The following is a 144,179-nucleotide window of genomic DNA, read 5'->3' as shown; positions in this document are numbered from 1 at the left end:
GGGACGAGCCAACGGTGCCCCCCAACTGTCCCACACCGAGGCCCAACCTGCCAGAACCCCCAGGGGCTACAGCAGGGCTTCCTGCTGTCTTGACTCCTCTGGTCCCTGGAGAGGACTTTAACAACCACGAGGGCCGCGGTGCGGGCGACGACGGAGGACCCTTTGCTGGGTCACCGAGCAACGGAGGGGAAGAAGGTGTTATCCACGCTCCTCCCGCCCAGACTGTTTTTCCGGGGGCCTTGGCCCCGGGGGATGACCTTTTTCCTGAGGAGCCAGGCATCCCGGTGTCCGGAGAGGAGCGGGGCCCCGAGCCTCCGCCGCCCGACGACACGAACTCGAGGCGTTCCGGGATGGGGTGCGCCGAGGAAGGTACCGCCGGTGACCCTGGAGGTGGGGTCACCATGGGTTCAAGGCTGGTTGCCGATGCTGGATAAGACCCCATCCTCTCGGTGGGCGACCTCCCGGAGGAGGGTTCGGGATCGGTGGCGGACACCGGAGACAATGCGGACTCTGTCTGCAGTGAGATTTTCAAGTCCCAGGTGCCCCCCACCGATGTCCCCCTCATCCCCCTCGAGGAACTCCGGGAATTTGTTGAGGAAACTCTGGGTCGCTGGGATAGGGCCCAACTGGCTGTTGACTGCTGCAGCTCTTTTGGAAGAATCTACTGGTGGGCCCATGCTGCTCGCCAGGTGCCTGGGCTCAATGCGAATGAGCGAAAGCGAGTCAGGAACTTCCTGGGGGCACTCCTGGTGAGGGCGAGGGACTTCTGTGCCCCTCCCCCGTCCTCCCAGTATATGTACATATTGGTTTTAATTGTACTGGTGGTGGCTGCACAACGCTTCCGACATGAAGACTATAGCCAGCCTCAACATCAACGGCAGGAGGGAGTCACAGTGCAGATTCCAGACCCTCTCGGTCCTTCAGGATGGGAGGTATGCGGTGTGCTTCCTGCAAGAACCCATACTACCCCGGGAGATGAAGCCACCTGGCTCCTGGGGGGGGGGGGGGGGGGGGGGGGGTCCTGCATGTGTCACCTCACCCGCAGATCTGGCGGGGTAGCTATCCTGTTGGCCCTGCATTTTCAGCCAGAGATCTTGGAGGACAGGAGGCCAGTGCCAGGCCGTTTGCTTCACCTGGTGGTTCGGCTGGGGGGCGCGGTGCTTCACTTGGTGAACGTCTACGCTCCCTTGGCCGGGCTGAGGCAAGCGAGCTTCTTTGAAGAAGTGTCCGCTCATCTCTCTTCCATCGACGAGAACCAGTCCGTCGTCCTCAGGAGATTTTAACTGCGTCCTCTAGGGCAGGGACAACGGCGGTGCCCGCACTGGCTGGGCGTCAGGGAACAGGTTGGGGGACTTAGTCAAGTCCTTCGACCTGGTGGACATCTGGTGGAATCTACATCCCGACTCCATCACCTTCACCTTCACCTTCATGAGGCCTGGGGTTGGAGTGTCCAGAATCGACCGCCTGTACGTTTCGCGGGCGTACGCCTCCTGTTTTCCGAAGGCCTCCACGCGGCAGGTGTCGTGCACGGACCATCACCTGGTGTGGGCTGAACTCCTTCCGTTCGGTGCCAGGCTCGGCTCCGCGTACTGGCACTTTAACAACCTGCTGCTGGAGGACGAGCAGTTCCAGGACTCGTTTCGTCGTTTCTGGGCCGGCTGGAGAAGGAAGCGGGGAAGCTTCCCCTCTCTGAGGCTATGGTGGGACGTGGCAAGGCTCACGTCCGCGTCTTCTGTCAGGAGTACGCGAGGGGGTCGACGGAGAGGCGGATATCCAGAATCGGAGTTGGAGAGGGAGATGCTCGACCTGGAGTCATGCCGCGGTCAGCCCGACAAGAACCCGGCCCTGCGTGGGGCATACGAAGAGAAGGCCGCGCTCCGGGACCTGCAGCTCGTTGGGGCTCAGGGCGCGTACGTGAGGTCGCAGATACAGCTCCTCCAGGACCTGGACCGCGGCTCCCCCTTCTTCTACTCGCTGGAAAATAGGCGTGGCACCCATCAGCAGCTCTTTTTGCTGCTGGCTGACAACGGGTCCCTCGTCTCTGATCCGGAGGGCATCAGGGCCAATGTCCGGGACTACTACACGGCTCTGTTCTCTCCGGATCCGTCCAGCGAGGATGCTCGCAGAGTTCTGTGGGAGGACCTGCCGCAGCTCAGCCCAGAGGACGCCGGAAGGCTCGACGCTCCCATCACTTTAGAGGAGCTGACCGGCGCCCTCTACTGGCTCCCGAGGGGCAAAACACCGGGGCTGGACATACTGACTGTGGAGTTCTTCAGGGCATTCTGGGACATCCTGGGGAGCGACTACGCACAGGTTCTGGGGGAGTGTTTAATGCCGGACAGCTGCCCCCTTCTTGGCGCAGAGCGGTCATCGTCCTGCTGCCAAAGAAGGGGGACCTTCGTTCCTTGAAGAACTGGCGTCTGGTCTCCCTCCTCAGCATGGACTACAAAATCTTCGCCAGTGTGTTGTCTTTTCGCCTGGCTTCCGTGCTGGCCCACATGATTCACCCGGATCAGTCCTACACGGTCCCGGGCCGGAGGATACACGACAACGTCCACCTGGTCCAGGACCTGATCCATTTCTGTCGACGGGCTGGTCTGCCGAGCGCCTTCCTGTCCCTCGACCAGGAGAAGGCGTTCGACAGGGTCGATCACGAGTACCTGCTCAGGACTCTGCGGGCATTTGGGTTCGGGACGCATTTCGTCACCCGGATCCGACTTTTGTATGCCGCCACAGAGTGTCTGGTTAAAGGTATCGGGTCCCTGACAGCGCCCCTTCGCTTTGGGTGAGGAGTGCGTCAAGGCTGCCCCCCTGTCCGGCCAGCTGTATTCCCTGTGCATGGAGCCTTTCCTGCGCCTTTTGTGGAGGAGGTTGTCGGGGCTGGTTCCGCACTGCGCAGGCACGGGGGTGGTCCTCTCTGCCTACGCTGATAACGTGCTCCTCACTTTCACTGACCTGGGGAGGATACGAGAGTGCCAGACAGTGTACTCGGTGGAGTCTTCCGCCAGGATCAACTGGGCTAAATGTTCCGGACTACTGGTTGGTCCATGGCGGGTGGACTCTCTGCCGGAGGAGTTACGGGGGTTCAGCTGGAGTACCACCCATCTCCTCTACCTGGGTGTCTACTTCAGCGGCGCTGAGGAATCCTGGCCGGCCAATTGGCAGGAGCTGGAGGCCGAAGTCTCGGCTCGCCTAGGCCGCTGGATAGGACTGCTCCGAGTGCTATCTTACAGGAGTCGAGTGCTGGTCATAAACCAGCTGGTGGCCGCCATGTTGTGGTACCGGCTGGTCACTTTGGTCCCTACACCTGGCTTTGCCGCTGACATCCAGAGAACGTTGGTTGACTTCTTCTGGGACAAAAAGATGCACTGGGTCGCCACGCAGGTTCTGAGTCTCCATATTGAGGAGGGCGGTCAGTCACTGGTGTGCGTCCGTACCCAGGTCGCGACGTTCCGCCTTCAGTCCTTGTGGCAATACCTTTACGTCGACCCTCCTCCTCGATGGTGCGCCCTGGCAACGTAATTTTTCCGCCAGGTGCGTAACCTCAATTACAACACGCAGCTCCTGTTCATTGACCGTGACAGTTTGGAGGTCGCCCTCAAGACACTGCCTGTCTTTTACCAGGACATGATTACTGTTTGGAACATGGTCGAATCGCGTCGCGCCTACCCTCCAGCTGGAGTAGCGGCTGTCGTCAGGGAGCCGTTGCTCAGGAATCCGTACCTCTGTACTCGCGGGTTCAAGTGGCTGTCAGAGGGGAGGGCCGTGGCGGCGAGGGTGACCTGGGTCGGACGTGCTGGGTGCCGGGGGCCTGGGCTGGACGCTGCCACAGGACATAGCTAGCAGGGCAGCGGTAGACGTCCGGTACGTGGCCACCGTTCTCCGACGCCTTAAAACAGCGGTGCTCGGACCCGACGTAGTGCACCAGTTGGAAGACACTCAGGTGTGCGGTGGGATTCCGTCCACGCTCACCCCAGCCCGGACGGAATTTCACATTGGCCCCAAGGTCCCGTACTTCCCGCGGGAGCCTGTGCCCCACAACCTGAGCCGCCTCCGGAATTTTAATTTTCTTTCTTTCAAAGATGTTAAGAGAAGGGCCCTGTATCGACTGCTGCTGCACACCGTCCACCTCTTCTTCCTCATCCACCGTCCGGACACGCCTTGGCGTGCCCATTTGCCACTGGGCGGTGGGGATCCCCAGTGGAGGGCTCTCTATGTGGGAGTCCTCCCCCTTTTCTCTCGGGGATCTGGGGTGGAGGGCCTTGCACGCAGTGGTCCGCTGCAACCGCAGATTGCGGTGGTTCACTGACTCTCAGCCCAACTGCTTGTTCTGTGGAGTCCGTGGACCAAGTGTATATTGGGTGTGAGCGTTTGCACTCCCTTTTTGATTTTCTGAAAAACCACCTCCTCTGCTTTTGGTTGCACTTCAGTCCCATGCTCCTGATCTTCGGGCACCCGGTACGGAGGAGGGAGGGTAGGTCTGAAGCTACTCGTGAGTCTGCTCCTGGGCCTGGCCAAACTGGCCATCAACAGGTCCAGGCAGCGGGCGGTGGAGGGGGTCGTTAGGGCCGACTGCCCTAAATAAAAGAAAAAACTAAATACCTCGTCTTTCCTCATTCGAATGCACTCCGGAATCATGACGTTAATGTTCAGCCTTGTAAGTCATGTCTGATTTCTTTTGACACCAATAATTACTGTTCATCTCTACACATTTCATAGTTATGTAACAACCTGAGAGTTCTAATCATTAATATGGTTGCAATGAACTTGTTATAATCCAAACTGAAGCTTAAAAATACTTTAAAGTTGATCAAATGCAGTATATCCAGCTTTAAGTATGAAATTATGGTCAGTAGATCAACTGGTGTATCTATCTTGCATTGTAGTTTCCCATTCAGCGAAAACAGTTTTTTATTGTAATAGTGCAGTCACAGTTGATTTTTAGTTCAATAACAGAATCCCATTGATTTTTAATTTAATAGTGGATTCATGTTTGACTTGCTTTTGATTATGATTCAGTTCAAGAGAAACATTTGGGTTTCAAATAATCCCACTAAGACTTAGATCTTTTATATACTAAAACTCTTTTTTTTATATATTTCCTCTAAAATTTGTTTCATGCTGGAAAAAGTGCAGTTACATGCATTTGTTGTTTCATTCAACAGACACACTAAATGTTCAATTCTTGGAAGTCCTACTTTTTTGAAAAAGGGAAGTTGACTTCAGTTTAAATGTCACATTTAAATGCATGTTTCCTTTTTCAAATCATGTTCTTCAAAATGATTATTACTTTCATTTCATTGTAAAAATAGAAATGCTTTAAACGTGTTGTTTTTCTTTTATTTTTATTTCAACATTATTTACCAATGTGCAATAATTGCATATTTGTACAAATTCTTTTTTTCTACCAGATGACATTCATTGTATCTTTTGTTCACTATAATACTTACTTTCACTGTCAGCTTCCTCATGCTGTCACATTGATCAGAATAATAATTACATAATCTCAAATAACATTTCTACAAGGAAATCAATGGATCAAAATATAATTCTTGCATTACTGATATTTATGAGCGAAAACTAATTTTTTTCCAATAACCACAGAATGGCTCCTTTTTTTTGGCTCAGTCTTTAAACCGGTGTTGTATTTCTTTGTTTGCCAGCCTTCATGACTATCCAATCAACATTGCAGCATTTTGCTGCAAAGTTATGGAAACAAACAAATTGTTTCCATTACAATATTTGTTATCCAGTCATTATCTTTGCAATAATTGCACAATTATTTCGATTAGTCTTTGTAACAATTATAGTGAGAGTCACATTTTAAGTTAACCGTTTATATCTTAGGACGAATGTTACAATTGAAAAATCCTTATCTCTTTATCAGGACAATTATCCCACAATGGAATAAATGACTTCCCATCAAACTCTCTTTTTAAGTATCTGATCTTACTCATTTGAAAAATCGCAATCTCAGACTTAAAAATTCAGAGAACTATAATTACTGTTTGTTGGAATAATTCCTGTTCATTTCTATACATTGCTCAGTCAAACAGCAAGATGAGATTTCTAGTTATTCTTGAACTGACTGGTAGAATTTTGATAACCCAATTGTTGCTAATATCTAATAATTGTTCAACCCACGTTGAACAATCTCATGTCCCTTTATTGCCCTATTGATTTTCCCTCTTAATTACAATCCTACTGCCTTTATACTCGAACTTTTTTTTGGATTGGAATAAATCCAAAATATAACATCTTGGGAAAACAAACGAGGGCATGACTTACACAGATTAAAAGTAGGGCCTTGAGTAGTGATATGGAAGAAAGAGACCGAGGGCTTCAGGTCTTTGAAGTTTGTGTTACATGTAGACAGGTTGGTGAAGGTGTTTAGCACATTTACCTTCATTGTTCAGACCTTTTGAGTCTAGGAGTTGGGACGTTTTGTTGAGGTTGTACAGGATGTTGTTGAGGCCTCTTCTGGAATACTGTTTCCAGTTCTGGTTGCACTGTTATAGGGAGGATATTATTAAATCGGTGCAGGTTCAAAAGAGATTTACCAGCATGTTGCCATGAATGGAGGGATTGTGTCCGAAGGAGAGGCTGGATAGGCTGGGTGTTTTTTCACTGAAGTGCAGGAGGTTGAGGGGTAACCTTGTTAGAGGTTTACAAATTCATGAGTGTAGATAAGGTGAATGGCCAGGGGAGAGGGGAATTCAAGACTTGGGTGCATTCATTTTGAGAAGAGATGAGAAAGAGTTGAAAAAAAACAATAGGGATTTTAAAATTTTTTTACACATGTGGAATGAACTTCCAGAGGAAGTGGTAGCTGCGAATACAATTCCAATATTTAAAAGACATTCAGATCAGTTCATAAAAAGGAAATATTTGGATAGATGTTGACCAAGTGGAGGCAGGTGCAATTAGTTCAGTATGGAATTATGGTCAACTGGACTGGTTAGACCGCAGGGTCTGTTTCCTTGCTGTATAACTTTATGAACTAACTATCGCTCTCTCTGTAAATTCCTCCATCCTCACAACTTTCCCGATCACTATCACCTCATCCAGCCTCACGTCTTCCTTATTTCTATAATTCGTCTTCAGCCTCAGAACTCTCCCTAATCTCCTTCACTTTCTCCAACATCTTCTACATGTGCCTGTCTTTAATTCCAGCCCTTAGGATACACTCATTCACTCCGATTGATTGGGGGACAAACTGGGACTGCCTGGTCCTCCAGTCCCACCCTCTGCCTCCTGTTGGCCTGCACTGACATCAATCACCTGAGTGCCATTGTGGGCTGGAGCATGCTCAGTGCTTCCTGCTTTTGCTGCTGTTCATCAGGTACAAGAGAGACGGTTCATTCCTGTTTCTCCTAATGTCAGACAATAACAACAACTACCTGCATTGTATGGAGCCTTTCCCATTGACAAATCTCCTAAAGAGCTTTACGAATGATGACAACATTGATTAAACAGAACGATTTTAAGATACAATTAAAAGGAGGACAGAGTGTTAAGGAGGATATTCCAAAGGTTTGTGTCCTCGGCAACTCCAATTGTGGAGTGATGTAGATAGGGAACAGCTTACAACGGAGACAGTTAGTGGCTAGTCATAGGTTAACAACCTCATTTCCTAGCCCACTACTCCACACACCAGGCCTTGTTATCACATAGCCTGCCATTACACACTACCTATTGTTAGCCACTAACAGTCCCCATTAACAGCTATTAACCCTCCCAGCCAGCTCGTTATCCAACTGTTCTTCTTGCTCTATCCCCACCTATCCTTTACGCCTTACATCTTCCACCCACCCTAAATTCTGCATGAAAACTGACTTTTCTTTTCTCAGTAACATCAGTTCTGAGGAAGGGACACTGGATCTGAAACGTTAACTCTGATTTCTCTTCACAGATGCTGCTAGACCTGCTGAGCTTTACCAGGCCCTTCTGGTTGTTGTTTCTGATTTGCAGCATCCGCAGTTCTTTTGGTTTTAATTTACCGGAAATTTATAATTCAGGTCTAGCAGCCTCTGCTGACTCTCCCACTCCCTTCACATTCTGAGTCCCCCCCTCACCACCACCAGTGACACTGCCTGCACAGCTCATGGTCACGTGCTGTCTTGCTAGCCACACCCCTCATTCACTATCATTGGCTGCAGGACCACATAGAATCATCTCCTATTGGTCTGGAGCTGCTGTCAATCAGCCGGACCCATTGTGTGATGAGTGGTGGGATCCTCCCTCTCTCTGCCCTGGGTGTACAACCCAGAAACATAACTTTGGTCCAATTTGTCCATGCCAACTAGGAATCCCAATGGAGTCCCATTTGCCAGCTATCGGTCCGTATCCCTCGAAACCCTTCCTATTCATGTACCCAAGCGGATGCCTGTTAAATGTTGTAATTGTATCAGCCTCCATTACTTCATCTGGCAACTCATTCCATACATACACCACACTCCGCTTGAAAACATTGCGCCTGAGATCCCTTTTAAATCTTTGCCCTCTCAACTTAAGTTCAAGTGTGCTCAAGGGGAAAAAAGACCTCAGCTGTTCACCTCATCCATGCCCCTCGTGATGTCATAAATCTCCACAAAGTCACCTCTCAGTCTTTGACTCTCAAGGGAAATTAACCCCAGCCTATTCAGCCTCTATCTGTAGCCCAAATCCTCCAACCCTAGCAAAGAGTTTGTAAATCTTGTCTCAACTCTTTCAAGTTTCACAACATCCTTCCCAGAACAGGGAAATTAGAACTGAAAACAGAATTCCAGAAGTAGCTTAATCAACATCCTGTCCAGCAACAATATGATGTCGCAGCTTCTGTATTCAAAGCATTGACCAATAAATATCAGCATAACAAAGACCACCGTCACTAGCCAGCCTACCTGAGACTTTCTTTTCAAGGAACAATGAACCTGTACTCCGTGGTCTCTTTGTTCAGCAACACTCTCAAGGACTTTACCATTAAGTGCATCAGTCCTGCCCTGATTTGCCTTTCCAAAATACAGCAGCTCACATTTATCGAAATTGAACTTCGTCTGCCATTCCTTGCTCCAATGGCCCATCTGATCAAGATCCTGTTGTATTCTGAACTAACGATCTTCACTGTCCACTACACCTCCAATTTTGGTGTCATCTGTAAACGCACTAGTTAGTGGGTTTACCTTATATATTCACATTAAAGTAATTTATTTAAGGACCCAATATCTATTCATGCAGCACACTGCTGCTAACAGACCTCCAGTCCACAAAGCACCCTCCATTACGACCCTCTGTCTCCTACCTTAAAGGCAGTTTTGTATCCAAATGGCTAGTTCTCCCATCACTTCATGTTATCTAACCTTGCTAACCAGCCTGCTTTGTGGAACCTTGCTCAATGCCTATGTAGACAACGTCCACAGTCGGCTTTCATCAATCTTCTTTGTCACTTCAAAAAACTCAATCAAGTTAGAGAGAGATAATTTCCCAAGAACACAGCCATGTTGACTATCCCTAATCATTCCTTGTCTTTCCAAATGCATATAAATCCTATCTCTCAGACCAACTTGCCTGCCACTGACTTCAGGCTTGTTGTTCTCTTGTTCCCTGGCCTTTCCTTACCACCCTATTTAAAATAATGGCACCCGTTTTCCGGTACCTCCCCTGTCACAAATGATTATATAAATATCTCATGGAGGGGCCCTGCCATCACTTCCCTCGCTTTCCACAAATTTCTGGAGTACACGTGATCAGGTCCCAGGGATTTATTCACCTTACTACGATTTCATACACCCAATAACAGCTCCTCTGTTACGTTGACACGTTTCAAGTTGTCAATATGTATTTCTCCAAACTCTATAGAATAGAGTAGCATAGTATCTTGCCCACCTCCTGTTGTTCCATAGATTGCCTTCTTGATCATTAAGGTGTCGTATTCTCTGCCTGGTTATTCTTTGATCTGTGATGTATTTGTAGAATCTCTTTGGATTCTCCTTAAACCACTTCCGAGAGATATTTCATGTCCCCTTTTTGCTCTCCTGATTACCCTAGAGTATATTCCTGTAAAAACATGATCCTGAACTCACAATTCCTCTGCCTCTGTCATATCTGCTCCCAGGAGGACCAATTTCACTCCAGAACATCCCAGAATGTTTTTGTATTTCAAGGATCGCAATTTCCCTCCCATGTGATCAACAATGCATCTCCTCCACTTCCTGCACTTCAGCATTTACCCCACTCCTCCAAATTTAATAAAAATATAAACCCCGGTCCTCACTTGCCACCCCACTAATCTCCAGAAAATGCGCATTCGCCTCTGCCATTTCCACTACCTACCATCAGACCACACCGCAGGGATATATTTCCCTCCCCAGCCCTATCTATGTTCCACAGAGACCATTCCCTGCCACGCCCCCTGTCAAACGACCCTTCAACCTCCCTTACTGCCGAAAGAGATGCAAAACATGCGCCCACACCTCCTCTCCACTCCCCCACCTCTGTCCAAGGTCCCAGAGGACCATTTCACATCAGGGAGACATTTTCCTGCACATCCAAACACCTCATCTACTGCATCAGGACACTAACATGGGTAACGCAGCGAATCTGCACATCTTTGAATCGAGAGAGGAAAACCACACAGACACGGGGAGAATGTGCAAATTCCACAACAAGTCACCTGAGACTGGAATTAAACCCAGGCCACTGGTGCTGATGCTCCAGTGCTAACCACTGAGCCGCAGTACCATGGGATCTTTGGTTTGATGTGCTGCGCCACTCTTAACTCAGTCACTCACCCTGCCCAATGGCCGAGTGATACTATCGTTAGACGGACAATCCAGACACTCAGATAACAATCTGGGGACATGGGTTTGAATCCCGTCACAACAGATAGTGAAATGTTAATGCAATAAAAATATAGAATTAAGAATCCTGTGATGACCATGAACCCATTGTCGATTATTGAGAAAAAAAAATCTGGTTCACTAATGTCCTTCAGGGATGGAATTTGCCATCCTTACCTGGTCTGGCCTACACATGACTCCAAACCCACAGCAATGCGGTTGACTCTTTACTGCCCTTTCGGCCCAGCTAGTGACACACTCATCCTGTAAATGAATAAGAAACGGTCAAGTCTTGTATATAACCATACTATTCTTTCAGGTATGTGATCACTTAGTAAGTTTGCTTCTCAATTCCCCGCTCACTATTGAGGAAGGGGGGAGGGGGGTCAATAGTACAATCCCAATAAGGAGATCATCCCTTTCTTATTTCTCAGTTCCATCAGTGGATGTACTCCCAGGAATATCCTCCTGAAGCCCAGCCATAATGTTATCCCTAATCAAAAACACCTCTCCCCTGCTCTGTTGCCCTCTTTCTATCTTTGCTATAGCATCTATATCTTGGATCATTAAGCTGCTACTCCTATCCATCCCAGAGTGATGCCTCTGTAATTGCTGTAATATCCCAGTCCCATGTTCAAAACCATACCCTGAGCTCATCTGCCTTCCCTGTCGGGTCTCTGCATTGAAGTAAATGCAGTGGAGCTGCTCAGTCCTACCTCATCTCTGCCTTGCCTTTGCCTGCCTTGACTGTTTGGCGTCTGAACTGTACCAGCCTCAGACTTAGGTCTTTCCTCCCTATCTCTTTGGGTTTACCCCCCACTCCCTCAGTGGTTTAATGCCTCCCGAGTAGCACTAGCAAACCTTCCCCTCCAGTGCACGTACAATCCATCCTTCTGATGCAGGTCAATTCTACCCCACAAGAAATTTCAATGATCCAAAAATGTGACTCCTTCTCCCCTACACCAGATCCTTCGCCACTCATTCATCTCCTCCATTCTGCTCTTCCTACTGTCACTAGCATGTGGCACAGAGAGTCATCCAGGTATTACTATCCTGGAGGACCTACTTTTTTATCCTCCTGCCCAATTTCCTGTATTCACTCAGCAGTACCTCATCCATTTCTATTCCTATATCATTGATACCAATGAACAATGGCCTCTCCTAATGGGATTATTCTCCCCTTTGAGCATATTCTGCTCCCTCTGAGACATTCTTCTCCCTGGCACCAGGGAGGCACCACCCCATTCTGATGTCTGCAGAAACGGCAGTCTGTGCAGCTGATTTAGAGTCCCCTATCACCACCAATTATCCGAAACCTTATATATCTCTCATTACAGTAGAGCCAATCTCAGTACCAGTAACCTGGCTTTCAGTGCTACATTCCCCTGAGAGTCTGTGACCTCCCTACAATTTGCAAAGCAGGATACTCGTTTGAGATTGGGCTAGACAGAGGTGACTCCTGCACAACCTGCCTCCCTCTCCTATCTTTCCGGGAGGTAACCCATCTACATGACTGTATCTGCAGTTTTTCTACATTTTAAATTTCGACTATTTTAATCCCATTTTCCGGCACTTAGCCCATGGGCCTGTCAGCCTTGTCATTGCAATTGTATCCATAAGCACACCTTAAATATTATTGGGATTTCTGTGTCTCTCACCCATACAGACAGTGAGGTTTAGTGCAACTGTTGCTCTTGATGACATCACCCACAGGAACACAGAGTAGCTGGGTCTGTGCAAACCAGAAATCCCCCACACGTTGGGAAGGATGGCAGGGTCCCTGAGAGGGGACACAAGAGATTTACCAGGATGGTTCAAGAATGTTTTATTTGCAGATTTTTTTTAAAGTTATTCATGTGACATCGGTGTTGCTAATACATATCAAGAATAGCCATCTACAATCAATAGACTCTCCTTCTCAACCTCTTCCCTTGCCTGGGCTCTTAAACCACCACCAGTCATCTCTCCTGAATGAGAGTGCAGCTCTACTGTTTGGTAGAACAATGCTGACTTTGCCTTTTACACAGCGGTCCCACTGTGCCTCAGGGCTGCAGAGAGGGAATGCATGAAGGAGGTGGATGGAACACCACTCAGGCACAGTATTTTGTGCTAGAGGATGTTCACTTTCTTTAATATTGTTGGGGGCTGCACTGATGCAGGCAAGTGGAGAATCCTGATGTATACCTTTTAGACAGCAGAGAGACATTAGGGAATCGGGGTTTGGGGAAACTGAGATTGTTCCCCTTGTAGCAAAGGAAGTTGAGGGGAGCTGTGACAGAGGGATGTACAAAAGATATACATTAGGATGATAAACATTACATTCACGAGCTCATCATAAAAGGACTACATTCCACCTTGGGACTTCATGTGACTGAACAGGGCAGATCTTTCACATTTGGGACAGAATGTTCCAAGAGTCAGTGAGATGTGGAGAGCAGAATTTGCTTCCTTTTCTTTCCTTCCGTTCTACCGCTGTGCCTCATCAATAGGACATGGGGCGTGAAAGACTCATGCAGCTTGATGGGCAAGTTGTCTCCATTCTGACCAATGGACAGCAAGCTCCTCCCAGTCATTCCAAAGAGTACCCCTAAAAAGATAACAACTGAGCATGCTTCCCACTGCCCAGTGATCCCAGTAAAGGTTTAGAAGAATGAGGGGTGAAATCTCCTACCAAAGGCATAACTGTAAATTTACAAGAGGATTATAAACAGTTTACAGAGAAATATTCACAGGAGAAGTGGGCAATAAGTTGTCAGATGAAGTATAACTTGGGAAGTTGTTCATTTTGGAGGAGATAATAAAAGAACAGAGTATTATTTAAATGGTGGAAGCTGTAGAAAGCAGCACCACAAAAGGGACGGGGGTAATTGTGCAGGAAACTCAAACCCTAGTATCAAGTTACAACAGGTCATCAGGAAGGGGAATGGAATGTTGTTCTTTATTTCAAGGATTTGCAGTGCAGATATTTGGAGGATATACCTTAGGGCAACTGTACAAAGTGCGAGTGAGACCACATCTGGAGTAGTGAGAGAAGGTTTGTTCCCTTTATTGAAGGAAATATATCACTTCATTGGAGGCATTTCAGAGAAGATTATCTGGGATTATCCCTCATTTGGAGGATTATCCCTTAAGCAAAGACTGAACAAGTTGTGAATTTACTCACTGGATTTGGGAAGAATAAGAGGTGATCTCATTGAAACATATATGACAGGGTAAATAGTGAGAGGATGTGTCCCATCATGGGGGAGTCTGGAACCAGATTGTGGGTCAGTCGCGGAATCAAGGGATCTGTTCCAGATTCATCAAGTTTAAGGCAACATAGACACGGGTAAGGGGTTTCAGTAGCAATGGAACTGGGGTGATGTGGAGACAAGCAACATTTTAGAGATTCAAATTCCTGGTGTTTGTGATTGCATGGATGTCTGATCAGAAGGTTACATTGGGATAGATATGAGAGCAATATTGTGAAGAGTGTAGTTCTGCCTCAGACAGTCCCCAGTGAGAGGGAGGGGCTCAGCAGTAAGGGAAAGAATTGTTAAAAGCAACTGTAGGCAATGGGTTTAACCATTACAATGTTTCATTTGAGGAAGTTGCAGCTAATCGAGTAGTGGAAGCATGATAAGCAGTTTGACAACTGAGTAACAGTGGAGCAATGGAGAGGGATGATGGGGATGTAGAGCTGGGTATTGTCAGTGTATACGTGAAACATAACACAGTGCTTTTGGACGATGTCATCTCCTGGCAGTATGTAGGTGACAAACAGGAGGGGCCAAGGATAGATCCTGGAGGGACAGAAAATACAAGGAATTCAGAAAGGAAAGGGAGAGTGGAGATGCAGCAGGGTTCTCCAGTAACGGTGGGTCAAATATTAGTTTTTAGCAGAATGGGAGAGAAGGACATAACCAGAAAAGGCAGACAGACAGAGCAAGGAACAATATCGGTCAGTTGCTGAGGGGGACTGATGAGGAAGTGGAGGAGACGGAGTTGGAATGTCTGTAGTTTAGCGAGACTAGGGTAAAGGATCAAGATGAGCTCTGATAAGGCTTGACAAGAGACTGGAGGTGTCGGATTAAAACCAGTAACACCTCGTGAGACAGTTTGGCTCGGTGGCCTAGTGGGAGGGAGGGAAGCAGCAGAGGCAGCTGATCAGATTGTCTCAATCTTAGTGACAGAGAAACTCCATGTGCTCCTCACTCTTGGTGTTGGAGGGAAGGATGGAGGAGACAGGATGATGGACAGTGTTTCGCAAAGAAACAAACCCTGAGTTAGTGATATTTAAAATGAGTGAATAAAATGTGAAGTATTTAACTTTTACCCAGAATATTATAATGTACAACTAAAGTCCGGCTTCGAATCCCACTTAGGCAAATAATGGAATTGGAATTCAATTAAAAAAATCTGGAATTAAGAGTCTGTTGATCTCCATGGAACTGATGGCAGTAAAAATCCCTAAGTCCTTCAGGGAAAGAAACCTGCCATCCTGACAGTGGCCCAGCATTGTATTAATTACTGCAAAGTCTCAAAATGAATGAAACTGGATGGACTACATGACATCTACCAAAGAACCAGAAAATACAATCACAGAATCAGCCCTCTCGACCCTGCAACGTCCTCCTCACTAACATGTGGGGGTTAGTGAGAAAATGTGTAGAGCTGTCTCACAGACTAGTCAAGGAACAGTCTGACATCGTCATACTCATGGAATCATCCCTTACAGAAATGACCAGACTCCACCATCACCATCCCTTGTTATCAAGAGTACGGTGCTGGAAAAGCATAACATGTCAAGTAGCATCTGAAGAGCAGGAAAATCGAAGTTTCGGATGTAAACCCTCCATTGGCCTGACCTGCTGTGCTTTTCCAGCACCACACTCTCGAGTCTGATCTCCAGCATGTGCAGTCCTCACTTTTTCCTACCATTCCTATATATGTTGTGTCTCATCGACAGGACAGACGAGGCAGTGGTGGCATCAAAGTGGCGTACAGACAGGGACGATTTGCCCTGGGAGTGCTCAGCATTGACCCCCGGCACCAGAACGTCTCATGGCTCCTGCTGATTACCACGTACTGTCCTCATTCACTTTCCTTGTGGCCTGCATGGTTTTACGAACCTTTCGTAAGGTCACCCGTGGCCTCCTATGTCCAAGAGAAATATTGAGGGCAATATTACAAATAGCTCCAATTCATTTACACAATCCTCTGTCCAATGTAACAAAGCGCTGGCCAATGATGCCAAGTGTGCCAAATGCCGCGTTCCCCACCCTGTCCATCTATGATGCCACTTCCAAGGAACAATATAACTGTACTCCTTGGTTTCTGTCTGTTCAACAACACTGCCCAGGGCCCTACCATTAACTGTGTCAGTCCTCGCTGGTTTGCCTAAACAAAATCCAAAACCTGGATTCAACTCCATCTTTCATTCATAGCCCACTGGCCCAGTTGATGAAGATCCCCTTTGATAACTGTATTTACTGCATAGGAAACCACAAATTTTAGTATCCACAAACAAAACAGTAGTGACTCTTATATTTTCACCCAAATCATTCATTCATGTAAATGATGCAGAACAGTGGCCCCAGCACCAATCCTTACAGCACACTGCTGGTCACAAGCCTCCAGTCTGAATGACAATACACTGCCTCCTCCTATCAAGCCCATTTTGTATCCAGTTGGCTAGCTCTCCCTGATCCCATGTGATCTAACCTTACTCAACCCTGTGTACCCTGCTCAACCCTGAAAAAGGCCTTGCTGAAGCCAGAAACAATATCTATTGCTCTGCCTTCATCTATCTTCTTTGTCACATCTTCAAAAACTCAGTCGAGTTTGTGAGACATGTTTTCCAATGCACAAAGCCCCTCTTACTGTCTGTAATCAGTCCTTGTCTTTCCAAATGCATGTAAATCCTACATCTTAGAATGACCTCCAACAACTTACACATCCTTGATTTTTGCCTCCTCAGTCTGCAGTTCCTTGGCTTCCCCTTGCACTCTTTTGTAAATAAGGGCACAGCATTATTTTCATAGTCATACAGTCATACAGCACGGAAACCGACTGTTCGGTTGATGTCGACCATATTCTAAAACTAATCTCGTCCCACCTGCCTATACCTGGATCACATCCCTTCAAACCTTTCCTATTCCCGTACTAATCCAAATGTCTTTAAACATTGTAATTGCCCACACATTGCCTTCCTTGGGAATTTCATTCCACACACAAAAAACCGTCTGTGTAACAGTTTGCCCCTCATGTTTTCTGTTTTTAAATCTCCCCCTTCTAACATTAGGAAATGTAGCCCCTGGACCTAAAACTCACCTGCCCTTGAGAAAAGACAAGTTGCATTTACTCGATCTATACCCTTCATTATTTTATAGACTTTTATACGGTCACACCTCAACCTCCAGGCTCAAGTGAAAAATGTCCCAGCCTATACAGCCTTCCTTTATAACTGAAACCTTACATGCCCAGCACCATCCCGGTAAATGTATTCCAGATGAGGCCTCAGCAATATCCTGTACAATCTCCATACGACTTCCCAACTCCTAAACTCGAACAACCGAGCAATGAAGGCAAGTGAGCGAAGTACATTTTACAACCATTCTGTCTATCCATGTTGCAAACTTCAAAGAACTGTGTACCTGAATCCCAAGGTCCCTATATTATACAACACTACCGAAAACCCTACCATTAATTGTGATGGCTCGACCCTTGTTTGTTGTAACCTAAATGCATTACCTCACACTTACCCAAGTTGACTCCATCTGCAGTTTCTCAGCCATTCACGCATTTCATCAAGATTAGATTAGATTAGATTAGATTAGATTACTTACAGTGTGGAAACAGGCCCTTCGGCCCAACAAGTCCACACCGCCCCGCCGCAGCGCAACCCACCCATACCCCGACATCTACCCCTTACCTAACACTATGGGGAATTTAGCATGGCCAATTCACCTGACCTGCACATCTTTGGACTGTGGGAGGAAACCGGAGCACCCGGAGGAAACCCACGCAGACACTGGGAGAACGTGCAAACTCCACACAGTCAGTCGCCTGAGGCGGGAATTGAACCCGGGTCTCTGGTACTGTGAGGCAGCAGTGCTAACCACTGTGCCACCGTGCCGCCCAAAACAGTCAACAGAACCTATTTTCAAATCACCCACATTGGCTGTCATTTAGATTAGACTGCCTACAGTGCAGAAACGGGCTATTCGGCCCAACCAGTCCACACAGACTCTCTGAAGATTAACCTACCCCAACCCATTACCCTCCGGAGCACCTGGAGAAAACCCACGCAGACACGGGGAGAATGTGAAACACCACACAGGAAGTTGCCCGAGGCTGGAATTGAACTTCGGACCCTAGTGCTGTGAGGCAGCAGTGCTAACCACTGAGCCACCGTGCCGCCCCATTAAAAAGTCCACACCGACCCTCTGAACAGCAACCCAACCAGGCTCCACACCGACCCTCTGAACAGCAACCCAACCAGGCTCCACACTGACCCTCTGAACAGCAACCCAACCAGGCCCATTCCCCTACACCTAACACTACAGGCAATTTCGCATGGCCAATTCACCTAACCTGCACATTTTTGGACTTGGGAGGAAACCAGAGCACCCAGAAGAAACCCACACAGACACTGGGAGAATGTGCAAACTCCACACAGACAGTTGCCTCAGGCGGGAATTGAACCCGGGTCTCTGGCGCTGTGAGGCAGCAGTGCTAACCACTGTGCCACCGTACCTGCGTGTTTTACATAGATCCCTTTGTAATTTCAGAAAACCCCCATCACTGCCCACAATGCCACCCTCCAGTATTCCAGCCCATCCCACGTGGCTATCAGTGGCACAAATATCATTGCTCAGGGACCAGCAATTTATTCCCCACCTTCCCACAATGTTCTGAGATACACTTGATCAGGTCCTGTGGATTTATCTGTTTTTGTGTTTTAAAACTTCCAACACCACCTCTTCTATAATGTGAACTCCTTTCAAGACATGGAGTCATAGCGATGTATGGCATGGAAACTAACCCTTTGGTCCAACTCCTCCATGATTTTTCTCATTCTATTTTCCAGAACTGTCCCTATATCCCTCTAAATCCTTCCTATTTGTGTACCCATCCACATGCCTGCTAAATATATTTCTATCAGCATCCACCATTTCCTCCGGCAGCTTATTCCATACATGCACCAACCTCTACATGAACCAGCTGTCCCTTCTAAATCTTTAACTCGCACCTTAAAGCTATGTCCTGTAGGTTTGGACTCTTCCACCCTCCCCCCCCCTCCCCCGCCCACCACCCCAAACTCCCAGACTGGAGAAAAGCCCTTATCTATTGACCCTATCCATGCCCATCATGATTTAAGAAAAACGTTTATAAGATAACTCCTCAGCGTCCCACGTTCAAGTGAAAATAATCCCAGTCTATTCAGCTTTTCATTGTAGCTCAAACCATCCAAATCCTTGTTCATTTCTTCTGAGCCATTTGAAGTTCACAACATTGTTCCGATGGCATTGAGACCAGAATTGCACACAGTATTCCAATAACGGTTAGGCCTAACACTGTTTAGTTCTCAGAGTGCCCCAGTCCTTCTCCATAGTAAGCTCGGAAGTGAAATATTTGTTTCAGATCTTGAGGTTTTACACATTGTTGGTTTTGTCGATCATTAGCGATACCTATTTTGTACCTAGCTATTCTTTTGCTCTTAATATACTTGTGCAATCTCTTTGGATTCTCCTTAACCTAATCTGCCTCACGTCCCCTTTCTGCATTGCTGGTTTCCATCCAAAGCGTATTTCTACAGCCTGATGCTCCCGAAGGGATTCCCTTTATCCAGCTGGCTACACCTGATATGTGTCCCCTTTTTCTTGACCAGAATACTCAATAGACAGCCGGTGTTGCCTAATTCAGTCAGTATTGAGCTGCACACTAACAGGAACATGGTGGTGCTGAACGCTCCTTTTATCTCATGTTTCAAATATTCCCAATTGCCAGAATTCCCTTTACCTGCAAATAGCTTCCCTTATCAACTTTTTTAAAAATCATATCTTAAACTATCAAGAGTTCTTTCGGCCTATTTTATAACTTTGACTTGTGGGCCAGGCCTGTCCTTCAACAAAGTTATATTCAAACTAATGGAATTATAGTCACTTTGCCAAAGTGCTCCCCCACTAACACCTCAGTCCCGTTCCCTACCTTATTTCCCAAGGGGAGGTCAGGTTTAGCCCCTTTCTCCAGTTGGGCCATTTATGAAATGACTGGGATTTACTGGAACACACTTAATACATTCCTTTCATCCAAACGCTTAACATTGTGGCAGTGCCAGTCTCGGTTTGGAAAGGTTAAAATCCCAGATCATGACAACCCTATTATTCTGACAGACATCTACAATCTCCTGACATATCTGCTCTTCAACATCCCATTGACTGTCACTGTAGTACAATCGCACTGCAATCGTAAAAATTAATGACCAATTTTAACTCTCAGTTCCACCAGTATAGCTTAACTGAGCAATCCCACACGAATGTCCTCTCTAAGTACTGCTGTCATGTTTCCCCAGTCAAAAGCACCAGCACTCCTTTTTTGTTTCCTGTTCTCTCCTTCCTGTAGAATATGTCCACTGGAACAACAAGATGCCAGTCCTGTCCCTCCCTCAGTTGAGATGCAATAATACCTATATTGTCCCACTCCCATGTTCCCATCCACGTCCTAGGTTCATCTGCCTTCCCTGTCCAGCTGCTTGCATTGAACAGGCTCTGTGCCACAGACCTGGGCCCCACTGCATACCCCTGGTAAGTCGTCCCCCTCAACAGTATACAAAACGGTGTGTACATGTTTTTCAGGGGAACAACCACAGGGGATCCCTCCAATGACTGTTGTTTTCCCCTTCGAACAGTCATGCAGCTTTCTTCATGTCTAGGGCTAACTACTTCCCTGTAACCATTATCTATCACAGCCTCCGCTTCCCAAATGATCTGAAGTTCATCCAGTTCCCGCTGCAGTTCATGAACATGGTCTTGAAGGGGCGAGAGTTGGATGCACTTCCTGCAGATGTACTTGCATGGGACACTAATGTCATCCCTCACCTCAAACATCATGCAGGAGGAACATTCCTCTCTCTCTGCACTGCTATCCCGACTAGTCCCCTTATCAGCAAGTAAAAAAGAAGAGACTCTTATGTGATGTCTCCTTGGTCTTTTAGATTAGAGGAGGTTGGATGGGAGGCTCTATCAAGGTAGGGTCTCGAGTTTGGAAAATACTGACATATATAGTTGGATGTAAATAAATAGAAGTACCTCCCAACCCAAAAACCTCTGCTGTATGATTTCAAATATAAAAGCTCAACTCAATGACTCGCCGCTCTCAGCAGGCCCTTGGTCCAAGCTCCCGACCTTCGAGCTGCTGCTGCTGAAAAACAGAACTGTCTTATATCACCAAGAAGTTCTCTATCCACCTTACCGACTGACAGCTGATCCCGTTTGACTTCACCTTCTGTATGAGCCTGCCTTAAGGAACCATATCAAAGGCTAAGGTTCATATGGCCAACATCAAGCTCCATGCCCTCATCAAGCACCTTTGTCACTTTCTCAAAATATCCAACCAAGTTTCTGAGACATGATCTTTGCTGCACAAAGCCATGTTGAGTTTCATGAGTAGGTCCATATTTGTTGCAAAAGTGAGGGCGGCCCTATCTCTAGCAACCTTTGATAGTTTCCCTGCCACTTATATAAGGCTTATGAGCTAAAATTTCCAGAATTAACCCTGCTTCCATTCTTCAACAAGGAAACGATATTTGCTATCTCCAGTTCTCTTGAACTTCTCCTGTGACTGAAAAGCATACAAAGAGTGAGGCCCTAGCAATTTACTCCACTTCTTTCCGCATTCAGGGATTGACACCATCATGTCCTGGAGACTTGTCTCCCACAATGCTTTTTTTCAAAACACCCAGCAATTTCTGTTTTTTGTTAAATGTGAAATGCTCTGGAATATCAACATATCGTTCTCTCAACTCCCCATCCACCATGTCCTTCTCCTTTTGAATACGGAAGAAAAGTCTTCATTACGAAACTCACCCACTGCTTCAGGTATAATTTCCTTCTATTGTCCTTGAGTGGACCTATTCTTCCTGGCTACCCTATTAATCCTGGTAAACCAACTTGGATTTTCCTTAATCCTTATTGCCAAAGACATTTCATGGTGCCTTTTAGCCGTCCTAACTCGTTGTTTCCATTGTTCCTTTTTTCTTTGTTTTTTGAGGCCCCTGACTTCCTTCAATTTCCAAACTCTTTGAGGTACATCATTTTTGTTATTTTCATTTTACTGACCTCACAACTTTTGTTGTCATCAAAGGTTCCCAAATCTTGCCATTCTCACCCAACCTGTCTTGATGACCAGATCTCCTATTCCTCAGTGCAGTAACATCAAGAATGGTCTGATGGGCTTCTCAGGCAATTCTCTCAGATTCATCACTGTAGCCTATGTTGTTGAGGTCACTTTAAACTTCAATTCAAATTAAGAACCATATACAAACCTTATCCATCTACATGTGGTTGTATGGTTTGGCCAGTATGTTTCTTACTTTACTTTTCATTCTCTGTGTTGAAACGAAATCAATTAAATACTGTTTGATGTTTCCTTGCCAACATAATTTCACACTCACTGTTTGTTTTCTAATTTCTTCTTTGATCTCTCCCCTTCACATTCCGCACTCCTCTCATTTTTGTAGCATTGCGTTCCCACTGTCTGATATAACCTTTCCTGTTCTGTCTGTGTTTTCCTAAGACTTCAAGGGAGCACTGGAATGAGCAGGCTGACCATTGTCATTTTGTGAGAACACGTTTTCTTGGAACAATTTTAACCTCCCCTCAGAGTAACTGCCACTGCTCTGATTTTGATTTATCTTGTTATTGTTTCCTGTTCACTTGTATGAAATCTATTCTCAGCTTAATGAAATGAGACTGGGTTATACTGAGACTCCAGCTCTTAGCCGAGCTTTGAACTTTGCAATATATATAGTTGTGTGAAATGGAGTATGATCACTATTTCCTGAAGATTGGGGTCTGTGGTGCTGAGGCCTACGGAAGGAGTCTGAAATGGATCATCTGCTCGGCCCTTCTGGCTAAAGACTGTTACAAATCAGCAGCTTTATTTTTTTCCCCCGATGTGCTGCACTCTCCATAACTGGGGATTTCATTGTTGGAGAGCAGCTTCCTCCTCTAATCATCTCTTTCATTGTACACTCTCTTTTCCAACTACATGTGGCAGGACCGCAGAAATAGATCTGGACCATTCATTGTGGGATCACTGAGCACTGTCCATCGCTGGCTGTTTATTCTGTCGGAATGAAAAGCATCCTCCTTTGTAGCCGAAGGCAGTAAGAGCTTATCCAGGTTGTCCCCTCCTATCTAGGTCTGGCTGGTGCTGCTCCTAGCAAGTCTGCATTCTTCATTGACACAGAGTGGATCCCTGGCTTGATGGTTACTGTACAGTGGGAGGTATGCTGGGCCATGACGGTTACTGTACAGCAGGAATTACTTCGGACTGCGATGGTTACTGTACAGTGAGAGTTATGTCGAGACGTGATGGTTACACTACATAGATAGAACATAGAAAAGTACAGCAAAGAACAAGCCCTTTGCCCCACGATGTTGTGTCGAGGTTTAATCCTAATGTAAAATATAATAAAATAACATATGCACCACTCAATTCTCTGCTATCCATTTGCATGTCCAGCGTCGACTGAATGTCCCTAATGACTCTGCTTCCACCACCACCGCTGGCAACGCATTCAAGGCATTCACAACTCTCTGCGTAAAGAGTGGGAGATATGTCAGGCCATGACGGTTACTGTACAGTGGGAGGTATGTCGGACTGTGACGGTTACTGCATAGGGGGAGGTGTGTCGGGCCGTGATGGTTACTGTACATTGGGAGGCATGTCGGGCTGTGATAGTTACTGTACAGTGGGAGGTATGCTGAGCCGTGATGGTTACTGTACAGTGGGAGGGATGTTGTGGCGTGATGCTTACTATACAGTGGGAGGTATGTGAGGCCGTGATGGTTACGATACAGTGGGAGGTATGACGGGCTGTGACAGTTACTGTACAGTGGGAGGCATGTTGGGCCGTGATGGTTACATTAAAGTGGGAGGTATGGTAGTTACTGTCGAGTGGGAAGTATGCCGAGCCATGATAATTACAGTACCGTGGGAGGTATGTCAGGTCAGGATGGTTAATGTACAGTGGGAGGTATGTTGTGCCTCGATAGTTACTGTATACTGGGAGGTATGTCGGTACATAACAGTTACTGCACAGTGGGAGGTATGTCAGGCCGTGATGGTTGTGAGCAATGGGATGTATGTCGGGCTGTGGTAGTTACTGTACAGTGGGAGGTATGTCAACCATGATGGTTACTGTACAGTGGAAGGCATGTCGGCCGTGACAGTTACTGTATAGTCGGTGGCATGTCTGGGCATGATGGTTACTATACAGTGGGAGGTATATTGGGCCGTGACGGTTACTGTTCAGTGGGAGGTATGTCGTGCCGTGATGGTCGCTATACAGTACGAGGAATGTTGGGGGACGTGATGGTTACTATACAGTGGGAGGTATGTTGGGCTGTGATGATTACTGTACAGTAGGAGGTATGTCCAAATGTGATGGTTGCTGTAGAGTGGGAAGTATGCAGAGCCATGATAAGTACAATATGGTGGGAGGTACTTTGGGCCATGACGGTTACTGTGCTGTGGGAGGTATGCTGGGCAGTGATGGTCACTGTACAGTGGCATTTATGTCGGGCTGTGATGGTTACTGTACAGTGGGAAGTATATTGGGCCGGGATGACTACTGTACAGTGGGAGGTATGACAGACCGTGATGATTACTGTGCAGTGGGAAGTATGTCTAGCCGGGATGGTTTCTGTACAGTTTGAGATATACCGGGCCATGATGGTGACTGTATAGGGGGAGGTATGTCGGGCCATGATGGTTACTGCACATTGGGAGGTATGTCAGGCCGTGGTGATAACTATATAGATGGAGGTATGACGGGTCGGGATGGTTCCTGTGCTGTGGGAGTTATGTCAGGCCGTGACGGTAAGTGTACAGTGAGAGGTATGCTGCGCCACGATGTTTGCTGTAGAATGGGGGGTATGCTGGGCCGTGATGTTGCTGCACAGCAGGATGCATGTTGGGCCGTGATGCTGACTTTAGAGTCGGAGGTATATCGGGCCATGTCGGTAACTGTAGATTGGGAGGTACGTCGGTCCATGATGGTTGCTGTAGAGTGGGATGTACGTTGGACCATGATGGTTACTTTTGAGTTGGAGATATGTCAGGATGTTATGGTTACTGTTCAGTTGGAGATATGCTGAGTCACGATGTTTCCTGTACTGTGGAAGGCACGTCGCGCCGTGATGGTTACTGTACAGTGGGAGGTATGTCGTGCCATGATGTTTACTGTACAATGGAAGGAACATCGGGATGTGATGGTTCCTGTAACGTAGGAGGTATGTCGGGCCATGACGGTTACTGTACAGTGGGAGGTATGCTGGGCAGTCACGGTCACTGCACAGCGGAATGTATATCAGGCCATGATGGTCACTGTACAGCGGAATGTATGTCGGGCCGTTATTGTTACTGTACATTGGGAAGTATGCTGTGCCATGATGGTTACTGTACAGTGGGAGGTATGTCGGGCCCTGATGTTTACTTTCAAGTGGGAGGTATGTTGGTGATGATGGTTAATATGCAATGGGAGGTATGTCGGGCTGTGATGATTACTGAAGTGTGGGGTGTATGTCAGGCCGCGATGGTTTTTGTACAGTGGGAGGTATGTCAGGCTGTGACGGTAACTGTACAGTGAGAGGTATGGCGGGCCGTGTTGTTTACTGTACAGTACAAGGTATTGCCGGGACGTGATGGTTACTGTACAGTGGGAGGTGTTTTGGGCCGTGATGGTAACTGTGTGGTGTAAGGTATGATGGATCGTGATAGTTACTGTACAGTTGGAGCTATGTCAGGCCGTGATGGTTACTGTGCAGTGGGAGGCGTGCTGGACCGTGACGGTGAATGTACAGTGGAAATTTTGTCATGCCGTGATGGTTACTGTACAGTGGGTGGTATGCCAGACCGTTGTGGTTCCGGTACAGTGGCAGGTATGCCGAGCCATTGTGGTCACTGTCCAGTGGGAGGTATGTCGGGCCGTGATGGTTACTGTACATTGGGAGGTCCGTCGGTGCGTGATGGTTACGGTAGATTGGGAGGTATTTCAGCCGTGACATTTACTACAGAGTGGGAGGTATTTTGGGCTGTGATGATTATTGTACAGTGGGCGGTATGTCGGGACGGAACGTTTACAGTACAGTGGGAGTTATGTGTTTCAGTCCGTGATGGTTACTGTACAGTGGAAGGTATGTCAGAGCTTGATGATTACTGTCGAGTGGGAGGTATGGCGGGCTGTGATGGTTACTGTACAATGGGATGTATGTCGGACCGTGACGTTTACTGTGCAGTGGGAGGTGTGCCTGGCCGTTTGTTCACTGTACAGGGAGAAGTGTTTTGGTCCGTGATCGGTACTGTACTGTGGGAGGTATGTTGGGCCGTGATGGGTACTGTACTGTGGGAGGTATGTTGGGCCGTGATGGGTACTGTACAGGAGGAAGTATACCAGGCCGTTGTGGTTACAGTACAGTGGCAGGTATGCCAAGCCGTTGTGGTCACTGTACAGTGCAACATATATCGAGCCGTGACGTTTACTGCACAGTAGGAAGTGTGCTGGGCCGTGATGGTTACTGTACAGTGGGAGGTAATCCCGTCCGTTATGATTACTGTGCAGTGGGAGGCATGCCGGGCCGTCTTGTTCGCTGTACAAGGAGAGATATTTTGGTCTGTGATCGGTAGTGTAAAGTGAGAGGTATATCTGCCAGTGACCGTTACTGCAGAGTGGTGGGCATGTCAGGCCGTGATGGTTATTGTTCAGTGGAAGAAATGTCGGACCATGATGGTTACTGTACAGTTGGCAGTATGTCGGATGGTGATGTTTACTGTACAATGCGAGTCATTTCAGACCGCGACGGTTATTGTACAGTGGAAGGAATGTTGGGCCGTGTTGGTTACTGTACAGTGGGAGGTATCTCGGGCTGTGATGTTTACTGTGCAGTGGGAAGTATGTCAGTCCATGATGGTTACTGTACAGTGGGAGGTTTGTTTGGCGGTGATGTTTACTGTACAGTAGGAGGTACGTCGGACTGTGTTGGTTACTGTAGAGCGGGAGGTATGCCGGGATGTGATGTTTACCGTGGACTTGGAGGTATGCAGGGCCGTGATGGTTACTGTACAGGAGTGGTATGCATGCCGTGATTATTACTGTGTAGTGGGAGGTATGTCGGATTGTGATGGTTAGCAAAGAGCATTTGGTAGCCCAAACTGTGAGGTTGCACACTGTATGAGTGGGGCAGAGTATGATTCTGCTGCTGCCAATGACACATTGCACCTTATGGACCCTCGTCATTAGTTGCTCAATATGTTTAAATTCTGTCCATTCCACACACAGGTTGCTACATAACATGGTGGAGAGATTCTACACAATGTGTAGATGGTGCATCCTCCCCACAAGGACTGTGAAGTGGCTGCTCTACCGATATATTAAATGGAGCAGTATATCTGCAGGAGGCAGATTAGTGATGATATCGTCAATTATATATTTCCCTTTTATTGATTCCCACATAACCTGCTGTAGAGCAGTCTAGCAGTCACAGGATCCAGCATCAATGGTGAGCACTATACTGGCTATATACCAAGTAGCTGCCCCCTCCGCAGGACAGGGAAGGCACGACATCCCCCGCCCAAAATCACGTTGTCTATCACTGATACACCGCTTCTCTTCCAAATATAAATAGGTCCTATCCGTCAGTCCCTTCCCCAGCATATTTCACATCACTGACGTCATGCTGACTGCTCTGTAGTTACCTGGAAACTCACAACAGTCCACCTGCTGTAGGTAGACTTACAATGCCATTGTGGATGAACATGAAACAATGACACTGAAGGAATAGCAAATTTCCATATTAGGATTGTGGGTTTTTGCAACAGAAGGTGAACATGGTGGCGATCCCATGTGTCTGCTGTCAATCACAACAGACCAACTGAACAATAGGGAAGAGCGTCGGGTAGACAGGCCAATGGACCAGCATAGAGTTCAGTGCTGGTGCAAATGCAGTTCAGCATTTGTAAAAATAACCTGCCAACAACCGTGTCTTGCAAGTCTCTCTCTTCCGGTGTGCCACCTAAATGCTGTAATTCTGCACCTTGGATCCGATCCTCAATGAAGGTGTTGTAAAGGTGATGGAAACCTGCAGCATGTGGTGTCTTAATCCCTCAAAAACCATATGCAGTTTATGTCAACTCCACAACATCGGTATCCAAACAGAATTGTGTAGCTATATTGATGGCCAGCATGATCCCAGCCCAACATCCATGTCTGTGACACAAGGTAGAAATTTCTATGCAAACGCTCTCAGGATTGTTCTAACCATTAATAGCAAAGTCTCCATATCGAAGGCCTTGTATAGTACTTACCTTTCATTTGGGCAATTAGCACAAAATATACCCATTTATTCCATTTGCTTTTATGACAACAATGTGCTGAAAACTCTACCCAAATCACAATATGGAGCATTGAAATGATAAGTCTCGTTACCACACCCAAGGGCAAATTTTTATTATGTACAAGTACTTTGAAAATATACAGTTTTTAAAATTTGTTTTAATATTGTATGCTAATATTTACATACAATCATTTTCATGGAAACAATATCACTGTGTTTAAACATGTGACATTCAGAGCAGATTTTCGATTTCTTCTGTCTATCTCACAGCTCAGTAATGTGGGATGTGAATGTCAGTGCCTGTGATACTTGGTAGGAAAACCATGCCTCTGAGAGACTGACAGATTGTTTCAAACAGCATATCCCTTCAGCTGTTCACAACAGGTAACTGCCTAGACCCAACCACCCTGCGCTGACAAGATGCAAAAGAGTGTCCAGGATTCAGCATGTTTGGGCAATATTTTTCATTCAGATTTATCCATGAAAAGTGATTGGGTCATTATTTATTGTCCTTCCCTTTTGCCCTTGAGAAGATGGTGGTGAGGTGCCATTTTGAATTGCTGCAGTCCATGTGATGTCGTTAGACTTGCAGTACTATTAGGGAAGGAACTTGAAACAGTGACTCTGAAGAAACAGTAATGTATTTCCAAATCAGGATGGTGGGTGACTTGGTGGGAACATTAACTTAGGTCTCATGTATATGCTTCTCTTGTCCTTCTTGATTGTCGTGGTTTCAGAGGTACTTTGTAAGGAGCCTTGTTATATTTCTGCAGAGCACCGTGTAGATGGCAGACATTGCTGCTACCGCGTTTCAGTGAAGCTGCACTTACTTAAGCAAATGGGGGTATTTTATCGCAAGCACATTCAACGTGTGTCTTATAGATGGTGGACAGGCTTTCAGAAATCATGAGGTAAGTTATTTATGCAGGAATCCTTGCCCCTGAAATATTCTTGTAGCCAATAAATTTATATGGTCGAAAAGTGTGGCGCTGGAAAAGCACAGCAGGTTAGGCAGCATCCAAGACACAGGAGAGTCTACTTTTCAGGCATAAACCCTTCACAGGAATGGGAATCAATTTATATGATTAGTCCAATTCTGGTTAACGGTCCTCTCTGGGATATTGGTGGTTGGGAGTTTGGTGATGGTGATGGCATTGAATTTCAGAGGATATGGTACAATTCTGTATTTTTGGAGGTGATCGTTGGAATACAAATGTTATTTGTAACTTTTAAGCATATTTTGCAGGTCATGTTGCATTTGGATAAGATCTGCTTCAGTATCTGAGTAGCAACGAATGGTTCGGATATTGTCCAATCATTGGAAAACATCTCCACTTGAGACTTCACGGTCGAGGGATGGTCATGTATGAAGCAGCTGAAAGTTGTTGAGCCTAGGACAGAGAGCACACTGATAGTCTCCCTATCTCTGAGCTATGAAGCTTACTTCAAGTTCTACCTGCTTCAGAGGTGTGTAAAAACATTGGAACAAATTAATATTCAAATATCTCCCCCCAGGGGCCGAGTGAGGACTTGGTTAGCGCAAGGCGTTAGATGGCTAGTTTGTAATGCAGATTAATGCCAACAATGTGGGTTCAGTTTCTGCCCTGACCGAGTTGACTATAATGGATTGTCCTACTCAACCTCTCCCTTACTTGAGGCACAGTGACTGTCCAGTTAATCTACCGCCAGTCGTCTCTCTCTAATGAGAGTGTGATCCTATCATCCTGTAGGAGTATGGTGCATTTTGTTTTCATTTCTGATCTACAGGCTTACCCAGAAACATCTCCCCTGGGGAACTGCTGCAGAGCTGTTCTGGAGCTTAGATGGCTGCTCTCTACCAAACCCCACTATCTTTTTTATACCATGTGTAATTTCAACCAGTGCACATGTTTCCTTGATTCCCATTTCCGCCAGTTTTGCTGTTAATTCTTGATGCCACAATTGGTCAAATACAGTCATGATTTGGAAATGCCAGTGTTGGAGTAGGGTGTACATAGTTAAAACACACACAACACCAGGTTATAGGACAACAGGTTTAAATGTAATCACTGGGTTGAGGAGCGCTGCTCCTTCATGAGAAGGAGCAGCTTTCCGAAAGCTACTGCTTCCAATTAAAGCTATTGGACTATAACCTGGTGTTATGTGTTTTTAAACTTGGTCAAATGCGTTATGATGATGCTATTTGCAGTCACTCTGGCTCAGCTTTTTCAAAAAAAAATTCTTGTTTATCTTAAACAAAAGCTTCAATGAGCTCAGGGATGAGTGACCCTGTCACACCCGAAACTGAGCTTCGTCGGGCAGGCTCGTGCTGAGGAAATGCTGCTTGATCCCACTGTACATGACATCTTTATTCACTTTATTAATAATAGGTATTATAGCAATGGGGCAGTCAATGATGTTTTGTTTTTGTGTGTATACAGGACACACCTGGATAGTTTCCCACTTTGTTAGGTCGATGCCAGTGCTGTATCCCAACAGGAACAGCTTGAATGGCATGTTATCAAGGCACACAGCCTTTGTATTATCCAATTCCTCTAACCGCTTGCAGATACCATACACAGTGAATCAAATTAGCTGAAGACTGCCATCTGGAGGAGACTAAAATAGATAATCCCATCAATACTTCTGTATGAAGTGTTGTGAATGTTTCAACCTTATCATTTCTATTGTGGTGCTGAGCTCTTTCATCATTGAAGAATTGGTATTTGTAGATTCTCCTCCTCCAGTGAGTTGTTTGATTGTCCACCACCATTCACCCTGACTGTATTTGACAGGATTGCAGAGATAAATTCTGATTTGTTAGTTAAATATGTCTGTCACTTGCACCTTACACTATCTGGTGAGTAAGTGGCACACTTTAGTAAGTGCACCTCATTTTGAGGTGAACCTGATTATGCTCTTGGCAGGCCCGCCTCTATTCTCCATTGAACAAGGGTATATCCTTGGCTTGATATTTTAGGGTAAAATGGAGCATATGCCAGCAGCGACAGTGAACATTGTGCTGGAGTTAAATTCTGCTGTTGTTAGTCATGTTGGGGTGTGTCTGCGTGGAATACTCTTTGGAGGGTCGGTGTGGACTTGTTGGGTAGGAAGACATGTTTCCACATGGTAGGGATTATATGAATTCGATTACTCACATCAAACAGCCCAGTGCTGAGTTACTAAAGTTGTCCCATTTAGCACTGTGATGCAGAGGGTATTCACAATGTAAAATAAGACATTGTCTCTAGAAACGCTATATGCAGTCGTCACTGTCACCACTATGGTCATCGAGCAATACGTCTGCAGCCAGTAGATTGAATAAAGGGACCTACAGCCACAGGGCTATTGAACACACTGTCTTGGCCATTCACAGGTCACAGGATTATTCACACTCAGTATTGACAATTCACAATACACAGGATCCCACACACGACTGGCCATTCTCAGTCCAATGGATTATTCACACACACTATTGACATTCCTCAGGCCACGGCATTTTTCCCTCCAGACTAACGTGTAACTCTCAAGCACCGTAATTGAGAGCTCTGGTTACATCTTTACATCATCCTTGTTCTTCCTTCTGACAAGAGATTAAAATTCTTTACTCAGCCACGGTCGCCCCGTTCGACCACTCCCTCCCTTCCTGACAGGTGCATACTGTTCAAGGATATGCAGTAGCTTTTCATTCAACAGTCTTCACATTACAATTGTGCCCATCATATACATGTTCCTTCCCCACCCTGCGCATCCTAAATCTTGGCTAATTGCTTCATAATTATCTTTCCCCCTGCTATAACACTTATCCTGCTATAAATACCTATCTTTTTCCATCACTAAAATCAATGTAATGGAATTGTGGCCATTGTCACCAAAATGCTCACTAACTCCTGATCTAACAACTGGTCACGTTCACTACCCAGTGCCAAATCGAATGTGGGTTCGCCTCTTGCTTACCTATCCATATATTGTGCCAAGAAACCGTCCTGCAAAAGCTGACCCATGTAAACTCCTCGAACTGTAGCGTTTCCACTGAAACGTTGGAAAGTTTAGTTCTCCCATAACAATAACACTTTCGCTCCTATCCAGAATATTATCTGCAATCCATTCCTCTATATCTCTGGAACCTTTCAGTGGCCTAATGAAAACTCCCAACAAGGTGACCTCTCCTTTCGTGTTTCTAACCCTCAGTAGACAAATTTGCATCAAACGTCCTTTTCTGCCACTGTATTACAGACCTTGACGAATAATTCCACACTACCCCCTCTTCCTTGTTCTTACTCAAAGATCTAAACTCCGGAACCTGCAACAACCAGTCCTGTCCCTTCTCCGTCCATTCCTCCGAAATGGCCACAACTCACTGGAACACCGCCAATGAGGAAGCAGCCACCACTGAAGGTATCGCAAACATCACAGGGAATGTCACTTTGTTCCCAAGAATGCCACTGAATCCATTGCTTCCACCCTGTAACCACCAATGTGTAGGCGTCACTTCCTTTAGTGATGTACACGCAGGTGCTGCCGAAGACTTTGTGAACATTACGCATAAAGTCATATGTGATACTGCTAAATGCAGCTCTTCCTCTGGTGACGTCACAACAACACCATGACCACACACACTCCAGAGACCATTTCTACTTCATTCCCAAATCCAGGCACGCGCAGGTACTAGCATCAGCCGAGACATGTGTTTGCAACTCCCCTCACTGTGAAAGAACGATCAGTCCTCAGGAAAAGCCTCGCCTTCATTCCGATGTGCTCTCCATTAACAATTTCACCATGCGTGACACAGTGATGCTTTCTTCCACTGCCTCTGTCACCATGCTTATTTTCTCCAGCAGGTCTCCCAACCACCCTCCAAGGACCCCATTGCCTGCATGCAAAATACTCAACTTTGGCACCCAGTGCTTGTCTGTTACCCAAACTCTTGTATTTATCTCCAACTGCGGACATCACAATAACTGCCTTATCCAGTCTAGTCCTCTCAACCGACGTCAATTCCGTCTGCTCCAACTGCAACCTCAACTTCAAACTAGCAGACAAAGCGTTTGCACTGGTAGGTTGGTACATATACTTGTACGGAGATGAAGATTGGAACAAACTTATGGACACCTCTTCCTACTGCCCCGTCGGCCATGCCCTTATCTTGCATCATCTCCCAGACCATCCACAACTACTTGAATTCAGGGAAGCACCATCCACAGCCTCTGACTTCATAGTTAGGGCACCCTCCACTTTCTGGTTCTATATCTCAACCAAAATTCATAAACCTGGCTGCCCCAGTCGAGCGTGATCTCTGACAGGCATACACCATTGAAATTGTCTCCGAATACTTTTACACACCTCTGCCCCTCTTATTTAGGATCAACCACATACATTCAGGACATGGCCCACAGTCTTCACCTGTGCAATTACTTTGATTCCGTAGCCTACAATGCCTCACATTAACCAAGGCTGACCAATCTTTAGATACGTCTCTCTGCCAAGATGGAGGCTTCCAGTCCGTCTGTTTTTTTCCTCTTCTGCTGACGCAACAAGTACACTCCACCGACACACTCATTCAATTAGCTGAACTGCTCCTCACATACAGTCGTTTCAACTTCAAGACAGCCAACTTAATTCAGACGAGAAAGGTAACCATGGCCACCAGCATGGACTCCAGTTATGCCTGCTCTTTGGCGCTTACGTGGAAGGATCCATCTTCTGCAGCTACAATTGCACCATTCCCATCAATCACACCATTTCATTGATGACAGTTATCGGCACCACCTCGTGCACCCGCGATGAGTTTGAACAGTTCATCAACTTCAGAAACAAATCCATCTAAGCTGAAGTTCACCAAGACCATATCGAACACCTACCTCTTCTACCTGGACCCTCTCAATCTTCATTTCTTGCTTTCATTTTAACATGGATATAAATTGTATTGCAAAATAACTGCCTCCCACAGATTACATGGATTATAACTCCTCTCAACCCTACATTGTAAAAACGCAATCCCTTCATTGCATGCCTTCACTGCATCTTCTCCCAGGAGGATCAGTTTCACATCAAACATCGCAGATGACCTCCTAATTGAAGACCACCATTTCCCATTGCACATGGTCAAAAATACTCTCCAGAGAATTCTCCCCGCCCCCTTCCCACACCTCTGCCCTTGAATGCCACACTTCCATTCACAATAAATCAGAACGCTCCTGGTCCTCACCTTCCACCCACCAACCTACGGAGGCAACGCATCATCCTCCACCATCTACAGTCAGACACGCCAATCAGAGATATGTTTCCATCCTAGGTAGTTCAGCATTCCACAGAATACATATCCTCCACAAATTCCTCATTACGTCGATGCCCCCTCCCAACACACGCTGTACTCTAGCCACCTTGCAATGCCAACACAATGGGTGTAAAACCTGCGTTCACACCTCCATCCTGACCTCCGTCCAAGTCTGCAATGGATCCTTCTACATCCTGCAGAGATTTTCCTGCACTTTCAAACACCTCATCTACTGTGCAAATTGATTATGATGCGATCTCATCTACGTTGGTCGACAGGATGCCAACTTGCGGAATCTCAGAGAATGTCTGCAGGATACATGGAGCAAACAATCACACTGCCCTGTGGCTGAAAACTTCCTAACCAATCGGCCAAGTTCATCCAAATTCTGGACCTTTCCACCAACAAGTTCTAGTCATTCAATGGCTGGAGGAATAACCCCTCAACTTGAGCCTTAGGTTCCTCCAACCACATGGGATCAATGTTGCATTTACCAGTTTCCTGATATCCCCTCACCCATCAGATCCCAGAGCGAACCTTCCACCTCGACACTGCCCCATTGAACTGTTCTACCTGTTCATCTTCCTTCCCAACTGTCTGCTCCACCTGCCACTCTAACCTGCTACCAGTACACCTTCTACCTATAACAACCCCACTAACTAACTACCACCTCCACACCCATCCCATTTACCTTTCAGCATCTTCGCCCCCCCACCCCACCCCCCCTCCCCCCGCCACTACTCTGACATCCACATTCCTGTTGAATAGCTAATGCTCGTAACGTTGACTTTCCTACTCCTCGGATGCTGCCTGACCGGCTGTGCTTCACCAACACAAAACTTTTTAATTCAGATCTTCAGCATCTAAAGTCTTCACTTTTTACTGAGCTGATTATAAACTTACTGCAAAACGTCTTCCAAGGTTGGCCAGTTTGAAGAGATTCCCCTCCTCCATTCACAAGGAACTCAGTACGTATGTCATTCACTGCATCCCCAGGTCTTCTCCTCTGCCCTGAATACAGCACATATGTACAGAAGCAAACCACCCACAACAGCGGCATCTTCTTCTTTCGTGCCTGCCAACGCAATGGACTGATCCCACATGGACTGCAGACTACATTCAGAACATCGAAGTATGCACTTGCCAAAGAATATCATGACATACAGCAAATTCAAATTCTCCAGGAACATTTCTCCCTCCGTATCCTCTGTTCCATGCTCACAACCATGCCCCAAACGCTCCCTGTAGTGAGCCCTGCCCCCGCTCAGGGCCACACTCGCCCAGAATTTCAAAGGCCCTCTGTTGTGCCAAATCCTCAGAAGAATCCACTCAGTAAATATTCACTTATTCTCCAGCTTATCTGACATCAAAGAAGATGTGTACACCAATCGTTCATGTACTTACCTCTAAACTCGGGATTCGTCGCTCATTCTAGCACTTTCTCCCACCCTCCAGAATCTCTTGGACGCCAATAGCCAGGCAGCCGTCACAGAGTCATAGAGACATGGAGGTGTACTACAAGGAAACAAAACCTTCGATCCAACCTGTCCATGCCGACCAGATATCCCACCCCAATCTAGTACCACCTGCTAGCATCCGGCCCATACCCCTGTAAACCCTTACTATTCATATATACCCATCCAAATGTTTTTTAATTGTTGCAATTGTAAAATTTTTTAAGGGCAACCCTTACCCTCCAACGCTCCAGAGAAAACAGCCCCAGGCTGTTCAGCTACTCCTTATAGCTCAGTCCTCCAACCCTGGCATCATCCTTGTAAATCTTTTCTGAACCCTTTCAAGTTTCACAACATCGTTCCGATAGGAAGGAGGCCAAAATTGCACGCAATAATCCAGCAGTGGCGTAAACAATGACTTGTACAGCCGCAACAAGATTTCCCAACTCCTGTACTCAATACTCGAACCAAAAAAGGGAAGTATACTAAACGCCTTCTTTACTATCTTATCTGCCTACGACTCCACTTTCAAGGAGCTATGAACCTGCACTCCAAGGTCTCTTTGTTCAGCAAAACTCCGTAGGACCGTACCATTAAGTGTATAAGCCCTGCTAAGATTTGCTTTCCTAAAATGCAGCACCTCGCATTTATCTGAACAAAATTCCATCCGCCACTTCTCAGCCCAGTGGCCCATCTGATCAAGATTCTGTTGTAATCTCAGTAACCTTCTTCGCTGTCCACCACACCTCTAATTTTGGTGTCATCTGCAAACTTACAAACCATACCTCTTATGGTTGCATCCAAATCATTTATAGACATGACAAAAAGTAGAGGACCCAGGACCAATCCTTGTGACACTGCACTCGTCAGAGACCTCAAGTCTGAAAAACAACCCTCCACTACCACCCTCTGTCTTCAACCTTTGAGCCAGTTCTGTATCCAAATGGCTAGTTCTCCCTGTATTCCGTGATATCTAACCTTGCTAACCAATCTCCCGTGGATAATCTTGTCGAATGTCTTACTGAAGTCTATGTAGATCTCATCAATCTTCTTTGTTACTTCTTCAATAAACTCAATCAAGTTTATGAGACATGATTTCTCACTCATGACTATCCCTAAGCTGTCCTTGCCTTTCCAAATACATGCACATCCTGTCCCTGAGGATTCCCTAAAACAGCTTGCCCAGCACGGACACCAGGCTCACTGGTATATAGTTCCCTGGCTTATCCTTACCACCCTGAATAAACAGCGGCGCCACGTTAGCCAACTTCTGGTGAGATGTCTTCCGGCATCTAACCTGTGACTATTGATGTTACAAATATCTCAGCAAGAGGCCCACCAATCACTTGTCTAGCTTCCCACAGAGTTCAACTGACACCTGATCATGTCCTAGGCATTTGTCCATCTTTATGTGTTTCAAGACATCCAGCACTTTCTCATCTGTAATATGAACATTTTTCAATGTGTCGGCATCCACTTCCGTACATTCTATATCTTCCTTGCCATTTTCCAGAGTAAATATTGATGCAAAATACTCGTTTAGTATCTCTCCCATTTTCTGTGGCTCCACACAAAGGACGCTTTGCTGAGCTTTGAGGGGATCTATTCTCTCCCTAGTTACCCTTTTGTCCTTCATGTAATTGTTAAAACCTTTTGGATTCGCCCTTACTGTATTTGCCAAAGCTATCCCCTTTTTTGCTCTCTTACTGCCTTCATACTCTTCTAAGGATTCACCCGGTCTATCCTGTCTACACCAGACATATGCGTCCTTCTTTTTCTCAACCAAACCCTCAAGTTATTTAGTCATCCAACGTTCAACATAACTAACAGCATTTCCTTTCACCCCTACAGGGATGTACCTTCTCTGAATTGTAGTATCTCATTTCTGAAGGCTTCCCATTTTCTAGCTGTCCCCTTACATGTGAATTTTTGCCTCCAATCAGCTTTGCAAAGTTGTAGCCTAATGTCATCAAAATTGGCCTTTCTCTAATTAGAACTTCAACTTTTAGATCTGGTCTATCCTTTTCCATCACTATTTTACACTACTACAATTATGGTCGGTGGCCCCAAAGTGCTCCTCCGCAGACACCTCAGTCACCCTGTCGTTTTTCCCAAGAGTATGTCAAGTTTTGCATACCTCGTAGGTAAATCCAAATAATCCAAATACTGAATCAGAAACTTTTCTTGTACACACTTAACAAATTCCACTCCATCTAAACCCTTAAAACTATGATGGCAGTCCCAGTCTATGTTTGGAAAGTTAAAATCGCCTACCATAACTAACCTATTATTCTTACAGATAGCTGAGATCTCCTTACAAGCTTGTTTCTCAATTTCGCTCTGACTATAAGGGGTCTATAATACAATCCCTAAAGTTGATCATCTCTTTCTTATTTATCAGTACGACCCAAATAACTTCCCTGGATGTTTTTCCAGGAATATCCCCCCTCAGTAAAGCTGTAATGCTGTACCTTATCAAAAACGCCACCCCCCTCCTCTTTTGCCTCGCTTTCTATACTCCCTGTAGCATTTGTATCCTGGAACATCAAGCTGCAGACCTGCCCATCCCTGAGTCATGTTTCTGTAATTGCTATGTATCCCAGCCCCATGTTCCTAACCATGTCGTGACTTCATCTGCTTTCCCTGTTAGTCCTCTTGCATTGAAAGATATGCAGTTTAATTTATTAGTCCTAACTTGTCTCTGCCTTCCCTGACTTTTTGACTTGCATCTGTTCTCAACTGTACCAGTCTTAGATTGGTCTCGTTCCTCACGATCACCCTGGGTCTCACGCCGACCAACCTGACGAGCATAAATTCCCCTGAGCAGCTCAAACAAATCTCCCGACCAGTATATTAGCCCCCTTCCAATTTATGTGAAATCCTTCATTCTTTTACAGGTCATTTCTACCCTAAAAAAGATTCAAATGATCCAAACATGTGAATCCTTCTCCCCTACACCAGATCGTCTGCCATGCATTTATCTGCTTTATCCACCTATTCCTGCCCTCACCAGCTACGGTGACAATGTGGGGAACAGCGATGCCTCTTCAGCCCCTGCCACAGGCTACGCCCTATGCTGATTTTGCATCTTCCGCAATCGCTGCCAGCATCACTGACTCAGCAATTGCCGCCAAGATAAATGCCTCCACGATCACCACAAAGGCAACCACCTCTGTGCTTACCGCGAAGACTACCCGATACTTCACGTCAACCTGCTTTGATGCCACTGACTCAGCAACATCTGTACCTGCTGACATCACTGCTCAGACACCGCCAATGAATATGAAGCCATCGATGAAAGCACTGCAAGCGACATTTTATAATGCCACTTTGGCCCCTGAAAAACCTTGGCTTCTGCCTCCAACTAACATTATGTGCATTAATTCATTTCCTGATGTCACCGATGATGCCATGAGCACACGCATTCCAAAGACAATCTGACTCCACGTGACAAAATCCTGCCCCACACCAGGTTCTAACCATGGCCCGATCGTGCTTTCCCATTCTCCAAACTTCCCTATCAGAATGAGCGATCAGTCCTCTGTTATGTCCTCATCTTCTTCCAATTATACTGCCATATCAACGAATTTATGCTGCCTTTACCTCCGTGCTTATTTTTTCCAACAGAACTCCAACTGACTATCCGAGTACGGCTTTGGCCGCCTCCAGCACACTCCATCCGGTTGGACACGCAGTGCTGGTCTATTACATGCCCTCGATCCCATTATCCCCCACTGCCACCTCGATATTGACCGCCTCAACCAGTCCACCCCCAAAACCTACTTCAACGTCCCACCCACAAAATTCATTGCCCTCCATAGCCTCTGCTCCAAGCCCAACCTCACCATCAAACCAGCAGACAAAGGCAACGCAGTGGCAGTTTAGCACATTGACTTATATGCTGCTGAATCCATTTTCAACACACGGATGCTTCCTCCAAAAGAAACGTAGACTAGGGCCTCACTTCTATCCAGCAAACTACCATCTTCCAGACCATCCTTAAACTCATTAGCATATTAGAAGGAAAAAACCAGGAGCAGGCGTTGACCATCGGACCCTTGGACCCTACTCTTCCCCTCGATCAGATTAAGGCTGATCCTTTTGTGGACTCAGGTCCACTTACTCACTTCCTCGCCATATCCCTTAATTTCTTTATTGTTCCAAAAAAGAACTCACTTAAGTTTAAAAATATTTACTGAACTAGCGTCAACTACGTCACTGAGCAAGGAATTCAAGATATTAACAATCCGCTGTGTGAAGAATTTCCTTCTTAACTCAGTCCTAAATCTGCTCCCACCAATTTGAGGCTCTGCATTCTTGTCCCAGCTTCACCTAGAAGTGGAACTCCTTGTCTCCTTCTATCTTATCTATTCTCCTCAAAATGTTTGATGTTTCAATGAGATCAACCCTCCCCCGCTATTCTCATGAATTCCAATGAATATAATCCCACTCTGCTTAGTCTCTCCTCATAAGCCAAATGTTCTACAGAGATACCCTGCTATTTATTCCTTGATATAAGCAGTAGTGTCACTTTTGTTGTTTTACAATGTACTGGGATTGTCGCAGCGTCCAGCCAGTTTTGGAAATTTACCGCCAGTGCACCCGCTGATTCTCCTGGCATCTCTTTTCATTCCCTGGGATACATACCTTTAGTTCCAGGAGACTTATCAATCTTCCACTATATTAACTTACATAACAGTTCCTGTTCCAAAATAATGATTGTTTCCATTTCCTTAACTAATTTCGACTTTTTGTTAATTACTTGCATGCTATTACTGTCGTCAAAGTGAAGACCGACACAAAACACCTGTTCAATGCCTCGTCCATTTCCCATAACATCCTCTGAAGGACCAACATTTACTTTGGCCACTTTTTTTCGTTTTATGTTGTAAATAAACTTTTGCTATCTGTCGTTATATGCTGTGCTAGATTTTTCTCATGTTCTACCTTACTTTTCTTTATTGTTCTTCTCGTTGAGCTTTAAAGTTTGCCCAATCTTCTAGTTTCATTTTGTTTTTGGCCAATTTGTATGCCTTATCTTTCAAGTTCATAGCCTTTTTTCCCTTGACATCCATAGCAGATTAGTCCTTTTCTTACATTCGTTTCTTTTCATTGGAATATAGTTTTGCTGAGGACTTAGAGAAAAAAAAATTGAAAGCTCCCCACTGCCCGCTAACCGTCCCACCATGGAATCTCCGTTTCTGGTGTACTTTAGCGAAGCCCTCCTTTGTTTTATTGTCGTCCCCCATGTTCAGGCACAGGACCCTGCTATTGGATTTATTATCACTCACTCGATTTGTATTCTCAATTAAGCTATACTGTGATCACTATTTCCAAGAGGATCGTTAACTCTGGAACAATTAATTATTCCAGTCTTATTACACGGGACTAAGTTAGCTTTTAGATTAGATTAGATTACATTACATTACATTACATTACATTATAGTGTGGAAACAGGCCCTTCGGCCCAACAAGTCCACACCAACCCGCCGAAGCGCAACCCACCCATACCCCTACACTTACCCCACGGGCAATTTAGCATGGCCCATTCACCTGACCTGCACATCTTTGGACTGTGGGAGGAAACCAGAGCACCCGGAGGAAACCCACGCAGACACGGGGAGAATGTACAAACTCCACACAGTCAGTCGCCTGAGGCGGGAATTGAACCTGGGTCTCTTGGCGCTGTGAGGCAACAGTGCTATCCACTGTGCCACCGTGTCGCTTTATCACTCGTCGGTTCCAATACATATTGTTCGAAGAAAAATGTCCTGAATGCACTCAACGAACTCTTCCTCAAGGCTACTCTGACAGAGTTGGTTCGACCAATCGACAACTAAATTTAATTCCCACATGATAGTTGCGGTACCACTTTAATAGGTGTTAGATTTTCCTCTTTGTTTATTACCCGCACCAATGTCATCACCTCAGGGGATCTCATAACCAAAGCCACCGCCCTCATAGTTCAGGTACGCCGCACCACCTGATTCTATCTGTGCACGAATTTCATGAACCAGAATGAACCAGACGGGTTATCATCTCCACCTGCTCCTTCACCAAATAAATTATTTCCACTTAACTTGACGTTGCCCGTTACCAATTGGTCCAGGATCTCCATGCATTCAGGAGACTACCTACGCCCTCCACGCTCTTCATGACGTTGCGTTCACCGGCCCACAATGCCCATTTATTACCATGGACATCCAGTCCCTGTACACGTCCATCCGCTATGACGAAGACCTTGATGCCTTCTGTTTCTTCCTCTTCCACTGGCCCGACCTGGATCCTTCCATCAATACACTCATTCAATTGGTGAATTGGTCCTCACACTCAACAATTTCTCTTCAAATCGTCCCACTTCCTTCAGACCAAAGGGGCAGCCATGAACTTTCACATGGGCCCGAGCTATGCCTGCCTCTTTGTTGGGTACAAGGACAATTCATCATCAGCAGCTGCACCGACACTCTTCTGCACATTTTCATCTGTGACATTAAAGATTGTATTGGCACTACCTCGCGCTCCCATGTGGTAGTTGAATAATACGTGAACTTTGCAAACACCTTTCACCCTGATCTCAAGTTCACCTGGAAAATCTCGGATACAACCCTTCCCTTCCTGAATGCTCCATCTCCATTTCCGGCGATTGACTTAACCCGGACATCTCATCCAAACCGACCCACTATCACAGAGAACCAGGCTGTACCACCTCACGCACCTCATTTCTGTATAAATGGTATTACTTGTTCCCAATTCTACTAGATCTTCTGCATCTGCTCCCAGGAGTTCCAGTTACAGGTCAGAACATCCCAAATAGTCTCCTTAGTTGAGGAACACAATTTTATCCTTCCACATAGTCAAAAATGCACTCCAGCACATCTCTTCCACTTGCCACAACTCCGCCCTTGAAACCCAAGCTCCCAATCTCAACAAGGACAGAAAACCCCTGGTCCTCACCTTCCACTGCACCACCCTCCTGATTAAACACTTTATCCTCCGTCATTTCTGCAACTGACAGTCAAACCCCATAACCAGTGGTTTATTTCCCACACCATGCTTTCACCCCACCAGAGAAAATTAGCTGCGCCACTCTACCATTTGGTCCATCCAAACACGAACGTACTATCTCCTCTCGGTAACTTCCTTTTACACTGCAAGTGGCATTAAACATGCGCTCATATCTCCCCCCTCACGGCCATTCAAGGTCCAAATGACCTTTCCACATCCGGCAGAGATTTTCCTGCGCATCCAAACACCTCATCTACTCTGTCAATTTTTCTGGACGTGGCCTCCTATAAACTGGGGAGACAGGCCGCCAACTTAAGGAATATTTCAGAGAACATCTCTGGGACACACACCGGACAACCTCACAGTCCCGTCGCTCATCATTTCAACTCCCCCTCCCACTTCGCCAAGCACATCCAAGTTATGGGCCTCCACCACTGCCGAATCCTATCCAAATGACGCTGATGGAAGAACGCCTCACTTTCGGTCTTGGAACTCTCCAACCACACAGCATCAATATTGATTTCATGAAATTCCTCATTTCACCTCCACTCACCTCATCCTAGATTCAACACTCTCCTGAACTGCTCTCCTGAACTGGCCAAACTTGCTATGTTCCTTTCCACCAATCAACTCCACTTCTGCTCCAGCCTATATCCGTCACCCCACCTGCATCTATGTAACGCCTTCCCGACTACATTGCCTCTAGTCGTACCACCTTTTTCTCTGGCAGTCCCTTCCCTCCAACCTCCCCACATTGCTGATGAGGGGCTTTTGCCCGAAACGTTGACTCTGTTGCTCCGCAGATGCTGCCTGACCTGCCATGCTTTTCCAGTGCCAGACTTTTCACTCTGATCTCCACCATCTGCAGTTCTCACTTTCTCCCAAAGGACAGGTCCGCTCCAGGACAATAATAATGGTGTGTCAGGAGAGTCATATGTTGATGTTTTTGAACATTTTGATATGAAAATGTGAAGGATATGGTGTATGTTTTGATGTGCAAGAAGGTAGGCTAGATACCAGGGAACACCCCCACCCTCCTTTAGCTTATCTCTCCACCCTTCAGGCTCTCTGCCTTTATTCCTGATGAAGGGCTTTTCCCCGAAACGTAGATTTTACTGCTCCTCGGATGCTGCCTGAACTGCTGTGCTCTTCCAGCACCACTAATCCAGAATCTGGTTTCCAGCATCTGCAGTCATTGTTTTTACCTAAATCCCTGAATACTGAGAAAAGCGAAGGTGTCAATATTTGGGACTGTACACAAAGTCATTGTATGCTATTCAGTCACAGGAGAGGTTGCAGAGAACTGGAGAATAGCCAATGTTGTAACTTTGTTTAAGAAAGTCAGAAGGGACATGACACCAGGATATGGCCATCAGATTCAATTGAAATCAGAAGCTTGTTCGTCAGGTGAATTCGTGCCAGACAGCTAAATAGCAAGAGAATAGAGGGATATGAACCACGCAGAGACAAACGTTTTCTTCTTAAATTTGTAAAGCTATCATGTGTTGGCACAGGCTTATTCCGACAATGGGACTACTCCTGTGCTGAACAGGACATTGTGATTGGATAAAAACAAAAGAGTGGTAACATGTAAACTCGTGAATGATCATCAACAGTCACATTAATGTTCGTCTCTTCTTATCAATTTGTAGCATCATATCCTTTCTGCCACAGCGGCGAAAGACAACACTGAAAATGTAACATGAAAGCCAGAGCTGGGAACTGGTGAATCTATCTCGTCCCTTGCTCCAACGTCTTGGAGAACGCAGCACAGGCAGAAGTTGCATGCACTCCACCATCACCAGCAATGCTGGTATCTGTCACTTTTCAGCCTCACCACGCCATCCCAGCACTTCTCCGACCCACTGACAGTACGCTTATGAACTTCAGTGCTGCTGCTCAGGGTGTACTGACAACTCTCGGTGCAATGCTGTTTCAAGGACTCTGTGCTCAGGAACTGCATCTCTTCGCTGTAAACTGTGTGTTCGTACACATTCACTTTGAACTGGCTTGAATGTTGACAGAATTGTTGTCTTTCCTAATTTGGCCTTTATCCGTATTTACCCTCAGCCAAAGCTATAAGATTCACATAACTGCTGGAATTTCTTGCCATTTAGCACGGACACAAAGCCAGAAAGCCTGATATAATTGTCCATTTTATGGCAAAGTTGTCAGCATAGTGAGCCAAAGGTAGTCTCAGTTACCAGTCCAGGAGCTTCGACAAGGTCCATTATTCTCCATGTAGGTCAGAGTCTGGATCATTTTGCTTTACGGTGTAAGGAGCTAAATGTCATGAAATCACTATCTGTCTTGTTTCTTTCCACTATGTTGTGGATGATTCCTTCAGAACGAGAGATCATCGAGAGATATCAAGAGTGACAGAAGTGTTTGGCACCGCTGTTAGTACAGGTGCAGCTGGGGGAAAGATGATGAGGTGTCCTGGACGATTGAGTTGGCAGCACAGACGACAGGCAGGCTTGGGATCAGGTGCAGGGAGCAATTTAGAAAAGAAACAAGAGAATATGTTGAATCTAACAGTTAGACTGGACAAATATGGGTGCAGAGCAAAGATGGAATGAGAGCGATATCACCAATTCCATATGGTAGTACTTACGCCGGTGGATTGGAGGAGGTCAGTGACCTCATTCATAAATAGCTCGGTATTCACCCAGAAGGATATCACCTCAGTGACTTAGTGGTCAACCTGAGAACAAGTTGAACAGAATCTGGCGTTCTAGCATCTACTGACAGACCTGGTGGAAGATCATACCCCACTCTACATCACGCCACTAGCCAGAACCTCAGTTGCTTGCCCGAAAAGTGTGTCTGCTATTTTACACCCTATGCCTTGTCCAGAGCAGCTTCGGATTGACAATGCAAGGTTTCAAAATGTTTTTAAAGTGATACCTGCAACAAGGCTATTTTGGGATATCCGGGCCGTTGTGACGGAGGTATGATCGACCAAGAGATTGATGGAGTAGGTCGAGGCTAGGATTCTAAGACAGGATAAATGGTCACTTACATTTCAGGAAATTCTAAGAGAGTTGGCCTGAATTTATTTCAGGGAAAGCATTGTGTATTTAATCTGACTGTTGTGTTTTTGAGTCAATAGCTAGTACAGTTTACTTTAGTTACCTGCATTTGACAAGAAACAACATGGCAGACTGTTAAAAGACAGAAGCTATGGGGCCTCGTTTAATGCAGCAAGCAACCCAAAGACATGTAAGGCAAGGCTTTTGGGGGAATCAACAGAACTGAGAAATACACAACAAAATGAGAGAATAGTCAATGTGGTCAGGTCCCTCAAGGTAGCTGGACACACTAAAAGTACAGAAAAAGCAGCGAACGGCACATGTCCTCCATCAGGCAAAGTGCAGATCACAAGAGCTGGAGCTTCTGCTGGAACTGAACACACCTGGAATAACTGCGTGCAATTCCAGCCGCCACATCTTCTCGAAGGACTGAACTGTATTGGAGATAGTGCAGATGAGATTTGTTGCCCTGGGAAAATGAAAAGTGCAGTTCTGAGAAAAGGTTGGATTGGAAATGCTGAGATCATATTTGTTTTGGGTGCACATGTTGGCAGGGGCCTGGATCGAGATCGAAAGAAAATCTTGTTTCTCATGAAGTGTTCAGTTGCCTATGGGGAAGGTACAAATTAATAGGTTGAAATACTAGAAACGTGGTGAGGAAACATGTTATTTCACCCAGAGTGTGGCAGGAGTCTGGAGCTCACACCTCGATGAGAAGTAGCAAAACAAATTCAGGCAACTATTAAAATGGTGCCCAGATCTGCATCTCATTTTCGATCGTCTACATGGAGTCAGAACAAGTGTACTCCAAACAGAAGACAAGAAGTTGGGTGTTGTTTTTCATAATCTGCTGCAGACAGTGTTGAGTGACACTGATTGCATTGAGCAACTGTCTAAAGTTTTGCAAGTTTCAATGTGTAACAAAAATCTATTAGCAAGGACGAGGGGTGAGGGCAGGGAGAAGTAGTGTGTAAATTATCTAGCATCACAATAGTACTAATCCCATCCATTATATGCAATACTACTTTGCAGTGTTGGTGTACTTATCATTCAGGAATATATGTCGAAAATCATTGAATACCCAGTTGTCAGTCTTGGTCACACGACAAACACATCAACATAAAGATAGCTACATCTGACCTGTTGCATACTATTTGTTCTGATCAATTCATTTTCCTTTTTAACAAGAAACAAAAAGAATTCAGGGATGGCAACAAGTGCCAGAGACAAGGGTGGATATTGCGTGTGAAGGTGACGGCTGCGTAAGTAGGAAGGTTTGTGAAGGCTGGGGATATTACAGGGAAATGGATTGTTCTAGTGGCTGAGAGGGTGATTACAAATGCAAGAATATTTTTAGGTTCTGTTTGAATTGAAAAGTGAGCTGGATTAGCCAGATAAATATTTTGGCTTTCAAGTGATGGCTGAGAGAAACCCTCCACGAAACCTGACGAAAATGGGATATGGACAAATTGTCACTTTACTTAGTTCTGTGTCTTTCTGCAGCAGAAACTAAAATCAATGGGGATGTGTACAAGGGAGTCAGTCAACCACGGCCTGTACATGCAGTCACACTGTGAGAAGTGAACTGAACTGCCCATCTACACAGATTGTGGTCATTGATGCAGTTGCAATTCACACAAACTGAAACACATTTTGTTTTCAAAACAAAACTGTTCGCATGTGAGGAAGTGAGAAGGTATTCCAATTTGATCATCTGCTGAGTTGCCCATTGGTAAAGAGTAGTCTAGATAGCTTTCAGTTGCCTTCTGCAGGGCTTCATTTCTGTTGTAACTGTACCAGTTCAGAAACACATCTGGGCACATTTGCAGAATAGACACATCACATTTAGAAGTGGACAATCCCCAATGCTTTCGGCATTTAGAGCTTTTTACAACCGTTATGGACTCCCATAATGCAACTTGGAAGATACCAGACTTCAACTCTCGCATGTACACGAGGCCACAGAGTGCTGGTGATCGAGTTTTTGAAGAGAATAGAGGAAGCAAGAGAGATTTTATTTGGTGGAGTTTGAGATCGAGAGCCAGTAGAAAACAAACGAGCCAGCTTGTATTGGTGCTGCAGGGGATTGAGAAGAGGAAGTTCTACTGAAAAGGAGGCGTTGTTTTGTAGGATTTTACGTAGAGAAAGAGGGTTACAATCATTGAAGGACGTTTCAGAGAATACAGATTGGATGGGACGAATGAAGATTAGTGATACGTGAAGGATTTCAAAATGTGATCGAGATAACAGGATATACGGAGGGCTTGTGGTGTTTTCAAAGATCGTGAGGGATTTAGAATTGGAAGTTTCCAGATACAGGGAGATGTCTTGTGGAACGGAATAATTACAGAATTGGAGCGCTGTCTGGATTAGAGGCTTGGGCTTTGGGATTAGTTACTCAACAGGAAATGTTGTAACGTCTAGAGGTGGGCAAAGTTGTGGGTGGTAGAAGATAACTTTGTAGATAAAATGAACACAGTAATGCCGGAGGAGTTATTGAAGACATGAGATTTGTCATCGCTGGAGGGAGTTAGAAACAATGGTGATTGGATAATCTGGAGAGGATTGCAAAGGATTAGAGGTTTCTATGTATCAGAGAGGTTGCAACGGAAGTGACTGTGGCAAGTACTTCAGAAAGATTGCATAGAGATAATTGTATAGGCTGGGGACTCTAGAGAAAGAAAGTCCGTGTGGCTTGCATTAGTTACAGAGATAAGAACGGCTACATTGTCTAATAGGGGTTGGAAGTGAAGGAATATATTGTACAGGATCGCAAATCTTTGCAGTTGCAGGACTCTTACATTACATTGAACCACTCAGAATTCTTATGACACAGGAGGATGTCATTTTGTCCAAGACGTTGTCACTAGCTCTTAACTGAACTCTTTACTGAATAATGATTTCCTGATATACACCACATCCTTACCCATGACATTTAATCAAAGAAATCGTTCAATATACACTTGAAAATTTCAGCTGAATATACATCCACAGCATATCCAATTGTATCTTAACTGCTTGCAGAGTGAAAAAGTCCTTACTCGTTTTACTGTTTCTTCATTGGCTTATCAATTGAAGTATGTGCCCATTCGTTCTTGTCCCTGCCATGATCGGGAAGAATTTCATGCAATCTATTCTATCCAATCCACCAATGAGCTTGAAGAACACCATCAGATATCCTCTTAGCCACTTTGTCTACAAACAAAACAACTCTAACTTTTTCAGTCTGACTCCACAACTAAACTTTGTCACTCCAGATCCATTCTTGTCAATCACTTCCTCAATCATTCCATATCTTTGCATCCATCCTGGCATAGAGTACTATAGTTGTGGCCTAAAATGTGTTTGATACAATTTCAGTAGTTCCTCCTCAATTTATCCTCAATCTTTATAAAGCCAGGAATACTGTACTTTTACTGAAGTTTAATGTCCTGCCAACTTCAATGGTATGTGCACATGTAATTCCCCTACGCAGTCCTTCACTCCACCACTCCATCAGGTTTTGCGAACTATTTTATATTGTCTGTTTGATGCTCTTGGTGGAAAACTGCATTGTTTCGTGCTTCTCTGTTCCAAACTTCATTTATCACCTAGCTGCTTACCCTACCAAAATGTCAATGTATTCTTAGTGTTCTACAAAGTCTTCCTCACAGTTTAAAATTTGTTCAAATTCTGTGTGCAGGGACCCATCTGATCTCACGGAAAAGACCATCGAGTTCTTGTGGATGTAGTTTTGAATACAGTCGAGATAGCAGGGGATGGTTTTGTTGCTGGAGGTTGAGATCAAGACACTGCAGAGAACAGGGGTAGAAATATATGTCAGACGTCAGAAGTAGCTTCTTTACACAGAGAGCGGTAGGGAAGCAGAACGCCGTGCCTGCATTTCCATTAGTCTCACAAACTTTAAGGAAATTTAAATGATCATTGGATAAACGTACAGATGAAAGGTGAATGCTGTAGTTTGGCCGGGCTTCAGATTGGTTCTTCCAGCCGGCCCTCGTGTTCTATGTTCTAAGTTCTATGTTCTCACTCACTGCCACTCTTACAATCCCAGCCACTTCCCCAGCTTCATGCTCACCCCACTGCCCACTGCTCCACCATCAAGATTACCCATCTGCACATTCCACCACTTTCCACGCTCACTCCCCCAAACACTCCGCCACTGTGACACTCACAACGCCATGCACTACCCCAATGTCCTGCACACTATCCCACCTACACGCCCAAAATCCCGCACACTCCCACCGTCATAATTATTCCCCTGCACACTCCACTACCGTCATTCTCAATCCTCCACACAGTGCCATAGTGGCATGCTCACTCCCCAGGAAAGTTATGCAAAGTCGAGCTCACTTCCCCAGAATATCCTCCACTGTTAGCCGCACAACCGTGCCCAATTCACACCATCAAGCACATTCGCCCACGCAGACTGCAGCATCACGCTCAGTGCCCCACACATTCCTCCACTCTCTCACTCACTGCTCCGCATACTACCTTGCACACTCAGCCACTATTTCACTCCTTCACACGCGAACTTCCCCACCAACTAGCATACTCTCCCTCAAGATTATAATCCCGCACACTCCCCCACTGTTATGCTCACTTCCCGTCCACGCCTGCCATTCACAGTTGCTCCACCACCAAATTCACTCACCGCACAATCTCCTAGCATCATACCCTTGGACCCGAACATACATGTATCATCACGCTCACTTTCAATCACACTCGCTGACCATCACTGTGAATCGCCCACACACTTCCCTTTCCTTACACTGAAACCACCACGCAATTCTTCACCGTTACTATCACTCCCCTATACAGAACATCATTGTGAAGCTCACATGTTAGCTCATTCCCCAACCTTTAATCTCTCTCTCAGCACACTCCACCACCATCATGCTCGCACAACCCCACACACTGTCCCACAATCACGTTCACCCCCACACTATCCTCCACTGTCAAGCTCACTCCCACGCTTATGCCCCCACCATCATTCACACCCCTGCACAAACCCCAACGGCACGCTTACCCCATGAATCCAACTCAGCATCAGGCTCACACACCACTCTCATACCCAATAGCCCACTCACTCCTCTGCTGTTACATTCAATCCTTGCACACTCCCCCACCGACACATTTATTCGCCTGTAGACTCCACCGTAGTCATTCTCATTGCCCAGCATATTTCCCACCGTTACTCTTTGCATTCCCCCATGCATGTATACACAGGATCAAACTCACACACCCACACACTGCCCAACAACAAGCCCATTCATCTGCACATTTCCCCACCAGCACTCTCATTCCCCACGCCCATAATTGCACAATCAATCTCACTTCCCCTCACTCTCCACCACTGTCACATTCACCGTCATGCTCATTTGCCCCCTTTCACAGTGGCTCCCCTGCACTCTTCTGCAAAGCCACGCTCACGACTCTGCACATTCCCTTACCGTACTCTCATGCACACACCACTGCCACGTTCATTCTCCTGCAGTCACCCCCACAATCATGCTCATTCGCCTGGAAACATCACCATGTCGCACTCATTCCACCGCACAATCCTCATTATCAAGTTCACACCCCCGAACCCTCTCCCACCATCACACCCACAGTCTTGCGCTCTCTCAATCCCCCATACTTGGCCACCGTCATGCTTCCTCCCCTGCACACTCCCACACCAAAACACCTCCTTCCCTGCTCCCTTCCCAACTGTCAGGCTATTCCCCGGCAATACCTGACAGATATGCATGCTCCCCAACATACTGCCACACGTTCAATACCCACACACTCCCCCACCATCACGCTCGCCGACATTCGTTCACTGAGATGCTCACTGCCCCTCACAGTCACCCGACATCAGGTTCACACCCCGAGGCACTCCGGTACCATTATGCTTGCTCCACCACACCCACACAATCCGCCATCGTCACACTCACTGTCCCGCACATGACCTTACTATCATGCTCACTCCCCCAGAGACTCCCTCCATGTTATGCTCACTACCCCAGAAACACTCCCGCTACCACGCCTACTCGAATGCTCACTCCCCATAGTTAAGCTCATTCCCCACTCACATCCCACCTCAGGCTGACTCCTTGCAACCAACTCCACCAAAATATTTCTTCACTGCCTCACAACCCCCGCACACACATGATTGTCTTGCTTGCTCTCCCATGCACAACCACCACCTTTGTCCTCAACTCCACTGAACCATCCCTGCCTGCATGGGAATTCGCTTGGCGGTGGTGGTGTTCTGCCTGGAGGTCTGTGGTGAGTGGTGTTCCAAAGGGCTCTGTTCTTGGGCCTCTACTGTTTGTAATTTTTATTAATGACTTGGATGAGGGGATTGAAAGATGGTTCAGCAAGATTGCAGATGACACAAAGGTTGGAGGTGTCCTTGACAGTATAGGCTGTTGGAGGCTGCAGCAGGACATTGACAGGATGCAGAGATGGGCTGAGAGGTGGCAGATGGAGATCAATCTGGATAAGTGCGAGGTGATGCATTTTGGAAGGTCGAACTTGAAAGCTGAGTACAGGATTAAGGATAGGATTCTTGGCATTGTGGAGGAACAGAGGGATCTTGGTGTGCAGGTACATAGATCCCTTAAAATTGCCACCCAAGTGGACATGGTTGTTAAGAAAACATATGGTATTTTGGCTTTCAATAACAGGGGGCTTGAGTTTAAGAGTCGTGAGATCTTGTTGCAGCTCTATAAAACTTTGGTTAGAGCGCACTTGGAATACTGCGTCCAGTTCTGGTCGCCCTATTATAGGAAAGATGTGGATGCCTTGGAGAGGGTTCAGAGGAGGTTTACCAGGATGCTGCCTGGACTGGAGGGCTTATCTTATGAAGAGAAGTTGACTGAGCTCATTGACTGAGACTTTTTTTATTGGAGAAAAGAAGGAGGAGAGGGGACCTAATTGACGTATACAAGATAATGAGAGGAATACATAGAGTTCATAGCCAGAGACTATTTCCCAGATCCGAAATGACTAATACGAGGGGTCATAGTTTAAAGCTGGTTGGAGGAAAGTATAGAGGGGATGTCACAGGCGGGTTCTTTACACAGAGAGTTGTGAAAGCATGAAATGCATTGCCAGCAGCAGTTGTGAAGCAAGGTCATTGGGGACATTTAAGAGACTACTGAACATGCATATGGTCACACAAATTTGATGATGCATACATGAGGATCAGTGGTCGGCACAACATCATGGGCTGAAGGGCCTGTTCTGTGCTGTACTGTTCTATGTTCTAATTCACCACTGTCAAGCTCACTCACCCGCACACTCCCCCACCATTACGGTTACTCCCATGCACAAAGACTAACTGTCATAATCATTCACCTGAACATTCACCTACAATTACGCTATCTCCACTGCACAATAACCCACTGTGTGCCTCACGCCCCAGCACACTCCCCCAAGGTCCTGCTCACTGCCCTGCACATGCACCCACTGTCACACACACTTGCCCACTCACTCCCTACACTGTTCCACTGTCATTAACAATACCCCACACACTCCCCACTGTACCACTCAATATCACACACACTCTGCCCATTCGTCATACTCATTCTTCTGGAATGCCCTCATCATCACCCTCACTCCTCTGTGCCCTACCCAACACTGTCTCAAAGTCACACTCACTCACCGCGCATTCATCCACTGTCACACTTAACCCCTCACACATAACACACCATCGTGCTTACTCCCCTGCATACACCATCACCGCCAAGCGAATTCCCATGCAGTCTCCTCTCCATCATGCTCACTCCCTCGCATGTTCGTCCACTGTTGTTATCACATTCCTGCGCATAGCTGACGGTCATGCTCACTCCCCTGTGCACCGTCATGTTAACAACCCTGTGCACAACTCCACTGTCATGCTCACTACACCACATCTTCCTTCAACAGCATGCTGATTCTCCTGCACACATCTCCCCTCATACTCACTCCCCTGCTATCTCCCCCATACTGCACCACTGTCAATCACACTCCCTCACACTCTCCCACACCATACTGCTCCCTTTGCGCAGTCCAGCAGGTCCCATAATCATTTATCTGCACATGTACCCATCATCACACACGCTCCCCCAGACTGCCGCTCCGTCATGCTCAGTCCCCTGCACTCTTTCTCAATATCATGCTCATTCACCCAGGAACTACTCCATTGTCAAGCACACTCCCTTTCAATCTCTTCACCATCAAGACCTTTCCCCTGTCGAAACCTCTCGTCATACTCACTTCCAGGCACTCTCATCACAATCACATTCATTGCCCCTCGAACAGGCCCACACACTCCCCCACCATTAGTCTCCCAACCACACGCAGTGCCCGAACAATACACTCCCGTCCATGCTCACTCCCCTGCATTCAGACACACTGTTAAGCTCACTTCCCCACTCACTCGTCCACTAATATTCTGGCTCAGCTATCCACAGATCACCATCATGCTTGCTCCCTCATACTCTGTCACGCAGTCACAATCACTCCCACACTCACCCCCCACTGTTCAGCTCACTAACTCCACATTCTGTCACGATGACACTCACTGCCCGTCACTCAATTCCACTGTCAGCTTCCACACACTCCCCCACCTTAGAGCCCTCACCCCCGCACAGTCTCACCAGCACACTCCCTGCCCCGCGTACAATTGCACTGTGATTACTACTCCCACAGAAACTTAGATTCACACTCACTCTCCAAGCAACTCTCCCACAGACAAGCCCTGTCCCCGCACACCCCAGTTCCATCGCAGTCGCTCCCCAACCATCGCACATATACCCTGCACACTCACTTATAGGTAGCCCTCAATGTCCCATAGATACTGCATCTCATGCATTCCTCCGCACACTCTCACAATAAACCACTTACACGCCACACACTCCCACATCATCGTGCACACTTTTCCACATATTTACCTACATTCATGTCCACTCCTTCACGCACACACACACACCATCATGCTCATTTGCCCGCACTCTCTCCCACTGTCGCACTCATTTCCATGCACACTTGACATTGTCATGAGCACTTCTCATGTCCCTCCCTGACACACTCACTCACTGTTGCAATCACTCCCTCGCGCTGTGGCGCCCCGACGCATTCACTGACCCAATGTCACGCTCGCTGCCCCGTACAGTCGACCACTGTCTCACTCACACCCTGCCACACTCTGCCACCATCATGCAAATTCAACTGCATTCTCCTGCACCATAACAGTCACTCCGGCACGCACTCTGACACATCCGTCCACTTCATGGCACAATCCCCCTCCATTACACACAGCCACACACACTAACCAGTACAATTTTGCATTGTCTTGTTCACTTCCCTGCACTCTCACAACCATCTCACACACAAGTCGCTGCAACCCACCTAACGCATCACACTTTCTCTGCCGCACACTGCCCAACCGTCACGCTCAGTGCCCTGTGTACTTACACACCAGTCGCTCCGCAGCGCTCTCCCCCTTTAAAGCTCAATTTCCCACCATCTCAACCATCATCCGTCTCGCTCCCCCATCGCCAAGCTGACTCTCCAAATCACTCCCACAGCATGTCACTCCCTTCCCCACACACCTTCACGTCATCGTACAGACATGCGTGCAGATTTCTGACTGTCACACTGACTACACCGCACACCATCCCTCCTTCATGCTCATGTTCCTGCACACTCCCCACCTTCACACTGAGTTACCTGACCACTCCCACAACGCCGTGCTCACTCCTCAGCACGCTTCCACACCATCAAACACACTCAACCACACACTGCTACACCTTCATACTCACTCAATCACACACAAACCAACTCACGCTTACTCAACTATCATCACCTTCACTGCCTAGCAGACTTTCACACAATGAAATGCACACCCCCAGTGGAACGAGTACTCCCCCACACACTCCCCCACCATCACATTTGCTCAGCTGCCCACTTTCCTACAGTCATGCATTTTATGCGATGTACTCCACCACTGTCATTGTGACTCCGCCTCACACTCCCACCGTCATGCTCACTTCACCACTGTGACACACAATCTCCCACACACTCCACCACCATCACTCTCAATGCCCCACTCTCCCCCACTCTGACGCTCTCTCTTCACGCACACCCTCACCTTCTGCTCACTCCCCACACACTCAGCCATTTTTGCACTTGGCCCCCCACTGTCATGCTCACTCACTTACACTCTACCTTACAATCACCAGCTCCCCCCCGCACATTGAGAAACTGTCACACACTTTTTCCCGCTCATAACCCTACCCTCGCTCTCAGTTCCTTACACACTAATGCCATCACCCTCACTCCCCCATACTTTCCTCCTCCGACCCACTCGTTCTCTCACTGTCTTGCTCACTACCCTGCACAATCCCAACCCATCACCCTGTCTAAGCCGCAATGGTGCATCGTCGCAACCACTTCCCCAGACCCTCCCCCACAGTAATGATCACTCTAACACACTCCCCCACACTGTTATTCTCACCCCCACATTGCCCCAAACACGTCCAGAGCATCAAGCTTACTCCCCTGCACACACTCCACCATCACACTCACTGGCCTACATACTCACATACTGTCACACTCACTCCATCGCAAAATCCCACACCATCGCACACACTCCACCATACACTCCCGCACCGTCATGCTCACTGCCTCACACACTCTCATTGTCACCCTCATTCCACTGCATGCTTCTCCACGGTCGAACTCGCTCCCTCACTGCATGTCCAATCCTCAGTATACGCACTGTCACCCTCACACTCTCCCTACATCATGCTCACTCCCCCGTACACTGTTCCAACATCACACACACTCGCCTGCAGTCACACACTGTCACTCCCCAACGTTCCCACACACCAACACAATCAATTTCACTCCATTGCTCACTCCCCCACCATCATTCACAACCACCGTCAAACTCGCCTTCAATGACACTCTGTCCCCTGCCCTGTTGTCTCACTCAGTGCGATGCACTCCCGCCTATCGTTGTGCTGATACCCCCACACACTCACACAGCATCAGGCTCACTCCCCCACATTATTCTGCACACCTCCACACGTGCCCACTCTCGCACACAACCTTCTGCAGTTTTCCACACTGTCATGTGCAATTCTCACACAAACATTCAGAATCACATTCAGTCCACTGCACGCTCCCACGCAGTCTCCTTCACTCTCGCCGACCGTCATGCCACAGTCTACTGCATTATCCCACACCATCACACAGTCTACACTATATAATCTACTATTGCGAAGCTCACTCCACCAGATACTCCTTTCCCGTTTACTCCCTCACACTCTCCCATACCGTCACGCTCACGCCGCTGCCCTCTCAGACACTCTCACATTTTCTCCCCATGCACACCTATTCTATTGCACTCACTCACAACAGTCTTCCTCACATGTGACTCTCACTTCCCTGCACAATCCACCACCGTCCCACTGATGTCCCTGCATAGATCCCATCCAGCTCACTCATCCACACATCTGACCTCGGTCACACTCACTCGCATACACCCCCCCATAAGACTCACTTGATCACCATCACGTTCACTCCACACACATGCCATCATCATCAATCTCCCTCGCTCATTAACTCTCTCTGCCAACATACTCCCGCATCCACATGACCACTGCCCCAAAGACTGCCACACAGTCACACTCATTCCCATGCATACTCCCACTTGCTCAGAGCAAATTGCCCCAACGTCACACGCATTCACCTGTTCATACCCTGCCCATCACGTTCACCCACCTGTACACTCCCCCCAGCTGTCACACTCACTCCCCTGCATTCTCCCACACCATCATACTTGCTGCCACCCACACTCCCTGCACACTCACACAATGTCACGCTTATTCCCCATGCACTCCCGTGCCATCAGTCTCACTCCCATGCACACTTCGCTGCCATTACACAGTGTGCCACACCCACTTCCATGCTGTCACGATGATGCCCTCACTATCCCACACTGTCACACACTTTCCCCTGCATACTCCCTCACCGTCACACTCGCTGTCCTGCTCCCACTCTGTTACCCTCACTCCCTCTCACACTCCTGCACCACCAAGTTCACTCACCGCACATTCCCCCAGCAGCACCATCACTCTCCCTCACATTCGCCATGCATTGTGCTCAGTTCTGTGCAATCTCTCCACCATTTCATGTACTACTCCGCACACTCTCCTGCAAACCTGCCCACACCACTACAAATTCCAGACTCAGTGCCTGCTCCCTCCCCACTGTCACACTAACTTCCCTGCATACTTTCACATTGTCACCCTGACTCAACCGCAAACAGTGATACCATCATATTCACTCACCCACGCACTACCCCAAATTCACAGTCTCTCTCCATCACATTCGCCCTGCATTGCAATCAGCCCCCTGCAATCTCTCCCAACGGCCCTGCACACGGCCCCACTAACACCCTCTCTCCCCGCTGTCTCCCACACTCTTATGCCCCCTCCATCACACACTTCTCCACCGTCACACACACTCTTCCACGCAGTTAAAAGTAATCACATCGAAACTCTGCTCACTCCTGCACTGTCACACTCACTACCCCGTGCACAGTCCAAACATCAAGCTCACTCCTCTGTGTATTGCCCAACTTTATGATCATTCCATTGTACATCATCCCACCCACACACTCACCATCATGCAAACTCTCCCAACTTCAAATACACAGCCACACTACCCCCACAGTCCCATTCCCGTCACTGCACACACCACCAGTATCATGCTGACAACTCTGCACAATCCCCACCATCAATCTCAGTTCCCCAAGCATCTGACCTCCATCATGCTCACTCCAACGCTTCCTCCCCGTCACACACTCAAAAATTACTGTCATATCCATGCCCCGATGCACTCCGCGACCATCAATCTCCCACTCCCATTAGCCTGCTCCCCCAACTGACACCCCGCCTACATCACTTCACAGCAGCCTACCACACCACTTCGTTCACTCCCACAAACACTCCCTGATCATCACATTCCCTCTAGCACCGTTATCCTCATTCCCCAGAAACTCTCCCACTCTCACACTGATTGTGCCATGCACATCCTGACCATCACGCTCAATCCCCTGTACACTCTGACATTGTCACCTGTACTCCACATTGCTCTCCCCCACCGTCATCATTGCTCAGCCATTATCATGTACACTCCACCACATACCATCACACTCCCGTACTGTCCAACACTATCATACTCATTGCCAAGCACACTCTGTTGTACAGTCCCACACTGTCCCACTTACACCTGCTCACACTCCCCCACTGTAATTCTCACTCACATGCACTCTTTGCTACCATCTCGCAGTATCCCACACACTACTGCTCCATCCCGCTCACTCCCCCACAGTCTTCCACACTGTCACACTCGTTCCCCTGCACACTCCCGCAACATAACTCTCACTCTAATACATATTTCCACACAGTCACGGTCACTGACCCACCCACTCCCTCGCCACCACGATCACTCTCCTGTGCATTCGCACCGTCACCCCCACTCTCCTGCCCACTCCTATGCCATCACTCAATGAATCCCAGAGGAATCACCCATGACCACACCCCACTCTGTTCACTGTGTAACAAATAGTGAGGTCTACACAATCTGTTCCATGTGTAAAGACCTGCAGTCCCACCGCCCAGTCTTTTGCCAGAGCCAGAGTCTCTGTTCCCAACCTGACATTTACCTCCCAGTAACGTCCAGTGTTCTCACATTCACTGTGTCCCCAGCAACGGCATTTGAGCCAATCCCCAAACTGTTCCCCGAGAACTGGCCTGAAGGTGAGGAAGGATTCGATGAAGAGTGTTTTGGAGAGAGACAGACATACTGGGAGGCGCAGAATTCAAGATGAAGAGAGAGTTATGGAGAATGGAGATAGGAGGGAAAATTACATGCAGTGCCCAAGTGGGAGGAGGAGAGACGGGGAACAGTGTGAGAGTGGGAGGCAGGTATGGAGACAAAAGGATAATGACAGACGATGAACTCTGCCAAGAGCTGGTCTGTATGGGTGAAAGGATAGACAGAGTAACTAAAACCTAACTCCTGAACTCGGCCCCAATTCACTTCCTTTGTCTTTCTCCGCAGCTCAGCTTCTTCCACAAGAAGACACACAAGAAAAATATTTGCTCTGCTACTTGGTACTTTTTAATGAACACATTTATTAATTACATATTGAACATTTCGATACAGTCAATGGGTTGGTGCATTTTCTCATTGGCCCCTGAGTTGAGAAAAGACATTGAAATATGTCCATGTAACTCCTGTGGGATAACGTTTTAACAAACTAACATTGCCCACAAGCTTAGCACTGCCATCACTCTGACAACATAGCGACAGTTTGCTCCAACTGAAATGAGAAAAAATATAGAACTGAAATGAGAAAATTCCGGATGGATTGTTTAATGATAGAATTGGAATGATTGATGAACGTGGGTAAACGGATATTTCAGCACATTCTTCAGCTGCTGTTGGAACCTAGTCTGGGTCGCCACATAAATCGCAGTGTTTGTGCAGCAACTGAGAAGCTGCAATATGAAGCCCAATTCCTGTACAAGGTAATGTAGATACACAGGTGTATCCACAATCCACCACATACGATTCCATAGAGAAAAAAACATTAACGTTGACCATAACAGAATGAAATTGACCGAGATCGCAAATAGTAAAACAATGGATTTTTTTCGATTTCTCATTTTTGTGTCACACTGACCATCGACATTTGTGTGAGGACGGAGTCTCCTGCGAGCTGTGCTGTTCAGTAAAATGTGTCTAACAGTGAAAACGTTGAGTATCAGAATGAGGAGAAATGGGAGAACCGGGGTTAGAATATAGTGGAGGAACTCGATTGCGCCCCAGACGCGGGAGAATTGAACAGTGATTGTTGCATGACAAAACCAGGGGCGGTTCCCCAGCCGATACCGAGCTGTGAACGCAAAATACCAGAAAATGTTCTTTAAACAGCTCAGAACAGTCACTGTTCCCAGGACTATACCCGACGTTTCCTCACTGCAATATTTACTTTTCAAATTCTGGCAACAAATGGCCACAAATCGATCAAAGGTGAAAGTGACGGTGAACCAGACAGAACAGTCAGTGGCTGCGTAAAGCAGGACGGCGTGGATATTACACAGGGGGATGGAGAACACGAAATGAAACTGTTTCCGATGAACAATGGGAATCTGTCTCAATATCAGATCGAGGATAATGACCAGTAGATCCGCAACTGCCATCGCCCCGAGGTAACGTCTGACACATGGAGACAATCCACAGTCTTTACAGATCAGGACGTAGATGGTCAATACATTAACTGTGAGGTAGAAAAACAAACACAGTGTACATCAGCCAGGAGGCAAAGTGACCAGTTTGATGAAGGACACAGTGAGACTTTCAAATGTCACAGTATTTGGAGGATTGCTGAAATAATTGGAACTGATACAATAAACGGGTCGGTGTAAATCATTGCAAAAATGTGTCAAAAGCCACACGATACCTCCCTCCCCAAACACACATCCATAAGAACAGATGGTTTCTAGAACGTTCCCACACACTTGAATACTCGAGAGCAGATACAGATCACTTCTTAACACAGAGGGAGAAAACCTTGCTATCCTGAAGGATTCTCTCCCAGTTAACGAAGGCAAACACAGGTTGGAAATTTCTGCATTTTAATCTAATTTCTGATTCATCCTCTGTCATGAGGAAATGCAAACTCAGAGAAAATGTACTCACCCCTTAAACTGCATGAGGGGACTTCGAATTAGTATCTCCTTCTCCCTCGAATGTGACTTCTTCCTCCGGATCTCTTCTTTTTTCTCAACTCATTAACGCCCGGCCGTTCACAAATAATATCATGAATAGAAAGTTCTGGGGAACCTCAGACAAAAATGTTCCAGAACCTGTCTGATATAGAATGTTTTGGAGAATGTCCGGTGTAGAATATACCAGGGAATGCCGGATGGAGAACGTTCGGGGGGATGTCAGTTACAGAATGTTCTGTGGAACGTCGAGTATATAACATTTCGGAGAATGTCTGCTACAGAATGTTACAGAGAAGTCAGTTTCAGAATCTAGGGTTTAAGATGTGATAGAATGATGTTGTCCCATATCATAAAGGCTCCAAAGCCCTTTACGTTTGTTGAGAACCATTCAAAAGCCAGGTGGGAATCTTTCCCCAATGTCGACTTAACTGGAACGTTGTGCACGTTATGATTAATATGTTGAACATTAGATAAAGGTCATCTTTGAACATTGTACAAACGCCACCTCTTATTCATCGCTTTCCTCACCTCCGTTTCAGTTTTGTAGAAAACTACCATGTGTAAACTATTGTGAATATTCAGTTCCCAATATCGTTCACCCAGTAGCCATGTCTCTCAAATGCCATTAAAATATATCCATCTCCCCCAATGCGTGCACTGTGTTTTCAGAATACGTCATGCATTCAGATATATTGCTTTTCTTTCAGATTTAACCCTTTATTCATTCTTCCATTGTTACTTTTATTCCTCATATTGACCGTTCACAAACAGTCTGAAATGGACATAGTAATAGAATCAGGAATAATGGTCCATGTTTCATGAAGCCCCATCTTCATCCCTGGGTATATCCTATCCCATCGGGAAGATAGACCCACCAGCAGTGGAGGCACAATGGGATACCGTGAGGAAAGGTGTTACCCTGGAATTCCCAAACATTGACTCTAGAACCCAGTATTTCTTGTGCTAACAGGTCAAGGATGGTTAAGGTAACCTCCCGATGATGGGCAGCTACTGCCCTCCACACCATCACTCGGTGACAACTTAGTTGCCCTCCATGTTGAAGACAAATCTGAGGAAGCATTGTGAATTTAAAAAAAGACACAGAGCGTACTGTGGGTGTGATACTTCAATGTCTATCGCCAAGAGTAGCTGCATAGGCCAACAACTGACTGCGCAGAGTGAGGCCTTCAATACACACCAGCCAGACATCGGCAAGTAATTGTTGAACCAAGAGCCAAACATGCTTACAAAATTACTTGTCGGAAATGGATCTCTCTCTCACAGTATCGGAATGACCACCCAGCGCACAGTCCTGGCGGAGGGAAAGTCTCAGCCACATATTAAAATATCACCCCTGGTCTTGGATGGCACCACCTACTGTGAAGTGGGGCATTCTTCGAAACGACAAGCAAATGGAAACTGGGCATCCATGCGGCATTGTGTGTCGTCTGCAGTTGCAGCATAAATGGCCTTCCCTCCATTATAAAGTTCACGGTAGCCTCCAAAATATTAGTCACCATTCAGACCTACAGCAATACTGAAGTAGTGCGTTCAACCCAATAAGAATTTGCAACAGGAAGGTGAAGAAATCCAGCCATTCAAAGCCATAAAAAGATAACTGGACCATATCTTTCAACGCCTCAATGCAGCTGCACAGGAAATGAAAAACCTTTCAAAACTGCTGCACAGAAATACTGTAAGGACTGGTTACTGATCCGGACTCATGGAAAAGTTAGACTAAATTAGCCATTTTTTCGTTTAACAGAAATTAACGTCTGCAGTTACACAGTGACCTGTGCTGGAACCTCAAATATTTTCACTCCAATCAACGATTTCGATCGATGGAACAAATGTATTCTAAATAAATTTGTCAATGTCACGGAGATAGACAGGAGGTGGAGAATATGTGTCTGGATAAGCAAGGTATAATAATTTGGCACATAGAAAGGAAACGTGGTTAACAGTGAATTCATGTATTTCTTTAGGTATAAGAAAAGGCTTTAATTTCCATAAATTGAGAGAGATTATAGGATTTCGCGATACAGTGTGTACTGGAGGGTTCACTCTGACCGCTTCAGACGTCGGAAGTTTTGTTTCAGCTCCCTGACAGTCTGCTCCCTGATATCAATATTAGACTGATGCTGGAGAAGCACAGCAGGTCAGGCAGCAGCCGAGGAGCAGGAACGTCCACATTTCGGACAGAGGCCCTTCATCAGGAAGGCGACCTGGAGGTTGCAGAGAGAGAGACTCACTGAGATCTTTGTAGAGAGAAGAAGGTCTTCACGGTGGTCATCCTTGCAAGAAGATTTGCAATAAGTTTAGAATCAACCAGGCGAAAGTGACTACTGCAGTTGCTGGAGATTAGAGTCAAGATTCGAGTGGTGCTGGAAAAGCACAGCAGGTCAGGCAGCATACGCGGAGCAGGAAAATCGACATTAATAGCAGGAGCCCTCCAGCCCTGATGAAGGGCTCCTGTCCAAAACGTCGATTTTCCTGATCCTCGGATGTTGCCTGACCGGATGTGTTTTTCCAGCACCACTATAATCTTGACTCTAATCGCCAGCACGTGCAGTTCTCACTTTCGCTTGCTCCCTCACGTTCCCAGTCGCCACATTGCTCTCAGTGCACAGTGAACATTTGTTATGGTGGGTTTACAGTGGGGAGTGGAGCTGTATGGTGTTTGAAACGTGTATCAAGGCCATTATCCGAGAGACAATCCGAGATGAGAATGGCAGATTTCTTCTGAATGAAGAGTATGTGGCTAATGCCAGAACAATGGGTATTCACAAAAATGATGTATTGTGTACAAATTTCAACATTAATGGAATGAGGGACAGGGGATCCAATCAAAATAATGACAACATAAAATAAAGACATTGCCAGATCATCTGAAATGGTTGGTTATACGACATTCACATATCACTTCACAGAAGCAATTCCAGCCACTGTAAACGTCGAGGAGTCATTCACACAGCACAGAGCACTGTGTAAACCAAGGTCTGCTCAGTCCAACCTGGCAATATAGCAACAGAAGAAAACCAAGCAGACTGCGTCAGTACATTGATCTTTAAATACGCTCTAGATGTCTCTCCAGCACGGAGAACGGCGCAGATCACAACAGTATAGTTGTATCCATGCCACTCTGAATGAAGCACTTTAACGAGTTTGTGATGAATTTCATTACACTGGCCCTAAACTTCAAATTTTTTTAAATGTAATCTTGCAAATTATGGTGAGAATGGATTTCTAAATTACTGAAACAAACCGAATAGGAGAAAGATGAGCCAGCAATGGGCAAGTTCATTTCCTCCTGTTAATTTCTCATGGACAGCCTTGCAATGAATCCCACAAAACTGCTCTGAATTTCCAAGGTCATGCTTTGAAGAAGGGCACAGCCGTGACATGGTGTAAAGATTGCGGCAGAATCAGAAATTTCCAGCTGGAGCTCCTCTGCTCTGCACATCCTTTCGTTACTTTTTCTCTTGTTTTTCTTATTTTATTCCCAAACGTTTAAGTTTATAAATGATATTCGGAGGGGAATTTTGGAGGCTGGCACAGCGAAGCGAGTACACAATGTGGATTCACACACTGGAGACTGCCACGGGGAGGCGACTCCCGAAGGGGAGTCGCAGACCTGCAGCAGGCATGGGAAGGTGGCTCCAGGAGGGAACTCTCAAAATGGAGACTATTGTAGGAACACGATTCCCAGAGATGACTTGCACCTCCGAGTTTGGCTCCTAGACGTGACTCAGAAAATGGAGATGCAGTATGTCCCAGTGGTGAGTCCCAGATACAGGCTTTCACCAGAGACAAGTCCCCATGTCAGGCTCCAAAGGGGAAGCTCGCACGAGGAGGCGAGTCATGGACCGAATTCTCAGTTTGGAGGTTGGCGCAGCGAGGAGATTCCCAGAAAGGAGTCCTAGATCAAAGTTTGCCTCCAAAAGGTGAGTTGCAGAATGTAGAGTGCGTGATGTGGTGTGTCGAAGCAAGGACTCTAGTTTTGACGCCCGGTCTGGTCTGAAGACTGAGCCCGGTGCCATCCAGAAACTGTTTCCACTGCAGTCTGGTGACTGGGCCCGCTCTGGTCTGCAGCATTACTCCTGATGAAGGGCTTATGTCCAAAACGTCAATTCTGTTTCTCTTTGGATGCTGCCTGAAATGCACCACACTCACGACTTTGATCTCCAGCATCTGCAGTCCTCATTTTCTCCTTGGATGGATTTTTTATCAAGCGCAGGCAGGTGGGATTAGTTTAGTTTGGGATTATGGTCAGCATGGAAAGGAATGACGGAAGTTTCTGTTTCCATGCTGTATGAATCCATACCTCTTTCACTGGCTGTACAGCCACCTTCCTGAATACACTGGATGAGACCCAACTGGTTCAGCAACTTATCAACCTTCAATTCAATTCGCGTTCTGAGTAATTACAACTAATGAATTCTAATCTGTTCCTATTTCTGGAATTTGTTTCTGTATCTTGCTCTCAGAAGTAAAGATGACCTTCGTCACCGACTGAGTTCATTCAAGCACTGTACCTGGGAGAGAATATACATGCTACCCATTGCTGCTCTGAAAGTTCGAGAATCAAAACAGTTCAATGAAAGTGTTACTCCATGGTCACTGACAGTGCAGTCCTCTCCATTGTGCCAGGTTACTGGTTCTGCTGAAAGTGGTGACAAAAAGCCATGACCATCTCATTATAGAATCAAACTGGCTTCGCGTTTTGCAGCTGGTATAGTTCCAGGTCCAAATGTGAATAATTTTGCTCTCAAAATATTATTAAGCGTAAACCTGACAGAAGAGAACAGCAAAGGGAAAGTTGTCGATGATGGTTTATTCAGATACACCACTGACGCAGAAGTGAAGACTAGGCATGTTATGGAGTTTTGTTCGTTGACAGAAGACAAAGAAACAAATCAGTTCAGGACGAAATGGGGTAGCCATGGTTCGGACCACTTCTTTTACTCCTCAGACGTTTGTTAATGAAGGGTAGGAAATGTGTGGAACAGGAATGGACTTTGAGATGGACAGTAACTACATAGGTTTACATCTTTGCCGAATGTAGAGAACAGAAATAGCGATGCCATTCACAATGGTTTCCAAAGCAATCAGTGGACAGAGATCGACTTACTAGGAACGCCAACAATAGCAAGGGTCGGAGAGTAACCTGCCTGAATAATCATCAACACACATTCTATCCGCAATATTAACGATGCCGAAGTCCTTAGAAAGGTACTAATGACAACAAGATAAACTGCTGTCCATTATTTTAACAGTCTAGTGTTCTCAGATTCTGATGCATTCCTGGAACATTCCATTCTTATCTTCCCAGATTCTGATCTCATTCCTGATGAAGGGCTTATGCCCGAAACGTCGATTGTCCTGCTCCCTTGAAGCTGCCTGACCAGTTGTACGTTTCCAGCATCAGGCTCTCAACTCTGATCTACAGCATCTTCAATGCTCACTGCTCCCTTTGACTTTGTCTTGTTTGCATCTTCTTTAACTTGCACTCAATAGAGAGAACCCATATCAGCCATTCACACGTTAATTTAGTCTCAATTGTTTCGAATTTTCTTCCACCCTAATTAAAGTCCCGTTTGATTTTTGCATTGCGTCTCCAACCCCTCCGTTTCCCGTCACCCGCCAGCTCTGCCCAGGGATTAAAAGTCCATTTTTCTAAACATTTTCAGTTATGAAGAAAGGTCAGTCTGGACTTGAAATATTTTCTCTGTTTCTTTGTCTCTGCAGATGCTTCCAGACCTGTTGACTTTCGACAGAAATGAACACACACAGAACACATTTTAAATTAATAAAATGCTTGTAATGGAAATCTGAAACAAAACCGAAACTTGCTGGAGAAACTGGAAATTTGTAGAAGGGTCACTCAACCTAAAAGCTTAACTCTGCTTTCACTCCACAGATGCTGCATAAGACTTAATTTCTCACGCAATTTCTGCTTTCAGACAAGATTCAAAGACGTTTGTCTAATCTGTTCAAATGCCCTGCTCAAGACGGAGAGCCATAAACGAAAAAATGAATGATAACGCAAGGTGCACAGATTTATTGGTTCTAAAGCTGCATCGGGCTGTTATCACTGCAGAGATCTCAATCAAGGCCTCGAAGACAAACAAAGGGAACACATTCACTCTAAACAGAGAAGATGGCATGATCGGAAGGAAAAAATATTTAGATGAATATGTTAAAAAGTTTTGAGGAATGTGACCAATTGGAGGCGTGAAACCACGGAGAGACCTTGTGAAGAATAAGAACATTAAAATGGAAGTGCTACTATATCAGAAGCTAGAGTATATCAATCGGTGCAGGGCTTATGGGGAATGGGTATCGATGTGAATTGCAGCCAGCCAGCAGAAATTAATTGCAGATCAAAATTAGGCAATCACATGGTGCTGCAGACTGCAGCAGAAGCAGAACTGTGTCCAGTTACAAACTCTATCATTTTGATTGGGATGATCCCTCACACGACAAGGAACATCAAGCTGATTGATGATTCAGTGATGTGCTTGAATCAACTTGTCAGTTTCAGAACATTGTTTACCTGAGCCCAAGGAGAACCCATTAAAAATGCAGCACTTGACTGCTTCCATTCCAATCAGAAGAACCAATATCTGATAGAGACAACGAAATGATCCTCAGACCAACAGATCAGATCATACTCAGAGGTTCTGCCATAGCTAGTCATAAATAATTATTGACTCATAAAAAATTCTCTGGAGGACAGAAGTCAATAAACATTCTCACTCCAAATAAGGGAATAGCCCTACATATCAGTGTGACAGGCAAGCTGTAGTATCTGCAGCATCCTCAGTCATAACTGTTGAATGGATGATCCACCTCACCCTCGGGCCTGATCTCCTCAGGATCAAAAATGCCCTTCTTCAAACAATTCGATTCGCTGCACGTGACTTTAGTAAAGAGATGAACACAATAGAAACGACAAAACAATGGCCCCTGACACAATTCCTCCAATAGGACTGAAGACTTGTGCTGTACAACAAGTCGTGTCCATGGGGAAGCTATTTCATTCAACTTCTCATGATGACATCTACCTGGCATTGTGGAAAATTACTCAAATATGTCCAGTCGCTTAAGAGGAGACTAAATACAATCTGAATAATTAATACTCCCTCAGTCACATCAGGATACTCAAATGGGTTAGACAAATTGTCAAGCAGCACAGAAATCACCTGGTCAGTGTGTTTTCTGTTTGGTCCGCATGTGGTGATGTCACTGCTGTGGAAATATCACTGGATTACAAATTAAGACTAGGCTTCTGTTCTGGTCGCTGATCGACGTTAAAAATGATTAATTACGTGTCGAGGTACAAAATCTGCTGTCAGTAATAGTGTCCCTGAAGCCAATTTTGAATGTAAACATCAAACTGCGTTACCAACGTACATTCAGCAAGTGAGTCTCGCATGCTTCCCGGCTCTGCCTTAAAAGTGACCCCAGACATGCAGACATATGTTCAATGGACTCTGCATTGGCCAAGGAAGACATTTCATCGTGTCAACCTTCTCCGAGGTCTTAAAGGAGAAAAACCGGTCAGAACACACAGTACCAGTCTCGGTAGCGGAAAGACAGCGGGAAGCACAGTTCTGTCGACTCTGCAGAGGCCTCCTTCTGAACATCTGAAAGCTTGTAACACATTTACACAGCTTTCCCACAGACTACACAGAAGCATCGGGAAAGGATAAGGCGATTGTATCAATTCAACCTTCCTTATTCTAGTTCATGACAGAACATTGCCTCAATGTACTTTTCCCACCCACTTACAGATGTGTGATGACACATCCTGAATTATAAAATAGGAACTGTAACAATCCTTTCGGTCTATCAAGTTTGCTTCTCCATTGAATATGCAGGTAGTTCGCCAAAGCATGTGTTGTTAATTGCAATTCACCCGAGGAAGGACACCACTTCGACTCGGGCAACACATCCATGCCAGGACAAGTGCAACAGCGATGCACTTGTCCTGGTATGAGAACTCCTAGAAGCATGGCATTCCAACTGGTACTCGATCAAGAAACACGTCGAGTTGGAACCCACCTACCACCCCGAGAAAAAGAACAGGAAATGACGTCACCACAGGAAACGACATCACGAACCCAAAGAAACCCGAACATATAAATACAAAGCAGGAATTATCAGCAGCGCTTTGCCTGGAGGCCCACTGAGGATGGGACAAATCGGGTGATGTAATGTCTGGAAATGAATCGTCCAGCTCAGCGAGCAGACCTGCATCCAGATCTCAACCTGAGCTACAAATCTCAGAACTAGCTCAGCAATGCTCAATGGGGCGGCACTGCTGCCTCACAGCACCAGGGGTGACTGTCTGTGTGGACTTTGCACATTCTCCCCGAGTCTGCACCGGTTTGCTCCGCTTTCCTCCCACAGTCCAAAGATGTTCAGTTCGATTGGTCTTGCTAAATTGCCCATTAGTCAGAGGGAAATGGCTCTGGGTGTGTTACTCTTCAGAGGGTTGGTGTGGACTTGAAGGGCCGAAAGACCTGTTTCTACACTGTAGGGAATCTGATCGATGCTGTTGTATTTTTAAGTATTATCTTGTTAAGGATTTTACGTCTTTAGTTCTACAAGTCCCGCAAGATCACTTGATATTTTTCAGAGATTTTCTGGGTCTTCCTCTATGAAGACATATGCAAAATAACTGCTCAGTTTCTCTGCCATTTCCCTTTTCTCCGCAATAAACTCTCTTGTCCCCATTATCATTTTCCACAATCGATCTTGATTTTGTTTTGTTTTCCTTGAAATTTCGGTATTAGATTTCGTCAGTCTGTGTGTTCCTTGTTTGTTTGCATGCATGTTGTCTTCCTGACTGTCTTCGTTTGTCATGAAGAAGTGTTGCACCAGAAACGTCGACTTCTCCACCGACTGATGCTGTCTGGCTTGCTGTGTTCTTCCAGCTTCGTGCCTGTATATTTTGAATTCCACTATCTGCATTTTCTTTTGTTTTTTTCTTGATATGCTTAATTGCCTTTTGGCCGTCATTTCCTCGACCGTAAATTTATCAGAAGTCTCAGTTTCCTCCAATATATGGAATTATTCTGAAGCCACTTACTTTGATTTGCTATGTTTACCATCTCTGAGTCACTTTCCCTTTCTTGGCTGTTTGTACCTTAGAGAAATATATGTACTCTGCAGACGTGGCAATAATTCTGGAAATAATAACCATTGTTTGTCTCCCACTAAATTTGATATTGTACTTTGCCAGTGCAGCAATGCATGTACTTGGCCCTGTAGCATGCGAGCATCCATGATGTTTGAACATAATGTCCAAAAATTCTACATTGTCTGCAGGCACCGTGTGAAATTCAATATATTCTTGTCACTGCTCCTTAAAAGCTTCCTCACAGCAAAATTGTTAATTCGTTCTTCTGACCACACAGTGCCAAATCTGAAATACCGTGGTCTAAAATTTGGTTCACAAATAGTCTTCATACTACCTCATATAAACTTACGGAATTTAATTTTCAGAGCATTGGCAGTCATTTAGTTAACGCAGTTGAGAATCAACTTGAGATTATCCAGCATTACTGCAACACCCACGATACTTGCATGTCTAATTTACAGACCATAAGACGTCGAAAGGTTTGATGGCAGTTTTGGTTTAGATGTATAACGTGCAATTGTTTGTTTTTCATGGTTACTTGTAAGCTCCACTCAACTGATTCTGTGGAATCTGTTGAACGAAATCTGTGGTGTTATCACTGATAGACCTGGACAGAACATTCGGTGAGGCTCATCTCGATGCTTAAATGATCCAACGAAATATCCAGCAATGCAGGGAAAGCATACTCAACCTTCCCCGCTTTGTTAAGACATGTGTAACAGTGCTCCATCACACTCAAATGTACATTTGTTGTAGCACTGAACACCAAATAAGGCTACTGTTCCACCACCATCGCTATTGAATGCAGCACATTGCGTCATGCACTCTCTCTCTCTGTCGCTTACGAAATACCACTGCACTAATAAAAAATAGTATAAAGAAAACACAGTGGAATTCGCAATATCTAGTTCCTCTGCCCACCACCCTTGTCTCCACGTCATGTGTCGAGGACCCTGCCGGGATGACTCATGTGGAGATTCTGAAACATCCACCACCCATCAACCGAATAAGGACCAATGTTCAGTGAGGAGAAATTCTCACTTCAAACTCACTGTCAGTTTAAACTCACTCAGACGTCAGTTTTCTCACTCCCAAAAATCAGAAACCTCGTGCATAGAGATGCAAACAAAGAAATATACAGAATGCTCCGTAACCATTTCAATATACAAACGCACACAACACTTACATGGAGATGGACACGCACACGCACAAACACACACACACAGTTCATAATTTGAATGAGAAAAGGGGATCAAGAGTTACAGAGTGACGACAGGATAGAAATTTTAAGAAATATAAAGGACATTGTTCGGATCCTTTTCTGAATACTTGTTTGGTGATCTCTTCCCGACGCTGCGTTTTTTGCATGTTTGATTGGAAAGAGTGAATAGTAGTTTGGTATAGGCTTGGCGAGCTTAATTGCTTCTGTCTGTTCCTAACTATTGTGTTATTATACATCAAAAGAGGTGTCGATGTGGATTTAGGAGAAAACAGTTTTGAAATAACTGCCCCGCATTGAACTACGAATATCCCATTCTCTTTGGTAATGTGCTATCTGAGGTGACGTCGGCCTCAGGGAACAGTGAAGATTCGGTTATTGAAGACATTTAAGGTTAAACCTGACTGATTTTTTGCTGGACAGGACTGTCAATGTTAATTCGGAACAAATAGGAAAGAGATGGCCACATACAATCGGACGATCAGACAACACTGTAAGTAATCTAAAAAAAAGAATCGAATCAGCCTTGAGCATTCAAAATGTTGCACCCGAATGGCCAACTGTGACGCCTACAACACGTGATGCTCTCTCCATCCATCCATCACGGCTGTCACAGAGGTAAACGAACACCATATTCAGCCAAACAGGATCAATACAATGAGGCAGAGGAAACCATTATGCCTCTCTGAGGAATTGCAGACGAATAGAATATGAAATATATCAACTCGTTGACTACATTACACAGCACAAGAGAAGGCTCAAAAAACCGCGTACAGGAAACAGAGAATAGAAACAAATACTTATTTTAAGGTGTTTGAGCTGTGATTCGTGACTTGTCGGAGAGATCAGTGTGGAGTCACGAATTATCAATAATCTGCATTAACGATTTTGATGAAGGGACTGATTGATCTAAGCTCAATGAGCTAGTACTCCAAGATGGTCAATTCAATAAGTCACGAAACGGAAGTAGTGAGCCAGCAATATGATATCGACAGGGAAGGTTAATGAGCTGAAAATGTGTTGCTGGAAAAGCGGAGCAGGTCAGGCAGCATCCAAGGAACAGGAAAATCGACCTTTCGGGCATAAGCCCTTCTTCAGGGCTTATGCCCGAAACGTCGATTCTCCTGCTCCTTGGATGCTGCCTGACCTGCTGCGCTTTTCAAGCAACACATTTTCAGCTCTGATCTCCAGCATCTGCAGTCCTCACTTTCTCCAGGGAAGGTTAATGAGCAAACCTTCAACAGAAATAACATGATATAAGTTATCTGTTTTGGTAGCAAGGATGAAACAATCTTAACAATTTAAATGAAGGGAGCTTGAAGAACTCTGATACAGATGGTTTCTGTGGTCCTGCAACATGAATCATATGAACTCAGTCTGCAGATGCAGCACATGCTTTGGAAGTTAAGTGGAATGATGCTGCTTCTGGCAAAAGGTATCAGGTTTAATTGAAGGGATATTTTAGTGCATCTGGAGAAGGCAATGTTAAGACCACATCTGATACACTGTGTGCAGGTTTGATCTTCGAAACTAAAAAGAAGACATAATTGTTTCTTGAAAATTTTCGAAGATATTTCCCTTTACTTACTTCTGGAATGAGAGCCATTCGTAATGAAGGATTAGCAGTTCAAATCTCAGATGAGAAATCTTATTGAAGCATTACCAATTTTAAGGATAGTGCAGCAGCTGGATACATCTTTTCTCATGTTAAAGAGATGAAAGCTAGTGCGTACATTTTAGGAATAAGATGCACTGAATTAACTCAGATATTTTAAAATCGATTTTTAAAAATTATGCTGACATGTATACATGACATCCAATTGTAAATGAAGGGCATTTTTCCCGATGAAAGGCACTGTGCATGACAACACTTTTGCATTTGTGATTATTTCAATTATTGTGAACCTCTGCAAAGATTTATTTGCTATGTTTGTCTGAAAACATGTACGTTTGTATGTGCCATGTATGTGAGCGTCTCTGTGTCTCACATTTTTTTTTGAGAAAATGACGGAGCTGAGACCTATACCATTGTCCATATCACGAAGCAGAATCAAATATGTCATCATCACTGGATAACTACCTGTGCCATGAGCTAATTGGCACAGGAGCAATAAGATTAAGAAGATAAATGTGTGGTTCAAAGATTGGTGTTGAAGAAATACGTTTGAATTCATCGGACTTTGTCACCAGTACTGGAGGCAAAGTTAATTATTCCGATGCCACTGTCTTCTTCTGAACCGTACAGGGACCAAACCCCTAGTGAATCGCACATCAAGCGCTCCAGCAGGGTTTGAAACAAAACTGGTGGAGGGAATGGGAGTGCTCAGTTATGGCGAATTTCGAAAACCCAAGTTAAAGACGTCAAGTGTGTAGAACTCAGAAGTATCGAACTCAATATGAAAAGACAGCTGAAATTATGACAAGTGCTTGACAAAGTTGAGTTTGTTCAAGCAGATAGGTCCATCACAAAAACAGAAAAATACAATCCAGTTCGGAAACTTAAATTGATATTAAGGCAAATGGCTTGAAAAGATAAAGAAAGAGAAAGAAGCGCCATGGAAGAAGAAAGAGGAAGAGAAAGCGAACAACGAGAAAGAGAGAGTGAATTCGAACTTAAGAAATTGCGAATTTGTCAGGAAAGTCTAGTTAACAGGGTGGAGATGAAGAGTGCTGCACACAAGTATGTTAAACAATTGCCACATTTGATGAGAAAAATGTCAAAGACTTTTTGTTTTCATTCAAAAAATTGGTGAGGCAGATGTGGTGCGAAGAAAACCTCGGCGTAGTAGATGTTCAATGTCTGCTGGGAGGTAGAGCTAATGACTTTCATGCAGCGCTGTCAGATGACGGGTCAAAAGTTTTGCAGATGTCAAGCAGGCTATTTTGAGTGTTTATGAACTGGTACCAGAAGCGTAAACACAGCGATTAAGAGACATGAAGAGACTTACATTGAGTGTGAAAGAGTTAACTATAGTAATTTTAATAACTGTGTGCAGACCTTAAAAATAGATAACACACATGAGATTCTAAGAGAGAATATTAGGCTGGAGGAGTTTTCTTTTCAGACTTACTTCCAGAGATGAAATGAATACATGTGAATGCACGAAAATTTCAAAAAGTGAGAAGAGCGGCAGTGACAGCACAAGAGTATGCTCTGGTGCAAAAAGGGGGAAAAAAAACTTGTCACATGAATGCCATGCTATGTGATATAGAAATTGGGAAAAACAGAGATATATCACCACAAAAGAAAGAGTAAAGTACACAGGTAAGAGGTTAGCACAGGTTCAAAAAAAAGAATTTCAAAACTTTAAGACGGGCTTAAAAGCCTCATGTGTGTTCAGCGCCGTAAGGGATGATATGTGATGTCATAGTGCTGGTCTTTGAAGAAAGGCAGTGTGGGGAAAGATGTGGAAAAATGTCTCAGCCATTGGAATTAGTGAACGTAGTAAAGAAAACCCCAGAATACATCCAGGAGACGCAGGAGAGTGCACAGACAAGGCATGGGCTTGGTATGAAGTGAGTGCCTAATCTCTACAAAGACTTCACGTTTGTGGATAAAGTTTACTTGGGAAGAGCAAGAGGGAAGGGTAATCATTTGCAACATTGAGAGATACGGGGTCTAATCAGTCTCTGCTCCTGAGAGATGAAGGTATTTGCACTATTACCGAAAAGTTACCAGAGAGAGTGGCAATTCGTGGAACAGGTGAACATAAATTTAGCGTTCATCTATGTATGATCAGGTTGGAGTGCCATCTGGAGACTGGGGAAGCAACAGTGGGAGTCATTGACAGTGTGTCAGTTGGAGGAATTCAGTTTGATCTTGGGAATAATTTATAAGTATCCAAGATGGGAGGGACACCACTTGTTGTGGAGAAGCCGTATAAATACACGGGAATTGAGGAGTTAAAATGAAAATACTGAGGAGTTGAAAAAAAAATACTATGGAATGTTTCCAGACTGTATAGGAAAAGGTCCCATTATAAAAAGTCACAGCAAGAAGCAATAATTCGAGACAAACTGAGAACTTGGGGTTGGTAAGCTGACACCCTGTTTCAGCAGTGGTTTTGAAAAAAATAACAGGCAGAGGGCCAGGCAGAAGTGATTCGTCCTGGAAGGCTAATGCACTTTCAACACAGAGATGAAAGAATAATCTGGCCATTAGAGATGCACCAAACGAATCTACTCATTTTACTCCCTTTCACTGAATATTCAGATATGGAGTGAGAAGCCTTTTGAAATTAATCAAATAAATAATCCCGTAGAAAGCCATCCATTTTTCCCAATTCCTCTGCTTCTGCCGCATCTGTTCGCAGGATGATTAATTCCATCATGGAAAACCCGAGATGGCCTCCTTCTTCCAAAACTGCAATTTTCTCTCCCACATGGTTGACGATGCCCTTCAACACATCTTCTCCACTTCTCGTATCTGCACCCTTGAACCCCACCCTTCAAATGCAGCAAGGATAGAGCGCTCCTGGTCTTAATTCTCCACCAATCTCCGTATACATCACATCATCCTCCTCCACGACCGCCCAAATATAAACAGATTCCACCATTAGGGATATATTTTCCTCCCCACATCTATGAGCATTTCGGAGAGAGCATTCCCTCCGCAACTCCATTGTCAGATCCATGCTCTTTCCGAATGCTCACCCTACTCCCGGCACCATCATTCGCCACCGCAGGAAGTACAAATCCTGCGCCCACAGCTCCCACATCACCTCCATCCAAGGCCCCAAAGGATACTTGCACATCTGGCAGAGGTTTGCCTGTGCCTCCAACATTGTCCGACTGCATCCGTTGCATACATTGGGGAGACAGAGCTACAACTTCTGCATCATTTCAGAGAATATGTCTGGGAGTCCTACAGCGATCAACACCAACACCCCATTACTGAACGCTTCAACTTCTCCTCCCACTCCAACAATAAAAAGCAGTCTCTGGGCCTCCTCCAGCGACCAACCCGAACCACCAGATGCATGGAGGAATTTAGCATAATCTTCTGCCTTGTGACCCTGCAATCACACGAGATTAATGCGTATTTCACCAGTTTACACATTTTCCCTACCCCCATCTTATCCCAGTCCCACGCCTTCAATGTAGCAGTGCCCTCTTCACCTGACTATTATAATTCCCATCTACCCCCTCCATCATCCTCTCTGATCTATAACATGCTCCACCACCATCATCGATCTATTGCATTCTCAGCTACCTTTCCCCCCACCCCCCCCAACCTCCCCCGCCCCCCCCCCCCCCCACCGCCACCGGCTCCCATTCCCTCCCATTTATCTCTCAGGCCCCAGGTCACAAGTGTCGTTTCTGCTGAAGGACTTATGCTCAAAACATCGATTCTCCTGCTCCTCCGATGCTGCCTGACGGGCTGTGCTTTTCTACCAACACATTCCCTACTCATTGGCTTGAATCCATCAATAATATGTCTCAGTACCATTTTCAGTGAGTGTGGTAGAGGAATCGTCTGCTCAAGTCCGAGCTGTTTCCGGTGGAGCACTGTGGAAGTGATCGAAATGAATCTTCTTGCATTATCTTTAACTTACAATGTCTTTGATGAACTGTTCGAAATTACATTTGTAAATGAATTCAACCTCCCGAAACAAACCTAACAGGGTCATGTGGGTCAGCAATGAAAGTGTTCACCTCGTTCTGCTAATATCTCTAGGACAACATTACAAAGAATCTGATGAATCTGCTCTGAGCCTACTTAGACATTCATTGAATTCTTTGAGTTTTTAAAAATCATTTGTGGAGCTGCTGGTGTTGCACTAAGGTGGACAAAGTCACATTCCACATGACGCCGGATTCAATATGTTTACTGAAAATCATAAGCTTTCAGAGCGTGCTCCTTCGTCAGCTAAAGCTGGTGAAGAGGATGTCCATGGAGATTTTGACTTTGAAATAAAAATAATCTGCTGATTTTGCAGTGAATTGGGGTGGGAGTTGCAACAAGTGTGGCATTTCATCACTTGATTCAGAAAAGGGACAGATTGATAGTCATTCATTCCAAAACAACTGCATGGAGATGCAGACACAGAGATAAACACATTAACAAAGAACATACAACACAGAGACGCATAGATGCACAAGCACATAAAGGCACACAGAGGCATAGGCAGGCACATATCGGCAACAACACAAGCACAGATGCAGCCACACACATGCACAATCATAAACACATAAACACAAGAAGAACACTATTGCACAGACAAAAATACAAATACTCATGCATACAACCATTAACACATGGAAACTTGAACACGTGCATGTACAGTCACAACGAGACAGTGGTGCCTTTAGAACAGAGAATGACAAGTTTTTAGTTTATTAAGGGATGACATTTTACGGGGAAAAGGGAGGAGAATGGTTTTGAGAAACATATCAGACTTGATCGAGCCGCAGAGCAGACTGGATGTTCGCAATGATTAAGATCTGTTCCAATTTTTATGCTCGTATGGCATTAAAATATCTTGATATGTGTCTCGAGAATCCAGTGAATGGTAAGGTTGCTGACATTTTGATTGTCGAAAGCAATGCCAGATAGGTTTGTGGTGCTGAATGTTCCATTCTGATCATAATACTGTGACCTTCTGCTTCAAACGAGGTGCTCATTTGGTGCGTGTTCAACACACTTTAGAAATAATTGATCCTATATTGAAATAATAACATCCCTTTCTCCTTCGGTTGTGCTGTCAATTGTGCTCCCAACCCAAGGGGCACTGAAGACATTGAAGATATTGAAGATATTCATGGCTGAGTTCGACTGACCTTTACTGGACAATGGACTCAAGGATTATTTGGAACAGACAGGAATGCGGTATTCAGCAACAATCGAATCAACCATGAGCTTTCTGCATTGTGCAAAACGCTCGGCGGCTCGAACGATCACCTGAGACTCCTATCCCATACGTTGTCCTTTCGCTGAAACCTTTAACGTTGTTTCAAAGGTAAAGGAATATCCCATTCAGACACTCAGCATTATTACACTTAGACAAGAGGAAACCATTTTTCCTTTCTTAGGATTTAGACATGAATAGAATGATGTTGCCCAAACTTTGTGCCACTACAGAGCACAGAAGGAGAACATGCAACCTTTCTCAGCTGATACACAGGAATAGGGATGCCCTGGTGAGCTCCCAGGAAACACAGAATAGAGAATAATGACCAATAGCTTTGACCATATAACATAACTGGTTGCAATTAAAATTTTGTTGCAAGCAGTGAACGAGAGAGGATGGAAAATGAAACAGTGACACCCTAACATTGGTCAGAACATGAACGATAAATTTCAAAAGGCTATTCAGTTGGGAATTCTCTTCCTTTGAAGTTTATGGTGTCTGGGTGTTTGCATTGCTTCAAAGCTAAATTTCTTTGTCATTTTACACACAGCTGAACTTTTGAAAATGATGCACAGACAGGAAAACTGCTGCTAAGACGAGAATCTGATCAGCCACAATTTTCGTGCCAGATGGAGCATTGGCAAAGTGTCTCAGGAGCCACTCCTGATCCTCAGTCCTGTGATCCGATGTTCCATTCGGCCACTCAAACCTGCTGGCCTGGAGCAGATGAAGGCCATTGCTCCAATTTCCTGGACTACAGTAACACAGGATATAATTCAGATCTTCAAGATGGTCACACAAGGTTTGGTGTGGGTAGGAAAATGTTAATTGGATTGCCAGGCTGGTTTCGAGAAAGGTTCCCAGTCTCTTTGCAGATTCCCCCATTCACCACTCTGCAACTTGTATTTCATTTGTTCGTCATGTTCTAGACTCAGACTCCCTGTGAATAAAGACCCACACCTCACCCAAAAATGGCTCAGAAAATACTTTTGTTATGAAGTTGAGGGCATATAATGTAACTTTAAGAGAAAGTGAAAACTGAAAGCTTGCAAACACTTGTCATATGACTGATGTTATGGACAACGCCAGACCACTCAAAATATTTTTGAGCAGCGGACTCCGACCATGAATTTGCGATTTGATTCAGTAACTGTACAGTGAAAGTTTCCCGGAGTAAGCTACTAGAGTTCAAAAGAGACAGAAAAAAATCACGAAATTGCACAATGAAACACAAAGAACAGAATAAAAACCACTAAAGAACTCAGTCTATCCAAATGAAACTTAATTATGTCGTTCTGAATATACAGAACAGTCCCAAAAAACAAACCTCCTTAAAGACCAGTTTGAAAATTGAACAGATGCTTACAGATTGAAGTCAGATAGACACAAAAAAAAGAGGGATTTTCCACACAGCTCAGTGTTGAACTCCCAGCTAGTTCTGGACGCAACTAAACTGCTCAGCTGGACAGTTGACCACGCCCCGTTCATTATATCTTTTAACACCGAACCGCTTTGGCTTGAAGTCACATCTGTATACACATAAACAAAACGGCCTGCCAATACTGTTTAATCTCTGCACCAAATCAGTCTGATCAGAGCACGGCCTGGTTTTTGACACCTCTGAAATTAAATCAAGGTCACAGTATCCTGGAGAAAAATAAAAGCTTTTAGAAACAAAGAGAGCAGCATAATGACACTGACTAGCTGCCTGAGAGTGTACTGCAATATTGATAATATGTAACATTTGGCTGTAATCTAAATTAGAGGGCGGCGCGGTTAGCACTGCTGCCTCACAGCGCCAGAGACCCGGGTTCAATTCCTGCCTCAGGCGACTGTTTGTGTGGAGTTTGTACATTCTCCCCGTGTCTGCGTGGGTTTCCTCTGGGTGCTCAGATTTCCTCCCACAGTCACAGAAATGTGCAGATTCGGTGAATTGGCCATGCTAAGTTGCCCGTAGTGTTAGGTAAGTGGTAAATGTAGGGGCAGGGGTATGGGTGGGTTGCGCTTCAGCGGGTCGGTGTGGACATGCTGGGCCGAAGGGCCTCTTTCCACACTGTAATCTAATCTAAATATCTCAGTAGCTTTGGAAACAATTGGAATTTAGCAATCAGTTTAAATTATGCCTCAAGATAATAAAACCCTATCAATTTTGATTGTATTGTTTTGACAACATTGAACCAATGACAAATATGATGTTTGAAGTATTTAAAAAGGCACTTGGGAAAGTTAGACAGAAGGGACACCAACTGCCGTTGAAAGACAGCTATTCAAAGCAGTCTATTGTTATTGTTTTCATAAGAAACGTGTTGCATCAGATGACCGAAGACGTTCCAGGAAATCTAAAATGAGAGGAAGACAGAAAACGCAGATGACAGTCACTGCCTGGATTTGCAACTAAGTTGCTGTAAATTTAATATGGGCTTTATTGGATCAGTACTTTGTTTTAGAGTGGCAGATAAAGAGCAAATCTTTAAGTGAACGTTAAAGTAGACATGTATATAGTTGTTGTTTACTGTTCACTTTTATAGTTTAAGAATAAAAATATTTATTCTTTGTATAGTAGAACTTGTTTCTTTCCCTGTCACTCATACTTTAAACAGGTTAGTAGACGAGGTGAGATTTTCTTTGTGTTCAATTAGCAGGTGTGTTTACGCCATCACGTAACACTTTCCTCCCTCTGACTGCAACATTTAGTAATAGAACATTCTGAAAAAATATCCAACTAATAACTTTACAATTGCAGAATATGAGAAGATAAGAAAAAGGAGTAGGGAATTCGGACGTTCAAGCATGCCCTACTATTGTATAAGATCATGGCTGATCTACTGTTGGCAGCAACTCCTCTATGATGCATTATTAGTTATAGCCCCCAACTTTCAGATAGGTCAAAGGTCAATTTACCGTCACTTTAGATAGTTTCAGTGATCTTGCTCCCCTAACTCTCGAAGTTGCATAGTTCCTGACTTTCACTAGCGTCTGTCAGAAGTAAACACTCCCTACACATACTCCATGACCTATTAAAACGTACAAAAGAGGTGAACGCAGTGCCGAGGTAAGACTGACTGGTCCTGATATCAAGACAGTGTTTGACTGAAGATGGTGTCAAGGAGATCCAACTGAACTGAACTTAATGGGAATCAAATGCAATCCCTCCACCAGTTGTGATCATTCAGAGCAAAAAGAAAGACGTTTGAGGTTGGTGGACATCAATTCTCTCTGTCCCAGAGCATCTATTTCTGTTAAGAACATCATAAATTCTCATTACACTCAACATTTAATGCAATCAACTCTTAATTTCTCATAGCGCTATAGATGAATCTTCACCCACTCCTCATAGTACCATCATCGCAGGGATTAGTCGAGTGAAAATCCTTTGCAGTCGCTCTGTGGCAAGGAGATCATTTCTTATAAGGGAGAGAAAATCTGTCAAAATACCCCAAATACTGTCTCACTAATGCTCTGAGAGTCGATAATAATAATTCCTAATACTCACTTCGTCATCTCTGTTTCTTCTCTGAGCAGTGAAACTAACTTTGAATTTAAAAATTATTTGCATCTGTACATCAACATTAATAAAGCCAGCACCGGAGGTACATATGAAGATGAACATCACTGTTGGGGAGAGAGGCAAAGAGGAAGAATGCGCTTGAAATGGGGTATGCCCACTTGCCTGAATGAAAATGAACTGTCGGAATATTGGAAACAAGCAGAGGAATGGACCTACGATTCCTTTTTTCTTGGGACATATGTAGCCCTGATCAGGCAAGCATGTTATGCCTATCTTCAACTAAGTAACTTGTCCAGCTGTTCTACGGGATGATAAGGAATAAAACACATTGATGTGTGCTTGCAATCTCACAGAGGCCTAATCAGCAAAGGATGACACATGCTCTTCTCTAAACGACACGAGGCAAGCGTATAGTTTCTTTTTACAACAAATGCTGATGTTATAATTTAAATTCCACCAATTTCATAAGAAATGAACAGTTTTTAAATTATATGCCTCAATGACTTGAGCACCATGCACTCTCTGCCCACCTGTCAGATTCATTGCAGAAAACAAGCTAAACATCTGAAATGCAATTATTTTTGAATGGATGCGTAGTTACTAGGGAGGGGAAACTGTTATATTTGCATTTATGAAAGACAAAGATGATGGTTCATTCAGAAGTTGCACTGAAGCTGAGGAAGAGACTGGGATATCGGGTTGGTGGTACTTGACAGGACTGGTGCAGGGAGAGTACATGAAAAAGTAAATCTGAGCAGGACAAAAAAGATCATGAAGTTTGAGAACAGTCTGGTTCCTCTTTGCACAATCGTGAGTAATTTGTGAAGATTAATTTGCTAGTCATTATACCTACCGAAATGATTGGCCAGGACACTGGTCCCAGCACGGTTCCAGTGGGACCTAGTGCATTGGAATTAGTTTTATTACTCACGTTGGATGTGGGTGTCTCTGGCTGACCAGCCTTTCTTGCCCAGCCCCAGTGCCTTTGAATTGAGTAGCTTGCTCGGCCATTTTAGAGGGTAATTGAGAGGCAAACATTTTGCTGTGGGTGTGTTGTGCAGACCACATGAGGATGGGCAGATGTCCTTCTCTGACTGTCAAGTGGTTTTTTGATGTACGAAGGTTTTCTTTTTGTACATCAGCAATGGTTTCATACATACTTATGGATTGCTAATTGCAAGATTAAAAAAAACTTTTAAAATTCTATCATTTCTGATGGTGGGATTCAAACATGCCCCCCCGAACATAAGCTGAGGTTTTGGATACATGCTCTTGCAATAATAACACTAGGTCATCACTTTGCCTGCTCACTGGTTGCTCATTCCTGATCAGTTATACTAGTGCATCATGAAGCAAAACCCATTCTTCCGACACAATAATGTGATCCTTAAATCATCCTGCACTCTAGTGATATTTCTCAGTATCTCTCCGTGTGGTATTCCTCACTGTGTGGGTCTAGTTGCTGCCTCTGTCAGTGTCTCTCGCTCTTGCAGCTCCTCCAGATCTTGAGCCAACAGAATTCTCCACTCCAGAGAGATGGAGCAACACAGGCCAGGGAATGGAGTCTGGGATTTTCCAGATCTCTGTCCGACTCAGTGTCATTCTCCCTGTATAACTCTCACTAAATCAGTCTAATTTCCCATTCTGTCTATTTCTCTGTCTCCTGTAGATACTCAGGAAGTTCCCGACTCAATAGACTTCCCAGCTGTTGGTTGCCTCTTCCATCACCACATTAAAGATGTCTGTTTAGCCAGAGAGACAAATGGCAGTGTGATCTGGATCCTTCAATAAATCCTGCAGTGAGGTAAGATCACTTACAGTGGACAGAGCAGAGAGCATTGAGAGAGTTCCGAATAAGTGTTAACAAGCTATGACAGATAGAGTGCTGGAGGGGGAGCACAGTACAGACTTATCACTAAGTACTAAGACTCACTACTCTGCAACTCTGTATCTATGGCATGTCTTGTGGAATAGTGTCTTCAATAATTTGCAACTCCTATCGCAGTTCCTGTCCCTGTAACCTCCTCCCTACCCGATAATCCCTCCACATATTTGAAATGTGCTGCATTCCAGACTACCGTCCATATCTCTGTAACTTGCTTCAGTTCTCTACAACATGCCTTACCTTGGTAGTTCTTCTCCTCCAATAACTGGAGACAGAGTCATGCAGTACGGAAACTGTTCCTTCAATCCAACTAGTCCGTGCTGACCAGAGTTCCCGAATGAGCCGTGTTTACCTGCATTTGACTCATATGCCTTCAAACATTCTCTGCTCCATGTAAAAGATATTTGGGTGGATATATGTTGTAATTGTGCTTTTCTATACCACTTGCCCAGGAAGCTCATTGTCTGTGTGGAAAATGTTCTCCTCCAATCCTTTTAAAATCTTTCCTCTCTCACGTCACAATTACGCCGTCCAGAGCATAGAACATGACAGCGCAGTACAGGCCCGTCAGCCCTTGATGTGCCAACCTGTGGAATCAATCTCAAGCCCATCTAATCTACATATCGTCTATATGCCTATCCAATGACCATTTAAATGCCCTTAAAATTGGCGAGTCTACTATTGTTGCAGGCAGTTCGGTCCATGCTCCTATTACGCTCTGATTAAAAAACTACCTCTGGCATCTGTCATCTATGAGCCCTCAACTTAAAGCTCTCTCCCCTCGCACTAGGCATCGCGATCTGAGCGTAAAGGTTCCCACTGTCCTACACACCTCACCCTCTTATATGTCTCAATTAATTCGCCTTAAACTTCTCTCGAACGAAAACAGCTTCAAGTCCCTCAGCCTTTCCTCATAAGACCTTCCCTCCAGACCAGGTAATATCCGAGTAGATGTCATCTGAACCCTTTCCAAATTTTACCCACCCTTCCAAGAATGTGGTGACCAGAACTGTACACAACACTTTGGCCGCACCAGAGTTTTGTACAGCAGTAACATGATCTCATGTTTCATAAACTCAATCGCTCCACCAGTAAAAACTAACATACCGAATGCCTTCTTAACCATCCTACCAATCTGGGTTTCAACTTTCAAGTATCTATGTACCTGGACACCGAGTTCTCTCTGTTCATCTACACTACCAAGAATTTTACCACTAGCCCAGTACTCTGTGTTCCTGTTACTCCTTCCAAAATGAATCACCTCACACGTTTCCACATTAAACTCCATTTGTGAACTCTCAGTCCAGTGCCGCAGCTTATCTATGCCTCTCTGTAATCGACAATATCCTTCATCACTATCCACAACTCTACCAACATTAGTGTCACCCGCAAATTTACTAACACATCCTTCTATCCCCTCATCCAGATCGTTTTGTATCAATGACAAACAACAGTGGACCCAAAATACATCCTGACAGTACCCCACTAGTAACTGAATTCCAGAATGAATATTTCCCATCAACCACTACCCTCTGTCTACATTCAGTGAGCAAATTTCTGATCCAAACTGCTAAATCACCCTCAGTCCCATACCTCTGTATTATCTGCAATAGCCCACCATGGGGAAGCTGAACCATCACCTTACTGAAATCCATATACACCTCATCAACTACTTTACCCACATCCACCTCTTTGTTCACCTTCTTAAATAGCTCAATAAGGTTTGTGAGGCATGATCTACCCTCACAAAACCGTTTTGACTATCCCTTTTCAACTTATTCATCCCTAGATGATTATAAATTCTATCTCTTACAAGCCTTTCCAACACTTTATCCAGCTTGCATCTCTATAATTACCAGGGTTGATTCTACTCCCCTTCTTGACAAGGGAACAACATTTGCCATCCTTCTAGCCTATTCCTGTACACAATGACGACATAACAATCAAAGCCAAAGGCTCGGCAATCTCCTACCTGGCCTCCCAGCGAATTCGAGGATACATCCTATCCAGCCCTATTTTCACACTTTCCAGAATTGCAAACACCTCCTCCTTATGCAAATTAATCCCATCTAGTTATGGACCCGCTTACCCTGGAGTAAAGACGTTGGTTAATCAACATAGCTGTATCCCTCATGGTTTTATAAACCTTTGTAAAGTCACCCTTCAGCCACCTACGCCCAAAAGAAATACAAAAGACAATGATACAAATGTATCTGTGCGGGTCTCCAACACTACTTTGCCACAATGTTCTGGGATACACTTGTTCTAGCTTTGTGTTCTAAGACAGCCAGCACCATCTCTTTTAATGGGGACTGTTTTCAAGACAACACTGCTTCTTTCCCTTTGTCTCCTTGTCTTTATCAACAGTATGTTCTGACATGGAATATTCATTCAGGCTCTCGCCAATCTCCTGTGGTTCCACACATGGATGGCCTCACTGATCTTTGAGGGGCTCTATTGTCTCTCCAGTTGCATTTTTGTACTTGCATGTTGTAGAAAATTATTTGCTTTCTCGTCAACCTTATTTGCCAAAGCTATCTCATTCCCCCGTTTTGCTTTCCAGCTTATCCAGCCTCTCCATTTCTGTCAAACCCTCCAGTATCAGTAACATCATCATCAATCTTTGCTCCATTTACAGTTTCAGGAAATGCTTCCTAAAGCAGTATGATCAGAATTCTACGCAGCACTCCAAAGCTGTGCTGACTATCTCTAATCAATCCTTGCCTTTGCAAATGCATGCAACTCCTGTCCTGTGAAATCACCTCCAACAACTTATGCACCACTGACATCAAGCTAATTGGTGTTCATGTGCCTGGCTTTCCCTTGCAGCCTTTTCTCAATCTTGGCACAACGTTAGCTACCCTCCAGGCTTCCAGCTTATCACTTGTAGCTATTAATGATAGAAATATTTCTTTAAGGAAAGCCGCAATGTTTTTCCTGAGTTTCCCACAATATCCTGGGATATATCTGATTAGTTGCCTGGGATTTGTTTACCTAATATGGATTTTAAAACGTCCAGTATCTCCTGTTCTGTTACGTGGAGTCTTTTGAAGACATCAGTGTTTATTTCCCTGACTTTCCCAGTCTTCCTCCACAGTAAGTTCAAACGTGAAATTTTCATTTAGAATCTCACCCATCTCCTGTTGTTCCAGACTTGGATGGCCCAATGATCTATACGGAGCCATATTCTATCCCTCGTTAATCTTCTATTGTTAAAATACTTGAGGCTGTTCATCAGCCTGATCTACCAAAGCGCTCTCATGTCCAGTTTGGGTCCTCCTGATTTCCGTGTATTATTCCACTCAGTGTTCTTCAAGAGATTCACTTTATCCGTTTGGCTATATGTGATACCTGCCCCCTTTTTCCTCATCTGAACCCCAGTCACCCAGTGTTTTCTACATGTGTCAGCATTGTCCTTCACACTAATAGGAATATGCTGGCCCTGAACTCTCATTTTATATATCGTTTGAAAGTTTCCCACCTGCCTGACGTCGCTGACCTGCAAATAGCCTCCACGAATCAACTTTTGAAAGGCCTTGACTAATAACTTCTAGATAGAGATAAGGCAAATTTTGATCATTAACGCTTCGACCAGGCCTGTCTTTTCCATTGCTATTTTCAAACTAATAGAACTGTGGTCATTTTGCCAAAGTGTCGCCCAACTAACACCTCAGTCCCTTTCCCTACTTTGTTTCCCAAGGGGAAGTCAAGATTTACCCCTTCCTGCAGTCCGGCCATTTACATTCTGACTGAGAGAGTTTTCTTGAACATGCCGAACAAATTCCTTCCATCCAAGCTCTGAACACTCTGGCCGTCCCAGTCTATGTTTGGAAAGTTAAAATCCCCAACCATTACAACCCTATCATCCTTACAGTTATCTTGATCTCCCAACATATTTGCTGCTCAAATTCCTGCTGAGTGTTGAATGCCTGTAGTACAGTCATATCAAGGTGATGACTCATTCTCATTTCTCAGTTACACTATTATAGCTTCACTGGGCATTCCCCAGGAATATCCTCTCCAATTACTGTTATGATGTTTTCACTGATCAAAAACTCCAATTCCCCTCCTCTCTCACTTCCTGTTCTATGCTTTGTGTAGCATTTGTCCTGTGAAACATTGAGCTGCGAGTCCTGTCACTCTCTCTCAGCTGTGTTTCGGTAATTCCTGTGAATTCCCATTCCCATGTTCCCATCCATGCCATGCGTTCATGTGCCTTACCTCTCGGGCCTTTTACGTCAATTGATGAGTTTTCCCCCATTGCCTGCTGTGTTCTTGCCTGCCTTGTTTACTTAAATGAGTCTCTTGTAATTCTGTCCCAACCTCGACCTTCAGACTGCAGCTTGAGACCTTCCCTCTCACTGTGAACAACGCCCTCACCTTTCATGTCATCTGCAAATCTGCTAATGATTCCTTCTGCTTTCACATCCGGTTTATTAATGTACATAATAACAACAAGCAATGGTTCTTGCACAGATCCCTGTGGTACACCCGCTGGTGAAAGCGCTTCTAACACGAAATCTAACCCTCCAATGGTTGTGGATCCAATTTACCAACTTGCCTTGGATCCCATGGCTCTTCTCTCTCGGACCAGCCTTCCATGTGGGACCTTGTCAAAGGCCTTAATGAACTCCATGGGACCCATATCATCTGCGTTGCCCTCATCAATATCCTCTATCCTAATTTCAAACATACAGCTCAGCTGAATTTGGGAGAGGATCTTACTCTACCAAATTCGTGATGAGTTACCCTGATTGATCTCTGCCATTTCAACAGTTGAATCATCCTGTTCCTCAGAATTGTTTCCAATAGTTTTCCTCCCCCTGCTGTCAGACTATCTGCTCTGAAATTCCTAGCCTGTCCCTGCTGAACCTCTTAAGCAAAGGATCCACATTAGCTATCATTCAGAACTTCACCTGTGGCCAGCAAAGTATTAAATATATCCTCCAGGGCCCTAGCAATCTCATCCCTTATCTCACATAGCAGCCCCTGGGAAACATTTCATTGGGCACTAGGGGTTTCTCCACTTCTAAGCCTGTGAAAACATTTAATATCAAATCCTTATTGATCTTAACATGTTCTAGACACTCACCATCCTGAATGAAATCTCAAGCTACAATGTCTTTCTCCTGTGTGAATACAGATGGGAAGTATTAATTGAAGACCTCACCTACTTTCTCTGGCTCCATGCACAGATTGTCCCTTTGGTGTGTAACAGGCCACAATCTTTAGCTGGGGCTCATTTTCCTCTAACTATACTGATAAATTACCTTGTGGCTTTTCCTTCACAGTATCAGACAAGAGTATTCCATGGCCATTGTTATTTCCTCATTTATAAGGACCCCCTTGGCTTCGCCTGTTTTTTATTGCACTGCATTTTCTTTATTGAGCTCATAATTTCGCTTGATCAGTATTCGCAGGACTTCCCTCATCATGAACACACTGACCCTGAATTCTCATTGTATCACTTCAAAATACTCATACTTTCCAAATATAGACCCAACTGCAGATTATTCTCCCAGGCTATGTTTGCCAGATCCTGTCTAATGGTAGTCATAATGATCGAAGACAGGAGGACAGACTGGAGATTGTGTGACTGCAGAAGAGACCTCAGGACGCCATGCTGCCTCCCGGGGTCAAGGATGTCTCTGGGCGGTTACAGAACATTCTGAATGGGGAGAGTGAGCATGTAGATGTCATTGTGCACATCGGTGTACATGGCAGAGCTAGACAAAGAGATGGGGTCCTGTGAAATATTTATCGGGCATTAGATAAGAACTTAAAATGCAGAACGTCAAGGACAGTGACTTCCGGATTAATGCGAGTGCGACGTGCCTGTGAGGATAGAAATAGAAAGATGGGCCAGATGGATGTGTGGCTGAGGAGCTGGTGGAAGGGACAGAGTTTTCAGTTCTTGATCATAGGAATGTCATCTGGGGTAGATGTGACCTGTACAAGGGGGATGCATTGGACTTGAACCAGTGGGGCACCAATATCCCTGGGGGGAGATTTGGTAGTGTTACCCCGGAGGGGGATGGGACTCTGAATAAAAGAGGGACCATTGACCAGACAGAATAAAATACATGAACCATTGAGAACAATTTCACTATTCAGGATATCCAGGGGCACAGTCAAGGGAGGGAAAAGACTTTTGGTTTAACATGCATTTATTTCAACAACCGAGGCCTGACTGGTAAGGCAGACGAGCTCAGAGCATGGATAGCCCCTGAGGACTGGGATATTATAGACATAACAGAAACATGGCTGAGAGAAGGGCAGGACTGGCAGCTCAGTGTTCCAGGATGCAGAAGGTACAGGTATAACAGAAGGACAAGTAAGTGAGGAGCAGGAGTTGTCCATTTGATAAGGGAGGATATAACAACTGTGCTTACAGAGGATACTCTTTAGGGTCATCAAATAAAGCCATATTGTTAGAATATAGAAGCAAGAAAGGGTTGTCATTCTGTTAGGACTGTATTATAGACATCCAAATAGCCAGCGGGTACTCGAGGAGCAGATGTGTAGAGAGATTGGATATAACAGTCGGAATAATAGAGTAGTAATGGTTGAAGGTTTAAATTTCTCCTGTATTGACTGGGCCATCCAGAGAGTACGGGATGGAATTTTTCAAATGTGTCCAAGAAAGCTTCCTAAATCAAGATGTAGAGGACCCTACTCTACTCAGGCGGGTGCAACACTGGACCTCCACTCAGACAACGAGATCGGACAAGTGACTGAAGGGTCAGTCGGAGAGCACTTTTGGTCCAGTGACCACAACTATTTTCGTTTTAATATAATTATGGGAAAAAAAATAAGACAAGTTCACAGATTAATGTCTTAAACTCAAACAGGGCTAGTTATGGGGCCATTGGGCAGTATCTAGCAGATGTCGATTGGGTTAAGTTAAAAACCACGCAACACCAGGTTATAATCCAACTGGTTTATTTGAAAGCACGAACATTGGAAGCGCTGATCATTCTAAAAGATCTATATTTATTTGATATTATATTCCATGATACTGTTTTCCTATTGCTATAAATTATGTGTCTTAAGATTGTGCTCCACAATCACCTGATGAAGCAGTGTTCCGCAAGATAGTGCTCCCAAATAAAATTGTTGGACTGTAAGGTGGTGTTGTGTGGTTTTTATCATTGTCCATCCCAGTCCAACACCTGCTCCTCCACATCATGCTACTATCAATTGGGTGAGTCTGTTCGAAGGACAAGCAACGACTGGCAAATAGAAGGCTTTTAAAAGTGTGATCTCAAAGATCCAGGGCCAGTATGTCACTGTTAGAGTGAAGGGAATAGGTGGCAGGTTTCAGGATCCCTGGCTGCTGAGGGATATTGAGGATCTTTTCAGGAAAATGAAGAAGGCATACATTGGGGTTAACCTATCTGCATCTTCTTCCAGTCCGAAATCTGTGGAGACCCTACAATCCTCTCATGTCCCCCCAGCACTCCCGATCTGTAGAACTCACTCCAATGCCTGTGACTCTCCTGATCCCATTCCTACAAGACTCATTATCTATTTAACATCCTCTACTCGCTATCACCCACCCTGTCAATGTGAGCTCTTCCTGTCTATCCATCCATCTACTCATCTCCATAAGCTTCTCCAGCTTTTATACCCTTATCTGTGTAAACGTCACGCTCCCCTACAAACCTTCACACTTTGACCAAACTGGAGGAGGTTACTGATGCACCTGTATCTTTGAAACTGTCTCCAACCAAAATTGCTCTCCTTATCTCCTGGAAAATCTCTGATTCCATACCCTGCATGTTTAAATAACCTGCAGAACCTAAGCCTTCCTATATCTACAACCATTTTAGTCACGACTAACCTCCATATCTCTGCTTGTTCCCCAGTCTATACAACCCACATTATTTCTGTACTCTGATTCACTGCCTAAACCATCCCTGTCTGTGTAAACCAGCCCTGTCCTACCAACATCCTTATCCTTCCAAAATGCCCCATCCCTCCCAATCTCCCCATCTCCATAAATTCCTGCAGACCCTATAGCTCTCCATATTTCTGTAACACCCTGTGGCTCTATGTACCTCCCTCCCTGTGAAACCACCTCCAGTCCCTACACCTCTCCCAGTCTGAGTAATCTATCCCAGATCAGGCCATTGGTGTCTCTGTTAGCACTGGCACTCTGAGCAAACATTCGTAATGTATCTTTTCATTCAGATCCCATCCTCTCCAGCGTCGTGAAACCTCTTCCTGCCATCGTAATGCTCCCTGTTTAGAACACAGTACAGGTCCTTCGAAACTCGATTTTATGCCGATGTTTTATTCTACTCTAAGACCAAACTAACCTGCAGACCAGTCATAGAACAAAGAAAATCATAGCTCAAGAACAGGCCCTTCGTCCTTCCAAGCGCAGCAGGTCAGGCAGTATCCAAGGAGCAGGGGAATCGACGTTTCGGGCATGAGCCCTTCTTCAGGAGAAGATTCTCCTGCTCCTTGGATGCTGCCTGACCTGCGCTTTTCCAGCAACACATTTTCAGCTCTGATCTCCAGCATCTGGAGTCCTCAGTTTCTCCTTCATCCTTCCAAGCCTGCACCGATCCAGATCCTCTGTCTGAACCTGCCGCCTATTTTCTAAGGATCTGTATCCTATTGCTCTTTGCAAATTCATGTCTGGATGCATCTTAACTGACGTTATCATTCCTGCCTGTACCTACTCTGCTAGCAACGCGTTCCAGGCCCCCACCACCCTCTGCGTAAAGAACGTTCTACGTATATCTGCCCTTCCTGTTTGGTCTCGTGACCCCTCGTAATTGAATTCCTCACTCTGGTGAAAAAAAACTTCTTGCTATCCACCCTGTCTATACATGAATTTGTGGACCTCAGTCAGGTCCCCAGTCAAACTTCATCTTTCTAATTAAAATAATCCAAATCTATTCAACCTCTCTTCATAGCTTGTGCGTTCCATACCAGACAACATCCTGGTGAACCTCCTATGCACCCTCTCCAAAGCATCCACATCCTTTTGGTAATTAGCCATTAGAACTGTGCATAATATTCCAAATGTGGCCGAAACAAAGTCCGATGCAACTGTAACATGACCTGCCAACTCTTGTAATCAATACCACGTCCAATGAAGGAAACCATGCCTTATGCCACCTTGACCACTTTACTGACCTGCGTTGCCACCTTCAGGAAATAATAGACCTGAACACACAGATTTCTCTGTCCGTTAATTTTCCCCATGACTTTTCCATTTACTGTATAGTTCACTTTTCCAAAATGTTTGGCTTGAGCTCCATCTGCCATTTCTCTGCCAATTTCTGCAATCTATCTCTATTTTGCTGTATTCTCTGACAGGTCCCTTCACTATCTGTGACTCCACCAATCTTATTGTCATCTGCAAACTTGCTAATTAGGCAAACAATTCCTTCCTCCAAATCATTTATATATATCACAAAAAGTAATAGTCCCAGCACGGATCCCTCCCCCTCCCCCATCTTATTCTGAAACGGAAATTGCATTTCACACACACTGCTGGATTTATGTTTTCTGTTTGGCTGTAAAGAGCAGGGTTTCACCATTATCTTCCCATCAATAATTCCCTGGAGAAAGTAAGCTGCCTTCCTGACCCATTACAGTCCTTTGGGTGTAGGGACAGACACAGTGCTGGGAGGATGGAGTGTGGCTTGGAGGGCACCTTGGAAATGCTGATGTTCTCGTGCACCTGGCGCTTCTGTTCTTCCAGGGTATAGTTGTTCCGGGTTTAAGAAGTGCTTTTGAAAGAGTCTTCCTGAGTGACTTCAGTGCTGCTTGTAGATCTTTTATTCATCCAATCAATGACATGAGCATTGTAGGCTAAGCCAGCATTTATTGTTGATTTTGAGTTGTCCCTTAGAAGGTGGTAGTGAGCTGCTTTCCTGAGCCACTGCACCAGCCGTTGGAACTGTTCTTATCTGTGTATCCTCCAGCAGGTGCTACAACACTCCTCATGTCTGTAACTGCATACAGACAATGCAGCGCTTCTTTTTATATCTGACATCCTCCCCGACTTATAACTCTTAAAGTTGCTCACAATATCTCACCTACTCCATTCCCATCTATGCTAGAGGTCTCTAAAATTTCTTTATTCTGTTTAAACTTCTGATCACCTAAAACATTTCCCTTTTTTAAATTTGCAACCCTTTCAGTTTTGGTAACTCTCCTTATAACTATCATTAATGACAGCACAGGTGCCCTTCCTTAAATTTCTATAGTTACAATGGTTGCGTGTGCTAAATTGGAAATTTTTATCCTCCTTATCCATCTCAGGACTTCCATCCCCTCCAATCCCACTATTTGGAATGCTCACGTTCTCTGCATCTTCTCATGTACTGGGGTCCTTGAACATCACCAGTGCTCCAAACGTTTATATTCCCTCCAGTTGCTGCAAGTCTTCTAACTCTGTGATATCCAACAGTCTCCAGTACCATACAACACTTGCTGGCTGTCAATTTGCATTTGTTGAAGTCTTCACATCTCTGTAAGCAGCTCAGAAAAAAACGCTTTGGACTCTACAAAGCTCGGTCATGAACAAGCCACCATGTCTCTACTTCCTTTGCCTTCTTCAGTGCCTGCATCTCTCCCTGTATCTGCCAGCAACCTGCTTTAGTTGCTGCAGGTCTGCATCGATTCCCAGATAACTTGTTCCATCCCATACAGCTCGCTCAATCACTGTAACTGCTCTTTCTAATCCTCCTCTTTTCCACTGTCTTCCTGGCACAACAGCGATCTTGTAAGAGAGCAGTGCAGATTGGGATGTTATAAATCTCAGCTGAGACAGTGAGCGGCACAGAGCGGGAGAATATAAATCAGCAGCGAGGATCGAGGCCGACTGGGACTTGGAGTTGGAGAAACAGCAGAGCAGGAGGCTCCAAATCAGTACACAGTCACAGAGGAAGTGACTATCTGAGGGAGCAACCTTGAGTAGGAGCATGAGGCTCACTCACGCCTGGGAGCCATAATGCCAGCAAAGTGGGAGGATATAAATCAGCACTGAGTATCGAGTCCTGGTCTTACCTGGGAGTCACAGAGACGGTGACCCTGTGAGGGAGCAGAGTGGGACTGGGAGCTGAAGGGGTACACATACCTGGGAGTCACAGAGATAACTTTCTGCCGCTGGGACCTGCCTGCACTGAGTTTGAAAGAAGTGCAAGAGACATCACAGAAAAAAGCTGTACGTTCATTTGCTGATAATAAACCGTTATTAGTGATTGTCTGTAATTGCTATGAGTTAGCAAAATTATGTTTTAACTTTTCAAAGAAGGGTTGAACTCAAAAATAAAAGTAATAAGTGAAAGTCTGGTCCAATATAATGAAATAATCTCAGGAAGCCATGGTTGGTAAAAGGATTTAACCACAATGTTATTTCCCTGACGTTAACACTATCCTACATAAATAATTAAGCAAGACTAGGTATGTTGCAGTTTTAAGACATGGCAGCACATGTTTGTCAGATCGAAAATGTGCTCTGTTACATTGCGAAGCCATAGCCCCTGCTGGTGGGGTGAGCCAACACCGTGAATTGGAGCTCAGACAGTGACTGGAGAATCTATGAGATATCTGTGATGCTGAGTCAAATGTATAGCACAGAGAGAGAGGGTAACACTACAGACAAGACAACCTGGAAGAAGGAAGGGAAGGGGTGCTCAGTCAATCGAAGAATTCCTATGGATTATAGGAATAGCCTGATGTCTCCCTCCCAATTCAGTTTCCCAGTTTGGAAGCTGATGAAGATGCTGGCTGCTCAGCGGAGGGCAGCCAGAGCCCTTTCTGTGGAACCACATGCAGCCTGGCTGTGAGGAGGGGAGGGAGAAGGAAGGGGGAGTAATAGGCACAGGGGAGTCAAGAAACTGAAGAAGGTGTCAGTGTTTCTGTAATTCCAGAGTAGTGGGGTTAATAATGTCACTGTGTCTGCAGGACATTCTGCTGGCAGGGGTGTGGGGGTGGGGTGGGGGTTGTTGGCAGTGAACAGTGAACAGTCATGTCCATGCTAGGATGAATGATGAATAAAGTGCTTTGGGAATCAGAATTTAGGGAGTGAGGTCGATGGTTAGCAAGCAGGGCCTCAAACACAGTAGTCACTGGAGTACTCCCGGTGCCGTATACAAGTGAGAACAGAACTTGAAGTTTTAGGTTGATGCGAGAATGACTGGAATGATAATGCAACAGGAAGGGCTTCAGATTACTGGGATATTGGCATAGTTTCTGGGAAAAGCAGCAACTGTACAAGCTCTTTGGTGTAACATGTGACAGAGCTGGGATTCAATTCATTGTGGGAGTATATGGAAGGGATTGAAAATAACATGATGTGTGTAAAGAAATTGTAGAGGAGATGGCTAGGATTCACAAGATACTTGGAGATACAGCTGATACTAAATTACAAAAACAAGTTGAACAGTGGAAGACGGAGTGAGAATGTCTAAATTATAGTTTCTCTGTATGGATGTGAATACTCGGAGTTTGGGGATTTGCAGATGCTGATTGAAGTATGGAAATCTGATGTACTGATAACCGAGAGCTTGATCAAGGAATGGCTGGAACGGGTGTTAAATATTTCTGGGCATAAAGTATTTAGAACAGTAGGGGAAGGGAAAGAATGAAGTGCTGGTTTAGATTAGCATTCGTTAAGGATTCCTGGAGGAAATGGATCTGTCCAAGGAATGTGATTGGGCCAGTAATTATTGCCCGTCCCTTGTTGCCCATGAGAAAGTGGGCGTGAGCTCTTACATTGAACCGTTACAGTCCATGTACTATAGGAAGACTTACAACACCGTTAGGGAGGGAACTTGGAACAGCGACACTGAAACAACAGTGATAGATTTCCAAATCAGGACGGTAGGTGGCTTGGATCAGAACTTGAACATGTTTCTGCTGGCAAATGCTGCCTGACCTGTTTGCTTTTCCAGCACAAGACTTTTGGACCCAGATAAATTTGCTGGCAACAACAATATGTCAGGACTAGGAATCCGACAGAAATAACTTTACTATGATTTGTAAAAACCTGACCCCTATTGTTGAATGTGTGCGGGATGAAATATTTCCCATGTGTGAGTGCAGGTTCACCCCCTCATCCACTGACACTCAGTAGCAGCAATGACTCATCTACACACCTTAATTAATAATGCAACACCACCTCCTCTTTAACACCCTGCCCTGTCCTGCTTATACTTCCAGTACAACAGAATATTAAGTTGTTAGCACTGACCTCCCTCAAATGCATCTCTATGATGGCAAAAATATCACACCTCTACATGTCAACTCATTCACTTATCACATGGGTCTGTTTATCTGATAATACTCCCAACATTAATGCAAGCTGAAATATAACACCTGGTATATTCTGCAACTCAGAGTTCTTCAGTCATTTACTATTTGTTATCAGGCTGCTCAAACCATACACCAAAACCGTAACTCTGGCACTGAATGAATATCTGTGGAATTGCAACTTCTTCTTTTAAAAAAAGTATTCATCAAGTCAACTTTCCAGAACTGAGCAGTCAGCTCCACACAGTGAGTTTCTGATGGTTAATTCCCTGCTCAGTGTGCAGAGGGTTTAGCCCTCAATAATGGAGAAAGTGAGGACTGCAGTTGATGGAGATCAGAGTCAAAAAGTGTGGTGCTGGAAAAGCACAGCAGATCAGGCAGTATCCGAGGAGCAGGAGAGTCGATGTTTCGGTCATAAGCTCTTCATCAGGAAGGCATTGGTGCATTCCATTTGTTTTCATTCCACGATTCACAGGATGTTGGGAACAGTACTTACTCCGGAAGGCAGCAATCTGTATTGCACTGAAACGGAAAGCAGTCAATCAGTTCGTTGGACGGGGTGTAGACAAGTTGAAGGAAAGTACTAACTGATTGATTGAATTACAAACATAAATATAGATAAATATAGATATAGATAAACCCCCTGGGCCAGATGGGTTTACCCTAGGTTAATCCAGGAATTAACGGCAGAGATTGGCGTGCCATTGGCAATGATCTTTGCATCCTCACTGTCCACTGGAGTAGTGCCAGCTAGATGATTCCCTTGTTCAGGAAAGGGAATAGGGATAACCCTGAGAATGGCCAAACAGTCAGTCTTATATCAGTGGTGGGCAAAGTATTGGAGACGATTCTGAGAGACAGGATTTACAATTACTTAGAAAACCAGAGTTTGATAAGGGGTAGTCAGCATGAATTTGTGAGGAGCAGATAATCCCACAGAAGCCTTATTGATTTCTTTGTAGATGGAAAATCACGTTGTTGAAGGTAGACCAGTAGATGTGGTGAACAAAAATTTTAACAAGGCGTTTGATACGTTTCCCCATTGTAGGCTCATTCATAAGGTAAGGAAGCATGGGATGCAGGGAAATTTGGCTGTTTGGACATGGACTTGGCTGGCCCATAGACGACAAATGGTGGTAGCAGATGTAAAGTATACAGCCTGGAGCTCAGTGACCAGTGGTGTTCCACAGGGATTGGATCTGGGTCCTGTGCTCCTCGTGATTTTTATAAATGACTGATGAGGACTTCGACGAGTAGGTTAGTAGGTTTGCCGATGACGTTAAGGTTGGTGTGGTTGTGGATAGTGTGGAGGGCTATTGTAGGTTTCAACAAGATATTGACAGGATGCAGAGCTGGACTGATAAATGGCAGGTAGAGTTCAACCATAAAAATTGTGAAGTGATTTATTTTGGAAGGTTGCATTTGAATATAGAATCCAGGGTTAAATGCAGAACTCTTGGCAGTGTGGAGCAACAGAGTGATCTTGGGGTCCATGTCCATAGATCCCTCGAAGTTGCCATCCAAGTTGATAGGGTTGTCAAGAAGGTGTATGGTGTGTAGGCTTTCATTAGCAGGGTTTAAGAGTTTAAGAGCAGTGAGGTTAATGCTTAGATCTATAAAGCTGTGGTTCAACAACACTTGGAATATTATGTTCAGTTCTGGTTGCCTCATTGTAGGAAACATGTGGAAGCCTCAGAGAGTGTACAGAGCAGATTTACCAGGATGCTGCCAGGGCTGGAAGGCATGTCTTATGAAGAAGGTTTGAGTGAGCTATGGCTTTTCTCATTGGAGTGAAGAAGAATGACAGCTGACTTGTTAGAGGTGTACACGATGTTGAGTGACATGGGTAGAGTGGATAGCCAGAGTCTTTTCCCATGGCAGAAATTGCTATCAACAAGGGGTGCAGTTTTAAGGTGATTGGAGGAAGGTGTCGGGGGGATGTCAGAGTATGTTCTTTGCACAGAGAATGGTGGGCGGGCGGAATGCACCGCCAGCGGTGGTAGTAGAGTCAGATACATTAGGGATATTTTAGAAGACTCTTGGATAGGCACATGGAAGATTATATGTTGAAGGTTATGCAGGATATTCTGATCTTGGAGTAGGATAAAAGGCCGGCAAAACATTGAAGGTTGAAGGGCTCTTACCCTGCTGAAATGTTCTGTTCCAAGTTTCACTCAACTTGTGGATTCTCATCAGTTGGTGAATGTGTGGGGGAGTGGCGAGTGGGGTGTGTGGGGGAGTGGGGTCAGGAATCTGGAGAGGGGCGTTAGACCAAGAATTCCAGTTATGGTGTGCATAGTTACAGTTATCTGAGTGTAAGCACCAATATGTGTGGTTACCTGGACCAGACAAAATCCACCAAGTTCACTTATTAAAACGATTTTTGGCTTTCTGTTTGCTCCTAGTTTCTTCAGATGCATTCTGTTGGGTGACCTATGAATTAGTATCTGACCATGCACAGACATGTACAATTTTACTTTGAAACTGATGAATGAGAAGGTACATTTATTAGATATAGTTTCAAAGGGTTCACTGTGAGACTCAAGATGCTGCAATAGACTGTCAATTGTGTACGTTTTCACCCACTGTCTGGTCCAGGGGACAGGACAGATGTATGGAGTCTGGAGGATATGCCAGATGTCAGCACCATAAATAACTTGTGCGCTGTGATTCTGACACTCCATGTCCATACATCTGCTTCATGGGCCAGGCTCTGACTGAAGATGAATTTGTAACACCTGATGCCCTGTCAGTCATTGATATCTCATTTAGATAGCAATTAGCTGAAAAATGTGTTGCTGGAAAAGTGCAGCAGGTCAGGCAGCATCCAAGGAGCAGGAGAATTGCCATTTCAGATCTGTTTTGGGACCATTGCTGTTTGTCATTTTTATAAATGACCTGGAGTTTGGGTGAGCAAGTTTGTGGATGATACGAAAGTCGGTGGAGTTGTTGACAGTGAGGAAGGATGTGGCAGATAAGCTGCAGAGCTGGGCAGAAAGGTGGCAAATGGAGTTCAATGTAGGTAAGTGATTCACTTTGGTAAGAGTAACAAGAAGATGGGGTACTGGGCTAATGGTCGGATACTTGGTAGTGTGGATGAGCAGAGGTATCTTGGTGTCCATGTGCACAGATCTCTGAAAGTTGCCACCCAGGTAAATAGTGCTGTGAAGAAGTCATATGGCGTACTGGCTTTTATTGGTAGAGGAATTGAGTTCCGGAGTCCTGAGGTCATGTTGCAGTTGTATAAGACTCTCGTGCGGCCGCATCTGGTGCACTGTGTGCAGTTTTGGTCGCCATACTATAGGAAGGATTTGGAAGCACTGGAACGGATGCAGAGGAGGTTTACCAGGATGTTGCCTGGTATGGTAGGAAGATTGTATGAGGAAAGGCTGAGGCACTTGGGGCTATTTTCATTGGGGAAAAGAAGGTTTAGGGGTGACTTGATAGAGGTGTACAAGATGATTAGGGGTTTAGATAGGGTTGACCATGAGAACCTTTTTCCACGTATGGAGTCAGCTATTACAAGGGGGCATAGCTTTAAATAGGTATAGGGCAGATGTTAGGGGTAGATTCTTTACTCAGCGAGTCGTGAGTTCATGGAATGCCCTGCCAGTAGCAGTGGTGGACTCTCCCTCTTTATGGGCATTTAAACGGGCATTGGATAGACAGATGGAGGATAGTGGGCTAGTGTAGGTTAGGTGGGCTTCGGTCGGCGCAACATCGAGGGCCAAAGGGCGTGTACTGCGCTGTATTTTTCTATGTTCTATGAGTAATGGAACTGAGAACACATTAGCATTGTCTCAAAATTTTTAATTTAGACATGGAGTAAAAATACTTCATCGTCAATTATTGTGCAATGTCGCCAAACTGTATTTCTTTGGCCAAATATTCTGTTTGAATTAGGGAAGAATACAAACGGTTGAAACTGCTAGAGAAGGAAGATAGGAAGAGGACATCAGTCTATAAATTGATATAAGTGGGTCAAGTGAACAGTCAAATATTGGTGTATGGAATACAGTAGGAAAAACATGCCTGTTGAATTGAAATGTAATGTTTTATTTCAGTGGAGAGATTGGCTTTCGGCACAGAGGAACCGGACACTTGGATTACAACATGAAAACTTTACGTGTACATCAAAGTTTTAAAGGGGTAAGATATTTGTTGAAACTTTCTGAAACAGAATACATTTAAAAGTAGGGAGGATTTTCTATAGATTTACAATTTATTGGTGTAACCACATCGAGAGAGCGATGACGACAATGATAAGAAATCCAGTCCAGAGAAGAATCACTCAGCTGACTCCTGTGAGGAGCGTTTATTTATTGAGGAAATCTTGAACTGACTGGCTGTGGATCTGCTGGGGTTTAGGCGAACAACATGTGATCTTGTTTAACACCAGAATATTCCAAGTAGTCTTTTCAAGTTGAATTCTGAAATAACCTTCCAGCTTGTGTCAGAGATTACCATGAGTGGGTGGGCTATAAAACTGAAGACTGTCTCTGTTAAGATTAGATTACTTAAAGTGTGGAAACAGGCCCTTCGGCCCAACAAGTTCACACTGACCCGCCGAAGCACAACCCACCCATACCCCTAACCTAACACTACAGTCAATTTAGCATGGCCAATTCACCTGACCTGCACATCTTTGGACTGTGGGAGCACCCGGAGAAAACCCACGCAGACACGGGGAGAATGTGCAAACTCCACACAGCCAGTCGCCTGAGGTGGGAATTGAACGCGGGTCTCTGGCGCTGGGAGGTAGCAGTGCTAACTACCATGCCACCGTGTCGCCCACTAAGGCGATGGTGATTTGTTGTAATCCTTTCAAAGTGCTGTGTCTTTCTGGAACTCTCTTCCCAGAGATCGATGGAAGATAAGACATTGAATATTCCTTAGCCCGAGGCAGGCAGATTCTTGCCTAAGAATGACGCACTAACGTTGTAAGGGCAAAGGAGGAATGTGTGATTGAGGCCACAATCAGATCATTCACAATCTTATCGCATGATGGAGCTGTTTTGATTCCTTACTATTGATGCTAGGTTCTGCATTTCTGTTATCTTTAGATACTCAAAAACTTATGACATGTTTCTCATGAACATGAAGACTTTTCCTTTCAGATGATTGGGCAGAGCTTTCCATAAATGACTTTTAACCGGCACTCAAAAGCACCCAGGAAAGACTCATGATGTTGTAGAGAGGTCAGGAGGACAGGACAAAGGCAAGGCCTCGCTTGAAACGGCTTCAGAAATCAGATTGGATCGAATAGATAACTTTAATACTGCAGATCCCTTTCAGTTGTTCTTGTGAGGTACGTGTCATTAGCAAGGCCAGCATTCTGTTGCCTGTGTTTAATTTCTATTCAGAATAAGATGATAAAACCCAGGGGTTCTTGTGGTACAGGAACACTAATAAGTATGTTACAAAGAGAGAAACGGTGTGCTTAATAATTTGATAGTGAAGAGAGAATGATATAGCTTCAATCCTGTGTGCCCTTGGAGATTGTATTCCTCGCTATTTGATCCTCACAAGCTATGAAAATAGTGAGACTACATTCTCAGTTTCCAGCAATTAAAGTGATGGAGTCATACAGCATACAAACTGGCCCTTCAGCCCAGTACAACTATGCCAGGTAGAAAACACCAAACTACATTATTCCCAGTTACCTGAAGATCTATAGCCTGCTGTTCCCTGGCATTTTGCATTTAAATGCTGCGTTATCTTGTATCTGTGACCTGAGCGTTGATGTTCTTAAATATACGTATGAAATGGTTTCACAGAAATAGATCACGCAGCTTCAAAGACAGCGACAAATTCACCAGATCAATAAAATGTCCTAGTTTTTGAACAATTATTAGAAAATCGAATTGTCTTTTTAGTTCATTTGGGATTTTAATGGAGCTGGTCCAGCATTAATTGCCCTTGAGACGTTCCAGTTTAGTTGGTGTTGGTCCAACCAAGTGGCTGGGGGATGGAGTGCCAGCTGCGCATCTCATGTGCCGGTTTAGCTGTGAGTAAATATTACTTGTGGTGGATGGAGTGTTAAACAAGCCGTCATGCTGTGATGAATGGCTCGCAAGAAAACCAACTCTTTGTCAATGCGAATGTATGAGAAGGAATTTATTATTCTTCAGAGTCATAACAACATTACATGAGAAGTCTACATCTATGTTATTGGTGTCCTTATAATAATGGTGTCAAACAGCTGGAAAAATGTTGATGCTGTCGTTGGACGAGTTTTGCACCGAGCATGTGAATTATCCTGGATGTTTTCAGAGATAGCTGAGCTGTCTTAGGGTGAGTAAGTCATGATTCTCCATGGGATGATGCTGATTTGTAATCTTTCCACTTACTGAGCACAGGTCAATGTAACAAACCAACAAGCCCCATTGGCTGCTGCTTCAGAATATATCAGAGCTTTCATGGCTGCCACCACATGGAATCATGCAGTAAAGACAAGGCCCACAGAGTCTGCACCACCCAGTGCTGATACAAGTGCTTTATAAAGTTTGTGAGGTTACTTTCCTTATCCACCAACTCAGGCAATGCATTCTAGACACAAACCATCGTCTGTTTTCAAAACAGATTCCACGGATCCTCTCTTAGTATCTTGTCTTTCAATTTAAACGTCTTCCCCATTGTTTTTGACCATTTGACTAAGGGGAACCGTTGTTGTCCCTTCATTCAGTCCGTACCTCTCATGCCCTTGTACACCTCTATCAGGTTCAATTTCCTCCCACAGTGCACACAGTTTCAGTAGATTGACCATGCTAAATTACCCATTATGTGCAGCTAGGTGTGTTAGCTATGGGAGACGCAGGGACAGGGTAAGGGGTGGGTTAGCCATCGGAAATGCAGGAATAGGGTATGAGGTGGGTCTGGGTGGAATGCTCTACAGAGGGTCCGTGTGGACTCGATGGGACAATGTCCCATAAAATAACAAAAATAAAGGTTAAACCAAACAAAAAAAGATACTGGGGTTCTGAACCAAAAGGAAACAGAGTGCTGGGGAAACGGAGCAGGTTTGGCAGCGTCTGTCGACAGAAAAGCAGAGTTAGCATTTTGAGTCCACTCACCATGCATCAGATTTGTAAGCAGCTGGGAAATAGTTTTGGTGGATTGAGTTGAATATTTGGAGAAACAGAAATAATAATTAACAAAGGGACTGTGGATAATCAGATGGAATGGAAATAAATTGTGACATAATTTTCATTTATTTTCACCTTTTCCCATATTCATGAGTCACATGCCCATATATGTATATATATCCAAGTCCCTGTTTCAAGTGAGTTCTGCCCCCTCTATATCTCCATCCTGAGTGTGGTCACCTTCTTTTATTTATTAATGGGACATGGGTGTTGTTGGCTGTGCCAGCGTTTATTTCTCTTTTCTAGTTGCTATTGAGAAGGTAATAGAGAATTGCCCTTCTGAACCATTGCACTTCGATGTGCTGTAGGCTGGCAGTGCTCAGGTCTGTCTGGTTTCACTTCTTTGAGACGTTGTAGTGTTTAACTGAATGGCTGGCTCAGCCATTTCAAAAGGCATTTGAGAGTCTACCACTGCTGACGGTCTGGAATCACATGTTGACCAGAGCAGTGAAGATAGCAAATTTCCTTCCCTAAAGGACACGTATGAGCCAGTTGTTCTTAGTTTTGACAACCATCATAAGCTGGTTAATTCCAAATATTTTATTGAATTCAAATTCCACTATCTGCTGTGGCGGGATTGAAGTCGGGTTTGTGTCATTACCTGGGAAAGTTATACCATTGGGATAATATATATAGTCTAGAGAAAATACCACTGGACCATCAGCTCTCCAGCATCTCCACCATCAATAGTGGTGTTGCTATTATCGTGACTGAGGTACTGAAAATTGTGCAGTTACATTGTCAACTATTTCCATGGAGGGCAGAACTACTCATAGTTCAGCGACTGCACAGAAATGTAACAGTTTATCAGCCAGGATTAGAAACAGAGGAGAGGCTAGCATTTAAACACTTAGTGGGTTTGCCATATGTACGAGAATTGACTTCCTCCTGTCATTGGAACCTCAGGGCAGGTTCTGTGGATGATTTTCTAGGATTGGTGTTATCAGCTGCTGCTTTCATACAGTGAGACCAGAGGGCCTGGTGTTCCTACTCTGTGCAAGGTATGGAGATAGTTTTTACAGTATATCTGGGTCTGCAGAGACTGCATAGGGAGGAACAGGGTACTGCACTATCCGTTCACAAATTTCCACAAATATTTCCTTTCTCAGGTACAAAGTGTGAAGCCAGTTTATTTCAACAATGAGGAGGTCACAGAGCTATGCAATCTCACACCAGGGCTTGGATTGTATCCAAAATGCCCATTAACTATTTTGATTCTGGAACTTGCCGGGCAGGTGTGGGGTTATCTCCATTGTGCCAGAGTACCATCCTTTCACGTATTCACGCGGTGACAGAGGCCATCTCTGTCCAGTGAGGTGAATACATTGGATCTGTCCAAACAGAGGAAGCAACAGAAAATCTTTTTGGAAATATTAGAGAACAGGGTGACTGGTGAAAGTGAGGAAGTTAAGAAATTTAGAATTAGTAAAGTTGAAGTACTGGTAAAACTGATTTTGTTGATGGTTGGTAAGCTACTGGACCAGATAAGTGATGAATTTGGAAGGCTACAGCAATAGGGTTGGAGAATTGAACTTGCTGGATAACTCCTTTCAGAACTGGTGTACACACGATGGATCAATGACCTCCTTCTGTCCTGCCCTTCCCTTTATTATATGAGGGAGGTCAAAGCTCTTCAGATTCTGGAAAGGATCCTGCAGACTGGAAAGCAGCTATTGTGACCACACATATTTACAACAGGACAGAGGGTGAAAACAGAAAACCAATTGGGGGATAGGTTTATGTCAGTTGTGAAGGAATTACAAGCATTTTTTGTCGTTAATCACAAATAGATTACTGGAGAACAATGATATGATTGAACAGCAACAGGAGAAAGTGAGGACTGCAGATGCTGGCGATCAGAGCTGAAAAGCACAGCAGCTCAGGCAGCATCCAAGGAGGAGGAGAATCGACGTTTCGGGAATGAGCCCTTCTTCAGGAAGAGGAAAGTGTGCCAAGCAGACTAATATAAAAGGTAGGCAGGAGGGTCTTGGGGGAGGGGCGTTGGGAATGCGATAGTTGGAAGGAAGTTAAGGTGAGGGTGATAGGCCGGAGTGGGGGTGGGGGGCGGAGAGGTCAGGAAGAAGATTGCAGGTTCGGAAGGTGGTGCTGAGTTCGAGGGTTGGGACTGAGACAAGGGGGAGGGAGGGGAAATGAGGAAACTAGAGAAATCTGAGTTCATCCCTTGTGGTTGGAGGGTTCGTAGGAGGAAGATGAGGCGCTTTTCCACCAGCCGTCATGTTGCTATGGTCTGGCGATGGAGGAGTCCAAGGACCTGCATGTCCTTGGTGGAGTGGGAGGGGGAGTTGAAGTGTTGAGCCACGGGGTGGTTGAGTTGGTTGGTCCGAGTGTCCCAGAGGTGTTCTCTGAAACGTTCCTCAAGTAGGCAGCCTGTCTACCCAATATAGAGGAGGTCACATTGAGTGCAGCGGATGCAGTAAATGATGTGTGTGGAGGTGCAGGTGAATTTGTGGCGGATATGGAAGGATCCCTTGGGGCCTTGGAGGGAAGTAAGGGGGGAGGTGTGGGTGCAAGTTTTGCATTTCTTGCGGTTGCAGGGGAAGGTGCTGGGAGTGGAGGTTGGGTTGGTGGGGGGTGTGGACCTGACGAGGGAGTCACGGAGGGAGTGGTCACTTGAACAGCAACAACCTAGATTCAGGACAAGAAAACTATCTTCGGGAAACGTACTGGAGTTTATGGCCAATGTTGGTTGTAACATTGACGACTGAGAACTAGCGGGAACGGTGTATTTCAATTTTCAGAAGAAGGTTGATGGTTTTGCACACAGGCGAGTGAAGAAAGTTACAGTCCTTGGATGAGCAGAGGGATCTTGGTGTCCATGTACACAGATCGTTGAAAGTTGCCACCCAGGTAAATAGTGCTGTGAAGAAGGCATATGGTGTACTGGGCTTTATTGGTAGAGGAATTGAGTTCCGGAGTCCTGAGGTCATGTTGCAGTTGTATAAGACTCTCGTGCGGCCGCATCTGGTGCACTGTGTGCAGTTTTGATCGCCATACTATAGGAAGGATTTGGAGGCACTGGAACGGATGCAGAGGAGGTTTACTAGGATGTTGCCTGGTATGGTAGGAAGATTGTGTAAGGAAAGGCTGAGGCACTTGGGGCTATTTTCATTGGGGAAAAGAAGGTTTAGGGGAGATTTAATAGAGCTGTACAAGATGATTAGGGGTTTAGATAGGGTTGACAGTGAGAACCTTTTTCCGCTAATGAAGTCAGCTGTTACCAGGGGACACAGCTTTAAATTAAGGGGTGGTAGGTATAGGACAGATCTCAGGGGTAGATTTTTTACTCAGCGGGTTGTGAGTTCATGGAATGCCCTGCCAGTAGCAGTGGTGGACTCTCCCTCTTTATGGTCATTTAAGCGGGCATTGGACAAGCATATGGAGGTTATTGGGCGAGTGTAGGTTAGGTGGGCTTCGGTCGGCGCAACATCCAGGGCCGAAGGGCCTGTACTGCGCTGTATTTTTCTATGTTCTGTGGATAAGGTGGAGGTTTTCTACAGGTGTTGAGAATTGGATGATGGAGAGAACACAGAGACTAGGGTCCTTCTTTGGACAGAAGGCCACGACTGATTAGGTATCACATGTATCAGTGCTTGGAGCACCACTATTTTTAACACAAAGAAGTGGTTTGAATGTGAACAACACAAGCAGTTCTTTTCATGTTTTATTTATTAGAAGGTGAGAGGTTGGGAAGTGCTTTTGTCAAAAAGGACCGGAATGTCCTTGTCCACACGTCACGAACAGAATTCATGCAGGGCATCCATTAATCTGGACAGGAAATGAAATGACAAACTTCATTACAAAACTAATCATGTGTAGGAGTTGTGAAGTGTTATTCAGGCAGTACTCGGACTATTGTGGACAGACTTTCACTCCTTTATAAATCAAAGCTCTCCTTGTAACAGAATAATCACTGGGATGATGCTAACATGAAGAGAATGTGAAGGAAATGGATGTTTAATTTGTAGAACGGTGAAAGAATCAGAGTTGACTGCATTGAAACTTTAAGTTTATGGATGAACACACATTATGTCCAGAGAAATACACTGATGGCCTGATAAATTGCAGTTTACCCATGATGTGTTGTTCTTCGTTTTTATGTACCTCTGTGGACCTGCCATATTGGTTGAGAGGGAGAGAGCTTAAAGGTCCGAATGAACTCTCGCAGCCTCAATCTGCACTTGGCGTGTGAGCCTACACTGAAAGTCACATTGTTCACAAACCTGTCAGCAGCTGCAAACCCTAACTCCTGAAAATGTTAGCCTTTCCCAACAGCTTCTGATCTCCATAGGGAATACCGGTCTCCCTTCTCGGAGTCTCGGAGTTGTCCTCCCATCATCAACAAATGACAGTAATGCATCCATTGTGTACCATTAGCAATGGAGCCAGGAGGAACGACATGGAGCAGTCTATCCGTGCAGTCTCTGTTTCATTCATTTGTCATGTTGGGTCGTCAATAACATCCTCCTATTTCTGTACAAGTGGCTTGATTGGCTGAATGTCCGTCTCCTGAACTCATGGGAGAAGTTCATGGACTGACTGGGCAACTCCTGGTTCCTATTTAACACCTCAATGTGTTTGACAGGGCTCCTTATCTTACTGTGTAATCGTCAGGAGGGAATGAATGGGCTATCCCTATTCGTATCCAATAGTATTCGTGGGCTGAATGGCATTCTCACATATCTGTGAAGTGAGCTTGAGGTGCTGAATGAGTGCCCCCATTACTGTGGGAACGCGCAATGTCCAGCAGGACTTCTACATGAATGTTACCGACACTCTAATAGCACAAGCCTGAATGCTCTCCGGGTATTGCTGCACACGGACACAGACTGCTTCAGGAGCTGAGGGGGACACATTGTTCTGAATATTGTGTGATCTTCAGTCACCAGCTCCTCTTCTGAGCTTCTGATGGGAGGAGGGTATCTCTGAGGGGCAACTGAAGATGCATGTGCTGTGGATCTCCTGCAGAGATGTCCTGAGACTGACGTGGTAGATGTCCAAGAACCACAAATCTCTTGTTAGTGTTGAATCACTCCAACCAGTGAGGAGGTTACCCCGAATTCCATAAAGTTCCATTTTCTTCAGGTTCCTTGATGCCATCCTCAGTTAAACACTACCTTGTTGTCAGGGTCAGTCACTGTTACCTGGTTTTCATATATTTGTTGATTTCAATAGGTGATGCTTTATGTGTGTGCTGTGTTTCCTTCTCACAGAGGGGAGTGACTGTCGGGACGTCTCTGTTCCAGAGAGGAAGGGGAGATAGATCATTGAGATAGTTGGAAAACAGGGTTAGATAGATGTTTGACACGTCAGACACTGCAGGAGTTGGGGCCTAGAGCAGATGAGCCATGATCCTTTTGAAGGGAAAGGCAGGCTGTAGGAGCTGAATTACTTCATCATGCTTCTAAAGTTCTGACATTCTGTTATTGAAAGGTTCATCGTAGTTATCTTCCTGGAAGTCCCGTGAAGGATTGTTGCAGTCAGAGAGACCAGAGGATTTTGTGGGCAATATCTGAGTACAGTACAGGGGCTGTATTCATAGTTAAGCTGGGTCTACAACATGACAAATAAATGGAGACAGGAAACACCTGTAAAGAGAGAGGAGGGGGCTGTTTCACAGTAACACCCGGTCTTTGCCTAAGAACCTTTTCAAATCCACACCAAACCATGTTGGACTGTCTTCAGAGGCTGAATAGCCTCCTCTCTTTCTGTGCACCAGGTACCAGGAGCAAGTGGTCTCCAACATCTCCAGAGTAGCATATTGAGGGGCTGAATGGAATGGGGCGAATTTAGACTGAGAAACAGGATGGGGTCTCTGCTCCACCAGGCACCAGGTTGTGGCTTATCAGATTGTGGTCTGAGCCCCACGTTCACATCTGCACTTCATTATCCTAGAATCACTTTGCCATCAAATATTTAACTAACACACTTATGAATAAATGTAAACACGTAGGTACCACAGATCTGTGGGGAAGAGGATTCACATTCAAGCTGTCCTTTGAGAATTTCTCCTTATCGCTTTTTCTACCGAGGTTGGAAAGTCATTTTACATTTTCTCGTCCAACTCCTCCAGCGGAAATGACAAATTATCAATGTAACCATACGGCAAATGATATTGGTATCAGAATGGGTCAGGTTCAGTGTTAGGAACAAGTCAGGCTGATTTCTTAAGTTTAAATAAAGAAGCTAATCTAAAACCAGAGCAAAGTTACTTGAATTATGATGGAAAGATAAATGACATACATTTTGGACATAGACAATATGTACATCAACATTTATTTTTGCATAAATCTGAGACACAGAAACATGCAAACAGAGAAAGACAGACAGACAGACAGACAGACAGACACACACATACACACACACACACTTCTGAAGGCAAACAGAAAAAAATGAAACTGCAGAATAGTAGTTCGGAACAGTTTTGTTCAAGTAACTGTTAATTTCATGACACAGGCAAAATTGAGATTGTTTCAATTGTTATTCTGCACTATAGAAGCCGCTAGCACTGGGGTTTCTTGATGTAACAATTGGATTTGGGGATTGAATTCTTTTTTCTGCAGGCAATGGAGAGATTCCAATGAATCCGCAACAGGAACCATCCCTGAGTGGTAAAGCTGACTGGTGCTTTTCAGCTCTCATAAGTTGCAGTAGAGAAGAACAAGTAAAGAGATGGAGCAGTGGCCGTTGCTTCTCCAACAGGTTACATTTTCTCCCTGTCTGACCTGAAACATACAGTAATATTACCCGAACACCAACCTAGTCCATATAAGACTCCAGTCCTGTTATCTGCTCCATTTAGGAATGATTTGCAATTTATAATTTGAAGGTATGTTTATATGTGATTGCATAATTTTTGCGCGATAATTTCATGTCTATGTTGTACCTGTGTTAAAATGAGTACGTTGTTTTCTAAAACTGTATCCTTACTTTTAATCTCTCATCCCTCAGCTATGCCCCAGTGCACTCTCCCCAGTGTCTTAGATGGTTCAGTGTGAACATCCCTCATTCACAGGCCTGACATGCTCTTTCCTTGTACAGGCCAAGTTATTTTCCGAGACTGGAGGAGTCGAAACCAGAGGCCGTAGATTTAAGGTGAGAGGGGAAAGATTGAAAAAGATACCCGAGGGGTAACTTTTTCACACAGAAGGTATTGTGTGTATGGAACGAGCTGGCAGCGAAAGTGGTGGAGGCTGGAACAATTACAACATTTTAGAGACAATGGATGGCTATATGAATAGGAAGGGTTAGAGATTTATGGGTGTAATGCTTGCAAATGGTACTACATCAGATTGGAATATTTGGTTGGTTTATATGAACTGACTGAATGGTCTGTTTCTGTGCTGTATGACATTATGATTCCATCAGGCCTTCATTCTAGCAAGGAGTAAAGTCAGATTAGAGGGGTGCAGGGAAAGCACAGCAGTTCAGGCAGCATCCAAGGAGCAGGAAAATCGAAGTTTTGGAAAAAGCCCTTCAACAGGAGTAGAGGCAGAGTGCCTGCAGGGCGGAGAGATAAATGAGAGGAGGGTGGGGGTGGGAAGAAAGAAGCATAGAGTACAATATGTGAATGGGAGTGGGGATGAAGGTGATAGGTCAGAGACGAGTGTGGGGGAAGTTATCAAAGAATACAATTGGTGAAGGGGTTGGATGTGAAGGTCATAGGTCCGAGAGAACGGTGGAGTGGACAGGTGGAAAGGAAGATAGGCAGGTAGGACAAGGCATGGGGCCAGTGCTGAGCTGAAAGTTTGCAACTGGTGTGAGGTGGGGAAAGGAGAGATGAGGTGAAGTCCACATTGATGCCCTGGGGATGACGTGTTCCGAGGCGGAAAACGAGGTGCTCTTCCTCCAAGTGTCAGGTGGTGAGGGAGCAGTGGTGAAGGAGGCCCAGGACCTCCATGTCCACGGCTGAGTGGAAGGGGGAGTTGAAATGTTGGGCCATAGGGCAGATGGTTGATTGGTATGGGTGTCCCAGAGATGTTCCCTAAAGGGCTCTGTTAGGAGGTGTCCAGTCTCCCCAGTATAGAGGAGACTGCATTGGGAGCAACAGATACTATAAATTATATTGGTGGATGTGCAGGCAAAACTCCTTTGGGGCCTTGGATGGAGGTGAGGGACGAGGTATGGGCGCAGGTTTTGCAATTCCTGTGGTGACAAGGGAAGGTTCCAGGACTGTAGTGTGGGTTGTTGGAGGAGGGGGGTGGATCTGACCAGATAGTCATGGATGGAATGGTCTTTGCGGAAGGAGGAAAGGGGTTGGGAGGCAAATGTATCCCTGGTGTTTGGTTCCGTTTGGAGGTGGCAGAAATGTCGTTGGGTGATTTAGTTTATGTGAAGGTTGGTAGGGTGGAAGGTGAGCCCAGGGGGGTTCTGTCCTTGTTACTGTTGAAGGGGAGGGGTCAGAGGACAGAGGTTTGGGATGTGGACGAGATGCGTTGGAGGGCATCTTTAACCACGTGGGAAGGGAAATTGTGGTCTGTATAGAAAGAAGCCATCTGGTGTGTTCTGTGGTGAAACTAGTCCTCCTGGGAGCAGATGCGGCAGAGGCGAAGGAATTGGGAATACCGGATGGCATTTTTGCAGGAGGTAGCGTGGGAAGAGATATAATTCAGGTAGCTGTGAGTGTCGGTGGGTTTCTAAAATATGTCGATGTCATGTCTGTTGTCATTAACGGATATGGAGAGCTCCAGGAAGAGGGAAGAACTGTCAGAGATGGTCCAGGTACATTTAAGGTCAGTCTTGGAGGAGGTTGAGAGCATGGGTGGTGTCTCGAATTTATGTGGGGTGGTCCTGGAAAAGGGAGGATAGGACAGTGTCGAGGTAGGTAGAAAGGAGTTCAGTGGGGCAGGAGCATGCTGAGACAACGGATCGGCCAGGGTGGTCAGGCTTGTGGATCTTGGGAAGGAAGTAGAACCGGGTAATGCGGGGTTCCCGGACTATGAGGTTGGAAGCTGTGGGTGATAGGTCTCCTGAGGTGATTAGGTTCTCTATGGTCTGGGAGATGATGGTTTGGTGATGGGGGGTGGAGTTATGTTCGTGGGAGTGGTAGGAGGAGGTGTCTTGGAGTTGGCTTCAACGGTGTAGAATTCAGTGCGCCAGTTCACCACGGCACCCCCTTTTGCCACTGGCTTGATAATGAGGTCGAGATGGGAGCTGAGGGAGTGGAGGGCTGCCCATTGTGAGGGTGAGATGTTGGAATGGAGGAGGTAGGTAGAACAGGTTGGGCGGTTCATGTCTCGGCGGCAGTTGGAAATGAAGAGGTTGAGGGCGGGTCATAGGCCATCACCAGTGTGTCCATGTGGATGTAGTGTGTTGGAGGTGGGTGAAGGTGTCCTTCGAATGTTGGCAGGTTTCCTGATTGTAAAAGTAAGTTTCGAGACATAGGCGGTGGAAGAAGTGTTCGACATCACGGTGTATTAAATTCATTGATGCGTGGGCGGAGGGGGATGAAGGTGAGTTATTTGCTGTGGACTGATCATTCGTCCTCAGTGAGGGGGAGGTCTGGGCGACTGGTGAAAACTCGGCAAGGCTGGGAGCTGAAACCCGGTGTGGTTGTGGAGCTGGGAGTGGGGGAGGAGCCTGTTACTGGAGTGGGAGTGGTGGTGGGGGAATGGGGTGGAGTTATGAGCAGGGGTGGTGTTCCCCTCAGGGTTCTGGGGGGCGGCTGTTGTGCCAGTGGAATCTGCGGGACGCGTATCAGCAGAATGCAGGTGCAGCAGAACCCAGACTCGTTCAAATACAATCCTATGTTTACCCATGACTAATGCCCCTGACCTACACATCCCTGGGCACTATGGGCAATTTAGCATGACCATTTCACCTAGCATTCACACCTTTGGACTGTGGGTGGAAACTGGAGCATCCATTGGAAACCTAGGCAGACATCGGAAGAATATACAAACTCCACACAGACTGTTACATAAGGCTGGAATCGAGCCCGGTGTCTGGCATGTGAGGCAGCAGTGCTAACCACTGAATTTTATGATTAGATTCATGCAATACGATCCTATGCTGGCCTCCCCACACCACTGCAACAGGGGCAGAGTTTTTTTACTCCCTGAGAAGATAACAAATCCTTCACTGTGAATCTCCCACATTGCGCAACTGTTTGGTTTGTCAAATTATATCTTTGGAAGCACAGAGCAGTTTTGTCTGATACTTAGCCATGTTGTTCCTGTGAGATTACCACCACTGCTGGGCCTTTTTCGGGACTTTTCAATACTTTCTCACGTAACTTTAGAGCATTGCAAGTCAAAGAATGAGAAATAATTCAGCTCTTCTCCTGACAAAATGGTTCACTTGGAGGTGAGCATTTCTATTCTGACAGTACCAAATATATTTGCAACCCGCCATCTCCCAGCACTGTGTGTGTGTGTGTGTGTGTTGATGGTGCTATCAGTTTGGATGGTGCTGTGAGCTGCTGCCCTCTCTCCCTCACAGACTGAATCCTCGAGGGTTATCACCCTCTGCCACTGTCACTGTAGTAGGGTGGGGAGCCAGCTGAGGGAGAGATTGTATCATATTAAACACCACCAAGTCTGTCAGACCCGCATCTACATATAGATACTCACAGAGACAAATACAGACACACAAGTATGGAGGTGGAGGGGAGATGGATATCGGGCACTCCACCACACGTCTAGTCCCTTTCTGTCCTATTCAAAGCTGCTTCTCCTGGAATAGGAGAAAGGGAGGGTGGGAGTGAAGGTGGGAGTGGGTCTCCCTGCTGTTAGTGCTGGAGTGGATGGTGGGGTTGGATGGGTCGTGTCCAGAGAGAGTCAGTCCACAGTATTGCATTTGGACAGTGCTATTACTGAGGGAGATATAGTAGTGGTGAAAGAGAGAGAGAGGGAAGGTGCTTCTTGCAGCAGTGGAAATGGTGGGGCATTGGACTTAGGTGCTTTAACAGATATACAGTTAGTTTGAGGGAGCATAGAGAATAAGGTGACCCTTATCCTGACAGAGTGGGGAATGTTATTGATGCTTGTCTTGTATTGCTGGACATTTCTTCTAACCGCAGATACTGCACTGAGCTGGATGGTGAGCTCAGACCATGCTCAGTGGAGTCTGGTAGTGCCAGGGATCATGGAATATCCAGGGGCATCCGGGCGATGGTGAGTACCTCCAACCATGATGGATGGGAGGATCGGGCTGGCATTGAATGAGATGGATACAATTGAGTAGGGTAGGTAGTTTAATGAAGTGATTTCGATAAGGTGGCACCAGCAAACTAACTTGGCCTCATGTAACCCCTCTGTCACACTCAAGGAAAATGACACAGAGACCAATTATTGTTATATTCAGCACAATGAGTCGAAAACTGTGCTCACGCCATTCCCAGTTATAAAGCTGGAACTGCTTGACCAATGTTCTCCATCACAGAGAAGGAGCTAAACGTGATCTAACCCTTGGGAAATTAGGCAGTTATGTTGTTGGTGGCAATTATGAGGCACATGATCTGCATGTATTTTGAAAGGCAACAACTGATTAGGGATAGTCAACATGTCTATGTGCGAGGGGTATTGTGACTCACTAATTTGATTGATGTTTTTAAAGTATTGACTAAAAGATTAACTGAGGCAGAGAGGTGTACATTGTCGATATGGACTTCAGGAAGGTGTTTCAGAATGTTGTGCATGGTAGACTGGTGAACAAGTTTAGTTCATATGAAATACAGGCAGAACTAGCCATCTGGATACAAAATTGGCTCGAAGGTAGGAGACAGAAGATAGTGGTGGTGGGTTGCAATATAATGGCAAAAGTCTGTAAGTCCAGGTAATGAAGTAATCCACTCCCATAGTTTGCACAGCTCTACATTCTGACTGATACCTTGTCCCACTTTATGGTGTCTGAGCTGGTTCTGTGAGGCAGATTCACAATTTGATGCAATGAACCATTTCAGCTGACCTGGCAATATCTTTATTCAATGTCTGCATTCTTGTGATTGGACACACCATTGTCTCACTTCTCCAGTTCATCCAACACCCCATCTCCTTATTCATATTTTCACAAAGTTACCAGTTAATTAATTATTTGTTTTTCTCTATCTTTCCATGGCTTAGGTTTTGGCTCCCTATTGTATCAGGTGCTTGCAATGTGACGCTCGGAAACAAAAAAATGATGTGTGTCAGGCTGTTTAACATTTCCTAGTGTGTCCCATGTGGTGCTCCATGTTTTACAGGAGATTCCTGTCCAATGCATGCCTGTGTTTGTCTCTCGAAGATGATCAAGCGGAAAGTAACAGGAGAAGGTCCCTAGCTTAATATTGGAAAGGAGCAGGCAGCTTTCTTGTAGCTGAGGGGCTTCTGACTCTCTCCTATTATTGAAAAATTAGTGGAGGGGCTGGGGATGGCTTGCTGGAAGTTGTGCTGTTACCTGCCTCAGACATTCATGGCGGCCAGAGGATTTGGTGACCCAACTCTGGATGGAGCATGGGGACTGTAGTTACAGCATCTGGGTCTGACATGAACAACAAATGGAGCAGAGGCTGCAGAGAGGGGAATTGAGTGTGTGTGGGGAAAAGGAATCTGCCGTATCTGCCCGTGTCTTAGCCTGGACAAGCACACATTCTCACTCTCCCAATTACATACACTGATGCACCCTCTCCCTATCCACGCCCCACACATGCACACTCACACACCCCCATCATATGCGCACACACATGCACTCTGTGCTCTCACACGCATGCATTCACACACCCTCTGTCTCTCCCTCCCACACTCACAGAAACACCGCCCCTCACTCTCTCACATACACACATTGTCACTTCCTCCCCTTCACACACACACCCCTCTCTGACACACACACACACAGACACCACCTCACATGCATGTACATATAAATCTGCGGGGTGAATTTGCACTTGTACGTTTGTATTTGCAGATACATTCTATTTTGATCCAGAAATTTACCATTTGTAAACAGTAAGCCAATGTGATATTTTAGAAACTTCTACTTTGGAAATAAGTCCAGTCGGACTCCAGGTGAAGACACAGAAAGACTCCAAAAAACACTTCACGGCAAAAATACATTGTCTGACCGGAGGGGTCACCTCCTTTACATCCAAAATACCTGAAGGTATCTCCAGGCAGTAGCTTCAAAGGCATGCTGCGATTTGCATAGTAATCAATAAAAACGAGCATCTCAATTCTAACTGGTTAAAAATTAGGCACCATCTAAGATGTGTACAATTCATGCACACGAGTTGTACCAACGTTTGATCATTCCTTTATATCTTCTGTGTTGAAGGGCTTCCTGTCTCTCTAACACCTGCTGGAGAAGCAGCACTACAGAAGGTTGTGTTTTCAAATACACCAGTTGGATTTCAAGTTGGTGTTGCGTGATATTTGACCTTATCCAACCCAGTCCTTCTCCAGCAACTCTATATCATACATTTTTATTAGCCAATTTTCTGTCCTAGCAAATAAATCTTTCCTTGTCCCATGTGATATTGTCTTGTATATTAATCTTTTATGTGGCACATTGTGCAATGCCTTCTGGAAGTCCAGATATAATACATCTAGAGGATCCCTATTATCCACATTGATAGTCAATTTTTTTTCAGGAAAAGTTAGTGAAATCATTCAAACATGAGTTATCGTTCAAAAAATCATGCTGACTGTAATGGGTGGTGTCTTTACTTTGATGGACTACTGTTAATAATCCCTTAATAACAGATTTTAACAATTTTTCTTCAATCCCAATAATTTGCTCATTTCTTCACATCCCGAGTGACGTTGGGTATTCTAAGTTCTTCCCTTTCTATAACCTGTACATTCCCTTTCAACTCCTGCTATATCTCGCACCCCAGAACCCTGAGGAGAACACCACCCCTGCTCATGACTCCACCCCATTCCCCCATCACCACTCCCACTCAAGTTATAGGCTACGCCCCCACTCCCAACTCCACATCTACCCCAGGCCCTAGCTCCCAACCCAGCCGAGTTTTCACCATCCCTCCAGACCTCCTCCTCACTGAGGACGAACGATCAGTCCTCAGCAAAGGACTCAGCTTCATCCCATTCTGCACACGCATCAATGAATTTAATACACGTTGTGACGTCCAACACTTCTTCTGCCACCTCCAACTCTGAGCTTACTTTTACAATCAGGACTCCTGCTCACTGTCTGAGTACCCCTTCGCCCGCCTCCAACACACCCCATCTACCTGGACACCTGGTAATGGCCTATTACCTGCCTTCGACCTCTTAATTTCCAACAGCCAGCGGGACATTAACTGCCTCAACGTGTCTGCTCCCTCCCCGACTCCAACCTCTCACCCGCACAACGCGAAGCCCTACACTCCCCCCGCTCCAATCCCGACCTTACCATCAAGCCAGCAGATAAAGAGGGTGCAGTGGTGGTCTGGTGCACTGACCTCTACACCGCTGAAGCCAGACGCCAACTTGAGGACACCTCCTCCTACCGCCCCCTCGACCATGACCCCACCCCATCACAAAATCATAATCTCCCTGACCATAACAGAACCAAATCACCTCAGGTGATCTCCGACCTAAAGCTGCTAACCTCATAGTTCAGCATCCCCTAACTACCCAGTTCTATCTCCTTCCCAGGATCCACAAGCCTGACCAATCTGGCAGACCCATTGTCTCAGCATGCTCCTGCCCCACTGAACTCCTCTTTACCTACATCGACACTGTCCTATCCTCCAAGTCCAATGAACTCCCACATACGTTCGAGACCATGCCCTCCACCTCCTCCAAGACTTCCATTTCCCCGGCCCCTAATGCCTCATCTTCACAATGGATATCCAATCCCTCTATACCTCCATCCGACATGACCAGGGCCTCCAAGTCCTCCGTTTCTTCCTCTCCCGGCGTCCCCAACTGTACCCTTTCAACAACACTCTGAAATGGTCCTCACCCTTAACAATTTGTGGGCGGCACGGTGGCACAGTGGTTAGCACTGCTGCCTCACAGCGTCAGAGACCCGGGTTCAATTCCCGCCTCAGGCGACTGACTGTGTGGAGTTTGCACGTTCTCCCCGTGTCTGCGTGGGTTTCCTCCGGGTGCTCCGGTTTCCTCCCACAGTCCAAAGATGTGCAGGTCAGGTGAATTGGCCATGCTAAATTGCCTGTAGTGTTAGGTAAGGGGTAAATGTAGGGGTATGGGTGGGTACGCTTCGGCGGGTCGGAGTGGACTTGTTGGGCCGAAGGGCCTGTTTCCACACTGTAAGTAATCTAATCTAAATTTCTCCTTTTAGAATTCTCCCATTACCTCCAGACCAAAGGGGTAGCTATGGGCACCCGTATGGGCCCAGCTTTGCCTGTCTCTTTGTTTGCTACATAGAACAATCCTTCTTCCATTGTTACACCGGCACCACTCCCCACCTCTACCCCCGCTACATTGACGACTGCATTGGGGCCACCTCGTGATCCTGTGAGGAGGATAAGCAAATTATCAACATCACCAACACATTCCACCCTGACCTTAACTTTCTATGGACCATTTCTGACACGTCCCTTGCCTTCCTGAACCTCTCCATCTCCATTAATGACGACCAACTTGACACCGACATTTTTTTTAGAAACCCACCAACTCCCACAGCTACCTGCATTGCACCTCTTCCCACACTACATCCTGCAAAAATGCCATCCCGTATTCCCAATTCCTCTGCCTCCACCGCATCTGCTCCCAGGAGGTCCAGTTCCACCAGTGAACACATCAGATGTCCTCCTTCTTTCGATACCGCAATATTCCTTCCCACATGTTCGAAGATGCCCTCCAACGCTTCTTGTCCACATCTGACACCTCCTCCCTCAAACCCCACCCCTCCAACCGTAACAAGGACAGAATCCCCCAGTGCTCACCTTCCAACCTGCCAAATTTCGCATAAACCAAATCATCTGCCAAAACTTCCGCCACCTCCAAATGGACCCCACCACCAGGGATATTTTTTCCCTCCCCTCCCTTTATGCCTTCTGCAAAGACCGTTCCCTCTGTGACTACCTGGTCAGGTCCACGCCCCCCAATAATGTACCCTCCCCTGCCACCGCATAAATTGCAAAACCTCCGCCTACACCTCCTCTCTCACGTGCATCCAAGGCCCTAAAGGAGCCTTCCACATCCATCAAAGTTTTACCTGCACATCCACCAATATCATTTATTGTATCTCTTGCTCCTGATGTGGTTTCCTCTGCATTGGGGAGACAGGACGCCTCCTAGCAGAGTACTTTAGGGAACATCTCTGGACACCTGCACCAATGAACCACACCGCCCTGTGGTGCAACATTTCAACTCCCCCTCTCACTCATTCGAGGACATGGAAGTGCTGGGCCTCCTTCACTGACGCTCCCTCACCACCCGACGCCTGGAGGAAAAACGCCTCATCTTCTGCCTTGGAACACATCAACCCCAGGGCAACAACGTGGACTTCACCAGTTTCTTCATCTCCACTTCCCCCACCTCGAGCCAGTTCCAAACTTCCAGCTCAGTACTGTCCCCATGCCTTGTCCTACCTGCCTACCTTCCTTTCCATATATCCACTCCACCCTCCTTTCTGACCTATCAGCTTCATTCTACCCCCATGCACCCATTGTACTATTTGCTACCTATTACCTATAAATGATCTGCTCCACTCATTGCATAAGAGGCAAGAATGGCTGTTTGAATTCCTTCTGTTTCTGGTTTACACATTCAATGCTCTGAATGTCCCCCTGGTGTTCCCATATCATTGTCTCAATGGGCTGAATGTCTTCCTGGTGTTCTTACGTTATAGTCTCTATAGCTTGCATGTCCTGCTCCTGTTCCTGACAAAGCAGTTCAAGATCTCAATATCCTCCTCTTGTTGCTCAATGGCAGGTTTGGGGATTTATGGAATCACCCTGCCGTTATGTCACATTTTGAGGGCTAAATTGTGCAGGCAAGCTGACCTGTCCACACGGGTAGCTTAGTGGTTAGCACCAGAGATACTAGTTCAATTGTGTGGTAATTGTGTGGAGTTTTCACATTGTCCCCCTGTCTGCATGAGTTTCTGCTCTATACTCCAGTTTCCTCCCAAAGCCCAAAATGAACAGGTTAGTTGGATTGGCCAAGCTAAATTACCCATAATGTCCGGGGATGTGCAGGCTAGCTGCATCAATCATGAATAATGCCAAGTTACATGGATTTGATGGGGGGTAGGGTTTTGCTTGTGATGGTCTTCGGAGGATCAGTGTGTTGTCTATGGGTCAAATATCCTGCTTCCACACTGTAGGGATTCTATGATTAACAGTTAGTTGCAGAAATCACTTGAGAGAATAATCTCTGAGTTAATTCAAATATCCTTTCCTCAGTGAGGAGATTAAATATGTACACTCTACTCCAGATGTGATCTCACTGAGATCCTGTACAGCAGCAGCAATCCTTAACCAGCCTGCTGTAAGATTCCCGCCCAGGTTAGAGCATTCTCAGCTCTCTGGGGGAATGCACAGCATTGCTTAAAGAGTTGGGAGCTAGGACCTGATATTGATATGGAGCTGGGAATGGGGGCGGAGCCTGTAACTGGTGTGGGAATGGTACTTGACATGTTTTCTGGACCTCTACATCTCCATCAACGACGACCAACTCAACATTGACATTTTATACAACCCAATGACTCACACTGATACCTGGATTACACCTCTTCCTATCCTGCCTCCTGCAAAAATGCAATCCCATATTCCCAATTCCTCCGCCTCTGCTGTATCTACCTCCAGGAGCACCAGTTCCATTTCAGGACTCACCAGATGGCTCCTTGTTTAAAGACTGTAATTTCCCCTCCCACGTGGTTAAAGATGCCCTCCAACATATCTCATCCACGTTTCGCACCTCCGCCCTCAAACCACACCCAACCAACTGCAACAACTGGTGCTCACATTCCACCCCACCAATCTCCACGTCAACTGCATCATCCGACGACAATTCCGCCCCCTACGAATGCACACCACCAACAGGGATATATTTCACTCCCCATCCCTATTCGCTTTCCGCAAAGACCGTTCCCTCCATGACTACCTGACCAGATCCACATTCCCCCAACAACCCATCCTCCCCTCCCAGCACCTTCGCCTGCAAGGATTAGCAAAACCTGCACCAAAACCTCCCCTCTGACCTCCATCCAAGGCCCCAAAGGAGCCTTCCACATCCATCAAAGTTTCAGCTGCACATCCACCAATGTCATTTATTGCATCCGTTGCTCTCCTCTACATTGGGGAGACTGGACGCCTCCTCGCACACTGCTTTAGGTAACACCTCTGGGACAACCGCACCAATCAACCCAACCAGCTCGTGGCCGAACATTTCAACTCCCCCTCCCACTCTGCCCAGAATATGCACGTCCTGGGCCTGCTCCATCGCCACTCCCTCACCACCCGACGCCTGGTTGAAGAACATCTCATCTCCGCCTCAGAACACTTCAACCCAAGGGCATCAATGTGAACTTCACCAGTTTCCACATTTCCCTTCTCCCCCCCACCTTCCCCTAGTTTCAAACTGCCAGCTTAGCACTATGCTCATGATCTGTCCTACTGGCAAATCTTCATTCCCACCATTCTGCTCCAACCTACTCTCCGACCTATCACCTTTGCCCCCACCTATAACACCTCTTGCAATCTTCGCTACCTTCTCCCCATCCCCACCCCTCTCATTTATCTCCCCACCGTTGAGGCTCCGAGCCTCATTCCTGATGAAGGTCTTCTGCCCGAAACGTCTATTTTCCAGCTGCTTGAATACTGCCTGGTCTGCTGTGTTTTTCCAGCACCACTCTAATCTTGAAAGACTCATTGCGAGGTTCACTCGTTTTCATCATGTATATAAATGTCTTGGATGTGATTATCGGAGGCATGATTAGTGAATTTAAATAAAACATCAACAAAGTGTTGCAAGGGGATATTGAAGAAGATTATCTCAGATGAGAACGGCACCCTTAACCATCAAAGGGCCAAGGACTAGCAGATGGAGTTTAATTTAGATATTTGTGAGGTTTTGCATTTTGGTAAGTTAAAGCAGGGTAGTGCCCTGAGGAATGTTGCTGAACAAAGAGACCTACGGGTACACTTTTATAGTTCCTTGAAAGTGGAGTTGCAGGTAGACACGGTGGTGAAGAGCACATTGCCACGCTTGCCTTAATCAGCCAGAACATTGATTATAGGTGTTGACGTGGCATATTGCACCTATACAGGACGCTGGTGAGGCCACTTTAAGAATACTACTCATCATTTAGTTCGCTCTGTTGATGGGAAGATGTCGAGAAGACGCGGAATAGATTTACAAGGATTTTCTTGTACTGGAGGGTTTGAGCTTCAGGGAGAGGATGAATTGGTTGAGGATTTTCCCCCTGGACTGTCAGAGTCTGAAGGGTGTCATGAAAGTGGTTTATAAAATCATTCGAGCCATGGATAGTCTGAATGCATAGGTCTTTTTTCCAGGATAGGGGAGTTCAGAACTAGACGCCATGGGTTGAAGATTTAGGGTAAAGATTTAGAGTGGACCTTAGGGGTAACTTTTTCACGCAAAATGTGGTGCATGCATGGAAAGTGTTGTCAGAAAAAATGGTGAAAGAGAGTACAATTACATGTTTAAAATGTATCTAGATTGGTACATAAATAGGAATGGTTCAGAGGGATATGGGCCAAACGATGACAAATGGGACTAGATCAGATTGGGAAATCTGTTCAATTTGTGCAAGCTGGAATAAAGAATATATTTCCATGTTGTATGATTATCCAATTATATAAGATGAATGAGGAAAAATTCTAAAAAGGGCCTTTCAACTGGAAATTCTCATTCCGAGAAATTTAAGATTCCTCTTTGTTTACATTTATTCAAAGCTGAGTTAGTAGAGAAGTGATAATGGGGTACAGACAGGAAATTGGGGTTGAGACCACAATCTGATCAGCCACAATTTTAGTGCCTGGTGGAGAAGGTTGAAAGTATTTAATGATCCACTCTTGCTCTTCAGTCCCATATTCCTGTGTTCCATTCAGCCCCTCAAACCTGCTAGACCGGAGGCTATAGCACAGGAACAGCGGAGACCATTCAGCTGTCACACAGTGCTTGGGCTGGTTTGGAAAATGTAATTGGAAAACCCAATATGAAAGACTCCCCTCATCTCTCTTTACAGTGCTTCTCCTCCCTGTAACTTATGCTTCATTTGTTGGCCATATTGTCGACCCAGATTTATTGTGAATGCAGCTGCCATACCTCACCTAGAGATGGTTCACAAAGTCCTCTGGTCTCCCTGACTACAACAGTCAATAACAGAACTTCCAGGAAAATAACATCTACCATCTTTCCAGTTACAGAATGCGAGAACATGAGAAACAGGAGCAGAGCGTGCACCACCAAGCTTGCCTTGCTTTTCACTAAGATAATGACTGATTTGCTCTCATTCTCAAGTCTTCTTTACTGCCCGAGTCCTCATAGCACTCACCTCGTTATCAAGGTCAAAATCCATCTGCACCCTATTTAAAGCCTTAATGGAACATCGAAAATGGAACAGTACAGCACAGTACATGCCCTTTGACCCTCGATGTTGCACCGACGATTTATCCTACTCTCAGATCAGACTAACCTGCATTGTATAATTTTCCATTGCCTACCTAAGAGTCGCTTACATATCCCTAGTGTCCCAGACTATACTTCCATTGCTGGCAATGCATTTCATGCACCCACTGCTCTCTGTGTAATGAACCAACCTCTGACATTTCCTGTAAATCTTCCTCCAAATGATGTCTCCTTGTGATAGCCACTTCTGCCCTGGGAAATAGTTTCTGGTTAATCAATGTATATATGCCTTTCATCATCTTGTGCACCTCCATCAAGTTGCCTCTCATCTTTCTTCACGACAACGAGAAAAGCCCTAGCTTATTCACCCTTTCTCCTTAAGACCTGCCCTCCAGTCCAGGCAGTGTTCTGGCAAATATCATCTGCACCATTTCTAAAGCTTCCACATTCTTCCTATAGTCGGGTGATGAGAATCAACACATGATTTCAAGTGTGGTCCAACCAGGAGTCTTTAGAGCTGCAGCATGGCCTCGGGGCTCTTAAAGTCAATCTCTCTGAAAGCTAACTCACCATTCTCCTTCTGTTTGGCAAGCAAGTGTGAGGGGTCTATGGACATGGACCCCAAGATCCCTCTGTTCCTCCACAATGCAAAGAATTCTGCCTCTAACCCTGTATTCAATTTGAGCTTGCAAAGGGAATCACTTCACACTTTTCCAATTTGAACTCCATCGGTTACTTCTCAGACCAGCTCTGCATTATGCCAATGTCCCTTTGCAACTTACAACAGCCCTCGACACTATGTATCACTCCAAACATTTTCGTGAGTTCGCCATACTTACTAACCAACCCTTCCACTTCCTCATCCAAGGCATTTATAAAAATCACAAAGAGCAGAGGTCCCAGAACCCTCTGTTTGACAATAACATTCTCTGCTTCTACACCATGACCTATTGATATGAACAAAAGAGGGAACACAGAGGTTCAGGTAAGAGGGACTGGACCTTAACACAAGGCAGTATTTGACTGAGGATGACATCAAGGAGCCTGAGCAACATTACACTTTCTGAGATTTGATTGTGACGTCTCGACTGTTTGGAGTCAATGACAGCACACGGGAAGATGTTTATCATCAGTGGACATCAATCATTTCAGCCATGGGACACATCTGTTGGAGATCTTTAGCATAGCTCCCTCGGCCCAGGCATCTCCAGTTGGTCATCATAGAATCCATACAGTGTGGAAGGAGGCCATTCAGCCTATTGCGGGCAAACTGAGCAGAAGTGGAGATATTCACTGAAGTTTACATAATGTTCTGAACAAGTTTTCCCTCTTCAGCTCTTGAAGAAGTCTGTGTCCATGTGCAACAAGATCTGGACACCATTCAATATCATGCTGTTATAAAGTCTAGGTAACATTCATGTAAGAGAACTGCTAGACACTGCACATTTCCACAGTAAAAGGTGCAGCTCATTCAGTATCTCAATCTGAGTTCACAAGAACATGGGGACGTCATTCAGCGCATCAAACTATTGGACAAGACGTGTGGCAGCACATTCCCTCTCTCCTGCCTATTATACAGGAGGAGAAGAAATCTTCTCACACCCACATGTTACTTACACGGGATCAGAAAGTGACTGTTTCACACACGGAGTTATTGAAGAACAGGAAGAGGTCATTCAGCTTCTTAAATCAGGAACAGGTAGATCTGAGATGATCCAACATCATAAAAGAAATGACGCAGGGAGTGAACTTTCGGGAATCAAACATGTTCTGAAAAGTATGGAGTTTTCACCAGATTCATTTGTTTTGATCATAATGAATGTCCGTCCATAACCATCAAGGTTCAATTTCATTATTCTCTCACAGCGCTGTAGATTAAACACATGGTTCTTGCACTCTCTCCTGATGGTACCATCATGCCAGGGTTTAGTCTGGTGAAACTTTCTCGGTGATGAAGAGATCAGTATTTGCAAAACAACCCAAATCTGTACACAATGCACCAAATATTCTCTCAACAAAACACTACCATTGGGAAAGATGTACTAATTCTACTACTTCAATCGTTTAGTATGAAGAGCCACATTGTTTTTTTTTTCTTTTTTTTTTAGATTAGATTACTTACAGTGTGGAAACAGGCCCTTCGGCCCAATAAGTCCACACCGCCCCGCCGAAGCGTAACCCACCCATACCCCTACATCTACATCTACCCCTTACCTAACACTACGGGCAATTTAGCATGGCCAATTCACCTGACCTGCACATCTTTGGAGTGTGGGAGGAAACCAGAGCACCCGGAGGAAACCCACGCAGACGCATGGGAGAATGTGCAAACTCCACACAGTCAGTCGCCTGAGGCGGGAATTGAACCCGGGTCTCTGGCGCTGTGAGGCAGCAGTGCTAACCACTGTGCCACCGTGCCGCCCATTAACTTACTGCCCCTTATCATTAACTTACTGCCCCTTATGAATTCTGTTGGAGACTTATGACCAAGGACATCCCGGTCCTTTTGAACAAAAGCACATCCCAACATTTCATGATCAAAATAAACACAAAATTGAATGATTGTTGTTCACATCTGAATCATTTTTGTACCTTGTGAACAGTTATTGCCCAAACACTGATACTTCTGCCAACCAAGAAACATTGAGTCCAGAAGGACTAATCTTCTCATATCTCTATTGCCCATGTTTTAATCCATATAGTATGTTTACCACCCCTACCTACCCACGGACTCCCACTTACCATTATTCACATATGTCCAGCATCTACTGAAAATTCAAATACTCCACTCCCACTGGTTCTCAATTGTCGATATCACAACAGACAATCTTTACAAACCCCAGCAGGTTTATCAAGGATCATTTCCCTTTTTTGAATCTAGGCCGAATCTAACAAATCATATCATGGTTCTCCAAGTGTCAAGTTGTCGCATTCATTATAAAAGGTTCCAAAATTTTTCTCACAGCTGACATCAAGGTACTTAATTTTCTGTTTGCCCTCTCCGTCCTGTTTTAAATATTTAGCTTTACAATAGCCGCTTTCCAGTCTGCATCATCCTTTCCAGAATTTAACCAGCTTTGAAGCAATTCTTTCACTAGCTCTGTTGTCACTTCCTCAATACTCTGGGATAGCTCATGAGATGCAGAAACTGATGAAACTTCAATTCAATTAGATTTTCAAAAACATATTCTTCATTAATTCTAATTTCCTGCAGTTTCTGATTTTTACCAGTCACTCTGCTTATTAGCATTTCTGGAAGTTTTTTTTCTCTGTGCGGTTTCCTGTGGAGATGGAACCAATGTGTTCCTCTCAGCAGTCAGGTAGATTCTGTCAGCTTGTGATTACATTGGGGGACTGCACTTCAAAGATGATCGATATATTACCCTCTCCTTCCTGGAAAGTTCCAGAATTGGAACAATTCGCTTCATGATGAGAGTCAGCACAGTCCTGTCCTTGTTGTGAGACTACGGTTTATACTGAAGGAGAGGACAAATCTTAGTGAGCACCTCATTTTTGAAATAAGCTGCTTTCATACTGGGTCCAGCTTAGAAAATATGTTCCTGGAAATCCCTGGGAGGGAAGTGCAGTGCCCTGCTCCTCCCTGTTTACCGAGCTTCTTGTCCGTGTAGCCTCAGTTCCATTAGTATACCATGGACCCAGATACTCTGTGATTGCAGTGTCTAGAACGGGGTCCCCAAACCCCGAGTCTCCCTAAATGAACCCAGCAGTTGACAATACAAACTAGAGAACACCAACCGCAGATGCTCCACTGACTTTACGAAAACAACTGCAAGTTAAATCCCCACACACATGGTGCACCCTTTCAGTATTGAAAATGCCTCTGTCTCCTCAATTTTCCTTCCAGGCTGAGAATGCCATTGAATCTCTGCACAGTCCCACAGTAACAATTCCGCTATCTAAAGAAGAAATTAACAATGGAACATTACGTTTCTCTGTATCTCATCAACTATAAGAACAGCACCAATTTTGCTGATGGAGTTGATCACCACACTCAGAGAAGAGAGGTAGAGGGAATATAACTCACTCTAAGCAGGGACATCCCAAAATGGATGTGATATGCAAGGATATTTGAAAAGTGGAAATGTTAGAATAACTTCCTATCTGCTCTCTCTCTCTCTCTCTCTCTTTCTCTCTCTTTTGCTGGACGTTTCTCCATCCATTCAATACACACCTCCCACTCACTCTTTCAACCATCCCTAATGTAACAATATTACTTGCCAGTTACATTCAGTTTTGACAGGGCTACTGAACTCGAAAAGTTATCTGTGTTTCTCTCGACCTAGACTGCCATGCCTGCTGAGATTCTCCAACATTTTCAAATGCTGGGGAATTTTAGTTCATATCTCCAGCATCCAATGTCCCTTGGTTTATTTGACATTTAATGCTGTTGCTTCCTGTGATACCAGCATTACTGGCAAGGGCAGCATTTGTTGTCCATCACGAATTGCCCTTGACCACGCGGCCATTTGTCAAGACAACATGAAGCCAACTATATTGTTGTGGGTCTGAAGTCACATTTAGTCCAGACTAGGCAATAATGCTAAGTTTCGTTACCAAAGGTTATCAGTAAAATAAGAAAAGAAATCTTGACGGTTTATGGTTGCCATGAGTGAAATTAGGTTTCATTCCATTTTTTGTCAATCGAATTTAGGTTTTGTCAACAGTTGTAGTAGGATTTCAAAGAGTGCTTTTAGAGTCATAACCTATGCCTCTGATTTACACAGCCAGTAACATTATTATTCTGATACAGAGTCCCTATTGTGAAGAAATTGTAGGAACAAGAACAAGTTTGCTGTCAAAATATTTGTAACTGGAAGAGTGGTCAGAAGAGAACTGGTGCCATAAAATCTGTCGTTAACGAAGGGGTGGTTACAGCTAATTCAGCAACAGCACTGAGGCAGAGCTGGAGACTGGGGTATGATGGAGGTTGTTGTCGGCAGGTTAAGGACAGAGAGAATACGGAGACATACAACAGTTCACGTTAAAAAGGCACACTTGAGGTTCTGATATGTCTTGTTCGTTCTTAGATATTTATGAGTAAGGAGTTGGAAATACATGAAAAGGAAACGGAGTTTGTGAGTGAAAACTTGTGTATTTGCTAGATATAATTCACCAAAATAGCAATAACTTTCAGCATTGTGTATAGAATTGACAGAGATAGGCTTACCAGGAACACCGGTAATAGTGAGCATGGGGTAGTAACCGGCTTGAATAATCATCAGTATGGCTTGTATCCGTAATTCTAACCATGCCCAGTCCTGCAAAAGATAGTAAAGAACCAATAAACTCCTGTTCATTGTTGGAACATTCCAGTCTAGTGATCTCAGATTTGATCCATTGTTTGAACATTCCAGTCTAATGTTCTCTGATTCTGATCCATTGTTGGAACGTTCCAGTCTAATGTTCTCATATTCTGATCCATTGTTGGAACATTCTAATGTTCTCTGCTGCTGATCTCTCTCCCTCTCTCTGTAGCTGCTGATTCAAATTCCAATCGTACCACAATAATACTTGGTCTGGGTGCAATATTGATATCGCTGACTATTGGGCTAATAGTACATCTCTGATTGTAAAGTTATAATTGAGGGAGAGAGATGATGCTTTCTCTTCAGTAAGCGATAATTCTACCGTGCTTTAGCAGGGTAGAAATTGCTGTGTTCCCGAGGCCGTCTGTGTCTGATCAGCAGGCCTGCTGCATCCTTTTGATTTATTTATTTATGTTTCACTTTGACATTCAGCTCACAGTCATTTAATGGCTTCGGTGGGATTAGGTATTTTTGAGAGGTTCCGACAGTGCCATAGGCGTTGAAGATGCAGTCCATTCCTTGTGGTCCTTGCAGCCGCGGCCTGATCCTGTGGAGTGATGGTTAAACTCTCACAGAATCAGGATTCTTAGTTTTAGCTTGCGCAGTTATTGCTGGGGTCTCAACAGGGTTGGATGGCAGTAAATCTCTCCTGGCTGCAATACTCTCTTTCTGAGGCATCTCTCAGAATTGTATTTTGATGTTCTTTCCTCCAGGACTGGAGAATGAATGTCAAACAATCTGTATCCTGAATTTGCTTTTTGACAAGTGTGTGTTTATCGAATGTTTCCATATTGGAGGAGTTACAGTTTTGTAGTTAAATAAACTATTATTCTGTTATGCTTTCCAACATAATTAAGTTATTCCAAATTCCATTTACTTATCTTGTAGTTTGTCGAAAATGTTTGAATAAATTGTGTTTTGCTTAATATCGAATATTTTGACCAAACCAATTCCATCTGAAACACAGCACCACACAATTACCTTTAAAATAAGAAAAAAATCGGGTCGAGGTTACCCTCTCCATGTATTTTGAGGGGCATGTGCTCTGGTCCATAACAGAGGGACGGATATTCACGTTTTACTTGGGTAATTTCTTAATGGACAACATGTTGCAGAAATATGAGGTTCGACAGAGGAATGGGCCGAGCTGGAGGAATGATAGTTATGTCAGGAGTTATATCGGATACTCAATCCAACTCACAGATCCAGCCCAGGCACTTCCAAGCCAAGATGAGATATCAATTCATCATGAAGCACTGCGTAGACCAGGCTAGTGTACCGGTCACCAATCCGCCCAGGATCAAACAATGTTCAGGGCTCACCAGTCCACCACTTATCGGTCCAATTGTGATTGATCATTGATCTATGAACCTGGACTAAATAATCTGTTCAGCACAGGACACTGTGCAGAACACACAACTGCATTGTTCTATAAACACGGACTAGGCATCTTTCTAGAACGGGGAGCTGTGCAGTGAATAGAAGTGACGTTATCTGTTAATCTGGAGCAGTTAACTTCCCAGCATGTACAGCTGTCTACACCAACCACTGCATTGCTGTGTAACACTGCCTTAGATCACTGCCCAGCGTGGGGAAACTTGCAGCCCATGCTGGAAGTGACAGGATGTCCAGCTTCCATCCCATCTCACCGTCAGAGAGAGGCCACGAATCAGTTGAAATACCACCAAATTGGAGGAGCTTGGTTAAAAGAGAGCGGGAGCTTGAGAGAAAATTTCAGAGAATGATCTAATGGCAGGTGTAAAAATTGTTAAATGAAAACATTTCGAAAGCATCTTGCAATATGTGTCACTGTTTCCAGGAATGAAGGGTGAACAGGATATTGGTGTTAGGCAAGATGATGGAGAGTTTTGGATGAGTATTTGTTTTGCAGCTTGATAACTGGGAGCAGGGTCAGTAGAGATTTCGACTCATTGGGTTGAATCGAACATTGCCATTTTCATTGTGTGTGACAGAGAGATTGTCTGCACGAGGCCGAGGTAGTTTCCTGATGCTATCTTATCGAACTCTCCTCGTTAGCTACCCACCCTTCCCCATGGTGTCACTCTCATTCAATACCAGCCCGATTCTCCCACCCATCACGGCTGGAGGTACGCACCATCGATTGGATGTTCTTGGATATTCCATGATCCCTGACACTGATGCCATCTTTAAAAGGCCAAGAGGCACACGGTTGAGCCTTCTCAGTTTGGAGCTGCCATGTACAGTTTGCCCCAAGCATGACATTCAAGGGGTAATTACACCACGGTTTGTAGACAGGGGCACGGAGGTCTCGGTGGATGGGCTAGTACAGAGGAGTAGCATTCTCTTTCCAGAGGAAGCCACACCACCAGACCCACTGAGCATGGTATGAGCTCACCACCCAGCTCAGTACAGTATCTGTGGTCTGAAGAAATGTCCGGCAATACGGGTTGTTCATCTTCACATCTTCATATCATCTTCTTTGTGACCAGAGTCAATCATTGCTGAGCGTTATGAAGTATGTGCTTCAATGTCTCCCCCACACATCTACTGAATTTCATCTGTCTATTTTCACATTCCGTTTTCGACCAGATATGATACATAAATCTGCAATTGAAATGCCTGGTACTTTTCAAAAATTCGGGGGAACCTCCGCATGTGGTTGAACACATGATCAGCTGAGAGAGACTCCATTCTCGCAGTTTCTCTGGCTCTGTCATTTCTGTTCGATGATGCCACATTCCAGTGGGAAGCTTCCTACATGTCATCCTTTTCTCTCAAAAGAGAAATCCCCTCACTCTGGTGGGTTGATCCTTCAGCTGTGACTGTCCCATCTCGCTTACTTCTGCCCTCACTCCATTCCCTCCTTCCCAGAATAATATTAGACCTCCTCTTGTCCTCACTTCCTATTGCACTAGAATTCACATTCACAGAAATATCCACCGCCACTTACCATATTCCAGCAGGACAGCACCATCAAGCACATCATACCCTACTGTCAGCATTTCACAGGGACCATTCCTTCTGTGAAACCCTCTAACACCCCGAACACTTCCTCACTTCCCATGGCACCTTCCCACGCAAATGTAGAAGCTGCAACACTTGCCCATTCACCTCTTGCCTCCTGACTGTCCAAGGCCCCAAACATACCTTCCAGGTGAAGCAGCTTTCCACCTGTACTCTTTCAATCCAGTCTCCTGTCATTGCTGCTCACAATGTAGTTTCCTTTATATTAGTCAGCCACTCAGAAACAACTTTGAAGAACAACTCCACTCTGTCTGTAGGAATGACCCTGACCTTCTGATTGCTTCCCATTTCAATAAACAGCATACTCTCAAAATAATGAGAATTCTTTGAGGAGGTAACGACAGGTTGGGCAAGAGAGAGTTGCCTATTTGAACTTCCAGAAGTCCTCTGATAAGGTGCCAAACAGAAGGCTGCAGAGTAAGATAAGGACCCATGGTGTTACAGGTCAGGTATTAACATGGATATAAGGTTGGCTGTCTGTCAGGAGGCAGAGTGAGGATAAAATAGTCCTTCTCAGGATGGCAGCTGGTGACTAGTAGTGTTCCACAATGATCAGTGTTGGGACCACAATATTTGACTTTATAGGTTAATGATCTTGATGGCGGAACTAAGAGCATTCTGGCTACGTTTTCAGATGATGCAAAGATAGGTGGAGGGTCATGTAGCGTTGAGGAGGCAGGGAGCCTGTAGAAAAATGATAGTCATTAGATTACAGTGTGGAAACAGGCCCTTCAGCCCAACAAGTCCACACTGACCCGCAACCCACCCATATCCCTTACCTGACACTACAGGCAGTTTAGCATGGCCAATTCATCCTAACCTGCACATGTTTGGATTGTGGGAGGAAACCCACACAGACACAGGGAGAATATGCAAACTCCACACCGTCAGTCACCCGAGGTGGGAATTAAACCCCAGTCTCTGGAGCTGTAAGGCAGCAGTGCTAACCACTGTGCCACCATGCCGCCCAAACATCAGCCTAACATCAAACGATAGCACAGTGTTTGTAAATCTTCAAATCATATAGTGTCATGAAATAGTGCAGTAAATGTAAATCTTTAACATTGCAGTGACTGACTACAGCACTGTACCTTTCACCAAGCTCTTCAGCAGAGAGCACGCGAGCTGACTGACCACGTGATGCCGACACAGAATTCCAGTTCTCCGCAAGATTCTCCCCCTGTTTGAAATAAAGTTCCTTCTTAATGTGGACCACAATTCTCAGTTTCAAGGTTTAGTTTCAAGACTTTCAGAGCGGATTACATTCCTGTTTTAGCTGAACACACTGAGGGTGCATTTTGCAGACAGAGGACCCAGAGGCTGAGATTTGCTGTTCAGCTGTTGCTGGGGATGGAATCGTGTCATGGTGAATGGGAACTTGCTTTGTAAAGAAAGGTGCACCATTCACGAATCGTATGGTAACGAAATCATATTTAATATTATACGCATTATCGGAAAATTTCCATTATATTGAATGGAGGAGCAATTTTGATGGACCGAAGGGTCTACAGCCGTTCCTATTCTTTAGATCTCAAAGCTTAAACATGTTAATGAATATGAACACTTTGGGAAAAACTGCGTTGCAGAGGTTTTCACCATGAACGAGAATGGGGAAGGCGCAATGTGTCTAATGACCTCTCTGGATGTTTCTGCGCAGTCTGTGGGAAAGCTCTGTAAATATTGTCACAAGCTGTCAGATGTTAGGAAGGAGGTTTCTGCAGGGTCGACAGGACAGTGTTTCCCATTCCCCTTTTCCGATATTGAGGTTGGTGTCAGATATTCTGTCTGGGTTTATCCTTTAAGACCTTGGAGCATTTTGATACAACAGAGTGTATTGCTTGCTCATTTCAGAGACCATTGAAGAGTTTATCACATGTCTGTGTATCTGGAGCCACTTTTAGTTCAGACCAGGAAAGCACGGGAGATTCACTTGCTGAAAGTACATTGGAGAAGCAAATTGGTGTTTGCAATCACCATTGGCTTCAAGGTCGCTGTTACTGACACCAGATTTTAGATCTCGATATTTTATTAATTGCTTTTAACTTCGACCAGCTGCCAGAGCATTAGTCTGGTATGGATTAGTAATTCAGTGACATTTCCACAACAGCACCATCTCCACAGATTGGAAACCAAACTGAGCTGGTTATTTCTATGCTGCTTGACAGCTCTGTCACAAATAACTCCCACCAATTTGATTATAGTGATGGGACTGAAGTCAGGTAATTGTTCAGATAGTAATTATTCTCCTCTTAGGGGACAGTACATAGCTTAGCAATTACCCACATTGCCAGGGAGATGTTAGAGTTAGAACTGGAATGAAACAGCTTCCCCAGGGACACGGTAGTTGTGCAGCACAAGACATCAGTCTTATTGCAGGAATGGTGTCAGGGGCCATTGCCTTTGTCATATCTGCTGTGTTCAGATGTTTCTTCATGTCACGTGCAGCGAAAATAATTGCTTGAAAACTGACATCTGTTGTTCTGTGGGCATCATGACGAGGGTGAGGTGGATCATCCACTCAATACTTCTGGCTGAGGATGGTGCAGATACTACATCCTTATCTTTTACGTTGATGTGGAGGGCTGTTCCTGTATTTAGGTTGGAGATATTTGTGGAGTCCACTCCTCCAGTGAGTTGCTTAATAGTTCATTGACATTTATAACTGGATGTAGCAGGACTGCAGACCTTAGGTCTGATCTGTTGATATTGGGATCATTTCGCCCTCTCTATCAGATGTTAGTTCTGCTGTTTGGAATGTAACCAGCTTTAATGGGCTGTCATCAGATTTAGCTACACATGGTTCTGACCAACACTCCTCACTGAACCATATATCAGCTTGATGGTATTGGTAGACTGGAGAGTTATCCCAGGAAAGAAGTGACTGTTTGTGGTTTGATACAATTCTGCTGCTGCTGCTGTGATCTACAGCACCACATGAATGCCCAGTTTGAGCTGCAATATCTGTAATTCAATTCGACTAACTGTCCCCCAATTCACACCGAGACCCATTTACGCATCAGTCCTGTACTCAGTGACCTAATCTGGTTTCTGATGTAGTAACACTTCCATTTTCGTATTCACATTCTGCCAAGGGTCTTTCCCTGATGTCACATCTCCAATTTGTTACATTACCCAAACTCTTTAACATATTCATCTGAATACATCTCATTCCCACAATGTCGTCATCTGTGTTTAATGAGAATGTGATTCCCTCTGATACTGTCCCTGACCATGATTAAAAGAATTTTAGTGTCAGTGATGCCAGCCTTATTCAGCCACAGAAACAATGAATGTGTGTACCTTGTGTTATCATTCACTTCCTGGTGTTCGGCGCTCGGTGTTCGACAGGGCATTTTTGAACAGCTTTAACACACACCCACGGAACTTGTTCAAAAACAAAAATAGCTGAAGAAACTAAGCAGGTCTGGCAGCATTTTGAAATAAAAGCTGAATTAATCATTCGGGTCCAGTGATCTTTTTACAAAGCTCCCAGTTTCTCCAGAAATATTTGTGTTTTTATTTCCAATATCCATAATTATTTGTTTAATTGAAAATTTGTGCTGTGCCTATTCAGTTCAGGAGAAACTCAGCAGGTCTGGCAGCATCTGCAGAGACAGAGAAACAGAGCTAGCATTCCGAGTCAAGTGTGAAACTTTTTCAGAATTGAAAATGATTGGAAATTGGGCTTTTTAATTCCCTGCTAGAGGTGGGGGCTTGTGGTGACGGGGAAAAGAGGGTGTGGTAAAAGATAAACGAGCTTTCAGTTGTGGTGAACGAGAAGAAGATGTAAAATGGCTTTAAATTAAGATGCGAATGGGGAAATTTAGTGCAAATAAAGAAGATACAAACACACAAGGTCATGGGGAGACCAGGAGGGAGAACGTAAGAAAAATAGAGAACTGCCACAATGGGGTTCGGCTGTGAAGTAATGGAATTGAATATTAACTGTACAGGCTGTAATGTACCAAAGTGCAAATGGGGTATTACTCGAGCTTGGGTTGTGTTTCATTGGAACATTGTAGCAGCCCAGGGCCAAAATGTTAGCATGAGAGCAAGGTAAGTTATTGAAATGGGAAGCAATAAAAGGATCAGCGTCATTCCTACAGACAGAGTGGGAGTGTTCCTCATAGCAATTTCCATTTGGTCTCCTCGTATAAGGTGAGACTCCATTGTGAGCAGCGATGACAGGAGACTGGGTTGAAGCAGTACAAGTGAAGGAGGGACAGAGTGAAAGCGGCAACGCGGTAGATTGGACCGTCACAGCTGAAGGCCCTGTCCACTGGAGTTAGGGGAAGTTTGGTTTGATGGAAAAGGAGGTCACGTCAGAGGCCACTCATTGGAATTTGGCATCATCAAACAGAGATGGCAGAGCTGGAGAAACTTGGAGAATGGATTAGATTACTTACAGTGTGGAAACAAGTCCACATCGCCCCGCCGAAGCACAACCCACTCATACCCCTACATCTACCCCTTACCTAACACTACGGGCAATTTAGCATGGCCAATTCACCTGACCTGTACTTCCTGGTGAGCACCCGGAGGAAACCCACGCAGACACTGGGAGAACGTGCAAACTCCACACAGTCAGTTGCCTGAGGCTGGAATTGAACCCAGGTCTCTGGCGCTGTGAGGCAGCAGTGCTAACCACTGTGCCACCGTGTTGCTGGAAGAGCACAGCAATTCAGGCAGCATCCAACGAGCAGCGAAATCGACGTTTCGGGCAAAAGCCCTTCATCAGGAATAAAGGCAGTGAGCCTGAAGCGTGGAGAGATAAGCTAGAGGAGGGTGGGGGTGGGGAGAAAGTGGCATAGAGTCACAACATGGTTGAAGAGCTTCAGAGCAGAGGAAATGACCTGGGAGTTGCAGTGGGAGAGGGACTCCCTGGGATTCTTGTAGAGAGAGGAGGAAAACCTCTTCAAGGCAGGCATCCTTGCAAGAGGATTCGCAGTAGGGTTAAAATCAACAAGGTAAAAATAATGACTGCAGATGCTGAAAACCAAATACTGGATTAGTGGTGCTGGAAGAGCACAGCAGATATAACTACTAAACAGTAACTGCTCCAATATGGAAACATTCTATAAACACACACTTGTCAAAAAGCAAATTCAGGATACGGATTGTTTGACATTCATTCTCCAGTCCTGGAGGAAAGAACATCAAAATACAATTCTGAGAGATGCCTCAGAAAGAGAGTATAGAAGCCGGGAGAGATTTACTGCCATCCAACCCTGTTTGAGACCCCAGCAATAACTGCGCAAGCTAAAACTAAGAATCCTGATTCTGTGAGAGTTTAACCATCACTCCACAGGATCAGGCCGCGGCTGCAAGGACCACAAGGACCGCAAGGAATGGACTGCATCTAAAATGCCTATGGCACTGTCGGAACCTCTCAAAAATACCTAACCCCACTTAAGCCATTAAATGACTGTGAGATAAATGTCAAAGTGAAACATAAATAAATAAATCAAAAGGATGCAGCAGGCCTGCTGATCAGACACAGACGGCCTCCAGAACACAGCAATTCCGACTCTGCCAAAGCACGGTAGAATTAACGAGCTAGTGAAGAGAAAGCATCATCTCTCTCCCCCACTTATAACTTTACAATCAGAGATGTACGATTAGCACAATAGTCAGCGATATCAACATTGCACCCAGACCAGGTATTATTGTAATACGATTGGGATTTGAATCAGCAGCTACAGAGAGAGGGAGAGAGATCGGCAACAGAGAACATTAGAATGTTCCAACAATGGATCAGAATATGAGAACATTCGACTGGAACGTTCTAACAATGGATCAGAATTAGACAACATTAGACTGGAATGTTCAAACAATGGACAGGAGTTTATTGGTTCTTTACTATCTTTTACAGGATTGGGCATGGTTAGAATTACGGATACAAGCCATATTGATGTTTATTCAAGACGGTTACTACCACATGCTCGCCATTACTGGTGTTCCTGGTTCGCCTATCTCTGTCAACTCTATACACGCTGCTGAATGTTATTGCTATTTCTGTGAATTATATCTAGCAAATACACAAATTTTCACTCACAAACTCCATTTCCTTTTCATGTATTTCCAACTCCTTACTCATAAACATCTAAGAACGAACAAGACTGTTCAGAACCTCGAGTGTGCCTTTTTACCGTGAACTGTTGTATGTCTCTGAATTCTCTCTGTCCTTAAACTGCCGACAACCTCCATAATATCCCCAGTCTCCAGCACTGCCTCAGTGCTTTTGCTGAATTAGCTGTAACCTCCCCTTCGTTAACGACAGATTTTATGGCTCCAGTTCTCTTCTGACCAGTCTTCCAGTTACAAATATTTTGACAGCAAACTTCTTCTAGTTCCTACAGTTTCTTCACAATAGGGACTCTGTATCAGAATAGTAATGTTACTGGCTGTGTAAATCAGAGGCATAGGTTATGACTCTAAAAGCACTCTTTGAAATCCTACTACAACTGTTGACAAAACCTAAATTCGATTGACAAAAATGGAATGAAACCTAATTTCACTCATGGCAACCATAAACCTTCAAGATTTCTTTTCTGATTTTACTGATAACCTTAGGAACGAAACTTAGCATTATTGCCTAGTCTGGACAAAATGTGACTTCAGACCCACAACAATATAGTTGGCTTCATGTTGTCTTGACAAATGGCCGCGTGGTCAAGGGCAATTCGTGATGGACAACAAATGCTGCCCTTGCCAGTAATGCTGGCATCGCGGGAAACAACAGCATTAAATGTCAAATAAACCAAGGAACTGTGGATGCTGGAGATATGAACTAAAATTCCCCAGCGTTTGAAAATGTTGGAGAATCTCAGCAGGCATGGCAGCCTAGGTCGAGAGAAACACAGATAACTTTTCGAGTTCAGTAGCCCTGTCAAAACTGATTGTAACTGGCAAGTAATATTGTTACATTAGGGATGGTTGAAAGAGTGAATGGTTAATTTAATGAATGGTTAAACATCCAGCAAAAGGGAGAGAAAGAGAGAGTGAGAGAGAAAGCAGATAGGAAGTTATTCTAACGTTTCCACTTTTCAAATATCCTTGTATATCACATTCATTTTGGGATGTCCCTGCTTAGAGTGAGTTATATTCCCTCTATCTCTCTTCTCTGACTGTGGTGATCAACTCCATCAGCAAAATTTGTGCTGTTCTTCTCGTTGATGAGGTACAGAGAAACGTAATGTTCCATTGTCAACTGCTTCTTTAGGTAGCGGAATTGTTACTGTGGGACTGTGCAGAGATTCAATGGCTTTCTCAGCCTGGAAGGGGAATTGAGGAGACAGAGGATTTTCAAATATGAAAGTGTGCACCATGGGTGTGGGGATTTGACTTGCAGTTGTTTTTGTAAAGTCAGTGGAGCATCTGTGGATGGTGTTATTGAGATTGTATTGTCAGCTGCTGGGTTCATTTAGGGAGACTCGAGGGTCTGGGGACCCCGTTCTAGACACTGCATTCACAGAGTGTCTGGGTCCATGGTTTACTAATGGAACTGAGTAAACAGGTAAACAGGGAGGAGCAGCGCACTGCACTTCCCTCCCAGGGATTTCCAGGAACATATTTTCTAAGCTGAACCCATTCAAGTGTAAAGTATGAAAGCAGCTTATTTCAAAAATGAGGTGCTCACTAAGATTTGTCCTCTGCTTCAGTATAAACCGTAGTCTCACAACAAGGACAGGACTGTACTGACTCTCATCATGAAGCGAATTGTTCCAATTCTGGGACTTTCCAGGCAGGAGAGGGTAATATATCGATCATCTTTGAAGTGCAGTCCCCCAATGTATTCACAAGCTAACAGAATCCACCTGACTGCTGAGAGGAACACATTGGTTCCATCTCCGCAGGGAAGCGTACAGAGGAGGTTACAACAGAGCGAGTGAAAGAATTGCTTCAAAGCTGGGTAAATTCTGGAAAGGATGATGCAGACTGGAAAGTGGCTATAGTAAAGCTAAATATTTAAAACAGGACGGAGAGGGCAAACAGAAAATTAAATACCTTGATGTCAGCTGTGAGAAAAATTTTGGAACCTTTTGTAATGAATGCGACAACTAGACACTTGGAGAACCATGATATGATTTGTCAGATTCGGCCTAGATTCAAAAAAGGGAAATGATCCTTGATAAACCTGCTGGGGTTTGTGAAGATTGTCTGTTGTGATATCGACAATTGAGAACCAATAGGAGTGGAGTATTTGAATTTTCAGTCGATGCTTGACATATGTGAATAATGGTAAGTGGGAAATGTTCGAGTCCATGGGTAGGTAGGGGTGGAATATATACCATATGGATTAAAACATGGGCAATCGAGATATGAGAAGCGTAGTCCTTCTGGACTGAAGGTTTCTTGGGTGGCAGAAGTATCAGTGTTTGGGCAATAACTGTTCACAAGGTCCAAAAATGATTCAGATGTGAACAACAATCATTCACTTGAGTGTTTATTTTGATCGTGAAAGGTTTGGATGTGCTTTTGTTCAAAAGGACCTGGATGTCCTTGGTCATAAGTCTCTAACAGAATTCATAAGGGGCAGTAATGATATTTGGCTCTTCATACTAAACGATTGAAGTCGTAGAATTAGTACATCTTTCCTAATTGGTAGTGTTTTGTTGAGAGAATATTTGGTGCATTGTGTACAGATTTGGGTTGTTTTGCAAATACTGATCTCTTCATCACTGAGAGAGTTTCACCAGACTAAACCCTGGCATGATGGTACCATCAGGAGAGAGTGCAAGAACCATGTGTTTAATCTACAGCGCTTTGAGAGAATAACGAAACTGAAACTTGATGGTTATGGACGGACACTCTTTAGGATCCAAAGAAATGAATCTGGTGAAAACTCCATACTTTTTCATAACATGTTTGATTCCCGACAGTTTAAATGCATCAGAAGAACACCCATGTCGATTGACAGAGAGGTACAGGCTCTGAATAAACTCTGAACACTTCATGCACAGTTAATGTGTGACACTGCATTGAATGTCACTTTGTACACAATCCTTTCAGCAGTCACATTACCTTCATTCTGAAATGGTTAGCAATTATGCACCAGTTTCTGATCTCCGTGGAGACTTTGGGTCTTCTTTCTTGAAGATGAAATACACCTTGGAGAACTTTTAAAAAGATTGGCTTCATTCCTACTACCTGAAAACCACGTTAAAGTAGCACATATGTAATATGAGTAATTAAGCCATGTGGAACAGGTTGGAGCAGTCTATCTGTTCACTCCCTGCGTCATTTCTTTTATGATGTTGGATCATCTCAGATCTTCCTGTACCCGATTTAAGAAGCTGAATGACCTCTTCCTGTTCTTCAATAACTCCGTGTGTGAAACAGTCACTTTCTGATCCCGTGTAAGTAACATGTGGGTGTGAGCAGATTTCTTCTCCTCCTGTGTAATAGGCAGGAGAGAGGGAATGTGCTGCCACACGTCTTGTCCAATAGTTTGATGCGCTGAATGACGCCCCCATGTTCTTGTGAACTCAGATTGAGTTACTGAATGAGCTGCACCTTTTACGGTGGAAATGTGCAGTGTCTAGCAGTTCTCTTACATGAATGTTACCTAGACTTTATAACAGCACGATATTGAATGGTGTCCAGATCATGTTGCATATTGACACAGGCTGCTTGAAGAGCTGAAGAGGGAAAACTTGTTCAGAACATTATGTAAACTTCAGTGAATATCTCCACTTCTGCTCAGTTTGCCTGCAATAGGCTGAATGGCCTCCTTCCACACTGTATGGATTCTATGATGACCAACTGGAGATGCCTGGGCCGAGGGAGCTATGCTGAAGATCTCTGACAGATGTGTCCCATGGTTGAAATGATTGATGTCCACTGATGATAAACATCTTCCCGTGTGCTGTCAATGACTCCAAACAGTCGAGACGTCACAATCAAATCTCAGAAAGTGTAATGTTGCTCAGGCTCCTTGATGTCATCCTCAGTCAAATACTGCCTTGTGTTAAGGTCCAGTCCCTCTTACCTGAACCTCTGTGTTCCCTCTTTTGTTCATATCAATAGGTCATGGTGTAGAAACAGAGAATGTTATTGTCAAACAGAGGGTTCTGGGACCTCTGCTCTTTGTGATTTTTTTAAATGCCTTGGATGAGGAAGTGGAAGGGTTGGTTAGTAAGTATGGCAAAATCACGAAAATATTTGGAGTGATACATAGTGTCGAGGGCTGTTGTAAGTTGCAAAGGGACATTGACATAACGCAGAGCTGGTCTGAGAAGTAACCGATGGAGTTCAAATTGGAAAAGTGTGAAGTGATTCCCTTTGCAAGCTCAAGTTGTATACAGGGTTAGAGTCAGAATTATTTGCATTGTGGAGGAACAGAGGGATCTTGGAGTCCATGTCCAT

Source organism: Chiloscyllium punctatum, chromosome 39 (assembly GCF_047496795.1).
Source record: "Chiloscyllium punctatum isolate Juve2018m chromosome 39, sChiPun1.3, whole genome shotgun sequence".
NCBI classification, from domain to species: domain Eukaryota; kingdom Metazoa; phylum Chordata; class Chondrichthyes; order Orectolobiformes; family Hemiscylliidae; genus Chiloscyllium; species Chiloscyllium punctatum.
The sequence above is the reverse complement of the archived record's forward strand: the minus strand, read 5'-3'. Positions refer to the sequence as shown.